Below are 144,179 nucleotides of genomic sequence, written 5' to 3' on the forward strand. Positions count from 1 at the left end.
ATCTATCTATCTATCTATCTATCTATCTATCTATCTATCTATCTATCTATCTATCTATCTATCTATCTATCTATCTATCTATCTATCTATCTATCTATCTATCTATCTATCTATCTATCTATATAGTAAAACGAACGTTCAATGTGGTGTTGATATTATGTTGCCATCCTGCCCATAACAAGCTTTATTGATCTCCCCAGATTATCTATTTTGGCACTAACCCTTTTTGTCCACAAGATGGCGCCACTTCCCCATTAAATCTCGTGCCAGAGCAGAAACGCTGTGTGTGACTGTGTCCAACCAAAACCTCCACCAGCCTCCTCAACAGGAACTGACGTGCTGCTCGGTGCAAGTGGATGGAAAGAGAAAAAAAAAATGCAGCTGCAGGAAAAATGGCTCCAAACACCGCACCGCTAAAAGGTGAGAAATGAACCAGTTTGTAATAGTTAATGACTGTCTGTTAAAGTTTTAGCCGTTACGCTGCTTTCATTTGGTGGTTGCCTCTGCGCTGTATCTGTCCGTTTCCACCCTGCGATAAAAAATAGAAGCTGTATGTCTTCCTTGTTGTGTGCAGTTGGCAGGACCTAAAGCAGTTGCCTTGGTACTTTTTCATAGCAATAAATCAGTGTCCCAAAAAGTACGGAGCTGACGTATAAGTTATTATGTTGCTACATCTACTGTTTTTACGTTCCTGGGAAGTATCTGTGTCGTTGTGTTTTGCGTACAGTTCTGTAAGTTTGTAGCGGCTAACTTAGCATCAAACAAAGTAGGAGGAAAAAGTTCCCAACGCTATCAAAAGTACCAAGAAGTGTCAGTTGACGTTAGTGGGCTTGAGTAATTTCTTATTATCTGTTGGACGCTAGTGTTATAGGACAGCTAAGTCCTGTTTTAAGATGTGTAGCCTACAACATGACAAGGCGAGAAGAAAACAAACGACTTCTTGACAATTCACGACCACAGACTGTGTTCACGACGCACTACTTGGTGTCAGGTGAGCAGACAGGTTAGATAGCTGGAGTAGTTGTTGTAAACAAATGTGTGTACATCAGCAAATTATAAAGGCTACTATGCAAACAAAATGTATAGTTAAATAATTAACAAACAATATAAGTATCTTAATAAATTAGTAACAATTTAATAAAGTAAACGCATGCATAGTATAATAAGTAATATACAATTAAAGTTAGTAGACAAATGTTAGTCGACAGCTCTGTATTTTAAAGCCTACAGTAGCAGAAGGGACTGTGCAGCATGGTAAAAGATAGGCTGTAATAGAATAAGTAAACACACATATTTAATTAAATAAAAAGCAATTAAAGTAAGCAAACAAATGTATAACCTACTTGAATAAGTATCACAAAATAAAACTCAAAAGCAATATTTTGGTGTACAAGTTACCAGTGGTTATAAGTTAGTGGTGATCATTGAACAGTGATATTTGAACATATAGCTTTACGACATGCAGGTTGTGTTACTAATATGTACATACAGTATCACATTTATCCTGAGTGAATTTTCTTGAATATCTTTCAAAACGTGATCATACTATAGGCCTACCCCAAGCGCCAACCATTAGCACTTGGGTTCAGATGAAACGTCAGTGTTTCCCCCAGCGCTTTATAGCTAAGGCGGCCGCCTTAGCAACGCCAGCCCCCCGCCTTGACTACCACCCACCCCCCCAAAAAAAAAAAAAAAAAAAAAAAAAATTATTATTATTTTTTTATTTTTTTTTGTGCTGCACAATTAATGTACTAGCAAGCGCGATGTGTACTTATACATGGTCATAACTGCGCGAAAGGTAAAAAGCATGTGTCTCCAAGCGTTTCTCTATCAGCTGCTCTGTGTCCGCGGCTTTGTGCGCGCGACCGTACTGCACCGCGCGACTACGGCATGCACGCGGAAGAGTTAAACGAGCAGAAGCAAACCGACATTTAACTGGTGGCGATAATAAACGCGGTGCAGTTCTATGGGGATATTTAGCTGAACAGAAAGAAGTGCTCTGCAAAGCTAGAACAGTTTAAGACTCCACATCACCGTGGCAACACAACCTATCTATCAGCTCAGACAGCGCAGAGAAAAGTTTGATGAATGCATGAGAGTGATGGCCCAGCCAAGTTTCAGTAAGTGTTTATAGAAGTGCCACACTGTTACTGTCTTTGACCTTTGGAGAAATGTATTTAGTCATTTTAAGGGGAAAACACATTGTATTTATTATTTCAACTATTGAGTTATTTTTCAAACAGCATGCTAGTGTAGGCCAAGAAGATTTATTTTCTGAATTTTCAATGCTGCTTTATTTTTATGTTTTAAATTTGGAAATACATGTTAGAAAACGACCAATAAACTCTGTATTTAAAAAGAAATCAAGCAAGTAGGCTAAAAACAACCATTAATGAATTATAGGCTATCGCATCACAATAGGCCTATTGTCCACAATAATCGCACAACAGCCCCTCATCCAAAAAGGAACTTTAAAGTTGAATTTTCACTTTTATGTGCATACACATGTTGAGTGTATGGTCCATTATTTGTATTTAGTGTGTCTGTATAGTATTGCACCAAAACAGTAGAAGTTTTCTTTAATTGTGCTTTGTACTGCATGTTTGCACATCATTTGTACCTGCACATAGCAAACAAAATTGCACAACTGTAAGGTCAGTGTCTGTTGTATTCAAATAAACAGTTTATTTCTTTACTGCGCATTGGCATCTTTGAGCAAAATACCCCCCAAATTTTCGACGCGGCGCTACGCGCCGCGCCTCCGATGACCCAGGGTAGTGACCACCTTGACTAAGCCATTTTCTGGGGGAAACACTGAACGTGAAAGTGTTTTCCCCCACAGAGGAAAAGTGAAGCTCATCAAAATGAAAAGAGGAACATCTTATATAAATTGAATAATTACAATTCCTCTTTTCTTGACGACTAACTGTAGAGAGTTGTGAGCAACGCAGCGATTCAGACTGGACTGCTGCTTGTGTGCAGAGATTCATTGCATGTCCTTCTGCTCATAACAATCACCAAATGTGCAATTCTGGGTTCTAATAAAGGTCTTATTGGGAGGGTGCTTACTGCATACATTTAATTTTCTATAATACAAGTATAGGATTCAAAAACCCATGGAATGAACTACAGTATCAGTACAGTAGCACTCCATTAAGCTGACGAACAATGTGCAATAGAATAATGTGCAATTAATAGGTTAGCACTTTAGCACATAGTACTTTAGCACATAGTACTTTAGAACTAAGCACTTTAGCACATAGCACTTTATCCATAAGCTCTAGGGCAATGCACACTTTATCTTTATCTCCATACTGTAGATTTTATGCTTTACATCAAAGTGCCATTTAAGTATATCAAGCTCCATGTTCTCAATGTTTACATGTTAGTTTGTCTGGTTGTGTTTGTGTCTGTGGTTGTGTTTTGTTCTGTTGTACTCTGTGTAAGAAAGCAATGATGCACTGTCTGTGCCCAAGACAAATTTCGACAATAAAGTTGAACCTAACCTTACCTAATAATGATTTGTTTTGGATTCTGGCCAAGTGGACCAAAACTAGCATCTCACTCCAAGGTGCACTATGCAGTTTCAGGGGAGGGGTATTTGTTTACATTTAGACAGCCTGTAATTTTGGCTTAAAAAACATGTTTACTACATGTAAATCTTAGTATTAGTTAAGTCTATCATCATAAATCAAAACTAAATGATTTTGAGAAACCTGGAACCAAACGTAAGACTAGAATGTGTTTGTAAACCAAACTGTAGGGCCCTGCTGCTGTTATAACAACAAAGGTAAAACAGTAACTTTTCAGGAAGCTTTCTAACTTTAAACAGTGTTCCAGGGATCATATTTTACTGTGAGGAAAGTTTGTTTATTCAGTTATGAGAATATATGTTATAGTTCACCTTTTTAAATGACCAATTTTTAGTTTCTTTGTATAAAGGTCATGTAAGCACTGAAGCCTCAGCAATAGACAAGCCATTACAGGAACAAAAGCAACATAAGTTTAACTGTATATTGTTTCCTCCCCGAGCAACCACAGAACATATCCCACACATCTATAAACTTATGCCTGGTTACTTATTTTCCTCTTTAAAGATGTTGTCCTGTACTTTGGTCAGCTGTGGAGTCAGTGTGTTGCTAACATCTGCACTTTTGATTCCTTCATAATGCGCTTTCAATGGGAAGTGGTACAAACCCACAGTCTAGTCTCTATACAGAAACTGTATTCCAATCCAGAGATGAGCTAAATCAGTCTGAAGTAGTCAAATCAAGTGAAATAGCTTCCAGTGTTCAAACTCCAAATCCTCCAAATTGTATTTCCTAAGGCATGGTAAGTTGCACAAAGATGGATTTTGAGAAAGCTCAATAAAAGGCAAATGCAAGTGAAGGAAGTTAAGTGGTAAAAAAATAAGAAAAAAAATTGGGGCTTTGCATAGACTGTATATAAAAGGGCTTTGTCAGACCGTCAAGGAAATGATCTGGGAATTCTCAAAACTCCCAGATATGTTAATGTGACCTCTGCATCCTTAAATCCTTTCACTTGAGCAAGCATTTTCACTGGAGGCTTATGGCCCCGGGTAGCTGTTGTCTTCTGACTACCTCTTCAACCATACTAATGTCATGGCTTAATGTGGAATCAAAGCTCTTATAAGTAGGACCTGGGGCTGTGCCATGCTTTGCCATGGGGCAGTGGAACACAATGTATTTATGTTGGCAGCACTTGGCTATTCGCTATACTGTAAGTGGGCTTTTCCTCTTTTGTATGTGTCCTGTCACCACTGCAGGCCAAAACAAGTGTTTCAAGCAATGGTACATTTTGGTAAAGATTTGCTTCCATAACATGTCTTCTCTCATACTAGTATAAATAAAGAGTCCAAAATGTACATAAAGTGTTTATTTTACTTAACCTTGCCTGTTTGCGTCTGTATATTTCTCCTAGACCACCATGTTTAAGCGGCCATTAGCTCAACATTAGTTTTTAGACCAAAAATCTCAACTGTTTATGCAATTACATCAACTAAACTCGTCATTAGTATTTTTAGCACTATTCTGAAGGTTAATACAGAAGACATTGTTCATATGTTGATAATTATCTTAATTATGATACATTTTGCTGTTCTTATGAACGTGCCAAATGTGCTTTTTTAAGCCCTGAAAACGACTGGCAAAGTTTTGTGATTTCAATAAGTTAATAACAATGTTACCCTATTCACCTGTCTGGCCTTTAAGCACATGGCTTGACTCAGGAGCTTTTCTGTTTGGCCATGATTTTCTGTTTCCTTAGTTTAACTTAAGTGTTGTTGAATCTCCATTGCTAAAACAGGATACAGCCCCAAACCCTTACTGCAAAATTGGAGCTTTATTACATTTATTTGGCCCCTCTGCCCAACTCTGCCCACTCTGAAACCTAGACTAATGTTTATATGAACTTAAATCACATTACATGGTCCCTCAGATCGACCCAGTCAGTATTTACATACAGAATCAGGATGTAGGTGCTGTTTCATATCTGGCTCATTGTGTTACACTCTTAGACACTTGGCAGTTTAGTGGCTAAGACCTTTTTACTTTGGAACAGTGACTTTTACTGCTATGTGTCCCAGCATGCATTCGTACTGTGTGCAAAATCAATGATATACGGATGAACTACTTTGGTCGGATCATGTGGCATTTTTTAGTCTAAAAATGAGGCATCAGAGCCAGCAGGCGCCAAAACACATTGACCTTTCTTTTTATGCACTTTTTAGAGTCCCCCACATCTGTGTTCTCCTGGCAAAGTTGGCACGCAGCTCTCCTAGTTAAATGCTTAATGAATGCAGCCAGATTGTTGCTGCTGCGCGCTGGTCTTAGCACAGCTGATAAGACAATCTTGGGCCATGGTGCTAACATAATGCTAACAGAGTGAGAGAAGGCCAGGAGAAGAAAGAGAGACAGAGAAAGACAGACCCGCCGGGCTGCTTAGCATGCCAAATTCCTCAGCTGCACAATAGTGCTAGGCTAGCCCTCTCCCCGGCACAGCCAGCCTGCTGCACCACAATGGGAGGGCAAGCTCAGGAGAGGCCGGTGACGCCTGGGGAGGGAAGGAACTCACTCAACCCCGGGCCTGTGATCGCTCCATGAATGGTTGCTTTGAGAAGGCGCTGTGTCATTTTAGGGCCACAAAAACACTGTCTTTTGCACCAATGTTTTTCTCATGGTAAATGAGACCTGGGATACCCTGGGCTCTTTCCCATGTGTGTAGGCTAACCTTAAGTAGTTGGGATTATCACAAATGGAAGTTGTCATATTTGGCATCAACTTTTGGTTTGGGAGGGTTGGTTGGAAGAAAAATAATTGGTCGATTAATAGATTGTTATTTGCTGTCCGGCACAGTAGCACACACAGGACTGTTAACTTCAAGTTAAGTGCATGCCCAGAAGTAGTGGGACTCATGTGATGTTATAAATCACTTTGGGTAATTGTTTGAGTTAGTGTGTTTTTGTTTGTGTGCGTGTGCATGCGTGTGTGTGTGTGTGCATGCGTGCGTGTGGTCAGCCAGGCTGCTTGTCTGAACAATTGCACCTTGCAATGTCAAGCTCGTGCTGGCTATTTGACCTAACTAATGATGCCCTTGAGTCCAAATAAGCACAAGTAATTATTGACTGTGCGTTTGTGACAACAAATGGCAGCCAATCAATAAGCAATCAAAGCCTAGTTACAGTGTCATGGCTAACGGAATCCTGCCATTTAAAGTGACTGTGGAACTGTAAAATGTTTATGACCAACAGTCTTATTTTCCCTCTGATCATAAATTACCAGCAAACAACACCACCAGCGAAAATAATGCGATTTTATATAGCTATCATTAATGCCTTTGTTCGGGTCCGACTCTGAAACCCCTGGCAACTCGATTTACAGCAGGCAGACCAGAATACCCTGTGTTTCCCTGAACGGTTCTAAATCAAAGTTTCCTTTGCATCGCAATATTACCGATACTAAACTTACATAAACACATATAAAGACTTACCTCATCGGAATGCATCCTGCCGTCTCTCTTTCACTTGCTTCCAAAACAAATGCTCGCTCCGCCAGCACGCACGAGCAAAGATCTTTAGGACAGCAGCCGCTGGTGTTTTACTTTACTTAACTTGACTTTGGCTTAAAAGTGCTGTATAAAGGCAGTCTATTTAACCTTATCTTGGGTACATCATGTTAACAGTTTCCTCTTTGTGACTCGTTTGCATAAATGTCCTGTTGTCCTTATATACATTTGCAATTATAATCTCAACAATTTGACCACATATTTTCCCTCTTTTTTTTTAGGTGTTTAAAGATTTCCTACACTACCTGTTTGGGCCACACTGACTTAAAAGCTGTCACACTCATGGAACCTTCCAGTTGACAGAATGGCCCAGATATCAAGTGGGAATGGGTTCAAGCTGGACGTCCCCCAGCCCAGGGGGGTTGTGGGTAAAGAGGAGGCCCTTCGCATGGAGGAAGAGGCTCTAGCAAAACTGCAAAGGGACAAGAGACCTACTTCTTCCTCTGCTTCAACATCCTTATCTTCCTCGGCAACGTCCTCTCCCTTCTCCAAACCAAAACAGGCCAAACCTACCACCACCAGCACCACTACTGCTCCACCTCAGCCTGCCCCCTCGACCAGGAGACCAGAGAAAGATCTCATCGTCTTCCCAGAGACCAAGAAGCAAGCGGAGCGGGACAAGTTCAGGGACATCGACGTGGACAAGCTGACCAATGAGGAACTTGAGAAGCTCCTTCTGGATGAGAACTTTGGGGCTAACAGCAGCAAGGTGTCCCGCCCCTCGTCACTGCTGGGGTTCAACCTCAGCGCCTCCTATCCCGGGGGCCACTCCTCTCCTTTCCAGAGCAACCAATGGACGCCTGTTATGGGCACCGCGACTAACTCCAGTGTGTCCACCCCTACTCACCAGCCCAGCCCAATGTTCCCCTCCGCCCCCTTCCCCAAACCAGGCACATTTCAAAATGGCTTCACTCCAACCATGTCCCCGTTCATGACCATGTCGGCACCGCAGACGTCTTACATGCCCTTCGCTCCCATCCAGCCGGCCGCTGCCATGGTTTTCACTCAGCAGTCCGTGGTGGTCGACCCCATAATGGCCAAACTCTTTGACAAGATCGCCAGCACCTCAGAGTACTTGAAGAACGGCAAGTCGGCGAGCACTGACGTAGATTTCTCTCAATCTATCGCAGCTTCTCTTGAGCCTAACCCTCCGCCCCAACAGCCAGACGTTATGGAACCTCCTAGCATAAGCCGCGTTGATTGGTTGGATTTGGACCCACTGACGAAGCGTAAAGCCGAGAGTGAGGAGGCATCGGGAGGAGGCACCGTAGAGAAGGTCCCAGGAGATACTTCGGGGGATCCATGGGATGCAGTGCTGGAGACTGAAGGGAAGAGTGTTAAGAGCAGCAGCCCCCCGCTGGAGGGGAAGGCCTTACAGTCAGTTCGATCACACCACAGGAAATCTTCATCAGGAACCTCCGTCACTCGGAGTCACTCACTCAACATCCCCGGGACGTCCGCCCAGCACAAACCAAACAATCAGGTAGGATCACAGTGAAATGTTTGAAAGAAATGAAAAATTTTCCCATTTTTAGATTTTAGGGAATGTCTACAGAGATTGCTATTGGCCTTTTCACGATACACACTTTTTCATAGCAGGACAGTTGTTAACACTAAAAGCCTGAACACCTATTTCCTCATTTACATTTCTTACAATGCAAACCGTTGTCCTACATTAACACACAAGTGGAAAGAGTCAATGTCATGTGACGTTCTTTTGTGCACCACTACAGGATTCATTATATAAAATGTATCATTGTGAATAAAAATCACATCCACACAGTTCAGATGATGCAGATGAGCTGAGCTGTTCAGTGTCAAACTCCTAATACTGAATTAAGAGTGTATTTCTGAACTTTAACTTGTTGCTTATTTAGTCGTGGGTATTTAATGCTGTAGAGGAAAACCCAACGTTTGATACCAAATCTTCAGAGGTTTAGATAATGTCTGCATTGCATTTAAGCTTACCATTTCCAGGGCCCTGGTGATACCAGGCTGGTGTTATAGATATGGACTGAACGGCATGGCCTATAATGGGAGAGTGCACTGTTCGGTCACAGTCTTTTTGCTGTTAGCCAATAGCCACTGAGCGCTTCAGCTGAAAAGTCTGTTTTTGCACAGTGTTGACAGCATAAGCCCAATTATGCTATTGAGTTCAAATTACTCAATAAAACCGCACCTCGTTTTACATGAGTGAGTGTGATTAAAAGTTTAGTCAGAATAGTAGATGATGTCTGGGATCTTTTTATTCAACCATCAGTCTTTGCTTAAAATGACATGTGTTCTGTCTGGTCATTTACTCACTAGCATGAGATAAAACATCCTCTTCACTTCCCACATGTATTTAGGTTTTTAACTCTGGTTAGCTACCCGCTGTTTCACCCCGCAATTTCCTCTCAACCACATTTGGTGATATGTTTTGCCAATGCAAAACACACACACACACACACACACACACACACACACACACACACACACACACACACACACACACACACACACACACACACACACACACACACACACACACACACACACACACAGTGATCTCATTTCTTGATAAATATTTAGAACATTCATTTGGGACAGTGTTTGCTGTGGGCGAGTTGAATTAGACATTGTTGCCTCTAAATAATTTTTTTTTCTCCCTAAAACTAAACAACCATCTGTCATTTGGCTGGCAGCTCTGAGTTAAGACAAGAAGAGCGTTTGAGACTACAGCAGTGCCACCAAACTAAGGGCCTACCAGCAGGACATGAACTTGTCAACTTGTGTCTTCCTCTTTATTCAGTAATTGCGAGGAAGTTGTAAATATTCTGTTGAGAAATGAGGGAGTCAAAAATGATGCATGCTTCATCAGAAGTGCTTTTCGTTGTGACATAATTCTAGAGCTCCTTCAGGATGTTTGGAGAGTACGTGTGGATGTAAATATGTATTACCGCCTGCTGTAGTTGAATACTTTTAAGTATTGAGTTACATTGTGATGTGTTCAAGTGTTGTTCAGTAAAAATTAGTATTTGATGAAGGTAACTTTATTGTGATTAATTCAATGTAACCTTGTAAAATGTAGTGTTAGGCCAGAAACCGAAACAAACAGGCTACAGTTGAAGTAGAAAGGAGAATCTTTGGAATGTTTAAAGGTACCAAAAACTGGATACCGTCCAACTCTAGCGTGCATACATCCCCCTCCCCCCCCCATCCCCATACACGGGCTGGTACAGTACAAGATGCAAACAATACTGGAACCCTCTCATTAAGTACTTTAAAGGTCTGGATATGCTATTCTGTGTCAGGACATTGTTTCAGTTTTTTTTTTTGCAGCTTCCACGACGCCCACTTCCGTTTCATTGTGTTTGTCTCTGTGTCACAACTCGCGACCAAACCATTATTCTCCTTGGTATGTTTCTCACTCCATAATAATTAACCTTACAGCGTTGTACAAGGCTCTTATTTCCAGAAGTCCCCATCGGTTGCGGGAAAACCAGGAAACTTGACACAGTGTTTGGAAAGATTATGGCACAGTAAAAAGAAGAAAAAACAGTAAAGAAACATTGTGGAGCAGGTCATAAACATGGCCCCAGCCGGGGGCCGGTTTCAATGTTCTGTTCCAGTATATGTCTTTAAAACCATGTGTGGGGCTCTATAGACATAGACTTAATACATACACTCATCAAAGGCAGTCTGTCCATTCTGTACACCCAGCTGTGTCTTGAGGGACGAGGAATGTTCCTTTAGAAAGGATGGCATGTTGTTTGTTTACAATTGCCTATATGTTATGTCTAGGCTCGAGTTAGCAGGCCTCTGTAGCTCAGTGTTCTTCGCATGCACTTGCACGCACGCACACACACACACACACACACACACACACACACCATTTTACACATTTGTTTTTCTGCTTCATGTGTGCAGTCTTTGTGGAAGTGAGTTTGAGATGGTATTATGTGTGTGCTTTCCTGGAAGTCAGCGTCCATGTTGTTATAAACAAGAATAAGCCTGTACAGCTCCCTCATGCCCCACAGTAGCATCTGAATGACATAAGAAATGGTTGCCATTTAAAAAATTGCTGTGACAACTTTCAACTCTCATTCAGACTTGGGGAAGTTTCGTGGAGGTGATTTAGATCCTATGATGAGAGCAGCAAACTAAACAATCATTCAAATATCTGCTTCGAATACAATACTCCAGTGATTTGGAGAGTGGTGTGGAAATATATAGATAACGTAGTTCCTTGAAATGTTAAATCTGCAATACCAATAGCTTAACACTCCAGCTCCAACAGCACATCAAACACAGTAAGGCTTATGTGTGTTAGAAGGGAGTAAGAGCTATCACATAGGAGTGAAACTAGACTCCCAGCCATACCATAGACTATAATACCAAGAGCTACTTAACCACATAACGAGACCGTTTTAAAAGGTGCTTTCTCCGCACGGACCCCACGTACTGAATCGAATCAGTTTACAGTGATTACACCGCTTGGTTGGTGGAGGCCCGATCGTTTGTCGAGGTTTGGCCTTGCTCTCCAAGAACGACTGAAACGTTATAATCCCCTGGAAATAGTTTTCCTCTCGCTTTCCCCTTCAAAAGAAGAAAACCAATCATTTGGCTGGTTTTTGCCGACATATGCATTTACATTGCTGCAAATTCCTTTTTTTTTTTCAAAGACCGCAGTTATGTTGTAGATTCTTGTACCATTTGAAACAGCCTCTCTGGTTTCAATTAATTTAACTTTAGAAGCTAACCCATAAACTGTAGTAGTGAACATATGGTTTTATAGCTGTTGCTGGCTGTAGATACTTTATCATTGTGTGTTACATTTCAAAAGTCCATTGGTGACTCCTGATGCATGGACATTACAGAATCTAGAAATATGAAAGCTATTACTAGAGTGAGTTTACTTAGAATTTTGCATTAATGATGAATCAAACCCAGAGGACATACATATAAAAAGCATTTTGGACAATGTGAATCTGACAGGTTGACAGTAGGTGTGCTGTTATAAGCCTAGTGTAATACTGTCATTATACTTAATTACTTTAATAGCCGATTGAAAAGCAATTACTGTATTGCACCAACAACTGCACATTGATAAGTGTCAGCATCGCCAGTAAACGTCCACCCCTGTCTTGATGGAAGTACAACAGATTAAAAATAACTCAACAAATACACTGCGTGTGTGTGTGTGTGTGTGTGTGTGTGTGTGTGTGTGTGTGTGTGTGTGTGTGTGTGTGTGTGTGTGTGTGTGTGTGTGTGTGTGTGTGTGTGTGTGTGTGTGTGTGTGTGTGTGTGTGTGTGTGTGCGTGCGTGCGTGCGTGCGTGCGTGCGTGCGTGCGTGCGTGCGTGCGTGCGTGCGTGCGTGCGTGCGTGCGTGCGTGCGTGCGTGCGTGCGTGCGTGCGTGCGTGCGTGCGTGCGTGCGTGCGTGCGTGCGTGCGTGCGTGCGTGCGTGCGTGCGTGCGTGCGTGCGCGCGCGCGCGCGCGCGCGTGCGGATCATGTGTTGAGTTGCAGACATCAGACACCTCCTAAACCTTGCTCTTAAAGCTCAATGGGTTTTCAAGGTTTTGCTGATATTCTTGCCCAAGCCACATAAATCATTTCTCTACAAAAAGACATACTATCTCCAGAAACAGAACTGTATTAAAAAGTAATCAAATCCTTTTTCATCTAGCCATGATCATGAGTTTAAATCCTTCTGCACAGAAAAGTGGGCATACCTTACCACATGTCTGAATACAGCAGCCATCGCCTAAGGCATGATCGGAATGGTTTTATCCATTGGTTTCACTTGTAAATGTGTCCTAAGAATTTTCCCTTTTTTTTAAATTATTTTCTTTCAATACCAATATTTCCAAATGAGTGTTTGGATTGCTTTAGGTCAGCCTGAAGTTGCCAAGTCTATCATGTGGTTGGCATGTGCTGCAGTTTAAGATGTGGTGGTGTGGGCAGAAGAAGTGTGTAAAATGGAACAAATGAGCTTGAACTTTAGTCGGAAGCAAATCTTCTGTGGACGACTCACACACACCTCTACTGTGTGGTGTCTCATTCTCTTTGTCTTTCTTTCTTTCTTTCTTTCTTTCTTTCTTTCTTTCTTTCTTTCTTTCTTTCTTTCTTTCTTTCTTTCTTTCTTTCTTTCTTTCTTTCTTTCTTTCGCTTTCTGTATTTGTTATCACTGACTAACTCACTCACTGCCTGGCTGGCTGGCTTCTGGTCCCTTCCTTGTGCCTTTTGGATATGACGCCTTAGGTCAGAGATAATCAGCAGTCAAACAAATATCTTAATCTAGCAGTCCGGCCGTCACGCCTCGCAGCACCCAATGCCTGCTCAGACTCGGCTCTCACTGTTTACAAAGCCAAACACTGTAAAAAGTGAATGCGTCATTTACCACACGTCGCCATGTCTGGTGTTTAAGAAAACACAGATTCTTATTACTAGAACTCACAATTGTGTATGGTTCCACTTTACTCAGCGTTACATGGTTTTCGGTCCGTGCTGTAGATCTTGGAATCCAGAGAATAAATGGTAAGAATTTGAGTGAGATGTGTGCATATATACAGTAGTCTAGATTTACAATAAGTGAATGACTATGAGATAAAATCAGATGTGCTCAGTTGACCGACTGACTTTTGATCTAGTAATGTTAACACTACCAGTTTTTCAGGAAGATAACACTGATGATGCTCAGGGTGTGGTTAATAGAGATTGTGATTACGTAATGGGCGACATAAAGTAGTCTATGAGATTACACTTCGGGAAGTTACAACAAGACACTGAAGTGTTTCCCGTGCCCTTTCATTGCGGATTGAGAGGGCATGTCTCTGCTTGTTCTGTTATTGCACTGTTCCTTCATAATGACCTGTGGGGTATTTCATTTTAATCTGAACATGTGCTGTGATTAAACCTCATAGGAGGAACTACAAAATGTTCATGAAACTCCTCTGAGGATTATAATGACCTGTAACAGCAAACGAGACCATCAGTGATAAGATAGATGCTATTTTTATACAGTGATTATCAAGGCTTTTGCTCTAGGTTGTAGCCACTTTGAAGTGTGAGTGTGTGTGTGTGTGTGTGTGTGTGTGTGTGTGTGTGTGTGTGTGTGTGTGTGTGTGTGTGTGTGTGTGTGTGTGTGTGTGTGTGTGTGTGTGTGTGTGTGTGTGTGTGTGTGTGTGTGTGTGTGTGTGTGTGTGTGATACAGACACCTACAGTATACCAGCATGCGCAGTACATTTCCAACCTAACAGTAACACGCAGTCAAATCTACTACTTCCCCCAAAGACCAGCAGCCCCCTTTCACATTGTTCACACCTCCACACCATCCCACTACACGCTCCACCACCATTTTCTTTTATTACGGTCTAATTACACCTTAAGCACAAGCACGAGATCCTAAAGCATACTGAACACTCCTTAAATGTCGATCCACTACACACATTTTAGGGGTAGAAGATGCTGTATTAGAGGGATGTTGCACAGATTCCAGTTAACCTATGTGTGTGACTCACTGGTCAAACAAACACAAAGTCTCCCAACCTCTGACCTGGTTTACTGGCAGCAAACTGGAGACGCATTGTAGAAGATAGAGCGCTGAAGGAAGCTGGAACCTTGCTTACAAGTGTTTTGGTGATTGGTTGAATTTTGCTATGATTTGGCGAAAAAACATTCCAGCGAGTGTCCAATTCCAAAACATGTATTAACGTGCTTATCTTAAAGTGCTACTTCGAACCAGATATTTTTTTTCAAGCCGGGTTATTCAGTTTATCACAGGAAGCGTGGGTAACTTGCAATCAAGTCACTTCCTGAATGAAAGAAGAAGTTGAATTGTGTTTTCTAAGCAGCTGGTTCCTCTGATGTAAACCACCACTCAGTTTTTCACAGGCGAGTTGAAGTATATTGTAGTCGAAGTATTGTTGAAAAAAATCTTCACGTTTTTTCAGCCAATAACACATTAGCTGACAGTCAGGGGTTGCTGAGAATTCACAAGCCAATAAAACCCATCTTCATTGCTGCAGTAAGTGCTGGATCAGCATGACAGTTAGCATCGCTTGTTGGCAGCATTTCCCCACACAAAGTTATGTTAAAAGGAAGCCTGGGGCAACTATGCATTTAGCTTGAATTAGCATATGACTGGCAAGTTGAGACTTGCAGGTCATATGCAAGTTGAGTGTCAAACACTCAATTAATTCAGACCAAAAAAATGTTGCCTGATAAAAGCTGCTCAAATAAGCTGCAGTTAGAATAGTAAGGTTCCTTGTGTAATTACATTTTTTGGGGAGGGGGATAAGGAAAAGTATACATTTTTGAAATAATAAATAAGAAAAGGCATGATTCCATTTTCCAATAAGCCAATGTGGTGACCATCTTGGATTTTTTTTTTTTAATGCCGACTATCAAACTCCCATTTCTCAATATCTCTCCTCCTAGATTACCTATAATCAAGACTCTGGTATGGCAGCCAACAAAATAAAAATCTTCAGATTGAAAGTTGTTTTAAAGAATTCAAACCCGTGACTGTCATTTAGCCATCTTATGGTGCTGCTCAGCTTCTTTATCTTAAAAACCTGCAGGCTTTTCAAATACTGAAAGTGGCTACTAGTAAATATTTGAGTGCAGGACAGTTTTCCAGTACAGTCTAGGGTTATGGTCATTAGGCTGGCACACAGAGGGAAGGAGGAGTCTGATTTCAAAGTGTGTGCTGTAACTCAACACGGACGTCCAGGAATCACCACGATAGTCTGTGGTTGGTTAAGCATTTCAGTTCTGCCACTGTACTCGGTCAAGCCTTCGTGTGTGTGTGTGTGTGTGTGTGTGTGTGTGTGTGTACCCAAGGGAGACAAGACAACGCTACAAAACTCTTCAAGCTGACATGTCTCACCCTGTTTATCAGCAGCAAGCACAGAAATAGTCTCTGAAAAATGTTTGGCAGAAGCTGGTAAAAACCTGATAACACAGGCTTCATGAATTGGCTTATATTTAGAGTGGGTAGTCAGTGTGAGGAATGAACAATACACCCTCCACAACAGTTGTTCGTCAATTATTTGTTGTTTGTTTGTATGTTTTGAATGAATTCTTTCCATTTTAGCATGGGACCAATAAACCGAAGCCCTGTAAATTCTCATCTCTTGCTTTCTGACACGTCAAACCTTTTCAACCCAATCTCCAACACAAGCAAAAGCTGAAGAGCATAAACATCATCCAATACCTCAAGTCAAATAGTTTTACGTCTGTGTCATTTTTGTGTTTCATAATTGATTACGTCTCACTCTGGAGCAGAACGTGGCCAAATAATTGATGTAGGACCAAGAAGAAATGCCTCTTTTTCCAGACTTGAATCTTGCCAGAAGAGTCGTTTGTCGGAAATATTTAAATTACAGCCTTGAGCAGGTGTGAAAAATGTGTGGAAAAATAACTTTAGACTATTTCCATGTGTTTGTCTACAAGGAAGGAATGAACGAAATCTATCGTATCAGAGTTGAGTTTTAGATTTGAAACGGCCTTAAATTCTTAGCAAAAGAGGGAATCATTTATCATGTGTACAACTAGAAGTCTGAAACTGTAGCTCAAGTTAGCACACAATCAAGGTAAACAAACCCTAAACAGCTGTGGAAAGACTTGTGTCACTCGATTGAAAAATCAAACTGACTTATGTAGATTACAGTCATCTCTGTTTAGACTTCTGTCATCAAGCAGCTACTACAGTATGTGACTCAAACTATTGGGTCACATACCACAGTTTCCTATTCATGACCCTGACTGATCAGGCATCATTGGGGGGGAGGAGGGGGAGGGGGTTGTAAATAGTCTTGCTTTATGTTGTACAGTGTGCTGTTTCCTGGTGTTACGGTCAGCAGCGTGACACGTTTCAGTAAACGCTGCCTAGATCAAATAATTAGTCAACATGGGAATAGAATGTAGCCGTTCCCATGACTTCAGACCCCAGGAGCTCTCCGTCCGTGTCCAACAAAAATCGATAGAGTGAAACAAAGACGGGCCTGTCCCGCTGTGTGTGTGTGTGTGTGTGTGTGTGTGTGTGTGTGTGTGTGTGTGTGCATTGTGACACTTGGCTCTAACAAGGCCTTATTGGAGTATCTGGCCGTGTTTGTTTTTGCTGAAGCAATCCTCCTCACTCCAAACATAAACCCTGCTCTTGCGCTCCGTCTCTTTCCCATTGACTCAGATTCTAATGTTTCCTCTCTGCGTCTCTATCCTCCTCACTCTCTCACAATCTTTTTGTCTCTCGGTCTGTCCCTGTCTCTCCCTCTTTGTCTGTGCAAATAGTCCTATTGAACCACATTTTTAATATGGCTTTTACTGAGAACATTTGTTATTTCAGATTTGCTCTTTTATACTATTTATTTAAAGGTGCTACAAGGAACTTTTACACATCTCTGATGATTATAAATTACATGTAACAACAGCAAACGAGACCATCAGCGCAAAGAATGGTATTTTTATATAGCTTTTCTTAATGCCTTTGTCATGGGTACGCTCACCTAGGAACTACTGCTGGGCTATAGTAAAACACTACCGCTTTTGTCCAAAGTGGGTGCTAGTATTAACACAAACTGAAAGTTCCTCGGAGCACCTTTTAACTTATTTGCTGCTACTTGTTATTTGCACTACATCCTCCTGTCACTTAACTGTATTTCTATGTTCATAGTGTTGTGTTGTGCTATGTGTATCGTAACGTGTGTACTTGTGTTCATTAAGAAAGCGCCAACTCTATCTTAATCTAATCTAGTTAAAGATTTGAGCAGATCTTGGGCAGTTTCCTCTCTCTCTCTCTCTCTCTCTCTCTGTTGCTGTGAGGAGATGCAGGCGGTTGGGTGTCTGGCTGGGCCTCCTTTCCAGACTCCATGCTGACACAGAGATTTACAGTTACATTTTCTAGTGTTAAGTCAGGTCAGTGCGTGTAGCTTTGAACAAGAAGACTCTGCGCTCTTTAGGGAAGCACTTAAAATGCTCTAAGCGATATCTCGGATTAACCTGCCGGATGTCATTTTTAGGAAATTCTTTTTGGGAGCATTTAGTCTTTTTAATGGACAGTTGACAGGAAACAGGAGGGAGAGAGAGAAAGGGGTGCAGGACGCAACAAAGATCCCCTGCTAGAAATTAAACATCACAGGGGGGCATCAGACACATTATGTATAGATGGATAGATAGATAGATAGATAGATAGATAGATAGATAGATAGATAGATAGATAGATAGATAGATAGATAGATAGATAGATAGATAGATAGATAGATAGATGGATGGATGGATGGATGGATGGATGGATGGATCCACAAATTAATTAATTGCACAAATATTATTTATGTCATATTATTATTTCATTTTCATATGATAAGGAACTAGAGAAGTTAAGTTGACCTGACACCTAAAGGTTGAGTCAAAACAACCTTGAGGAAGTTATGTTTTTGAAGTTGTTCTCTTTCATTGTCACTGCACATGAAAAGTTCTGCTCTGTGCCCTTGTGCTTGGACTCATCAAAAACACTCTGGGTTCCCATTGAAGGAATAAGTTATTATTATGGTATGACATTCCAAACATTTCCTTTGGCCTCTCTCTCTCTCTCGCTCTGTCTCTCTCTCTCGCTAAGGTCTCTCTCTGTCTCTCTCGCTCTCTCTCTCCCCCTCCCTCTCCCTTCCCTGCGGGCCTGTCTTCAAAGCACTCTCTCTCTCCCTCTCTCTCTCTCTCTCTCTCTCTCTCTCTCTCCCCCTCCCTCTCCCTTCCCTGCGGGCATGTCTTCAAACCGCTCTCTCTCTCCGTCTGTCTGTCTCTCTATCTCTCTCTCTCTCTCCCTGGCTGGCTTGTGATGTCAGACTATAGTCACTGGTTTCAGAGACATGACAGAGCTCTTTAGCAGACACAGGCCAGAGCCCGGGGCAGGAAGGGGCGGGACCTTTCACTTCTCATTTCCTGTGCCAGAGGAAATGCGCATTCCCCAACCACTGGCAGCAAGACAGCAGTAAAACGCCTGTGTGTAACTACTGCTAGTTCCCGGCAACAGGCCAGCCTCCGGGAAAAGGGAGCCGTGTGTGTGTGTGTGTGTGTGTGTGTGTGTGTGTGTGTGTGTGTGTGTGTGTGTGTGTGTGTGTGTGTGTGTGTGTGTGTGTGTGTGTGTGTGTGTGTGTGTGTGTGTGTGTGTGTGTGTGTGTGTGTGTGTGTGTGTGTGTGTGTGTGTGTGTGTGTGTGTGTGTGTGTGTGTGTGTGTGTGTGTGTGTGTGTGTGTGTGATATACAGATTTACATCTCTTTCAACTTAGTTCCTAAAATATTTATAAGTACAAAAATAGATTTCTTGAATATTCTTGCCACGTGACTCCTGAGTGTAAACATGGTATTGTGCTTGTGCCAGAAATCCACATTTACACCTAACTAAAATGTAACCTCAATTAAATGTTGAGGAAGGAATGAAATAGCTCAAGTTATTTTGTGTGTAGTTCTTTTTGTCAAGCAGCCCGTACCCTCGCCGACACTTTTATTCTCTCTGTAAGATTCATAGCTCCGAGGTGTTTTTAATAAAACTGCTACTTCAACCATCCTCAAACACACTACATAACCATAAAGATTTCAACCATTGTCCACAGTCAGCCCCGTAAAGCCTATAGAAGATTGTGCTTGAAACACTATAAACAAACTTAAGACACACACACAGTACACATAGCCACTAAAGGTCTTTGTGTCCTGCCTGTCTCCATCTGGCCTGCTACTGTTTGAAGTTTGTTATCGTGTAACTCATATATTTCTATGTGTGTGTCTGTCTGTCTGTCTGTCTGTCTGTCTGTCTGTCTGTCTGTGTGTGTGTGTGTGTGTGTCTGTTTGTGTGTCTGTCTGTCTGTCTGTCTGTCTGTCTGTCTGTCTGTCTGTCTGTCTGTCTGTGTGTGTGTGTGTGTGTGTGTGTGTGTGTGTGTGTGTGTGTGTGTGTGTGTGTGTGTGTGTGTGTGTGTGTGTGTGTGTGTGTGTGTGTGTGTGTGTGTGTGTGTGTGTGTGTCTCTTGCTGCTGTAGGACAAGGGAACAGGAAAAGGTCTGGCTCAGAATGCGGCCCTGGAGGAACCTGATGCTCAGAACCTGGAGGTTGTCGCCTTCTGTGAAGACATAGCAGCGTAAGAGCCTTCCTGTTGCCATGACAATTCATCCTTGACCTTCTGTGATAATTCCTTTGTTACATTTTGGCCTCGATAATATGGAACTAGCTTTCAACTTACAAACTCAGGCTGAGATCCAATATCTGTACTTTCTGCTATTTAGTAGATGTAGGATGTCCCAATTCTTGTGGTCAGATTTAGTATGCTTAAAAATACCCGGATGTCTACTACATCCATCAGAGATTTTTAGTTTTGAAATCAGCATGCTATTTAGGCGATTCTGACTCACAATCCGGTGTACACCGCAAGTGATGGAGCCTCTGTATGAAAACAACCGGGGTTGCGATGGATATAAAAGCAAGAGGCAAGATCAAGCGCAATGTTATGATGAAATAAATAAGTAAAAGTATGTCCCAATTGTATGCCTACTGCATGCTAACTTGATTATTTTTTATCAGATGTAGTACGTAGAATAGAAATAAGAAAGAGTATGTGATTTGGAACGCAGGGCATGTGTGTTACAGATGCAGTTTTTTCTTTATTGTCTGATGGGTAAAATAATACAAATACAAAAATATATACACATAACTGCATGCTTTGCAACTTTGTTCATTTCCAAAGCATCTATGCAATCTGTCACTCCAGTAGTGAGTTTGGGTGGAGTGATGATGAAGTTTGGCTCAGGGAAAAGGCGTCAACACTGTATGCCCAGAGGCGTTACTGTCTGCTAGTCGGTCAGCACTCACTCTAAATAGTTTGCACTTAAAAGAAAGTAATCTCTCTCATGAGTGTAAGTGTGTGTAAATGAAAAAAAGTACAAATTTCATAGCATATTCGTAATCTTTACCCTCCCAACTACCCAAGCCAACAATATCACAGAGTCCGTGTTACAGGCAGAGTGAAGACTCATTTAATTAAATCATTTAGACTGGGGATAACAAAGCAGAACCTCTAAAACATTTTAAATTTGGCATAAAAACAAGAGTGTGCATGTAAACAACATTTATATTCACATTTTACTTTGATCTTTTCTCCCCTCCATCTTGTCTTCCTGTCATACTGCCTATAATGCATCTGATCAGTCTCATCCAAGCCAATCTCATCCATATGCCAGGCTGGCTGTGATGGGTTTTCTTTTGCCAAATAAACCAAAATATGCTGGGAAAAAAAGTGTTGATTCTGCTCTGTTGTGATGATTTTTTTCCCCCCTCTTCCTCCCAGCCTGCGCTCCAGGTTTCCTCACAGTGAGATGACCAGTAACCCTGGCTACGTCCTGAGCCCTGTCATCGCCCAGAGAGACGCCGGAGGAGACAGCAGCTGCTCCGTCAAGGTTTCTATTGAAATCTCAGAATCGCAGCAGCCTGTCACCTTCACCTGTGACGGTAAGTGACAAAGAAATGTGTGTCATATGAACAGGGTAGAGCAATACGGCAGATTTAGCACTTAAAAGGTGGAGTCTGGCATGTTGCTACCTGTACGTCGGGACCCCTTTGTTTACATACCAGTTTACAGAGCCTAGGCAGATTTCTTTCAGCGCATATACAGTATGGACAGGTAGCGGACCGTGAGGCAATGTTCACTGTTTTTTTGACAAAAGTGATTTATACAACACTCGTTCTCTAGAATGGCTGACTCCCCCTTGACCACTAGATTGCATTGTGCACAAATCCTGATGTCAGTTTTTGTCATTTTTTTCTAGAAAATACAAATGATGGATTTCTCAAAGAGTTTGTTGATCTTGAAAATGATGCCATTTCTGCTAACCTTGGTCCTACTTAAGATATGTTAAAGAGTAAACACAGACACACACATCTGCAATTCAAGAATAGTGTAGTCGTAAGCAGTGCAGATCTTTTAGACAGGAAAGGAAGCTTGTGCCCACTTTGCCTTTAAGAGTAAGCAGCTCAGATTGCAGATATGAGCTCTGAAGGAGGAAACAGTGTTCACAGCTGCCAAACTCTTCACCCTCTCTCCCCCCCCCTCCTTCTCCCCCACCTCATTTTTTCTTTTTCTTTTCATTTTTTCTGTCGTGGGAAGTACACTTTGTTCCCTTTCCGCACAAATAAAGGTTTGTCCCCTGCGCTGTGAAGTGGCCATGTTGGGCAGAAGGGTCTAGGGTTCTGTTGCTTTTTTTTGGTCTTTTCTTGGACTCATTCCCTGGATAGTTGTAGAGCTGTTATTGGCTGACCCCCTCGTAACACACACACAGAACTACAACCGCTGTGATTGACATGTCTTTTTGAGATCTGCAGCCAAGCACGCTGTAGACTGTCAGCCTATCCACTGGGCCTTTTTTTGTTAAGACATATTATTCCAACTGTGTGACCAAGTTCACCACTTTCTATGTGGGTCACTGAGGAAAAGCACTTGGCCACCGTGTTTGTGTGTAAGTCTATGTTAGTGTGTCTGACGTACTGTCTGCTATATGTATGTATACACTCACCGGCCACTTTATTAGGTACAGCGGTATACTGGGATTTTCACTCTAAACCATCTCTAGGGCTTACAGAGAATGGTCCGAAAAAGAAAAAATATGCAGTGAGCGGCATTTGTGTGGACGTGAAATGCCTTGTTGAAGTCAGAGGTCAGTGGAGGATGGGCATACTGGTTTCGAGATGATAGAAAGGCAACAGTAACTCAAATAACCACTCTTTACAACCAGGGTACGCAGAATACCGTCTCTGAACGCAAAACACGACCAACCTTGAAGCAGATGGGCTACAGCAACAGAAGACCCCACCGGGTACCACTCCTGTCAGCTAAAAACAGGAAAATGAGGCTACAATTCTCACAAGATCACCAATATTGGACAATAGAAGATTGAAAAATCATGCCTGGTCTGATGAGTCTCGATTTCAGTTGTGACATTCAGACTGCAGGTTCAGAGTTTGGCGTAAACAACATGAAAGAATGGATCCATCCTGCTGTGCACCATCAACCATGCCACGTTCAAAGTCACCTAAACCCCCTTTCTTCTCCATTCTGATGCTGGGTTTGACTTCAGTACATTGTCTTGACCACATCTAAATGCCTAAATGCATTAAATTGCTGCTATGTGATTGGTTATGTGATTGGCTGATTAGCTTTTTGTTTTTATAAGCCTCAGAACAGGTGTAACTAATAAAGTGGCCTTTGAGTGTATTTTATATAAACACACACAAAAACACACACACACTAGGGATGATCCCGAATAGTCAACTTTTCATAGTGGAATAGTCGCAACGTGTGGTTATGAGACAACGATCATTCTATTCAGGCTTTATGGGGTGTTGAATGTCAGATTTTAATTGCTTGGTTTTACACAATAAATCATGATACGTTGCCTATTGTGTTATAAAAATCAGTATAAAACAATTTAAAACTTAATTAAAAACAAGACAAAACAACAAAGGATTTCATGTATTGATTTTTTTCCTCAACGTTTGTGGTTAGATAACCGTTTAACCGTGCACAACCCTTAATTCTACACAATCTATATATCTGACAACCCAACTGACAGCTGTAGGTTGCATAAACAAGTCCCCCCTCTCTGGTATGTGTGTATGATGTAACAGATTGTCTCCTACTGACCTATACACCTCTGTGTGTGTGTGTGTGTGTAGTCCAGCTCTCCATCAACAACCTATAGGAAGTGTATTTACTACTTTCCTCGTTAAACGTGGTAAATGTATTTTCCTGGTCTTCCTGCTTCTGCTGAGTTCACCTCGTTTTAATCTCACTGCCCCGCGGCGGGGTCACTTCCTAGATACGCTTCCGTCTTTCCTAGTTACGATGCCTCGGGTTGGCTGTTTCCTGGTTGACTTCCTATGTTCTCTGGTAACGGCAGCGCGTTGACCCACATTGTTGTTGTTTGGATTCCTCCGCTTAGACACTGCAGGAATCTGAACAATAGGGCCTTTAGTTCAGCTCAAAGCTCGGACAGAAGGATAGAGAGAGAGATGGAGGGATGGATGGAGAAAAAAAAGACTTGAACATTCTCCTCCTTTTTCTCATTCTTTATTCCTTTCTCTCTCTCCCTCTCGCTTGTTCTGCTCTCCCCATCCTATTTTCATTTCACTTTGGCTGCCCCAAACACCCTCAGATGAAACAAAAGTTTAAAATGTCCCTAGAGAAATCAGGCTAGACGGCTTTTAGTTTCTGCTGGAGCTTGTTCCATGGTTGAGAGGGGCCATCTCCTGTTTCTCTTTTTATTTCCTTCGTTCCTCTCTCCTCTTGCGTGACAGTGTTTACCTCCACCCTGCTTTCCGAGCGGCATCTCCTCATCCATCTTTCCATCCTCTTTCTCGTTTTAAAGAAATAGATATTTTAACCCTTTATTGGTAGTTCATTGGAGACGGCTCATAGTTGAAATGGGGAGAGAGAGGGGGGGATGACATGCAGTAAAGGTCCTCGAGTGGGATTCGAACCCGCGACCACTGTGAAAAGGACTGAACCCAATTGGTATGCGCTCTACCCGCTACGCCACGGAGCGCCCCCATCTGCTTTTTATTCATCTTGCTTACTTTTCCTACAAGTCTCTTGATCGTGTCGTCACTGCCGAGATTATTCAATTGAAATGAAATATAAGAACCTCCTCCTCCCTTTCTATTTTCCCTATTATCTTCTCTTATTCAATAAATCAACCATCTTACCATTTTCCTTTCCGACTTCTTTCTGCTATGGAGATGAATACGATCTCCAAATGCTACTTAAAAGGCACAGTGTGTAGAAGGTATTGGCTAGCTCTTTGTCCTTGAAGGCCACCGTAGCTTCTGTAAATTCTTTGAACGGAAGGGGTACAGATGCATAGCAGATTACCATGTGTAAAACAATGTTAAAAATAGCAATGAGAATGTTTTGGTTTGATGAAGGACAAGATTAGCCTGATGAATAGTTGTGATATATCGCCAAGCAGTTCAAAGTGGAGATTGGGATGTTTGGAAATGTTCCGTTTATTATTCAGTAGCTTCATTTTGCCTTTACTCATTTAGAGAGACAGACAGAACAAAAATGCAACAAATTCCTTTAGAGCATGGCTGTGAAGTGCCAGGCTTCTTGGGATTCCTGACATACTGCGGCTAAAGAGGGCAGATAGAGAGATAAAGGAAAAGCAATGCGGAGAAAGACTTTTTTGAAGAGAGAGAGAAAGCAGAAACACTGAGGAATGAGAGGGAGAGAGAGTCGGGGGAAATCATCAGTAAACTTTTCCAGTTGATTACAGGGCTTTCAAATGCTTATTCAGCACGTTTTATGAGAACAATGTATCGTCAATCAGACAATTATCAACATATGAACAAATCCTTCTGTAATCACTTTCCGAATAGTGCTAAGAATGATTATGGAACATGTAGTTGATGTAAGTGCTTTAAAAGTTGAGATTTCTGGTTCATTGTATTGAAAAAACTAATGTTGAGATAATCGCCGACTGTTAAAAATGGTTGTATTGGGAAAATATACAGGCAAAAACAGACTTAAATGTGCATTTTGGACCTTTTAATTATATTAGAATGAAAGAAGACATGTTATGGAAGCAAAATAGCCCTAAAATCTCAAAGTTTACCAGTGCTTGAACAAATGAAGGTTTTTTTTCCTGCACTGTCTCGCCTTGAAGAGATGACTCAACTTGTTGCAGCTTGTCTCAAAATGTTTCCAAGTTGTTTGTCAAGGGCAACATGCTGGTTTGTTTGTTTTCACCCTCCCTGACATGCAGGAGATACCAACTGTTGGCCAGGTTTCAGCTGTACAAGAAATGCAGACATGGATATAGTGAGAAAGATAGTTACTCACGGGGATAGGCTCTTAGCATTATTGAGTCACTGAAGTACAGCTCACATTAAAGCTATAGTGCGTAACTTTTTTACATGAATGAATGACGGTTACATTCAAGCCATCCCCTAATGAGTTGACACAAAATTGATTAAGCCTATCAGCTCGACAAAACTTTTTCTGTATTACTCAGTATGGCAGCGTTTACAAACTGCTGTCGTCCCCTGACACTGGCGCCGCGCAGGAGTTTAGAAAACTCCCAAGAAGCGCCCAAGAAATGTTTCAGTTGTTGATTCTACTGCTAAGAAAAAACCTGGACTTACAGCAGAAGGTATATAATCTATGCGCAATCACCTCAGACTTACCTCGATGCGCTGACACGTAATTACTGAGAATTACTCAAGGGGGCAACAGAAGTTACGCACTATAGCTTTAATCTTTAATTTGCATTTCTGCCTGGAACTCTTGCTTTTTCTGCTACACTGTTATAGAATGAAACTTTTATCTTTTGCTTTTGTGTCCCCTTTTGTTCCTGAATCTGGGTCTTGATACAGAAGCTGTTTGAGTCATTTTGAAATCAAAACATTCCTCTGAAATGTGTTTGTCGTGTGGATGTGAGGGGCTTGTGGTTTTACTCTGCCCTCTCGCCAACCCTCCCATTATGAATCCTACACACGAAACTGATTGGACCTGAAACCTGCATCATAAGTTACTTATTACGCTAGTTATTGAAGTGTTTTTGTGGCATTCAGCATTCCCACTTTAGTGTGTGTGTGTGTGTGTGTGTGTGTGTCAATAAAACCTCGTTATTTCTTGCATGTCGCCTAGCCAACAACCATTCCACAACCATGTGTGAAATCCTTAACGGCATGCGACGGAGGAATTTTCTCCTTTTTTCAAGTGGTGTCTTTAAAAAAAACTAAATTGGAATTCCCTTACCACCTCAGAGCGCTCACAAAATGAGGCGTGGTCTAGCTAATTGCTTTTGTTAAAAAACATTCCCAAAGCATGTACAACATTGGCGACCACCAGCATAGCCACATATAACATATAGCCTAACTACTGGCCCAAGCAGTAAAGAAAAGACACACCATTCCTCTGATGGGTGGTGGTTTGTTAAAGGGTGGTCTCCCCTGTGTGTCTAAGTAAGCGTCTATTAAATAAGCTTAGTGTGTGTGTTTAGTCCAAAGCTCAGGAGTTTGTGTGTATGAAGTATCTGTCTTTGTATCTGTCTGCCTGTGTTTGTGTGTATATGCAAGGTTAAGAGCGCACTAAGAACTCTGTAGAAGTAGCTAAACAGTGGAATAATCTGGCCTATATCAGATTACACTCTCAACCCAGTCTTCCCTACTTCTTTGCCGGACACAGAAGATATCGGTACATATGCAAACACCTAGAGCCGACCCCGAAAATCCCCCCCCCCCCCCCCCCAACCTCTTAATAGCGTTCCACAACACTGCGCTGTTTGGCCTTTGATATGAGAACAGGTTTCGGTGTGAACTGAAACGTGAGCCGTTCCAAACACGGCCCGATGGTTTGCGGTTAGAGAGGAATTCCAACGACTGTCAGGTCTAGAGTTCAGTTCCCACAGCTTTTCTAAATGTGAAAATTGCATGGTGTTGTAGCATGACAGGACAGGCACTTGACCTAGGAGTGCTTTGTTAAAGCCCCCCCCCCACACACACACACACACACACCCACGCAGGCAAAAACATAGTTTTTTTCAAGCCTTTGGTAAATTTGGAGAATTTTTTTCTATCTTGCTTTCATAACATGTATTATTTCATTCTAACAAAAGGTCCAAATGTATATTCATTCAGGTTTTTATTTGACTAAATTCTGTCAGTTTGCGTCTGCATACAGTATTTCTCCTATACAACAACCTTTAACGGCCATTATCTCAACATTTTTTCAATACTTTGAACCAAAAAAACTGAAATCTCAACTTTTAAAGCATTTGCATCAACTAAACTTTACACAGTCATTCTCAACTCTATTCTGAAGATTATTACAGAAAGATTTTGTTCATATTGTGAATTGTCAAAATGTACGATGCATTTTGTACTTAAAAACATGAGGAAAATGCATTTTTAAGACCTGTATATCTGTATTTTTTTATCTATAAAATGAAAAGGTAGTTTCCAAAATCTGTTCTGTAAAAACATTGGAAACTAATACTGTATGTTGTGAAAATGAAGTAAAACCTCCATTCTTTCCTTGTTCCTCAGTGAGTTCCCCGGTGGAGCTGTTGATCAGTCAGACTCTGTGTTGGGTTCATGACGACTTGGACCAGGTGGACTTCTCCAGCTACCTGCTCAAAGTCTGTGGCCAGGAGGAGGTGCTGCAGAAGTGAGTACACACACACACACACACACACACACACACACACACACACACACACACACACACACACACACACACACACACACACACACACACACACCCTAAGGCTTGTGTTGCTATCTAATACACACACACACACACACACACACACACACACACACAGAAATTAGCAAGTTTTACTCTAGTTTGCAGAAAATAAACATATCTCCAACAATGTTAAAATTTTAATAATTGGGACAAACATCTTATTTTTTTCCCAGGCTGACCGGGCAGTTTAGTTAATTGTGCATACAGTTTTAAATAGGTTTCATTTGTTTTCTTATGCCCTCTATCTTCCCCCTCTCTCTCTCTCTCTCTCTCTCTCTCTCTCTCTCTCTCTCTCTCTCTCTCTCTCTCTCTCTCTCTCTCTCTCTCTCTATCTTTGTCTCTATCACTCTTTTCTTGGCATTCTCTCAAAATCTTGTATAAAGAGCACTGGCTGATGTTTCTATATTTCGCTCCTTCGCCTTCCTCCACTATTTTAATTCTCCTCTCCCTCTAATCTGGGATACATGGGAATGGTTTATCCCATACCAGGACTTAAGGGCCCAGTACACCCATATGTTCAAAACTGCATAGGTTGTGATTATAACTGCCAATCAGATGCATTTTGTATTTGATTATATGATGCCCTTAAATTATTATGTTATCACCAAACTGTGGTAACCAGTAGGAGATCTTTTTCTTTTTTTCTTCTTTGCTACTTTGAGGAAATGTTCAAACCCCCCCCCCCCCACACACACACACAGAGAGCCATTGTATTACAATCTGTAAATCATGATTTATAATGTGTTGGCGTCTTCAGCGATTACATCATTGTTTCACCTGTAATCCTAGGCCTAGTTTTGTACTGTCTGCCAAATCCCAAATGAGGGTGATATTTATTTATCTGATCGTTTAGTGAGAGCCCCCAGCAACACCAGTGATAACTTGTCTAAACAGTAGCAACTTCATGCTTTGTGTTCGAGGCTTTTGGCTTTTTGTCCCTGCACACACTGGATCCTGATTTGCTGCGTTTAAAAGCCAACTTTACACAGAGTTGACTACGCAAGACATCTTAACATGAGCTATTTTGGGCATACAGTTTGTCTCCAAAGAATTACATGGGCTTACAATTTTTGTTTTGTTGTTTTTGGAGTTATTTTCACTGGAAGTTATTTGTGACATATCAGGTCTGGATGTTATCACTGCATTATACCACATATAAAACGCTTGTGATTGGTTGAATAACTACATTGCTTGAATGAGACTTTCCAGGCAATATGAGTGACATAAGTAGCAAACGAAATAATGCCAACACAATGTAAGCAGTGTTTTTTTCCCCAAATATAAACAACAAATATTTCTTAACGTTCCTTGATGTTTCCATAGTTTAAAAAGGATAATCCACCCCATCTTTAGCGATTTAAAAAAAAAAAATACACAATCCACTTTACTGAAGGAGTTATTAGACTTTGTGTCACTACTTGTTCCAGTGACTGACTGCACATTATTATCCTTTACAGAGAGTGTGATTTTCTTAACCTTGCCTCTCTGTTGCCCTGCGTTACAGTAAACACAGCCTGGGCAGCCATGAGTACGTCCAGAACTGTAGGAAGTGGGAGAACGAGATCAGATTACAGCTTCTCTCTCACTCCACCATGAGACGGGACTTGGCACGCACTGTAAGTCACCCAATCAAACTAACATATGACCTCATGTCTATTAACCCAAACTGTGACATACATATCATGCTAGAAGTCATTTATATATTTCGGTTCATTGCTTGAAACTGACAAAGACGTAAGTTAATGTTGACCGCTATTTTTTTCAGGCGGAAGACGACAACACTCGAATCAATATAGAGAAATACCTTGGCCAAGTGGAGCGGCCATTCAAGGAGAACGTCACAAGGTATGAGGGTCCCACACTGCTCACATGTGTCAGAACTAGGGCTGTCAAATGATTACAAATGTTCATCAGATTAATCACAGGGTAGCCGTGCTTCTATGTTTGGCCGCTCAGCTACTGATCCTGGGTCAGCCACAACGTTAGAGTGACTGTAGTGCAGAGCGAGTGTAATGCATGGGGCCGTTCATTTTTGACAGCCCTAGTCAGAACACATGGATATTGATCTCAAGATTTTGATTGACCTTTAGGAGAAGTGTACTGTTTCAAGTATTTCAGTGTTTGTCTAGTTGGATCTTTGGTCTGGCCTTGGAAGTGGTTACTTCCTTTGACCTAAATGTGCAGTTTGAGTTGAGTTAGCTGGATTTATGTGGAATAATCTTCTGAAGGTTGTCCTTTTTTAGTTATAGTATATCTGATTTAATGATTTCTACAATATTTCCTTATAGTCTCTTTCTGTGCTATCTCTAAATTCACAGTTTTTTTGTGATTTTCCACAACAATAAAACATTTACAGACCTAGTAGCAGTCTTTAGTTATTTTAGTAAACTAAAAGTTAACCGTCTATGTATTGTCCTGATCTGATATTAAGTGGACAACAGTTTTAAGTCATCATTGTTAATCATTCCTCACTTATCTCTCTTTGTATTGTGTGTCTTTTTGCAGACAAGGCCTTGCTGACTATTTAGAAGGCTATCACAATCAAGTCAACATCTGCCTACAGAATGAGGTACATGCTTTTATGCTTTCCCTTTGCAGGTCCGGAAAGTATTTTGATGATTTCCAGGTTTGGAAAACATAAAACAATCTATTGTTCTGCCAGTGAACTCTTTGCCTGCCCCTCAGTGAGTTTTGTATTTACTGTTATAGGCTCATGACATCATTGATTTACATGTGTAGTAGTCCAGCTATTAATGTGTCCAAAGAATCTGCACAGCACTGCATAAGTGCATAAGAAAGGATATTTTAAAGTGGAGTTTTGCATAGCCGCCCCCATATAGAGACTCATTTAGAGACTTACAATAAGTTATCTTAACAAAATATAATTATTTGGCTCCAATGTAGACAGTTTTCCTATTAAAGCTAAAGTTTGAGTCAGCCTCAAAACAAAAAAAAATCTCCTGTTTACAGTTGCCTTTAAAAAAAAAATGTCTAGCTTTTTCATTTTGACAATGATACTATAAAAGACTTAGACGAATATACATGTTACTAGACTAGGACATTCCTGGAGAGCATGCTTTCTAGAAATGGCCCATCTGGTTTCAACCAGTGTAGGTTATGGTGGAGTAATGTAATTGAAGACAGACTGCCCCGGTACGCCCTCGACTAAAGCTAAATTACAAAATGGCATCGAGATCTATTTGACCGAGCCATAACAAAGTCATAGCATGGAAAGTAATTCATGTGCTATTTGAATGCAAAAGTGTGTTTAGACACGCACTGTCGACTGGGTTGATTCTTTGATTGATTGATTTTTTAAACAGTTGTTCATTGTTTTCTGTGACATGGTAAACAACCTGACAATAGCTCTCATGGCTTGTTGTTCATATAACTTAATGTGACAAACCCTTTGTTTAAACGTAATTGACCTGAGTAATTATACAACTAGGGCCAGCAAAAACAATACTCTGGAATAACTACAACACGTACAATATGATTGATGTCTATAATAACTTCTCAGTTTGTCAAACAGACTGTTATTTGCTCAACATAGTAAAGAAGACAACAATTTAAAAATTAAAAATATTTTGCCTCTCCATAGGGGGATGCAAAATCTGCTGCAACATTTTGAAAAAGGGAGCTTTTTTATGGTTAAAGAAAATTAACTTTGAATGTCAGATATATCATGACAAGACACCCTCTCAAGTTACCACACTTCAGAGGGGGTCAGAGCGCAGGGTAAGCCATAGCACAGAGCCCCTGGAGCAGTATTGGGGTTAGGTGCCTTGCTCAAGGACACAATAGTAGAGATGGTGGGCCCCGTAGATGTAATACCTGCCACCACTAGTTTTACTACTGACACCCTCCTGTCCGGTGCTGGGGATCGAACCAGCGACCTCATGGTTACTGGTCTGCCCCTCTTACTCTTGGCCATCCTACCACCAAACTGAAATACAGTTTAGAAGGGAATCTGTTTGATGAATTGTTGATGGTAAATCCCTGTATGTGTTGCTCTCATGTTACACAAAGGTGTTTACTGTTTAAACACCAGCTGGACAGATGAGCACACATCAGAGGATATGAGTATGTGGAGATTGATGCCATTGTAACACACACATGCTGTATAAACCTACCAACCTGTATCTCTGTATTCAGAGCACCCAGTATAAGACAGTGGACCGGTTGGTGCAGACTATGAAGAACCTCTGCTGTGCTCTGGATGAGGTGGAGACACAAGCCATCGCAGAAGCCGTCAAGAGGCTGCGGCACTCCATCAACTTACCCAGGACGCGCTCGCCTAAGGTGGGTTACTGACACCTACTGTATGCACACATTCTCAGACATTCATACCATAGATCTGCTGTTTAGCTGTAAGGATGGCTTTCTGAAACCAACATCTTTTGCTTTGTAGATGGGGTCAACAGCATCATCAAATGGTAAGTTCTCTACATACACACTATCACACTCCACCTCCACTTTTGTATATACTTATAAACTCTTTTTTTCCAGAGTTGTTGTTTAAAAGTGTTCCGAGGAACTTTCAGTTTGTGTTAATTCTTGCACCCCCTTTGGACAAAAGGGGTAGTGTTTTTATTACGCCAGCTGTAGTTCCAATCCTGGGTGAGCGTACCCATGACAAAGCCCTTAACAAAAACCATATTAAAATAGCATTCTTTGCACTGATGTTCTCCTCTGCTGTTACATGTAATTTATGATCATCAGAGAAAAAAAATTAGACTTTTTCAGAAATATTTCAAAGTTCCTCTTAGCACCTTTAAAAAAAACAATGAAAACAAGCGGAGAAAAAACAATTCCTATTCCTCCCTTACCTTCCCCCATCCAGGCCACAGTAGCCCGGTGGAGGAGAGCATGGCGTCACTAACCCAGGCTGTGTACGACCTGGCCAAGCTCTACCTGCGCTCCTTCAGCTCTCCCTCCGCCCTGTTCAGCTCACCTGCGTTGCCCCCGGCAGCAGCAGCAGCAGAGGGGGAAGTTGCCTCGGCGAGCAGCAGCAAAGAAGCTTCCGGCACCACGGACCATCTTCAGTTCACTCTGTTCGCTCTGCACGGCATCCCAGCCAACTGGGTCAGCAGGTACACAGCCACTCAAGAGTTTACAAACCAAACATGGAATTGTCTTCATTTTTTCCCCAATGATTCATGATACATTGCTTGTGGTAAGAGCGCCCGCCCATAGAGGCTCAGTCCTCAGAAGCAGCAGACCACGGGTTAGAATCCGGCCCGTGGTCGTTCTCTGCATGTCATTCCCCTCTCTGTCATGCCCCATTTCCTCTCTGTCCCTCCAAACTGTCTAATAAAAAGCATAATAAAGCCCAAAAAATATCTTAAAGGAATACATATTATGAGTTTATAATCAATCTTTTGTAAGTGTGCATGAATGAATCACCATACCAGACTAAGATGCAATAATATAGCTTGTGAATATAAATGAGATTAACATAAATAAATGATCAGACTTTAAGTCGACTTGACCATTAAGATTCGACTATAAATTCTAAGTCAGGGACACCCACTCCATCATTAACGGCAGGATAATTATCGTACTCATGCATTTGTTCTTGCATAATCACCCATGTGTTCAGTATTATTAATACCTCCCACGTTTCACTTAATTATACTCCTGCATGGTGTCGAAGATGAAAGCACAAAGCACAGGAAGGCAACTCAGAATTATAATCACTCTATTTTCTGGGTGCATACAATGAGTGCGTGTGTGTGTGTGTGTGTGTGTGTGTGTGTGTGTGTGTGTGTGTGTGTGTGTGTGTTTCTTGTTTTCTCCTACTAAACAAACGACTCCTGTGTTGCTCCCTGCGTCTTATTTTTCCATGCCAGTGTCCAGTTTCACCCTTTATCTCCTGTGTGTGTCTGGAACAGAGCTGAGCCAGAGTTTCCATTTGCAGCTCTGTCTGTCACGCACCAGTGACCAGGATCAGTCTACAAATCTGTAACGAAAAAACAACCAAGAAACTCTTATAGTTGGCAAAGATGGAAAGATCAAAGACTTTCTTTTTTGAAATTCCCCAGGTTGAATATGGGAAGATAGAGAATTAACTCGGAGCCAGCATTTCATTTATTGTAATCACTGAAGTATAGTCCTCAGCTATAAGTTTATAAGGCCTTTGTTGTTGTTTTTCTGCAGTCATACAATTAGTATGTCCATCATTTGTGAATGCCCAGAAAGACCAAATCTCGTAAAGCGATCAAAATCGGATTAAAAATGTAGCATTTGCAACAAAAAATATATATATTGTATATAAAGAAACTGTCACCCTGGCTGTAAGATGGGGGACAGTTAGAAAAAGCCGCTGCCGTCTCATTTCCTTCCATGGTTATTTTCATGGTTAGTGAGGCCTTGGTAGAGACAGGGAACTGCTTAATAACAGGTCTATTTACTCCAGCGCTGCCTCCTCCTCCAGCAGCAGCAGCTATTTTAAGCCAGCAGCACCAAACATTGCTGCAGTGACAGCCATTCCAGAGACACCTCCGAAAATATTTAGCTCCTCTCGATCCCAAGGCTAGATGGATTACAGAGAGTACAGTATTTCCCAGGCCCAGACGCACATAGCTAGGTGTATATGTTGTATTGTTGTGTTACAATAAAGCACCCTTACAGTATTGAGGTCTGAGTTGTGGGCGTTGTTGTGGATACGGTGTCTCAATCCATCTGGAGCCTCGGTATATGCCACAGCATTGCGAGCATATTGAGAGACACCATGACATGACGGAGCTGCCAGCACAGATGGCACCGAGCGGGGGATCCAGCCTGTCGTATATAGTGACAATGTGTAACTGATGAGCTTGAATTCTAGCGCTACAATCACATGCATATCTCTCTCTCTCTCTTATAGACACACACAGGGGTTATTCTTTGAAGTTTTGAATTTGCAAAGCAATATAAACCCCTCCTGTCTATTCAACAAAATATTATTGTCGCTCTAATACGGATTATTGTATTATTATAATGCTGCATGTATACATGCAAACAGTTATTTTACAGTTAAGTCTTAAAGGCCCTTGGTAGCCATGGTCCACGCAAGTGTTTTCACTTGCACTGAGCAAATAATAATAATAATTGAAGGCCAATCTAAATTTTTCTTGAATAGAATAATTTTCGGTACATTTATCAATACAAATGCATTTAACCAGCAACACTATGTCCAAAAATAGCCATCCTACAGTAAGCGTTGTTGTCTTTTTTCAGTTCATATGGTTTCATCAAATCTACCTGTTGATCAGCCAGAGTGCTTACACAGACACACAGGAGCAATAATTAATGGCAATGGTGTTGTTGTTTGTTTTTGTTGCAGTTATGAGAAGTACTTCCTGATTTGCTCCCTCACCCACAACGGCAAGAACCTGTTCAAACCGATCCAGTCCAAGAGAGTGGGAACATACAAGAGCTTCTTCTACCACATCAAGTGGGACGAACTGTGAGTGGCAGCTTTCCAACTCTCCTTTACTTTTATTTAAAGCTATAGTGCGTACCTTCTGATGAGGAATTCTGAGTAATTACAACAACACTGTCGTCGGCGCATCCACTTTAGGTTAAGCCTTCAGTGATCCGGCATGGAACTAATACCTTCTGCTATACGTCCAGGTATTTTTAAAGCAGTGGAATCAACAACTGAAACATTTCTTGGGCGCTTCTTGTGATTTTTTTCTGTGCTCTGGTTTGTAAACGCTGCCATGCTGAGAAATACAGAGAGAGTTTTGTGGAGCTGGTAGGCTTAATCAACTTTTGTGTCAACTCGTTTGGCGATTGGCTTCAATGTAACCAACATTAATTTAAATGGAAAAAGTTACGCACTATAGCTTTAATTTCATTCCATTATCCATCCATCGCTGCTAACATTGTCCCATGTCCCTCTCTCCCAGGATAAACTTCCCCATAGCAGTGGCGGTTCTGCCCCTGGAGTCCATCCTCAGCCTGACTCTGTTCGGGGTTCTGAACCAGAACGCCAGCGGGTCCCCGGACTCCAACAAACAGAGGAAAGCTCCGGAGCTGCTCGGCAAAGTGTCCATGCCGCTCTTTGACTTCAGACGGTGAGGGGACAGGAAGGGGCTGCATGTGTTGTTAGCATGACATTCTAGTGGATGTCTCTTGGTTTATTACATAATTTTTTCGAATATCACTCTCGCACATTGCCACAGTTTAAGGCGAGACACTGCAGGTGAATAGGGTAAACACTTTTCCATATAGATATTATCACACAACTTTGCCATTTGATTACTTAAATTAAACTTATTGTGCAGGGTGCTGGCCAGAGGCAGCAGGTTGTTGTGTCTGTGGACGTCGCCCCAGGGAGCTGCTGTAGCCGCCGGCTCTGTAGGAAGCCGCAAGAGGGTTCCCACTGAGAGGATAATACTGCAGGTGGGTGGTGGTGCTGCTGCTAGCTGCATTAGCATATGAAGTGGTTTCACTTTTGTCCAAAGGGGGCAAAAATGAACACAAACTGAAAATTCCTCGGAGCACCTCCCCAGGTCCTAAATTGAATTTCCTGTTATCTGTGTGACTGTCAGGTGGACTTTCCCAGCCCACCGTTGGAGGTTCTGTACGTAGGACCGAATGAATCGCCCAGCCCCGAGCCCCACACTCTGGAGGAGCTGGACCCAGACCTGAGACGCAAACTGGAGAAAATCTGCAGCAGAGCTTCCAACTTTGGGTACGAGATCTCCGCGCACGCACGCACGCACACACACACACACACACACACACGCACTCTCACACACACACACACACACACACACACACACACACACACACACACACACACACACACACACACTCTCTCACTCTCACTCACACACACAGAGTTATCAGCGCATAAAAGGAGAGAGTAGAAGTGTTTCTGACCATTAATGTGTCAGACTTTTCTGTTGTTTACGTCCCTTAAGAGTTTCAAAAGGGAACTTCGGTGTGCAGGAAGGATTTCAAATCAAATGTGCTGACATCAGTTAAGGCCACTAGTAGAGGTGGTCTTAATGTTGTTCTGCTTGATGCACTAAACAGATGTGCTTTTTGAACACAAGAGGCCTAAAGCAATGGCGCTATATTGTAATAACTTCTAAAATTGTTATGCAATGGATAAGAAATGCAACTAAACTTGATATTGATTAATTTCTTTGCAGTGGACAGCTGTGTGGAAAATAAGTGTGAGCCTGTGTTTCCAAGACAACAACGATTAAGTTTATATGAGAGCGTACGTCATTACTGATATTATAACAATGCAAGATTCAGTGCAATTTAATGAAACCAGAGTATATTTTCAGATTTTTACTAAATTAAAATGTGACCCCAGGTTTATGAAAACCATACACGGTATGTGCTTCCAAATGATAATTGTAGCCCATTGAATGCTGCTTGTATTACAGTCAGTATTAGAGTTTAGGAAACACACACAGGAACAGTATTTCTCCCCTTCAGCGGACAGCTTGTTGGCAGTGCCTCAGACCACCCAAAATCCGTTGGAATTACAAGATTTAGGAAGAGATTTTAAAAGATGCCATTGACTTTGCCAGCCACAGTTTAACCCTATAAACGCCAGTATGTATTCTGCTCCAGTGCGTGTGTTCTCTCCCAGCTGCTCCGGGCTGCTGCTAAATGCTCTCTTATGCCAAATCTCCTCCACGCTGCCAACGTCCATGACACTCAGCGGGCGCTTTAGCACAGAGCGCTCTCTTCACTGGGGCTTTCACCGCCTGCTTTCTGTCCTGCCCCATTCAGGCATCCAGTCTTTGTGGGCACGAGGCTTAGGGAGCTGCAGTTTGATTTATCTGTTGTGTGTTGTTTCAGTGTGTGTGATATTTTAATAATCCTTGAAGGAGAATTTTTAGTTTTTATGACTACAGTAGAACAATAACATTGGCACATTCAGAAAGGCAAATGCTAGCTGACAGATATAATGGTGTTCTAATTATTTCATTATTTTATACAAGGAATCTTGTTTGATGACATGGTTGTATGTTTGTACCTTTATTACAGGGAGAGTTTATCTGAAAATGTCCGGGCTCTTCTATTTTCACCGGCTTTACATTTACAATTAAATTTTTCTTTCTTAAATGTGATGGGATTTCAGATCTTGAGGAACTGTAAATAATGTATTGCTCATCAGATATTCTGAGAGAACCTGCATTGCATTGCATTGGCTACATATGATGGATACATCAGATATAAAAGATGTAGAGCCAAAAGTGTGCTCTGCATTTGGCAAAATAGTTTAATCGAATTAATATTATTATTATTTTTTTTTAATCTTTTCCCCCTCTGTCTTCCCTCCGTCTCCAGTCTGAAGCGGGCCGACCACCAGCTCCTGTGGGACCACCGGCTGCAGTGTCGGGCGTCCCACCCCAGCAGCCTGCCCAAGGTGCTGGCCAGTGTGCCCAGCTGGGACTGGGCCAGCATGGCTCACATCCACAACCTGCTGCATCACTGGCCCCCGCTGCCCCCTGTCACCGCGCTGGAGATGCTCGAGTCAAAGTATGCACTGTACACACACACACACACACACACACACTCACACACACACACACCCTAAGGCTAGTGTTGCTATATCTAATACACACAAACAGAAAATAGATAGTTTTACTCTAGTTGGTAGAAACATTTTAAAATGTTAGTTATTGGGACAAACAGCTTATTTTTTTCCCAGGCTGAGCGGGCAGTTTAGTTAATTGTGCATACAGTTTTAAATAGGTTTCATTTGTTTTCTTATGCCCTCTGTCTTCCCCCTCTCTCTCTCTATCTTTGTCTCTATCACTCTTTTCTTGGCATTCTCTCAAAATCTTGTATAAAGAGCACTGGCTGATGTGTCTAGTATATTTCGCTCTTTTGCCTTCCTCCACTATTTTAATTCTCCTCTCCCTCTAATCTGGGATACATGGGAATGGTGTGGTCCGTGGTAACGAAGGTCCATAAGAAATCTGTGGTGATTGAAATAGAATGAACCTTGAAAAATATACTCAAAGTTGTGTCTGAGAATATTCAAACCTCAACTCTTTTAACTGTAAATTAATTGTGTGTGTGTGTGTGTGTGTGTGTGTGTGTGTGTGTGTGTGTGTGTGTGTGTGTGTGTGTGTGTGTGTGTGTGTGTGTGTGTGTGTGTGTGTGTGTGTGTGTGTGTGTGTGTGTGTGTGTGTGTGTGTGTGTGTGTGTGTGTGTGTGTGTGTGTGTGTGTGTGTGTGTGTGTGTGTGTGTGTGTGTGTGTGTGTAGATTTGCAGACACTGAAGTGAGAACTGTGGCTGTTAGTTGGATCGAGAAGAGCAGTGACGATGAGCTGACTGACTACCTGCCACAGCTTGTACAGGTACAAAGATGCACTTTGAAAATATTTAGTAGGGTCACTAAAACTCACTCTCACATGTTTATAAAGCCAGCCCTCATTCATTTATTCCTCAACTTTTTCTGATATTTTCACTTCACTCACAACCCCTCCATCTATCATTCTAAATCACTTGTTCTCTTGCGTCTGTTTCCAGGCGTTAAAGTTTGAGTGTCACCTGAAGAATGCTCTGGTCATGTTCCTGCTGTCCCGAGCACAAGGCAACATCAACATCGCCCACTACCTCTACTGGTGAGCTCAGGAACCAGCTGTCACTTTGCCTTGTTTGAGTGGATTGTATAAGATAAATCGTCATATAGCATATTGATAAAACAAGTATAAAATAGAGTAATTTTATTTATTATTTATTTTTTATTTCTCATGGTTTTTGCGTGTGTTGTGAGATTGTGCCACACTTTTCTTACATGTCGTGAAGCATTTATTGTGTTTATTGAGTGTGTTGTGATGTGTGTCTTCAGGCTGCTGAAGGATGCGGTGCAGGACCCTGCGTGGGGCCAGCGCTATGAGCGAGTGCTGGGAGCCCTGCTGTGTCTGTGTGGAGCCAAACTGAGGGCCGAGCTGGAGAAACAGACTCACCTCGTCACACTGCTAGGAGCCGTGGCCGAGAGGGTCAGACAGGCCAGCGGGTCTACACGACAGGTGTGTGTGTGTGTGTGTGCGGTTGACATTGGACTGTAATATTTTACAAAAAAAAATGTTTTAATACAAGATTTTTTAACTTTACATTTTGTGTTTGTGTTCTAACATCACATGAAGCTGTTATAATGTTGTTTGTGTGTGTTCAGGCGGCGCTGCAAGAAGGCCTTGAAAACATCCAGAACTTCTTCCAGAGGAACAGCTGCAGACTGCCACTCAGCCCCAGTCTGGTGGCCAAGGAGCTAAACGTCAAGGTAACACATACACAGGCACACACACTCTCTCTCTCACACACACACACACACACACACACACACACACACACACACACACACACACACACACACACACACACACACACACACACACACATACACGCACTCACACTCACAGGCCATGAATAATTAAAAATGTAGATGTACAGAAGATAAAATCATGTTTGTTTGTTTGTTTCTGTGTGCGTGTGTGTAGGCTTGCTCCTTCTTCAACTCCAACGCAGTTCCCCTCAAGCTGGCGCTGGTCAACGCAGACCCTCTGGGAGAAGAGATCAACGTTATGTTCAAGGTACAGTAGCCTATAGTGTCTGAACTGTGTGTGGCCATGGAAAACGCAATAGAATTAACCATACAAACAGCCATCAATATTCCAACAAAAATAAATCTGGTACCAACAGTATGTCAAACCCTCCATTAGTTCCAACAGTGCCATTGTCATTGGGTACATCAAAACTTGTTGTGACCACATTGTTGTTGTTTACATGCATATCATCCTTACTATGCGCCCCCTGGTGGTCGAAGTAAAATACAATAGTGCAGTGTGTTGGTGTAATACATTTTGTTTGTTTTTCTTTATTGTTAATACAGGCGAAAGATACACTTGATGACAAGACTAAAAAAAACAACATGGAAAGTAAAATAAAAATACATAAATTATAATAGAAAAAATTCAAAAGTTAACAGGATCCCTTGAGCAATAAAAAAATAAATAGTCAAGGCAAGGCAAGGCAAATGTATTTATATAGCACAATTCAGATACAAGGCCATTCAAAGTGCTTTACAGGGGCAGGATTAGAATACATAATACACATTAGAATGAATAGAAATGAAAAAATTAAAAGCTAACAAATAGAAATACAACATTTAAATACAATAAAATTGCAGGTTAAAATGGAAACAGTTAGAACATTTTAATGGACAATACCAAATCACATACATATAACAGATGTCTCCTTGTTTGTCGTGTGTGCGTGTGCGTGTGCGTGTGCGTGCGTGTGTGTGTGTGTGTGTGTGTGTGTGTGTGTGTGTGTGTGTGTGTGTGTGTGTGTCAGGTTGGAGAAGACCTGAGGCAGGACATGTTGGCTCTGCAGATGATCCGCATCATGGATCGCATCTGGCTGCAGGAGGGGCTGGACCTGCGCATCGTCAACTTCAAATGCATCTCCACCGGCAAAGACAAAGGTAACACTCAAACACATTAACAGGCTCATTTTCACTTGTCCTTTTCAATGTGAAATCAACAAATTACCCATATATGGTCCCCTGCTATATCCAGTGTGTCATATTCTGATCAGATCTAGATGAGATTCAAGACACTGCAATACACACTTAATCCACGCATTTTCATCTCTGTGGGCCAGATCACAATACAGATCATTATCGAAGTGCAACTTAAGCTATTTTTGTCTCAAGGATAGACCATGGCTATATTCAGAACATTTAGTGGCTATTTCCATTTCCAATGACTGTTTACTGACATTGTTACACCTCTGAAGGTGCTTTGACCAATTGCATTTCAGTCGGCCTTGAATGCTTTCTTGATGCAATTACACTCAGATATGTAGACTATACAAATGGAAAAAATTGGATCAGACACACTCACATTGGCAATTACCTTTATGTCTGAAATCACCTCTGTCATATAATCATAACCTTTTATCAAAACCAACTTTTTTTAAACTACATTACATCTTTACATCTATGTAGTGGCATTGTCATTCCAGACTTAGGTTATGACATATTCATTCAAAGCATTGTGTTGATTAAAGTTGTGTGGTGTGTTGCTAAGGCATGGTGGAGCTGGTGCCTTCCTCCGACACACTGAGAAAGATCCAGGTGGAGTACGGAGTCACCGGGTCCTTCAAAGACAAACCGCTGGCAGAGTGGCTCCGCAAGTACAACCCTGCAGAGGATGAGTACGAGAAGGTAAGGGTTGTGACCATAATTTTCGCTGTCAATCATTGTTGTATGTCTTAGTTGCCACATATCTTCGAATCTTTTCACTATTGAAGACGCAGTTAAGTCGGGCTCGCTTTTGCTAAAAAGAAAGTTGGAAAGGAGGTTACGCACACGATTAATGAGCTCCAGTTATCTGACATAACAGGCAAAATACGAGCCGAATTTGTCTGATTTACTTTGTGTGTGTGTGTGTGTGTGTGTGTGTGTGTGTGAACATTTAACTGCAACACTAGCACTCTTAAGCCCATACCAACTGTTTATGAACTGTGTCGCACAAAGCAAAACAACTTCCTGAGCTGCTGTAGTCTTATGATATACAAACTAGTGGGGAAAAATAGCTTGTATATTAAAACCACCATTTTCCTTTGACACAATGTGTTGTGGCTGACACAGAGATAAAAGCACACAGTCAAAGTCTTAAAGTTTACAGCAGTTGTAGAAACTTAACGGCCTTTGAAAAGCTGTGAAATGTGAAACCTTACTCCCAGTTCAGAACCTCTGACCCTAAAGACCTAATGTTCAAAGTCTGTCCCTGAACTTCAGCAGGAAGCAGGTTTATAAACGTGTCATCAGATACGTCCTTATATGGAGCTCTGCTGTGTTTGGTGCCCGTGACTTCAATCTGCTGTTATGCTAATGTAGAGAGTCTGCTAAATCACTTCTGGGTTTCTTTGAATTCTATGGGGGGAATAATTAGGGAATACCTTTATGTTTCCCTGGTTCCAAAAAGTACATGTATTTATCAGGCATTGAGGTCTTAAACCTCACTAATAACATTTAACCTCACGTATAAAATGAGTATATAACACAATATATAACACATCATGTTAGTACTGGCTATGTTATATTATAATAACCTTTATTTATAGGTCACTTTTCAAAACACAGTTACAAAGTGCTAAACACATTTAAAAGCAAAGGGCATAAAATACATGTAGGCTACATTAAACATTAAACATTAAAATAGCCTATAAAATAAAAGACAGGAATTAAAAGACTACATTACATACAAAACATTAGGACATGTACAATCAAGTCAAATCTGGAAAATCTCTCAGATGAAAGATACATATCTATATTTCTGATGTGTAGCCAGTCAAACACTCTAGAAAGCCTTTTTCTTTCCCTGTGTTTTAGGCTTCAGAGAACTTCATCTACTCGTGTGCGGGCTGCTGCGTGGCCACCTACGTCCTGGGCATCTGTGATCGCCATAACGACAACATCATGCTGCGCTCCACGGGTCACATGTTCCATATCGACTTTGGGAAGTTCCTGGGTCACGCCCAGATGTTTGGCAGCTTCAAAAGGTGAAGAATCACAAATGCTCTTTAGCGTTTTAGTGTCGCGTTGGCATTAGAACGTGCTACGGTGTGCTATCATGGGTGGAAAGGGTCATTCATAAGAGCGTATCAGAGCGTTAATTGTTGTCTTATAGATTTTATAACCATTTAGTTATCAGATAATATATGGTGTAATGGGCTTTTACCCGCTGATCTCATAGGGGAATGTATGACACAGAATCATAAAAGAATACACAAAGTTGTTAGACATTGGTCTATTGGCTACCTTATCTCTTTCTGTGATGAGGACATCGATATTTTAGCTGGTTCCCAGTTGTAGTGTATGAAAATGTGTTTCTGTAAACGTCCGGGAAATAATTCAGTTTGACACGTGTATCGTTTTGATGTCACTGTCATGTCAGCTGATCATTAGGCCACTCAAGAAGTAAACTCAGTGACCCACCATTCCTTTGTGGGTCACATAATTTCAGATGTATGAGTCGCTGTATTTTGACACAACAAGATTAATGTGTATTTTCAAGCATGGCCTGGTTCATAGTAGCTTCCTACACTGCACACTTTCCCAGCTGGGCTCCATCCAGGTGGGACGCCCCACTACTACAGACTGCTATTCCTGGCCTCTGAACATCTCAAATGAAGTATTTAGAGCATTTGTAGTGACTTTTTCAGAGTGCTCCTTTGGTAGTTTGAGTGTTGTAGAAAAGAAGCTGCCTTTTACACACACACACACACACACACACACGCACACGCACACGCACAGCACAGCACAGCACAGATACTTTGCAGTAATTTACTTCAGGGTTATCCTTTGGTAGACTTAGTTTTGTAGGGAAGGAAGTCCTTTCACTTTCATGATCCAGATTTCCCTAAGGATATAAAGCGAAGAAGGCCTTTGATTCCTCACACACACATGCACACACACACACACACACACACACACACACACACACACACACACACACACACACACACACACACAGACACACACACACACACACACACATCCACACACCCCTTGGCTAACCCTCCTCATAAGCTTAGTTTAAACTCCCCTGTCCTCCCATCAGGGACCGGGCTCCATTCGTCCTGACGTCTGACATGGCGTACGTCATCAACGGAGGCGAGCGGCCCACCAGTCGCTTCCAGCTGTTTGTAGATCTGTGCTGCCAGGCCTACAACCTCATCCGCAAGCACTCCGGCCTCTTCCTCAACCTGCTGTCACTGGTGAGACAAGAACACACACATACACACACACACATACACACACACACACACACACACACACACACACACACACACACACACACACACACACATACACATACACACACTCACTCACTCACACTCTCTTTCAGACACACACACACATACAAACACACACGCACGCCCACACTCAGTCACACGCTAACACACACACACACACACACATTAAGTTAACATTTTCCACTAAACAACTAATTGTTTGTAACTCTAGTTGCAGTGAAAGTTTTGCAGATTCTCGTGAACTGTTTTCTTTCACACCTGCATGAGCCAGAACAACAAGAACTGCAAGCAAAGCAGTTGTGCCTTTAATAATAAATCGATGCTTCGTTGTTGTCCTGGAAAAGTCTGTTTATAGAACATGCTGAGGAATATGGCCTATTTATGTTCTGAAAATAATTTCTGCTGTGTATGCCATTTCTAAAGAAGTGCGTTTGTATGACTTATCAAACACAAAGGGAATACTTGTGAATTAAAACAACATTAAGGAATACACTTAACACGGGTGAAGTTAAATTGTCATATTGACTTTCTTTATTCTGAAATGATTGACAGCCCTGAAACCAAATTTCTAGAATTTTATATGGCCTTATGCTGTTGCTGTTGCTATTAATGAACTCTATTTTGAAGGTTAAGTCTTTATTCTAGTGTTGTATTTAGTCACATAGATATAGAGATAAATGGGAACACTTTGTGAACTACTTTGGAAATGAATAACCCTAAATCATGTGGGTGACCTTGTGTTAACACCTCTCCTGTCCTTGTGTCTGTGTGGTAGATGACATCATCCGGCCTCCCAGAGCTGACCGGCTCTCAGGATCTGAAGTATGTGTTTGACGCCCTGCAGCCACACAACACAGACGCTGACGCAACCATCTTCTTCACCAGGTCAGTGCACAAACTAAAACTAATCTGTCTCAATGCCTGTTGAAGACAAAAAAAACGTTGGTTGGCAGCTCGTGTTATTAAGTGTTATTCTCCCAACTCTTACACAACTTCAGAGGAAAAGAAAGGGAGATATCACACACTGTTCTGAGTTGTTTTGTTCTCTTCTGAAGTAGTCCCATGTGCACAGCTGCTATTTTGGACAGGCCTGTTATTTTGTGTTCAAGGGAAAAAAAAATTATTGCTGCTATATTCCCAAAATCCACCAGATGGCAGCAAAGGCGTATGCAGTAAAGAAAGAGCTCCTGTCTCACGTTTCAGAAAAACAAATACAACTGAAACAATAGAAGTGGTATCAGATGGACCTTGTCTTTGTCAAACCTGTCGGGTTAGATTTGAACTGTACATTGATTGGACATCTATATTTAATACATTTTTCTAAGGTCTCTTGAGTCCATTTAACCCCTTTCCTATTGATTGCAAATATTTGTTGTACTTACATTCACTTTCCCAGACATTACTCGAATGCTATTGAATTCACCTCACTAATTTCTAGTCAACTTATAATTATGAAGTGGAAGCAGGAGGCATCTCCCCGTCATGTCCAATGAACTACAGAACATACTAGGTTTTTGCATACGGAGAAGAATAAGGTGTACGTTGGTTGGCTCCACAGGTATATTTAATAAGACAATCGCAGCCATTTATACATGAAAACACTAAAGCTGCCATAACTGATTTTGGTAGAGAAAATGCAACATGCACAATTCTGTATCTGTATTTTGAATCAGTGAATAGACTACAATGCTGGTGTTGGTGAAAAAGGGAAAATTAAAATGCTGAAAGATTTTAACTATTTGCGTGATATGTTTAACCTCTTCCTGATTCTCCCCCATATCTTTTCTTCCCCCTGCTCTCTCCTCTGCAGACTGATAGAGTCCAGTCTGGGCAGCGTGGCCACCAAGTTTAACTTCTTCATCCACAACCTGGCCCAGCTGAGGTTCTCTGGTCTCCCGGCCAACGACGAGCCCATCCTGTCCTTCTCCCCCAAGACCTACACTCTGAAACAGGAGGGCCGCATCGTGCACGCCTCCATCTTCTCCTTCCAGAAGAGATACAACCCCGACAAGCACTATGTGAGGCTCACAGTCTCATAATAATAGATTAAACTTAATAAAGTGCTTTGCAAAAACTCAAAGTCAAGTGTCAAGCTTGTCTTAAAACCCCAGCACAAATATGACACAAGTAAAAATAAAATATATTATTATATTGGATTATTGATTGGCCATTATGTTTTGTACTATTGCACTGGGATCGCCTGTATTTGTGGTATCTGCCTAAGTGTCTAATGTGAACTGTGTTTGAGTGTTTATTCTCTGTTTATATGTTTAATGTTGTTTAATGTCCCCCCCCCAAAAAAAACAAAAAGTCACCTTATTTTCCATGACACCTGATATGCTATCTCTCTCTCTCTCTCACTGTCTCCCTCCCTGTCCACAGACGTATGTGGTGAGGATCCTGAGGGAAGGGCAGAACGAGCCCCAGTTTGTCTTCCGCACGTTTGACGAGTTTCAGGAGCTCCACAACAAACTGTCCATCCTCTTCCCCCTGTGGAAGCTGCCGGGGTAAGACGTCACCTCCGTAGCACTATATCACAGTTCAATCTGCTTCACCGTGTCATATTACCACTATTGATCTTAGATAGCCACATAGAAATACATTAGATGTATCTTTAAGATCTTTAGGAGAACAGCGGGAGTGTTGAAAAAACGTTCCCACTTTTGTCCGAAAGGGACGCTAGAATCAACTAAAACTGAAAGCTCCTCATAGCTACATTAATTATTGATCTGATTTTTTAATTAGGATACAGTGATACAGTGCTTTCCTTTGTGGACCCATGGGGGAATAGCACAGTGTGATGATTAGCTAGTTAATTGTCATGTGTTTGAAAGACCTACTGGATTAATATCCCAAGGCAAGGCAGGTATATTTATAAAGCACAATTCAGGCACAAGGCAATTCAACGTGATTTTCAGGGGCATAAAATACATCAATATTAGACATTAGAAATTGCATTTAAGAGATTATAATATCCCTACACTACAAGCCCACTATTGCCCGATCTACTTTCCCTCTATCACCTTGTGAGGTTGCTATGCCAACTCACAGCCTCACAATACAGTAACACTGAGGAGAGTTGCATCAGATTCTGTGGAATAGCAAATTCATCTTTCTCTCTCCCTCTCTCTCCTTGCCTCTAGTTTCCCTAACAAAATGGTGCTCGGTCGCACCCACATCAAAGAGGTGGCGGCCAAGAGGAAGCTGGAGCTCAACAACTATGTCCACAACCTGATGAGGAGCTCCACGGAGGTCACACAGGTACGAATGTACCACAAGCATGCCCAGGAAAGAGTCATCTCAGTGGGACAATATTTGATGGATGGATGGATGGATGGATGGATAGACAGACAGACAGACAGACAGACAGACAGACAGACAGACAGACAGACAGACAGACAGACAAATACTTTTATTTACACATGATGGTATAATGTAGGAATCAGTGAAGTAATGCAATGTTCTTTGTTTTGCAGTGTGACCTGATCTACACCTTCTATCATCCAATTGCACGGGACGACAAGACAGAAGGTTTAGACGCCACGCCCAAAGCACCAGGTACATAGCAGCACTTTGTCATGCTCACTGTATGAAAAATACTGAAGCTGTTGTCATCATTTGATAATAAGTATTGGGTCAAAAACACTGTATACTCAGATTAAATGGCTATTTGGCTGTTTTTTTGTGAACTCCTATTGTATATAACATATCCGCCAGTTAAACAGAAACATGTACATTTGTACATTTCCAACAGATGCAGAGGCAAGTTAGGAATACAGAAGCACATAAACAAACCAAACAGACATTAATTGATAACATGGACAGCCAAATCACAATACTAACATTGATAAAATATAATACAGATATTTTGCATACTAAAAAATAAATAAAATAAAGGCTATGTTTTACCCTGACACAACCTTCCAATATTGTGTTTCCTTGTTGTAAAAGCTTCATGAATGTGACTTGTTTGCAGAGCCTCCAGTGAGCCCCACCTCTGGTCGGGTGGAAGGAGAAGTCAAGCTCTCCATCTCCTACAGGAACAGCACTCTCTTCATCATGGTCATGCACATCAGAGATCTGGTAAAAACACAGCCATGATTTACAACTCACTAGATGCTGCTTTGAAAGACAGTTGTTTAAGTTTTAATAATTGTATTGTGTATCCTATCTGCTGTCAAACTATTAACCCAACAACTATATTCCTATTTCAGGTTTCTGAAGATGGAACAGATCCAAACCCATACGTGAAAACCTACCTGCTTCCAGATCCACACAAGACTTCCAAACGCAAGACCAAGATCTCCAGGAAAACCAGGAACCCTACTTTCAATGAGATGGTAAGGATATACTAAACGTTGATATTATAATTATTATCATGCCGTACCATGGTTTGGGTTTTCTTATAAAGAAGTCTGATTCTGGAGAACGCTTGTTGTAGAAAAAAAGTGAATGTCTCTTCACGATCAGCTAACCTGTCCTTAACTTGAGCGGTGTATTTACACCAGATTGTCATCACACAGAGTACAGACAGGTCATACAAATCGTGAGGTGTTATTCACTGATTTTGCCTAAATGATTTTGAGAACAAGTATTCTCCAGAATCAAACTTTATTTACACATTATTCACTTTTGTCCCTCGTCTCTCTCCATAGTTGGTGTACAGTGGCTACAGCAAGGAAACCCTGGGCCTGCGGGAGCTTCAACTGAGCGTGCTCAGTGCCGAGTCGCTGCGTGAGAACTACTTCCTGGGCGGCATCACGCTCAGACTCAAAGACTTTGACCTCAGCAAAGAGACGGTCAAGTGGTACAAACTGACGGCCGTCCCCTACTTCTAACCCCCCCATCACCTGCCCTGTCCCGAAGCAAAGGGAACGACTCCGCCTCAATGACAAAAAGCTGCATTCACCTCATATGGGAAGAAAACAGCAGACGTGGCCTTACTTGAAAATACTGGTCACCTTAACATTTTTAGGATTTCTGACATAAAATTTGTAGTGTGAAGCCAATCTAACCAAAGCAATGGACCATTTCTCTCACATGAATAATGTTAAAGAAATTTATTTTTAAGAATTTATGAAAAGATACAGCTGAAAAACATGTATCAATAAGTTCAGAAATGTTAAACGACTGATCAGTAACAATATACTTTTACTCATCATGGAATCCTTACACACATCAAAGTTCTTGCTGATAATAATGATAATGTTGCTTCTTTAATATTCCCATATGACATGAATGCAGACTTAAGAACTCCTTCAGAAGCACCCTCAAAGGGCAAACCGGCCAGGCCGATTCACAGACCCTCAAAGGGGAGCCTGCTCTCCATTCTTCACTATGTGTCTCTCTCTCCCTCTTTAACTAATCAAGATCTCCACTTATTTTGTCTCTCTTTCTTTTTCCTAAACTATAACAAAGAGCTGTAATGTTTTGTACATTTTGATATTAGAGGACCAAAACGGCTTACTTTCAGAAGAGTATATATAGATTGACACATTTATTTTTTAAGGACTAGAAAGGGGGCTCATTTTTACATTTTCCTTGTTTATTTTCTATATAGACAGATAGGTTGCATCAGGGGTTTCCTGCTTAGCCGCAGACACTTCTGGGTAGAATAGTCCAAACACACCAGATTCCAGGAAATCAACAGTGACCTTAATATGATTCCCCCGAGAATGTGCCAAAAGTAATTAAGAGGGGACTGCAAATCAAACCACTCTCCCAGGTAGGGAGTCCAACAGGGTGCCTTTGTTTGCGCTCACGATCCCTTGTAATGCTCAACTTGGCCTTATTGCTATGTATATTTTATTAACAATCTGATATGTCCTTATTAAAGAAAACAATCTATATTCTGTAAACTGTAAAGCTATATCGTTAGTTCTTCCACAACAGGTTCCGGCACCATAAAAGGCTTTTTTGTAACAAGTGGACGGCCACTAAATGCACACTACCAGGTCTTTCTCTCATGGTGTTACTTGACTATTTTTCACACAGCACAACTTTAAAGGGGAATTTTGTATCATAAGCTTTTGGAAAACGCTCTTGTCTCTGGCGCTCTGGATGAAGAGAATATTGTTGCCCAATAAAAAGCTGATCACAAGTCAGTTCAGTTCTTCCTATCAGGTGGTTCAAAACCACATTTCACACTTTTCCAAAATGCAGTTCAGGGACTGAGTCAGAACTGGAGTCTGGACGTGAGGCTGTTTCACTTTAGGCAGCAATACCACACACTCACTCCCAGAGCCTAACCGTGGTGTAATGACGCCTTGATGAGTGACTATAGGTTATAATGTTAGCAATAACTTCAAACTGCCAGTGAAGTCCAGATCCAGCCAGATTTGATGATGTTAAACATTCTGAATGTTGAGGCAAACTGAACCTAGATCAGCGCAGCAAAGGCAACTACAACTTTCAACATCTTTCACAAAAAGGGAACAAGATGCTGAGCTAAGAGATTCGCTGCTTTACTCTCCACTCGCTAACTATAAATCTAAAGTTGTTTTTAATGTTTAATAAAGAAATGAAGATGAATTTATCTGAAAAGGTTGTTTGTTTTTTAAAGCGAATATTTACAAGACTTCTGTGATCTTAAGAGCAACACTCACACTATGAATCGTAGTGACTTGATCCATTCTTTTAGTGACTGTACAAAGAAAAGCAAGCAGAGTTTGTATTAACATGGCCAGTTATTTATTCTTAATTGGTGACCTGTAACCCGAATGGATCAGTGTGTACTGTAATCCCCCTTTCCTAAAGCAAATTAAATGTTTTTGGAACAAATATGATGTCACACTTTGTTTGTTTCTGTTGTATATGAAATGTATTGGGTGAATATACTGAAATACAGTACAGTGCATGAATTACAGACAAAGTTCCATCAATCCAGTTACATGGTATATTAACAGTTGGCTGATTGATACGTCCATTAAAGCAGGTGTGAGTTTGGCTAGTTCAAAGATTTTTGGTTGTATTATGGAGAATTGCCAATCTGCACTGAGCCTGCTAGTCCGATAATCAATGGCGCTGAAGTATCATTTTAATTCTGATTAATTAAATCTGATTTTAAGTCTTAGTTTCAAACATGGATCCAGGGCTACATATTTCCAGCTACTCACCTGTCACTTCCATCCATTACATTACAGTGAGTTGACACATGTCCAAAGAGACTACAATTTATAAATATTGGGAGCAGTTTAGTGTTCAATGTTGTGCCCAATGGGATCTTGACACAAGAAGAAATAAAGTGAAACTGTTATGGAAAGATATTTCTCCCTCCAATAACGGTCAAAAATAATTATAAAACCAAATTATTAAAGTGAAAAAAGAGAATCAAAGCCATAAAATGGTGCCAAAGTTAAAATAAATGCAACAATAATCCTATATATGATATAGAATGTTGTGGTAGAGAGGTGTTCAGCACTGATGAAATAAATAAAGTTAATGTAATTGTTTCTGTGTGGAACAAACTCCAACTATTTTATCTCACTTTATCCCAAACTATAACACAAAGCTGTAATTTTTTGTTCATTTTGATATTAATTGGACCAAAACGGCTTACTTTCAGAAGATTGATAATTATATTTTAAAGGTGCAGTGTGTAATATGACATCATCAAGAAAGTTCTACAAAGTTCTAGAATGCAACGACCCCTGGGTAACCCCAACCTTTTCGAATAATAACAGAAGCTACAGTGGCCTTCAAGGACAAGAACAATTCTAAATTTTAAACAATGCACCTGATGACTTTCCAACTATGACACTTTCAACCGGTGGAAGAAATCATTTATGCCTGCTGCCATCAGTCTGGTCAATGACCACATGTAAATATGTGATCTGTTTGTGTTATTTGTTGTCTTATATGTTATATGTTTGCCATCTTTCTCTACTGCTGGCTGTACAACAAATTGCCCCTCGGGGATAATAAAGATACCTTGAACCTTGAACCTTGAAGATGGCGGCACTAGGCCTTGGTCCAAAATATGCAGAAATATGGACATATATGAGACCCTTTCTAAGGGAAAAAATAATAATAATAAAAAAAAAAATCAGCTATTATGCACTATATGTACTTATGGATATTATAATTACTTTCTACAAAATCTGCTAGGAAATAAAACCCAAAATTCTACACACTGCAGGTTTAAGTTCCTACATTAAAACTTGTACAGTCAAAATTTGATCATGTATGCCTTTTTGAATGTATCCAAAACATTATTATCCAGTTAATATAAAAATAAAATGGATTTATGTCGTTTTTATTTGGGGTTTGAGGGTAAAAAAGGTGTACACAAGTCACACAAGTCTACGTCGCGTTACGTAGCGTCCTCTACGTCATTGCGTCATATGCGACGCAGGCGCAAATACCATTTTCTGACTCGTGTGCGGCCTCTCTTCCTCCACCGCCATCATGGGTCGCATGCACGCTCCCGGGTGAGCTCTCGTTTTATCGTTTAAAGTTTAATTTTCGTGTCGCTTGGTCGGTTTTTACTCCAATATATAGCGTCTAAACATGTTATGAGTGGCTGAGGATCAAATTGAGCTGGTTAATTCTACACAAAACCGAGAAATTAACTTAAAATACACGCATCCTCAAATCGACATCCATCTCCAGTTAGCTAGTTAGCATTAGCCGACAGCACTAGCGCCCCAGCACAATTCTGTTGTTTGGCTTTTGCTTCAATGTTGAACACTGATATACTAAACATTCACGTCTCAAATGCATTTTAGTAATTGCCACTGACTCTTAATGTTTTACTCATGTAACGTCAGACCTTGATAAGTTTACAACATGTAGCTCTAACACGAGTATGAAGCCAGCGCTAGCCGGCCCGACATCCTTCATGGATGATTTTCAGATGCTAAAGATTGGTGTCTTTCATTGCTATAGATTAGGACATGTTCTAATGTTTGTTTTCGCGTTATTCCCTTACTGTCAAACTAATCGCATTTATTTCTCTCCTACAGAAAGGGCTTGTCCCAGTCAGCTTTGCCTTACAGGCGCAGTGTTCCCACTGTAAGTATACAGACATGTGTTTCAGTCTCTCGGCTACAGCAGAAGAATGGTTTATGTACGAATGAATTTGTTTCGTTTTAATATATTTTAACTTTACCTGCAGTGGCTGAAGCTCACATCTGATGATGTAAAAGACCAGATCTTCAAGCTGGCGAAAAAGGGTTTGACTCCCTCTCAGATCGGTAAGTGTTTGCATGAGATCTTAGGTTTAGACATTTACTATTATATATTGTGCTTTGGCAGGACAGAAAAGGTGACCTCTGAAGTGCATTGTTAGTGTGTGTGAACATCATCTGTAACTGGCATGCATGATGCATTCGTCCTATGCAGATATGGCTTTACAAAATAAGTCACCATTTTGTTTTAACTTTGGATGAGGAAAATAAATAGCAAATGTAATGTAATTTTGCACAGTAGCTTAACTAAACTGTTGACGGTATCATTTTCTTTCAGGCAATATAATATCTAGCTTTAATGTGAGCAGTAATAGAAGGCTTTTACAAAAGTACTTGAAACAAAATAAAAAATAAATGACTTGCCTCATGGGTGTTGTAGATGTTTCCATCTTAAGTTTACCACCATAATAAATTGGATGCCTCTGTTGGATACTCGGTTTATATGCAATCGTCTAATTATTGTAGTTTACCAATTCCTTAAATTATGGCACCTACTTGCATATAGAACAGGGCACCAGGTCTTCCAAGCCTAGAAGACAGAGTAAAGTTAAGCTTTTGTTGTCATTTTGAGAAGCAACAGTTCATCTACCAATACAATCTCTTCCCAGTAATTCCATTTCTCCCAGTATTTAAACTTTTATTTGCTTACACATTTGATGGGTTGAGCTTTTTCTGGCCCAGCTTGAATCAAGTCACCACTGCAGAAACAAACCATGAGAAAGTACTCCTGACAGAGCTGTTTACATTACAGGATACAATGAATTAATCACAGGGACTAAGGCTTGAGCTTTTTGATATATATTACAATTATCAATCTTTCTATTAATTTGTCCGACTGAATTATTTTTTTGATACCTTAAGGGTTTTTGTAATTTAGTGTCAGTCTATCAATACCATTGACACAAGCTGTTATTTGCAAATATGGTTTTACAGCATTTGATACAAACCTTGGAGTTTTTAATGTAGGATTACCGGTAGATGATGCTCAAAATTAAAGACCTACTTCACCGGTGGGAATATGAAGGTGTATTGAACTCCGAGTTCCTATGTAGTTTACATGTGCAAACATTTTTGAAATAGGTTCATCCTAGCCTGAGAAAGCAGTGTTTTATGGTCACTGTCTAACCCTACATTTTACTAGTGTGACATCACACTAGTAAAATGTAGGGTTAGGATTAACTGGACAGCTGGGCCAAGGGAATACTGAGGAAGAAAAACCTCATTCATTATATTATAATAGCGATTTTATAATGATAGAACGCCGGTTCTGTATGGGTGACGTATTCCTTTAAGCTTAAGTTTCTGACATGTTGAATGGTTGACTTGAATTTTGTCATCACAATCTGACATCATGCATATTTTGTGAGCAACACACTGCCCCAGTTTTAAGGCTGTTTGTCCCCTTGTGTAGGTGTGATTCTGAGGGATTCCCATGGTGTGGCTCAGGTCCGCTTTGTCACTGGCAACAAAATCCTGAGGATCCTCAAGGGCAAGGGTCTGGCCCCTGATCTGCCCGAGGATCTGTACCATCTTATCAAGAAGGCTGTGGCCGTCAGGAAGCATCTGGAGAGAAACAGAAAGGTATAAAAGACTAGGCCCAGGACAAACATCCAATATTGAGCCCATTCAACCTGTTTTAGGGTGGCATCTGGTGTAGCTTACTGCTTCAACCAAAATGTTCGGTCAGTTTTTTTTTTATGTGTCACATTGTCTGAGTAGTTGAGTTGAAAGTCCAACCATATGGTCAGAGTCAGTAGTTTATGAAAACATTGCTGTAATTTGCAATCAAACCTAAACATTTGACAGATCGTAACCTGGATAGGCTTGCGGTTGAGGGGCAACTAAACTTTGGTTTAAGTGAAAATAAAGCATCTAATTTGGCATTCAAAACATTGTTTTAAAACCATAATGCCAAATTAATGAGATACAATGGAACCCACTGCTATTCATTGAGACTGAAGGATCATATGCTGTTAAACATTTATTTATTATTATTATTTTTTTGGTTAAAGTAATTCTGAAGTCCATTCCTTTTTTCTTTTCTTTTTTACACGCGCTTTATTCATGAAAAGATGCACAATTCATTGTCCTGCTCTTCCTCTTATTGAGAGTTGGGATATTTCTTTTGTGCTAGAAAAAATGGAGGTAAATTAGCAGAGTGGCTACTTGGTGCCAACTTTGCCAGTCCCCTTCACACATTGACATTATACATTTTGTGTTGTCTACTAATAAATCGCTTATTTAGAATTTAAAACAATGTTTTAAAACCATCATGCCCAATGAATACTAAACAAAGGAACCTGCTGTTATGGTGAATGTGCCTCTGACGTTGGCAGTTATTAGTGTTTACATGAGTGGATTCATATATTCAGTCATTTAAAATTGTTTTGACTTCATACCCTAAACCATTTTTTACTATTCTTGCAGGACAGGGATGCCAAATTCCGCCTGATTCTTGTTGAAAGCAGGATCCACAGATTGGCCCGCTACTACAAGACCAAGAGAGTACTGGCCCCCAACTGGAAGTAGTAAGTATTGCTTCTGCTTTGGGAAAACCTTCCCTAGTTTAGTTTGGAAAAAGAATATTAGTCAGCCACCAAATGCTGGGTGGTTTACCCATCTGTCTGGTTCTTTCTGGAGATGGGAAACTGCTATCTCATATGCTATCTTTCTGTTAGAAAATGTTTTATGTTGATGAAATGTAATGTTATACATGAACAGATGCACAATTCATTGTCCTGCTCTCCTCCTATTGAGAGTTGGGATATTTCTTTTGTGCTAGAGCAAATGGAGGTAAATTAGCAGAGTGGCTACTTGGTGCCAACTTTGCCAGTCCCCTTCACACATTGAGATTGCACATGTTTTATTTTCTCCTCGTATAATACCAGAAACTACAAACTGATACCAACATTGATATAGTTTTGTATTTTTCAATCAATGTAAACATTTAATTGTTCAAATCAGTAGAGCAGTTTGACACAGTGGTTGTAATTTTGAGGAATGCTCCCTCTAATGGTTTGTTTTCTTCTGTTTACAGCGAGTCCTCTACAGCTTCTGCTCTGGTGGCATAAACCCCCACACTTTTTGGATTAATAAAACAAGTGAACTTGGAAACTGTTGTTGTGTTTTTTCTATTTAGGTGTGTGTGGTTTCAAGTATTTGAATTTGTGTTTATATAAATAAGGTTGGTTTGTTTTAATCAGCAAAGACTTGATGATGTATATGGAATTTAACACTAAAAGGAAATTGTGACGGTGAAATCAAACATCGCCCTTAAAAGGGAATTTTACTTTTCATTTTCTTGGGTTTTTTGAAAACTATACCTTTTCTATTAAACTTTTTCGGTTTCAGACCTTTATTATTTAATGTCTGCAGCGGTAGGCAAAGGGTTTTCCTAGTACCTACGGGAAATTACTGGCAGTTTCCGTGCGTCAGACGTAACGTAATCCAGGGAGGGGTTTGTTACGTAGGGGGTAGTGGCGTCCCGAAAGTGACAGCTGCCGTGTCCAATCACAGCGCAGCTTGACGTCACATTATCTATTTAAAGGGGTCGTGTTGCAATATCAAGACACTCACTCCTACTACTACGACGTCAACACACAACTGAGAAAAATGGAGAAAATACAGGCACACATCTGACGAAGGAAATAAAGAAAAATGGCTCATTCTTCCCGTAAAATGAAGCGACTGGATATCGACGCACATCTGTCACCGACAAATACGCGAAGTCTGTTGGTTTTCGACGAAGAATATCAGAATACGTGAGGATATCTGTTTATTAAACAACCGTCATAATCCGGGAAGACGTTAAAAAAATGGCGACGGTTGTTGGTTCAGATAAGGGTTCTGAACGAGCTGAGATGGAGAGGTTCGGTAGCGGAGGAATGGCGCTTTTGCCTTGGACTAAACAAATGCTCACCGTGTTGTGGGAACAGCTTCGGCTGCTGGTTCAAGTCATATACTACAGCTTCATGTCAGGTAAGAACAAAGTCGAGTTAAAACATGTCACTTTGTTGGTGTTGCTTTGTTAATTTTTGCTTCTACGCTCCTCGTTACCATGGCAAAGTTGAGACTTGTTTACCTTTTTTTGTATCGTTAAAAACAAAAAGTCACTATTATACCGCATTGTAATCGGGTTTTTATAGTTTAAAAATAAAAAATATTACTTCATAGTCAAACTAGGTTTCCGTTGTTTCCAGTTACTTATTTTGTGAACGATTTATTGATTTCCTAATCCAGTTAACAGAAAGCAACTCAAAAATATATTCTATTGTTCTAGTGATTTTCCATATTGAGTTAGGCCTATGTATAGTATTTGAGGCCGCTTTGTTCCAAATAGTCAAGCATAGCTCTGCCTTTGAAATACTTCTGGTTAAAAATACATCGTTAATCAAACTAAGGGACAGTCTGTAAACACAGTAGTCAATCAAAGAAAACTTCTGATGACAGTTATATCGTTTTCCATTTTCATTAGGCCACCAACATGTTTTAGTATGGCTTTTAATCTTGATTAGCCAATTCAAATTCAGCAGTAATCAAAAAAGAAAAAGCCTTTATTTGAATTTTTAACTGCATACAATTACAGATAATGTAACTTTAAATCATTCCCCTTTTACATTTCACTTTTTAACACTTTTCTCCTTATTTCTCAGTTTTCCAGATGTTCAGGTTTGAGCTTCACGTGAGAATTACAGACGAGACGGGTCAACACATCCAGCACATGACCTCGGCCGCGAACCCCACCGAGTCCTTCCTGTTCACCTCGCTGTTTGACGGAGACAACGCAGTGATGGTCGGAGGTTCCAATCCCCTCTCTAACTTCTGCACCGAGGGCAGCGACCCCTTCACCGGCCAATCCACCGCCGAGGCCCTGCTGTCCAGTCTGCGCGCTGACGACCTCTGCTGCGGACTAGTGGACGACTTTGTGTCCAGAACGACCGGCAACGAAGACAACATCTTTCTGGGACACCAATCCGGCTGGAATATGGGTTTCCCTGGCGACTGGAACATCTTTGTATCGAGCAGCGACAGCTCCGGTTCAAACGACACCTGTCATAAAAGCACTGAGAAAGCTTTTAAGAGGGATATTAAGGAGAGAGTTTTCAAACAACAAGAAGAGGAGAGGAACTCCCACTGGAGTAGCGAAGAAGACCAGAACGTAGTGGAGTTCGACAAGGCGCTTTGGGAGTCTCTGTCACAATCTAGTGATCCTTACAACCCCTTCTTTTTCTCTGCGTGTATCTCCACCAACACAAACATGGGGAAAGGTAAAAACGAAGAGGGGAAGGGCAGTGAGGCTGACCTCATGGCAAGTCAAATGAGTAAGGACATTGAGGAGATGCTGGGGCCTCGCAGCCTCAGTATCTGGGTCAGTCGCTCCGACAGCGAGAGCAGTTGGAGCAGTTGGGCCAGTAGTTCAGACGGCTCCAGTCCCGACATCGACCGCGAGGAGAGCGAGAGGCTGCTGGAGTTCTTCAGCAATCCAGAAGACCCCTACAACCCCATGTGCTTCACCGCCTGCACAGTCAGCAGCACAACACCTCAGAATACTAATACCAACACAATGTCCAAACAACAGGCCACACTTCCCCAACTGCCATCCAAGTCAGACACAGACACGGAGGAGAAAGAGAGCAGCTTTCCTCCTTCGTCTGAGGATGACGAAGAGGAGCATTTGTGGAAGTCTCTGGGCCTAAAGGACGACCCGTACCACCCTCTCAACTTTAAGGCCTGTCTCCAGAGCTCCCCTACAACTACAACAGCCCCTACACTCCAGTCCGGAGAAGGCCCAGAAGCCCTTCAGTTCAACCACACATTAAATCCACCCACAAAGGGCAAGAAATGTAATAAACAAGCAAAAACAACCCAAAAATCACCAAAAGTCACCATGCCCGCTCTACCAGAGAGACATTTAAAGAAACACGCCCATCCAGACAAAAGCCTGGTGCCATGGAAACGACCTGGAGCAACATGTCAATCAAATCCAGTGGAGGAGAATGAGATCAAGACCAGCAGCGCCCAGAAAAAGGTCATTATCTATTAGAATGTAGATTAGATGAAGCATTTAATGAGATTCCTGTTGGGTTTGATTAAAAAAATAAGTTACTTTATTTTTTTATACAGCTTTGCCTTTAGATAAATAGCATCTTTGTTCCCTTTGGCCCAATCAGACACAGAAGAACACGTGACAGATTATTTTAAGGAAGTACATTTAAGGGCGTGCCAACTGCTGCCTTTACAGCCTCATGACACGGTATCTAAGTTAAGGGTTAATAACTCAGTCAGCCGACACTTTACTGCTCAGTGCTACGCTGAGTTGCTGTTTGTTGTCGGTTAGCAACACAGGGCTGGTCGTCATGACTAATCCTGACATGTGACTCCACCAGTCAACAGAGAGTACGACCTCCATGTTGACTAAATAAAGTTGCACCATCATTGCAAAGCCATTTAGCACAGTTCGTACAAAACATTTAGTTGTTTGTTGATTCTAGAAATGAAGCCTAGGGACAAAATCTTGTCATAGTCTAATGTGGTCACAGGCCTGACTCAGAACTGTCTGTGCTGGAAAAGTACATGGTTTTGATAGAGTAGTTTTATTTATTTTTTGGGGGTATTTTCACAAAATATAAACTTATTTGAATTAGTAGCAGTTTATCAACCTAAACAAGCATACTTTAACATCATTTTACCAACAGTATTGTTTAAAAATGTTTTTATTAATTTTTGTCATATTCTCCTCTGTATTTCAGGTGCGGTTTTCTCCTACAGTGCAGGTCCATGTGATGCGGACCTGGCCGTTTGCTCGCCAGGCGTCTCGTAAAGGCCAGTGGGAGGAACTGGCTCGAGACCGGGATCGCTTCAGGAGGCGTATCCAGGAGACGGAGCAGGCCATCGGACACTGCTTCACCCAGACACACAGAGACAGGGTCATGGACTCCAGGGCCATCTGGACCGTGCCTTCAAATAAATAAATAAAACGTCCTGAACACTGAATGTTTAATTTCCTTTTCGGATGAGAACTTTGTGATTGGTTGCAATGCAACAGTGATTTTGATTTAGGCCAATTAGGAATTTGATGTTAGGCCTTTTAACTTTAATGTTCGGTATCAAGTTGAACAACCTTGTACCTCAAAGGGATTTTATACGTCGTTGTGTTGCACTGACTGACACTTTCTCATTTTAACCTCAGCATTAACGTGTGGAATGTTGTTTTTGTATAATGCCTTATATGCTGACCTAGTAATGTAACTTATTTATGCCCTATGGAGCTTGTCATTTATTTTTTATTACTGTTTGTATCTAGAAGTGAAAAGTAGATTATGATGATATCATAGGACAGCAGAGTTTTACAGTGCAAAGTGTTTTGAAGAGTTTTGTTGAAGCATGATTGATTCATATAAAGTGCTGGTGCGATTTTCCTATTTAAATATTTTAGTTCTTGAAGTTGTCGTGTTTTTTTATTTCTTGTTTGATGGCACATAATGGCCGCCTTTTAGCAAGGTAAAGATGGATGTCTATAATGACATAATGTCTGGAAAGACTCAAACACTTTGTCCTTTGTGAATCACTCAGCTTCTCATGTTTTCACCATAAATCCCCAAAAATGTTTAAATATCGTCTGTAGCAAATTTGTCAATATGTGCTTTGTCAATTAAATACAATTTGTCACACTTTATCGTTCTCTGTTTTGCAGTCGCAAGATTCAAGTGGTTTAAGGTTTGACAGAGTGGGGACCTGCTTTTATACAGTCTATGGTGGAGACACACAAGTAACTTAGATTGATTCTACTGCCACATCGATAATTTATTCTACTGAACTGAAAGAGGAAAGCCTTCTTAATAAGTCCATGAGGAAAGCTAATAACATAAATCACTTCCTTGTTTCCAGTCTCATGTATGCTAATTTCTTGGAATTACTCTTCCGTCGTCCACCATTTCCTGCTTTGAGCTGAACAGCAAAGTCCAGACAGTGCAAAAGGTCAGAATCCTCCCACGGCTTCTTGTTTTTAAAAGTATACAATGCATGATGCAGTAGTGCACGTATCAGCCTTTTAGGATTGGTAAATCATTCTTTGGAAATGTCTTTGCAAATGGCTGAAAGGGGAGGGGGAAAATACATTTAAAAAAACCTTTAATCTGCAAATGTTGCATCAAGATTGTATGTGTGTCACTGTGTCTGATACTGAAAAACTGCACACCACAGTAACAAAAGTCTGCGGTTTGAGCTAGCAAAACATGAAGAAAAACAGGACAGTAACTAGGCTTGAAGCACATCATGTCAGTAACATAACACCAGACAACAAGTCAAGCCTCCCCATAGTCAAACAAACCAGTTTATCTCTCGCCCAGTTTGAACACTCCCAGTCTGGTTTGTGAGCTTTCCAACAGAATTGTGTTCGACCTCTAACTTTGGTGACACTTGCATGAATAAATCCATGCATCACCTGGTCATAGTTTAAAATGTCCTGTGGTTTTCATATAGCCTAAGCATTGATTTGGTAAGCAAGTTTAAGACATTAAGATGTCACATTTAAATATTGGTAATTCTCCATTTAAAAAGTGGAAGTTTTAGTTTTTTTCTCACATGAAAACGTGTCAATTTGATGGGTTCTAAAAATATATATATATATATATACAGTCCCCTCCAATAGTATTGGAACGGTGAGGCCAATTCCTTTATTTTTGCTGTAGACTGGAAACATTTGGGTTTGACACCAAAAGATGAATATGAGACAATAGCTCAACATTTCAGCTTTCATTTCCAGATATTGACATCTGGATCCGATACACAACTTACAAGATAGCATTTTTTTTAAAAGGAACGCCAAATTTTTAGGCAAGCAAAAGTATTGGAACAGATAGACTTTAAATAAATTAAAGTGAATAAACTGTAATATGTTGTTGCAAATACTTTGCTTGCAATAACCGCATAAAGCCCATTGACATCACCAAACCTTTGCATTCTTCTTTTGTGATGCTTTTCCAGGCTTTCACCGCAGCCTCATTCAGTTGCTGTTTGTTTTGAGGGGTTACTCCCTTCGGTCTCCTTTCTAGCAGGTAACATGCATGCTCTATAGGGTTTAAGTCTGGAGATTGACTTGGCCAGTCTAAAACCTTCCACTTATTGCCCCTGATGAACTCCTTTGTTGTTTTTGCAGTTTTTTTGGATCATTATCTTGCTGCATGATGAAGGATCTTCCAATCAGTTTGGTTGCATCTTTCTTAACATTGGTAGACAAAATGTTTCTGTAGACTTCTCAGTTAATTTTGCTGTTGCCATCATGTGTTACTGTGTCAAAGTCCAAAGTGATGGAAAGGCTAAAGTTTGGAGAAAGAAATAATCTGCTCATGATCCCAAACATACAAGCTCATCTGTGAAACATGGTGGAGGCAATGTCATGGCTTGGGGTTGCATGGCTTCTTCTGGGATGGGCTCATTAATCTTCATTGATGATGTAACACAAGATGGCAACAGCAAAATTAACTCTAAGTCTACAGAAACATTTTGTCTGCCAATTTAAGGAAAGATGCAACCAAACTGATTGGAAGATCCTCCATCATGCAGCAAGATAATGACCCAAAACACAACAAAGGAGTTAATCAGGGGCAAGAAGTGGAAGGTTTTAGACTGGCCAAGTCAATCTCCAGAATTAAACCCTATAGAGCTTGCATTTTACCTGCCAAAGAGGAGACTTAAGAGAGTAACCCCCTAACACAAACAGCAACTGAAAGAGGCTGCCGTGAAAGCCTGGAAAAGCATCACAAAAGAAGAATGCAAAAGTTTGGTGATGTCAATGGGTCACAGGCTTGATGCAATTATTGCAAGCAAAGGATTTGCGACAAAATATTACGTTTTATTCACTTTAATTTATTTTTTTTAGTCTATCTGTTCCAATACTTCTGCTCGCCTAAAAATGTGGTGTTCCTTTACTAAAAATGCTATCTTCTAAGTTGTGTATCGGATCCAGATGTTAATACCTGGAAATGAAAGCTGAAATGTTGAACTATTGTCTCATATTCATCTTTTGGTGTCAAACCCAAATGTTTCCAATCTAAATAAAGGAATAAACCTCACCGTTCCAATACTATTGGAGGGGACTGTATGTTTCCTAGTTTTAACTTTAATGTCTAGATGTATTTTACCTGCAAATAAAAAAAGCAGTGAGAACGGGCTCTAGTCTCTGGTAATATTAACTCCAATAACTCATATGTCTGCAGGGTGTAGAAATTGTTTAAAATGGTTTCTCATTACGTGAGTTTTTGCTTGAATCATCCATCTTAACCCATCTTATTCATTTTTAGGGCTCTTCCACCATATCCCTCTTTTTCTCTCCCCTACACACACACACACACACACACACACACACACACACACACACACACACACACACACACACACACACACACACACGCACACACACACACACACACACTGAGGAGCTTATAATTTCCCAGAGGGCCGTGCGTCTCCGTGCAGACTAACTCCTGTAAGGCTGTCGTAAGACAAGGGTTAAAAACACCAAGAATGATGAAATGACTTTCCAGGGGGTTGAAATCAATTAGCAGGTCTCCGGTGCTTTCCCCCCTCCCCCAATCCCCCATACACGCACGCACACACACACACACACACACACACACACACACACACACACACACACACACACACACACACACACACACACACACACACACACACACACACACACATACACACACACACTTTCACAGAGATGGTGTAAAGGTGAGCAATCGGTGACACTAGTTGCTGTGTCAACCCAGCGGTGGGTCTTATGCTGATTTTGTTGTTTATGTAAATTGATCTCCTGCTGGTTTTGCACACACACACAAACACACACACACACACACACACACACACACACACACACACACACACACACACACACACACACACACACACACGCACACACACACACACACAGAAACAAGCAAAACATTTACATTATTTGCTTTTGATTCGAAACTCAAACAAACTCAAAATATCCCTTTAATTTGTAAGAATAAGTGTTTGGTTATGAGTCTGGAGGCCAGTGTGGGTCTGTTGGGAACCACTGGAGCGGGTCGCTTTCTACAGACCTCTGACAGCCTTACAGCTTTTCTCAGCACGAGGAAAATCTCTGCTAATAGGATTTTTTCAAGGGAATCTTTTTGGAATAAATTTACAAGGATAAATCCTGTTCAACAACATCTTACAGGACGTTCATGCAAAACAGTCCGGCCCAGAATGTTAAAATGAAGCCTTCACGAAAAAAGAAAGGTCACGCATTTAAAAGAAAACACAATAATGTATTGTGTTTATTTTCTAAAAGATAAATGTGAGGGTTTTGGTTGGAGTTTTGCCCCTTACTGTATTTTGAGCAAGAGTTTCAGAATAGGTGGTGTTGTATGCTGTAAACCAAGGCAATGTGATTTATGATTATAGGGCTATGATACATTTGATGAATACAGTACTGTATGTGAATTTTTCCAGGGCTTCGCGTTAACAATTGGACCTTGAGTTATTTGTTTTATCAAACCCTCCGATTTGTTAAGAAGTTGTTGTATTACTGACGTTTACTCTTCTTGCATATTTAGTTATTTACAGCCAGCCCTTATGGGGTTTTCTGCGATGATTCAAAAGGAACTATTTGAGAGTGTAGCCTACATTTCCCACATGCCGTCCCTTTGTAGTTGACCTGGTGACATTAGCTGTGGGCTGAGAAGCAGGAAACAAACTCTAATATCTGGTTTTCTTTGGTGTGATGGCAAGATGATCCATGGTGGTCTGGTCTCCCGCTGCCTACCGACCCATATTTCACATTTTGATGTTACAGTGCACGCTTCACAAGGCTCTTTTATCCAGGGGGTTTTGACCAGCTAAGGGTTCAGTGTCTTGCTCAAGGGCCAAATGGCCATCAGAAACGACTGTACGTGTGGTTCCCCATTCAAAGTATTGAACATGTGACCCTGTCCCCCATTATTTCTACATTTGAAAGTGATTGTGGACTGTCAAGTCCTGAAGGTGCTGTGAGGAACTTTCAGTTTTTGCTAATTCTTGCACCCCCTTTGGACAAAGCAGTAGTGTTTTTACTATGCCAGCTGTAGTTCCTGGGTGAGCGTACCCATGACAAAGGCATTAAGAAAAACTAATAGAAATAGCATTCTTTGCACTGATGGTCTTCGTTGCTGTTACTTGTGATTTATGATCATCAGAAGAAAATTAGACTTTCAGAAATATTTAAAGTTCCTTGTATCACCTTAAAGGCCTACTTCACCGGTTGGAATATGAAGGTGTATTGAACTCGGAGATCCTATGAAGTATAAATGTGCAAAAAAAATTGAAATCGGATAATCCGAGCCTGAGAAAAGGCAGAAAGTGATGTCACAGAAAGAGAAATGTAGGGTTAGACAGTGAGACCATAAAACACTCTTTCTGCCTTTTCTCAGGATAGGATGATCCGATTTAATTTTTTTTTGCACATTTATACTTCATAGGATCTCCGAGTTCAATACACCTTCATATTCCAACCGGTGAAATAGGCCTTTAATGTTTTTTTTTGTTGTGGTCATACATTTGCAAGAAAATAAAAAAATAGTAAAAAAAAAAAGAAGCTAGATCCTACCGTTCTCCTACAGTATCTACACTCCTCTCTCATATCTTTGTCTCCATCCTTCTCCTCCTCCAGCATCCTTAGCTCCGTGGCCTAGGCGACCCCGTCTCCAGGCAACCGGAGAGGAGAGGCGAGACGGTGAAAGGATTGCAGGTGATTGCAGCAGCAAGGCAAAATCAGCAGGCAGTGGTTGGGTTTTTACAGTTACACTTACACACACACACACACACACACACACACACACACACACACACACACACACACACACACACACACACACACACACACACACACACACACACACACACACACACACACACACACACACACACACACACACACACACACACACACACACACACACACACACACACAGTGGTTGCCCCCTCTCACTCGCCTGCCAGAGAAAGGGTATATCTCCTGGGTCACAATTAGCTGATGATGCAATCTACCAGCAGCTATTGTGTCTGAACACACAGACTGACTGCATGAAATTCAAAACGCAACAAAGATAATCTTTCTTTGTAGTGTCCAGTACATTATGTACAAAATACCAGGAATAAAAAAGAAAAACATTTATATTTCTGCTAAATCAACGCCTCATCTGTCTTATAATGGTCTCTTCTGTTGATTTTTATACATTATTTTCATAAAGTGTGTATACTTTATATGTTTCTTTCTCTTCTTATATCCTAACATTGCGGACCAGTGTTACAGATGCCTTTCCTACACTCGTGGTTTGAGCCATATGATCTTTTTGTTCCAGACATTTTTATGATTTTGACAAAATGTTCGGAAATCTCATCAACACCCGTCTACAGGCCTATCTCTGTGGCTTAAAGGATGCTAAGTTCTATTCTAAATTAGAAAATATAAATTTGACAGCGAAAGGCATTTCTAATATATTTTTCTTGAAAACGTATTAACTGATCTGATTTGATTTGTATTATTCTTTTTTATTTAGTCAGTTATTTCCCTTCAACTTGGTTTATTTGGCGCAGTACACTTTAATGGTCTACTCGCAACCAGACTATGCACATAACATTTTATTGTCTTTTTTTGAAAATATATTTACCATGTTAATATCATTTACTGCTATTGTCCTTCCATGCAAATGTCCATTTTTCCTCTTTTGTTTAACACATGGGTCACACTTGTAATTCTGTACTGAGCTCATCTCTCTGTCCCTTATAAATAAATTATGACTTGGAGTCAATTATTTCCAAAGCATTTAATACCATTTAGGATCCACGGGGGTTTGATGTTTTCACTTAGATTCACCTGGTCTGGCTCAGTGATTACCAAAGTGGACTTCAAGGTCCCCGGTGTGTGGCCTTCAAGGGGCTTTAGAAGCTCTCAGCAAAATAAGGATTGATTTACTGTCACTTTAAGAGAATGAACATAAAACAACAATCTCTTTCACTATCATTATTATAACTCTGAACACTATTATTTCCCCATTTATGCAATTCATAGCACTTATTTTGAAATGGACTCTATGAATGGGACGTGACCATCTCAGATGTGGTAAACACTTATCTAGTTCTAACATATGCTCATGAGGATTAGTGTGTCTGACCAACGCCCCACGACGGCCTAAACACACAGTGCACTTACTGCTCTGTGTGTGTGTGTGTGTGTGTGTGTGTGTGTGTGTGTGTGTGTGTGTGTGTGTTTGAGCCACCGTACAACACACACAATGGTCAAAGGTGGAGTCAGTGATTCTGTAGAATGCTTGTTGTCAACATTTTTTTTTTTGGCAAAATCGGTGAATATTTCCCCACGATCCACTACCTTTCCATACTGTGTGTGCACTAAAAAAATCTGTGTTAATACATAGCATATTACTCTTTAAACGGGCATGTTGCTATACGTCGGGCCCCTTTGTTAACATACCAGTTTACAGAGCCTAAGCTGTGTAGTAGCCTATTACCAAATCCTTTTCAGGGCATTCTTTTTAAGAGCAAAAACAAGTCAACTGTTTCTATACGACATAAGGTTATTTTACTGTTGACTCCTAAAATACAGAGATACTGTGTCACTATCTATAAATAGGTTAATATGTCAAAAATAACTGCCTTACAAACTCTTCATTACAAGTTATTACTTCCGTGTTCTATTGCAGTGTTAATTTGTAACTCATAGTGATATAGAAGATGATTCAAAAAGCTATACATAGGTCTACTGCTTTTGTCGGGACTGTGTATGCTCTTTAAACATTTCTTTGGGTTGAGTGCAGCCCCTAAACTTTGGTCGCCATGGCATCTAAATACCTCTGTCCGATGTCACAGCCCACTTGACATATTTGGAGCTTCCGTTCGACATGATTACCATATTTGGATATACACGATTGTCCTTACCTCAGACAATAAGTATGTATCTCTACTGCCCTCATGTGGTCAAACTGAGAGTTTCGGTCATTCATGCTTTGTTGTACCCTAAATTCTGTCTTTAGTTTATAGTAAAAAATTAAAAATCAGCTCTAGTAAAATCTCTTTGTCTTACTTATCATTTATAAAGCTGATATGTAGTATAATATTTATAAAAAGGATAAAAAGTAATATATAGTAAGTAATATATACAATAAATACATTCTAAATAGTGCAAATGTAAGACACAAACTAAATGGTATAGAAAAGTAAAGAAATGAAAAAAAATGTTGGTCAAGTAAATTCCATATTGCTTCACAACACACTTTAAAGATCTCCTATTATACTACTTTTCTGGTCTTAATTTCTTGTTAAAAACTGCTATAGAGCAACCTGACACGAATCACATCACAAAAAACCATGTAGATTTTCGGGACACTCTTCCTCTCACCCTAGCGAGCACAGCAGTCTGCTCCACACACTGCCTTGTACATAGGTCCTCTTTAACTCTGTCAAAGCAATTGACTTCCTCTTTGTGCCTTTTATTAAAGGATTCTGTATCGAAAAAAGGAAAAAGTCCCCCAATGTCACGTAAACAAGGAAAACATCTAAAATCTAGTGGATTGAAACAGAGTAATTACTCTCTAATCCCATTGACTGTAAGATGCTTTTGGGGAATTCCCTCTGCTCTGATCTGGCTAATGGACCAGCTTCTGACTGAACTGATCTCATCATTAAAAAAATGATTAAGCAAGGAAAAGCAAGTTTATTTATATAGCACAATTCAGACACAAGGCCATTCAAAGTGCTTTACAAGGGAAATAAAATACATCAAGATTAGACATTAGAAATTACATTTAAGAGATAATAAAGACAAAAAAAAATACATTAAGATTCAAGATTAGACATTACACATTTAGACAGCGATGTAGAATGGCTCCAATGAAAATTAAGTGACTGACAATATAGTTATTTTCCATATAGCCTATTTAAATGAACTCTTTCATAGATTCAAACTAATTGATAAATAAATCGGGAATTTACCCTTTTGTTTAAAGCCATAGTGTTTAACCTTTTCATATAGCGTAATTAATGTTGGTTACATTCAAGACATCGCCAAGCGGGGTTTGACACAAGGTTGATAAAGCCTATCAGCTCCACAAAACTCTCTCTGTATTATATATATGGCAGGGTTTACAAACTGGTGTCACCCCCCCCCCCCCCCCCACACACACACACACTCGACACTCGTGCAGGAGCTCAGAAAAATCCCAAGAAGCGCCCAAGAAATGTTTCAGTTGTTGATTCTACTGCTTAGAAAAAACCTGGATGTACAGCATAACGTATAAAATCCATGTGCGATCACCCAAGGTTTACCTCCTGTAGATGTGCAGACAATGTTGTGGTAATTACTCAGAATTCCTCATGGGGGCGAGAGAAGTTGCGCACTATAGCTTTACGCTTTCTAAAGTAAACTGTGCTCATGTTATTGACTTAACAGCTACATATCCGACGTACTGAAACCGGTGGAAAGGAGGAATGCTCCCGGCTAATATAAAAGCTCAGAGTTCATCAGAGAGTCTTTACTCAGTGGACTCGTTATACGCTGCTTTCATTGAACCACCAGCTGTGTACACACGCTCACGCTCGCCATCATTAAAAACTCAGTATAGATGTGAGAAGGAAAAATTCATGACTGACCTTTACACCACGTCTTATTTTAGACGATTGAACACATAGGCTAGTCACAATTGTTTCTGCAGCGTATTAAAAGCACCCATGTTGCTCCAGAACCTATATTTGTTCCCAGGTTGCTGTTTAAGATATATATTTTTAGGTATTTTAATCTTGTTGAGAGGAGAGAGTACAGCATTGAAATGGGGAGAGAGAGGGGAAGACATGCATCCACGGGTCAGACTCAAACTCGTGACCACTGCGACAAGGACTGAGCCTATGTGGTGCGCGCTATACCCACTACGCCACCGTAAACCACACAACTTGTTTTTGTTTTTGTGCTGTCTGTTGCAGTAAATTAGGAAACATTTGGTTAGTTGATGTGTTGTTGAACAGCTGGACTGAAATATGATACACCGAAAGTGTTTGAAAGTGGTCGCGGTTCCCTCTCCATATATCGTTGGCATTTATTGGGATTTCAAAGAATGGAGCCCAGTACTCAATACTTTTGTTTTTCGACCAAATGGAAGATGACATCCGAGTCCCACCAGAGGGAGACAGAGAGAAGCAGGAAATGTCTCAGAGGGTTTGGTTGAGTGTCCTGCAGACAGAGGCACCAGTTGATCTGCCTATCATAACAGGAATGTAAATAAATCGAAATAATAACAAAAAGGGATTTGAAATGACATCATATAAGTAGTATTTTTATGTTTACTTCACTTTCTGTTGACTTTTTGAAATGTTTGGTTAAAGGTGCTCCGAGGAACTTTCAGTTTTTGTTCATTCTTGCTCCCTCTTTGGACAAAAGCGGTAGTGTTTTTAGTACGCCAACTGTAGTTCCTAGGTGAGCGTACCCATGCCAAAGGCACTAAGAAAAACTATATTTAAATAGCATTCTTTGCACTTATGTTCTCGTTTGCTGTTACATGCAATTTATGATCACATGAGAGGAACAATGAGACTGTTTCAGAAATATTTAAAAGTTCCTTGTAGCACCTTTAAATGTTCTAAGCCCCCCGCTCCCATGAGCCTTCGATGCAGATATCAAAGGCTCATTATAACGTAATAAAAGAACAAAACAACTTTAATAATTCAAGTGATTAAACACTAACTAAAACATACTTTTTAAACATATAATTTCTAACAAAACAAATACATTTCCACCTCTTTCCTGTTCTGAAGTGATTGGATATATATTGAGATTGAGCTAATTATCTCATTGTTGTTTCTCTGATTGCTGTCTGGAGTCTTACGGTTTCGGCCATGACTCCACCGGCCTCCCTCTGGTGATAAATTCAGCTTTTAAGGGCCCACAGGCTGTTACCATAGTCACATGGTCTGGTATTGGAGCCTGAGCCAATGCATTATTCACCCCCAAATTTACATGAGACCCAATGGGGAAAGCACTGTGCTAGAAGTGTGTTCGGCGTAGCTGTGTGTGTGTGTGTGTGTGTGTGTGTGTGTGTGTGTGTGTGTGTGTGTGTGTGTGTGTGTGTGCACGTCTAGTGAACAGCTTGTAAGTGTTTCTCTGAGTTACTGGGGGGCTGCTGGGGGTTTATGTTGTTCTGCCAAAAGTATGTTGACGCAATGTTGGCGAGGGCAAAGACCTCTAAGACTCTCCATTGGAACCCTGAAAGCCTCGGTTACCCATTACAACCAGACACACACACACACACACGCACGCACACACGCACGCACGCACACACACACACACACACACACACACACACACACACAGTAAGATAAAGAGCGATATTGTCTGTGTGCACATTTGTCTTTTTTAGCTCTCCCACTCTGTCTGAAGTTCTCTGTTTGCAGAGGGGCTTGAAGCCAAACCAATGCTTTGTGGGCATTGTTGAGTAAACACAGGGTTTTGGATTTGCCATAATTTACTTGAGAATTCCTTCACCGTGATGTAATAGCTCTTACGTAATGCGCTGCTCCAACAAGGAACTAGTGAGAGATTTGCATTGCAGTCATTCCTTCACGTTAACTGGTGAGCATTTGGATAGAGAGTGTTGATATTTGCTTTACTGGGTTGTGCACATGGATTCATTTTATATAGCCTACACTGTATATCGCCTGAAATGGTGAACCACATTACAGTCTGCTTTCAACAGTAACATTGTTTAGTGCAAATAAGAGCTACAATACATGACACAAGCAAGTACAAATAATTTTGATAATAATAAATACAGTATTTCCAGTTTTGCCCTGACGTCTGATAGTCTGGGTAAAAAGAGAAATAAAGCCGTGACAATAACACTCGCCCCATATATACTGATGTTAAAACTAGACTGCAATGGGCAAGATTTGTATGTAAAACACTTTCAAATTACAAAGGCAAATTATATGAAAACATCCGCATCATGTACTGTCTGACAGACACCTGTAGCAGATTGGGTTCAGAGGCTTCCCAGCCAACAGGAAGTAACTATTTCAATTCAATTCAATTCAATTCAATTCAATTCAATTCAATTCAATTCAATTCAATTCAATTCAATTCAATTCAATTCAATTCAATTCAATTCAATTCAATTCAATTCAATTCAATCTTACCCTATATGTCCAATGACTGAGGGTTCCATCCAGGGGAATTTAGATTTTTTATTTCTTTATTTTGATGGATCTTGCTTCTAATAAATTCACAAACTCACTCGTTCACTCAATCTAGACAGCACACATTCTCCACAAGGGGGAGCTGTTCAGTTCATGTCCACCTGTTGACCAGTGAGTGTAATGGCAGCTGTTGCCTCGGTCTGCTGCTAAAGTTTTAAAGGTGCACTACGCAGTTTCAGGGGAAGGGGAGGTTTGTTTACATTTGAGGAGCCTGCAGTGAGTTTGAATAATTCTATCATCATAAATCAAAACTAAAATTATTTTGAGGAACCTGGAACCAAACATAAGACTAGAATATGTCTGTAAACCAAACTGGGGGCCCTGCTGCCGTAAACAACAGTAACTTTTCAGGAAGCTTTCTAACTTCTTTCTTCTTAAGTAGTAGGCTACTTATTTTGTGAGGAAAGTTTGTTTATTCAGTTATGCGAATGTATTTTTATAAAATGTTCGCTTCTCTGGCACACGCAAAGTTACAGTACATGGTGCACCTTTAATTGTTGTGTCACCTGGAGGCAATTGCTAATAACTGTTCTACTTATTAAGGTGAATTATTAAACCCAGATGATTAAAATTCAACGATTTACAAATGAAATAATCCTCCTCCTGAATCCTCCCCTTTGGTGCGTTTGCTTTATCTAGAATCTTTTTAGTAGCTCCTCCACACACACACACACACACACACACACACACACACACACACACACACACACACACACACACACACACACACACACACACACACACACACACACACACACACAATACACTGTATCTGTGTATCCTTGCGGTTCGTTGTTAACCCTGTCTGTCTGCTGTTTACATTTTCTTCTTCTTCAATGAAATACTGTAGAATGAGAAAAGTTAATTAACGAGTGATTGTGTTCTACATTTTGTTCCCAGTGAGAGGACAATGTTTTCCTCAGCTGGAGGCAGAAGTTGACGCAGCACTGAACTGTTCCTGGCTTTAAGTAGAATAACATACACACTGATTGAGAACAAGAACTCAAGGACTAACACAGCGGATATACTTACAGGGAAATAAACATGTCAACATGGTGGGAAAACGGTACAAGAAAATGCATTGAATGACAGCGGAAATGCAGCATAATTGAGATAGCACTAATCCAGGAAATTAAGTCTTATTAGGGGAAGTGAACGTGGGAGAGGTTGTATCTTTCTTTAAGCATCTTTGTGCTTTTGATTGATTTCCCATTGATAAAATAACAGTGTTTTCATTTCATTATAGGGGAGAACGGGGTAATCTGAGCCACTTTTTACATTTGCTCCCCTCTAAGCGAGCTAAAATGATTTATCACTCAAATTTACACATTTCCCATTAATTCAGGATGTTTCCTAGAAATGGGCATTAGCAGAATTTTTTCAAGACAAAGGGCAGTGAAAATAAGATTATTTTAAAAAACGTTGTCATGTGGCTCACTTTACCCCAGCTGTGGGGTAAACTGACCCACTTGGGTTTGGTCAATTAAGCAAAGCAAATGTTCTAAACACTTGAAAGTAACTCTGAACAAAATCAAATACAACATATTATAATTCAAAAGGTTTTAATAAGATTCAAATGAAAGATAGAACCAGTTAGATTAGAACACAGTCTGGGGGTCAGAACACAGGACCCTTAGAGCCAGCTAGTGTCTGGGGGTCAAAGCTGAACCAGCGAGAACAGCCTGGTACTCAGAACACAGGAGAAGACCCAACTGGATTATAACATCAGCCTGTCATACTCTACAACTAGGCCTACTCTACATTCCAGCCCTGAAGGTTACAGGGAAAGATGAGAAGGTGCTCTTTCCGTGTGGTTGCCCCAGGTCGTCTTCCTGGTGTATTTCCTTGGCATGATGGCTTTTCTACAATGTGTATGACTGATTAAAATAAAACATATTTCATGTAATATTACATTAAAATATGTTTAAGACTAAACTTAACTTGTGCCTCATGGTGGGGGAAAGTGAGACAGTGGCTCACTTTCCCCCACAGCATTTGGCTCACTTTCCCCCACCACCACAATTTGAGAACAAACTACCTCTCTTGGCATTTCAGGCTAATCTTTTGCTAATATCATCACGTGGTTTTTATATGTTGGTAGTTCATCAACACGTATGATAGAAGTTTTTCTACGTGAATACATTTGCTTTGGCACAACAGTTGATTAAGTTGACAGCAAGAACATTTACTTTTACATGCAAAATACCTATTTTGGTGAAAAAAACATGCTTACCACAGCACCATGAGGTCCTCTCTTTCAGGGCCATGGGGAAATGAGAGGGGCTTGAAAACATATATCTCACATGACCAGAAATGTTTTCCGTTGCCTAGATACAGGGGGTGGCTCACATTACCCGATGCCTCAGATTCCCCCGTTCTCCCCTACATTGATTTACTGAATGCATAATGTCACTGCATATATATCAACATATTATTTAAAGCTGCAGTACTTAATCAAACAGGATGATAACGTTGCCGAGCATTTGCTGAATGTGTAAAAAAGGTAACTCTTCTCTAACATTTTTTCTAAAATGTAATCAACCCATAACTTTATGTGGCGATTATATATACAGAGTTATTTTCATGCTTTCAATTGGAATATTTGTGTAATATGTCATAATAAACTATTTGCAAATATGAAATAAATGGCTTCCGAGGACCATGTTTAGCTGTCTATAGTTTCATTCTTTGTTTGATGGCTCGTTTATCAATTTAGTGAGTCATTGGACATTCCAGCGCTGTGTTCAAGATGCCAGTGATGGGTGACTCCTCTGTTTAAAACTTAACTTACTGTAATATCCCCAGTGGTTTAACTGGATGTACAGGTGTTTTTACGGATCCCGTGCCATCATGTGGTTACAAGAACAACGGAGGACATTTCTGACCACACCCAACATTTTCAACTTGAGTGGACAACAAAAGACATTTTAATTCAAAGGGTGCGTCTTAACATGACAATTGTATGACAATTGTGAATGCTTTTTGTGTGTGTGCGTGCAAGGGTTTTTGTATGCAAATTTGCAGCACGTGAGTTAGTTGAGTGTTCAGTGACAGCAGGCACCTGAACACACAAACAAAAACACACAGACACAGACACACACACACACAGACACACACACACACACACACACACACACACACACACACACACACACACACACACACACACACACACACACACACACACACACACACACACACACACACATTGCACTATTTGGCAATGAGTTGGCTGTAAAAGTTTGTATTGATCCTTCTGCTGTGAGCACTTTATCTTCTCACACAAACTCAACATTGGCCTTTGGCTTTCAGTGGTGGAGTCTGTGTGTGTGTGTGTGTGTGTGTGTGTGTGTGTGTGTGTGTGTGTGTGTGTGTGTGTGCGTAACGACCTCGACCAGCCCTTCAGCTCAGGAGTTTCAGAATGCAAACAAAAAAAAAGTCCCCAGATGTGGAAAATATGCTCACTTCTTGTAAAGAGTGTTTTCAATAAATGGCCAATTTAAGTCTGGTGGCACGGTTGTCCGGAAGCCTGGCGCTCCTGCCTGCTGCAAACAGGGCTGTAGTTGAATTGGAGGAATTACAAATAATTACAGAATAAGGAAATCGCAAAAGAATCCATGGGAACATGCTTCATTGGTAGAAAGTGGGTGGCTTAAAAGGCATACTTCTGTATCTTTCTAGTCCCCTGCTCCAGGGCAGTGGTAATTGGAGAAGAGTGCAGAGTGATAAATGGCAAAACAGTATTTTCTGTTCTTCACACTGTGTTCTAGCCTTTTCGGAAATGACTGTTTTTGGTTTAGGAAAATTCCTCCTTTTAGACTGTGAACTTAACAACAACCCAGGTGAACTGTCTTTTGTTCTCCCGTGAGTGTGGATTTCTAAATAATAGGGGCCGCACGGAAAAGGTGTAAAGGAGGTTGTTGTCATAAGCACGCCACCACACGCTTTCTGGATACGGAGGCACTTTGAAAAAAAAAGAAATTCCAATGAGCTCAGAGTTCCTGATGAGTGATTCAGAACAGACCGCGTCGGACAGCTGACTGACGATCCCATTTAACCAAATGATCCACGGAGGAGAAACCGCCAATAACATGTTTGCTGCGTGTAAACATTGGTGCCTGACGGACACACCATGCAGGCAGGACTAATATTATCATTTGATATTGACTCATCATAGACATAATGATAACATAGGTGTGTAGCCTTTATATTGACAGACACTTGAATGTTTTGGTAAAGGTTCATTTCAGAAGGGCTGTCATTTCTTGTTAATTTCCAGGGAAGAACTGTGGGATTTGGGACTAAATTATATGGGAAACAGTGCTGAATTGGTGCACTTTCATTTAATTTATTCCAATTATTCCAATGAACACAACAGAACATGTAACCATATAAACAGTGTATATGCAATTAATCATATTATGTAGAACACATTTCCCAATAACAAATGAATGAAATATAAAAACGTGTTACAATTTGTAACTTTTCCACCTTAAAAAAACAGTTTTCAAAGTTGGCCTAATTGTACAATAACTTAAATCAGGGAATAATGGCATCTGGCCCATTCCCAGAAGAAGAACAAGTGCGTGATTAACAATGTGTAGGTTTCCTATGAGGGAGGTGTGTGACAGACTAGACTGTATATAGTTGAGGTAACGACCCAAGTGTTTTGCGACAATGCTGTTGCACTCTGAAACCTTTAGTTGACGCCAAAGCGCACCAAACCGAATTCTTACATATTGTTGCTTTAAATAGAGCAGTTCTGACAACTAAGTATACCTACATTTTCTCCATAATAAGTATCAGGTAACATATTCATTTCAATTAAACTACAAAGAAATGTGTCAGAAATGATGGATTTTGTTTTTTAGAAAGTGGAAAGCAGGGATGTGACTTTAAATAGGGTAGTGAGAGATGCAACAAATGCCCCTATCATTAAATGTCCCAGTACGAACACATGTAGACAATACTATCAATCACCATAATCTCCATAGTAAAGTTTAATGTTCAACTATAAAATAGCACTACACGTCTAATTCAACTCTTTATTATCCAAATGTATTGGGGTTTTTTGCCAGAAAGGGTTTATACTAAAGCCATATAACTCTCAAATACTGATATCGGTATCAACCATAAAAAAGAGTTGGGCTTCAGTAAACATGTTGCATCACCTGGCTGCTCCCAGGAATATTTCACAAGCAATGATGCACTCTGCTGCCGACAGTTTGGGTCAAACTATACCAGAGTTTAGTATTTATTCAACACTGTACAGCCTAATACAGGTTACGTTAAGTGCTGTAAATTGAAAGACTTTGTGGACATGCTGAATTAGAGGAGAATTAACGTGTGTAGAGTAATTCGTTTTTTCTTAATGAGAGTCTTTAATCTCATAATCCGCCTCTTCCAAAGTAAATCACCTAAACGCTATTGGCAAACACTTTACAGAGCCAGAAAATTAGCAAATGTTTTTGTTCCTCATTCATTGCCTTAAAGGTGAAGTAAGCGGTTTATTTATGTTAATATAAGTGTTAAATTGCTCTTTATTCATACAGTGATCACTTTCATAATGTGTGTGTTTCATAAAGCCGATCTCTCAGTCAGCTGCTTTGCATGTAATCGGCAAATAAACGTATTGTAGTATCCCGAAATTTTTATCCAATCAGAAGGGAGAACTCTGCAAACCGACACACGTCTCACTCATATATACTGTAGTATATACACTCCATGGTCTCACTGCCGGTGCACGCCAGAGCAACAGTTGGGTGAATGTGTATGCGCCTACAACGGCGGAGCAGGTAAAAATCCTTCCCAATGTCTGTTTTGATGGTTTTTATCATGTTTTATCACACTTATGGATCTGAGATGATGCTAGATAACTTGCTGCTTGAAGACCGCAGTGCATTAATGTGGTGACGTAGGGACGAGCGAGGGGACTGCTAACTGCAGTGACTGACAGGAAGTTAGCTAAAAGAACCATTCCGCTTACAGCACCTTTAAAACCAGGCCCCCAGGATGCTGCCTTCTCCGAGCAGCCAGCATGGACATGTGGCCAACCCATTGGTATTGCATGGTAAGGGGTGGAGCTTATTTTCATGCGGCCCGTAGGCAGATGTCCCTGTCCACACAGTACAAGCAGCGAACAAGATTGTGTCTCTGCACATTTTTTCTGGATATCAATCATAGGCTCATACTTATCTTTAGACCATATACTATTAAAATGTAAGTTTTCTCATTTCAAAACGCCACCTCAAGCGTTTTATTAGCCCAACGGCTTTTAACGGCTTTCAGTTTGTTTTTGCCAGGCTAGATGCTACAGAACGAGACACCCGCCTCCAGTCCGCTACGCTTGCCGCCCTCTTTCTTGATAGGTCCATAATGCCGCTACGTCCATGCTACGTAATGCTTTGGGCCGCATGGAATTTCCGGATTATACTTCCTTGTTGCTTCTCTGCGCCTATGAGCAGCTTTCATAGGAATGAATGGGCGCCATGTTTCAATACGGTGTCCATTTCTTTATATGTCCATGTTTAAAACACAGGCATAAATCAGCTCCTTTCTCACTGTGGTGGTGCCTTTAAGTTCTGACAAAAATGCAGTAACTATGAATGACTCACACATTAATAATCCCCTTTAAGATGACACATGGCAGGTGGGAGTCTGCACTGATTACCCAGGTGAACCAATGTTATAGTAAGGTTTTAATATCATGTTTTAACTGATAGACATACAACACGTCTAATTGATCAAATATACAGTAGGCCTATGTAATTACTGAAGTCATTATAATGATTCCTGGTTCTGAACTGTTTAGTCCATATCCTTGTTTGGTTTGTCTGAGAGGAGTCGTTCCCATCAGTTGTTGATGGGACACTCATTATTGCACCACAGCCAATAACAACATTTCACTACAGCCAGAATATTAGAGGTTTGAAACGGTTAAATCAAAAAGGTTAACAGCACGACTAGCAAACATTATTTTTTTAAAGAAAAAAAGGAGAAGATTCTTAATGAATTTTGAAGAAGCCTAATTTAGAATGACAGGAAATGAGTTTTCACATTTTCAATCTTTTGTAGCATAATATAGCCTACACATGTTGCATTATTAGGGAGCCGGATATGAAAGAATGTTCATTGACTGTAGGCTATTTGTTGTGCACCACTTTATTGTGAGTCTAAAATAAAGAGAGCTCGGATGTACGGGCTTCAGCTTGGTCCGTGAATGCATCGCCGGCCCTAGCGGTGATCACTGATCCTCCCGGGAGACTCCACCATGGAGAGAGAGAGAGGGAATGAGGAGATGAAATAGTGCCGTTCAGACCCGGATCATGGCGGCGCCTCTCGGGCGGGACAGCTTACCTGAGCACTGGTCCTACGGGGTCTGCGGGGACGGCAGGGTCTTCTTCATCAAGTGAGTCACACAGCGAACCAGCGCTTTAACGCACCGTCTCGCGCAGTTTACCGGGAGTCAGTTGACTGCTGCAGTGTAACAGGTGTTTTCCCTTTCCTTATTCTCCCTACGTGTGTGTGTTTGTGTGTCTCATAGCGATGAGACGCGGACCACCACCTGGCTACATCCGCGCTCCGGTGAACCTGTTAACTCCGGACATATGATACGTTCAGGTAAAGGCTACCATTGCTGCTAACCTCCATATTATTACCCTATTTTATTAAATTGTTTGCCCTTTTCCTTGACTTCTCTGTGTTTCCTCCTCGCCTGTAACTTCACTGTGCATTTTCTTGGCCCGGAAAACTTCCAGGTGTCATCAGCAAGTGTGTTTGTGTGTGTGTGTGTTTGTTTCAGACCTGCCTCGGGGATGGGAGGAAGGTTTTACGAACGAAGGGGCCAGTTTCTTCATAAAGTAAGTAAGAACCTTGTTGTGTTTGTGTACCGTTTACACCTGCGCATTGCTCTGGAGTTACCGTGCAACAGCGGCTTAATATGGCTCCCGCCTCTAATTCCTCCGCTACAAGCAGGTGTAATTAGCGAATTTGAAGTGTGTGTGTGTGTGTGTGTGTGTGTGTGTGTGTGTGTGTGTCTGACCCCCCACTGACCCCAGCACAGCTTTCATTGGCTGCCGTGTAAGTCTCTTAAGTTTTCTGCCTTTTGCAATTTCTTACTGAATTTTCTGGCATTGCTGCAGATTATTTGAGCTCACATCCAGGACTTACTTACATTGTTATAATAATGTTAAATAATAATGATGTGGTGGTATCCACTTTCTTTGCTACAACTTGCTTTTTACATTTTAATCCAATTATTTTCTCCATATCCCAAAACTACTTTGAAAATGTTTTGATTCAACTTTATAGCCCATGTTATGTAGCCTATAGTAGGCCTGTAACTGTGTAATTATGAAATGGCAGTTCAGTTCTAAATAATGTCTACAGATCCATAGCAATTCACATCCCATGTTGTGTTTGGGTTTTTGAGTTGATTTTTGAATTTTTTTCTAAAGATGTTGACTGAACTTTATTGTCACTATGGAGACTGAAGCTTGACTGAAGTTTTCCATTCCTCTCTGCGCCCTCACTGCTATCAAAGAGTTTCAATGATAACGTATGTTCACAGGATGCATTCCATTGCACGGCCGTTGTTTAGTATTGTATTAGTTATGGCCTTTCACCTAATACACAGAGTGACTAAAGATGGAGAGAAGATTGGGAATAACATCACTTTTAATCATGGAGTGTGGTTAACATGCTTCTGTTTTTTACTCTTCTGTTGAGGAATGTCGAGCAGATTTCTGAAGTCACTCGTATCGGTGGCAAAACTGCTGAGTAATTTAGTCAATTCAGGAAACAATAATCTTTTTGCTGTGTTTGAAATCAGACTTCTGAAAGGGCTGAACGTCTTGTGGCTGCAATGCATTCTGGTCTATATATTCTACACTATGACCCATCCCTCTGCCTCCTCTGTGATAAAGTTTTCATGTGTTAACACTAACACAACGCTCGGTGCACTAAAAAAAAAAAGCACCTCTTTGCTCTGGCTACACTCGGAGCACATCAATGCAGCGCTGAGGCTCCTCATGGGTTGACCTTATAACTTGAAGAACACACACAGCAAACCACCGGTAGCTGAAGTGTGCGTGCATGTGCGCGTGTGCGTGTGCGTGTGTGTGTTTGTGTGTGTGGTGTTGAGTCATGAGACTGGAGGGAAAGGTGCAGAGAGAGAGAGAGAGAGAGAGCTGCAGAAAGACAAATAAAAAAAGTTGTTTTAGCACCTGAAAAACAAAGTTTACCGACTGGAATGAACTTTGAATGTGTAGTATTTACTTTACACTCTGGAGAAACAATGACTTTGTCCCATCTCTGACAATTATTATGAACTAATATGGACTATATTAGTGTAAACATCAGATACTGTTTGATCAACATTTGGCTTATATACTGTATACTACCATACATTAATATTTGTTACTGAGGATGCATAGAGGAAACACAGGGACAGAAAATGATTGTTGAGTTGAATATTGTCAGTACTAATTGCCTTGACGTACCCAGTTGGTACTCACGTTTTCTTCAGTTGTTGAAAATTCATATTCAGAAACACTAATTCTAAAGCATCTGTAAGAGGGGAAAGATATTTCATATATACGATTGGTTGACTGAGTTGGACAGTGATCATCTGTTTCTTGTCATGTCTTTTAAAAGCAGTGTTTTATAACCTCTCTGTCAGTGCCGAGCTTTTCTGCTGACTGACGTTTAAAGTGCCACTGCAGATAACAGAGGGCAAAGGTCACGTATGTTGCTGTCGATGATTATTGCGTCTTCACAAATAGAGTTTTTCCCCGCTGCCCGTTAATAGTCAAAGCTGTTTTCGAATGGAGTTGCATTTCAGGCTCATTGGTAAAGATATGCTTGTGTTTGACGTTAATTAAAATTCATCTGAACCTATCCTGATGTGCTGTCTTGTTTCACAGTCGTGTGTGACTCAGACTCTGTGTGTGTGTGTGTGTGTGTGTGTGTGTGTGTGTGTGTGTGTGTGTGTGTGTGTGTGTGTGTGTGTCACTTTGCTGTCGCCCTCCAAAAATAATCCTCACTGGATTCTTTTTGAAAAATACATGAAACTGGCAATTACTGTGTGTGTGTTTTTTTTAAATGTGTGCCTTTTCCTTTTTACATGAAACCTTGTATCTATGCCACACTCTCTCTTGTTTAGCCTTTTAAATATGTATCTCATATTCACAACATATCCAGTAGTTTAATTGGCTGCCAAACGGTTAGCAAGGGAGCTGTTTTTGTTTTTGTTGTCATGCCGTGTGTTTGGCTGGAGATCTGTGGAGGAAAAAATGCTTTCATTGGATCAGCCTTGATACTTTTTAAGATGAAGCGGACACAGGTGTTGAGCCTGCGATACAACCTTGGTCTGTACTGTAAGGTCTTATAGAGTCCATCTTGTTAAATCTATCAGGGTTGTGTTTTTCTTCCTGACCTCAGAGTAACATTTGACAGTCTCCCCTCACCCATACCAGCTTAATGATGCTCCCACCACCGCAGATGTGGTGGATAGATGCCATACAGTTACAAACACCTGTGGCTCTTAACTGGTTGGTAGCAGCACAGGAGTGAAGTCAGTTTATATAGACAACTACTGTAGCAACCTGTAAACAGTGGCTGGTCCATTTACTGTAAAATGTTCTTTAAAGTGATAGTGCGTAAGTTTTGTAGGCCCCATGAGGAATTATGAGGAATTACAACAACACCGTCAGTGCATCTACATGACTGAAGGCTAGTACATTTTATAAATTGTTGAATTGTTTTCCTCAAAAAAATTTGAACATATTTATGAATTGCAAATATTTTGACCAGGATAATCCTATTTATCTGACTAACAGTCAAAACCCAAAATATATCTACTATCATGTATAAAAATATATGTATACAAACAGGTTAAACTGACTTTAATTGTGTTTATTCTGCTGTACAATCCGGTCAGAACCGAGAATAAAGTCATTGATTGTTAACAGCTGGACAGAGAACAACAGGTGCTTTATGACGCCTTTTTCATCCACCAACTTCAGGTGTGAACGGACAAATTTTTCTGCACTGAGAAGGAACTAAAACACTCTCTCGCTCACTTTCCCTTTGCCTGAGAGGGACATTTGTCTCCCTCTGCAAAACTTTTAATTGGCTTACGGTTGGTATTTCTGCAACAGAAATAATAAGTTGAAGTCATAATAACAACCTAAAAAAATCCAATATCCTATTCACATCAGAGGGGGACTATTTATCTATAGGCCATGTTCATATAACAGCCCCCCCAAGAGCTCACACACTGTCTGCTTTGGAGCTCCTTCTATCCCAAAAATGTTTTTCATGTTTTTATGACTCTCTTAGAGAAAACAACATGGCTTCCTCTGTTTCTCTACATGTTTTTCATTGTCTTCAGATGTTCACAGATTTATCGCTATCGACTCATTCTGCAGAAAAGAAGCCAGATTTCATCACTGTCTATTCCTACAAAGCACAATATCGCTTCACGATGTTGTAATTAAAAGTGGATTGGACACGGATTCTCAAAGGCTTTTAATGCTGTAAAGAATAGAGAGACCCTCCGTGGCTCAGTGCAAACAAAGCCAGCAGATCCAAGTCAGGGGCCCTCAGAAGAAATGATTCATCATCTTATGTAAGATTGATTATTTTTCTTGTTAAAGTGACAAACATGGAGCACATATTGGTCTTTTTTGTTTGGGCTGCGACTAATAATTGCTTTCATTATGGAATGATGTAACTACTGGGCATGACATTTCTATTTGTTTTTGATTATTTGAGGAGGAGACTTGAGGGTTCTTCAAACTAGTACACTCAAAACATTGAGAAAGTTGTTGTTCCATTACGTTTTCCGCTGTTTGCTCTTTGCATGGGGCTCTTTAAATCATGTCATCTCTTGAACTCTTCCTCTCTTTCTACAATGGGTTTTAATGGCACCAGATTGTAGAAAACAGTCCGTTTATATTGAAACCCGCTTTGAAATTAGCCATCTCTTTTTTCGAGGGATTCCTGGCATAAGACAGGTAGTAGCATAATGAAAACACAAGAGGACAAAACTACAAGAACAAAAAAAAAGCAAAATCAATCAGTAGATTGATAGATTTTATGGAAGTTTAGTTCAAATCTGTGATGAAACATTTGGATGGACACATAACAAGAGAAAACATCTGATTTGTTTAATTAATGACTTGAATTAATAATCAATGATCGATATGGTCTTTAATTCATTGTTCTACTGTTCTGAATGATTGAATGATCCATACATCCTACAGGCAGTTTAAATGATGCACGTCATATTTTCAGTTGAATGACCACAGCCCTGTATCTAATTACTGTATGTGTGAGTTTCATTTTGGAATCAGAGCATGAAGAAATCGTTGTTTAGTTTTGGCATAAAAACTCAGTCAAGGTAATGATGGTCTTCAGCCCTCCTCTGTCTCCCTCAGTGAGTCCTATACATGTGGGTGAGCACATTGCGGACGTAGCAACAGCATCAGCAACAGTGTCAGTAAACAGATTGTTTGTCTGCCTCTGGCTATTTTTCCTCACCCAGTTCCTGCCATTCCCCAACCAACATTCACACTCACTTGTTCTTTGCCTGGGCTTGCTTTAATAGCCCCCTCTACCTTATGTCCCCCTATGGACATAGTGGGACGTAGGTATGAGTTTGGGTTTGTTTGACGACTTCCATATCCACAGGCAAAATCCCCCTCTCCACATACCTCTGTTCAGAAGTATTTCACAATGTGCGTAAGACGTTTGTTTGTCTAGAGAGAGTGCTCTATCTTACTCACTGTTTGCCTGTGTCTAGTGTTTGCTCCCACTCATACTTCTGTACACACAAACAGACGTGATGTGTCATTCTCTCCGTCCTCCGAGGGGCCCTCACCATGGGTCCTCCTCCTCCTCCTCCTCCTCCTCCTCCCTATCCCAGCAGGGGGCTCATGGCACGGGGAGGAGAGCCGATCAGAGGAGGGATAAACCTTCTGCTGAAGGACCGTCTGCATGGCACGCACACACAGGCACACACAGGCACACACACACACACACACCTACACACGCACACACACACACACACACACGCAGAAACACACACACACACACGTGCGCGCACACACACACCTACACACGCACACACACAAACACACACACACACACACACACACACACACACACACGCACACGCACATGCAAAAAGTGAGAGAGCCAACCTAACAGTGAGAGATGTCAGTGATGCCTGTTGGTATAGCTGTTGCTGTTGCTCCACTAATCTAGAACGGCGTGAGAACCCCGCTCAACCAGTGACTGTTAGGAAGTACTTTGGTTTTAATGACAGTAACTAATCACCATTGTAATGACCTTAGATCAGATTTCACTCTTAGAAGTGCTTAAACGATTAGTTAGGGACTCCATTAGTAAATTGAAAATTAAGGTGACTTCGAAGAATTTTCAGATTTCGTTGATTCTAGCGCCCCCTTTGGACAAAAGTGGTGGTGTTTTTACGACACATGCACCTCTTTTTAAAGGCATTTTTCAAGCAAAAATTGAAAATACCAAACTTTATTTGGTCTCCAGCTTCTAAGATGAGAGGCCTTGGTGCATTCCTCCGTTTCATAACATTTTAAATTGAAAAATCAGTTTCGGCTGTATGCAGGACAAACAAGCATTGTGAAAAAAAGTCAACTCTCAAAAAGTCTCCCTTCATGTGCTGGTTGAACAACTGGACTGAATTACGTATACTTTTACCCTAAATCCTGTGCTATATGGCAAAAGCCGATATTTAGTTTTAGTACATGCACTTTACACACACGCACACACACACACACACACGCACACGCACACGCACACACACACACGCACACACGCACACACACGCACACGCACACACACACACATCCAATTCCAAAGGCCATCTTTGAACTCCAGTACTCTAGACTCCAATATACGACCACCTGTTAACCTATCACATGACCAAAGCTGCATACTTAGTTCATGTGACATTGTGATGTCATATTAAACACCGTAGTGAAGAAGACAGTGAGATGAGATTGAACACTAGAAACCACTCGGGAGTGGAGCATCATTCATTCATTTTCTTTGGGTTAAACTATAATATCAAAGGTCAACACATTTGATCATACAGTGATCCTGTATTGTGAAAACACCATGTACCATAGATAAGATAGCAAAATAAAACTGAATCTTTGGGACCTAAGTCTTGTAAGAGATCTTATCTTATCTCATGAAATATTTGATTGCATCCACATGAATACCTTTTATATCTAATTGGAGAGGTAATTATTATAATTTTTTTTTTAAACTGTAAATGTTATATTAGACGTTTAAATTTAGATAATCCTGGCTAAGATTTCTCTTGCGTTTATTCAGAAAGGGTCTTAAGGGAGTGCTGTAGCCAAGAATATAATAAGACTTAAAATGAATTATGTAAAACGTGAAGATACTCATCAAAGATCACAAAAGATGGACGATGTAAAAAGATGATGTAAGATAAAATCATTTCCAACCCAATAAAAAGTTAAAACCTTGGCAGCTGCTGCAGTTTGGTTTGCCTCCAAATCTTGATTCAAATTTCGATTTTCTTTTCTCCAAGAGTTCTTTTATTAATTTAAAATCCAGCCTTTAGCAATACAAATATTTGGAGTCTCAGAATCCCTCCAAGAAGAGGAAGAGAATCTCAGACATGCATAAATACAAAAATGAAAAAAATAGTGCAAAGAAATAGTTTTTTTGGGGCAATAAAGTTTATTACATATATATAAAAAAATATATATACAGTATATAAAATCCAAAGAAAAGTTAGGTAGGAGCTTGAGGCCCATCAGCCATCTTGATCAAATATAATGTGTTTGTACAACTCATATTAGCCTTTTGTGGATGACAGTGACACTTGACAATGACTATGGGCTTTGTAGTTTTGCAGAGGTGACTCTTTTTGGCAGAATCCTGACGTTGGTTGAACTTGTGCAGTGATTTGAGCAAATGCCTGAATGGCAGCGTAAGCACAATGATGGTATCACCAAGCTGTGACAAAGAGGCTTATCTCCAATCAGCTTATAATAATGTCAGGAGTATGGCCCTCTCAAGACGTAAACCCCTTTAAGGCTCTGTGCTATACCGACTGTAATGTAGTTTTTGTCCTGTAAATGTTCTTGTGAATGACTTTGTTAAAGGTGCATTATGTAACTTTTGGTGTGTCAGAGAAGCGTACATTTTCTATGGTATATTCTCATAACGGAATAAAAAAATTCAGAGGAAAATTGGATCACTGGAACACTGTTTAAAGTTAGAAAGCTACTTGAAAAGTTACTGTTTCACTGTTGTTGTTTACAGCAGCAGGGCCCACAGTTTGGTTTACAACAATATTCAAGTCTTACCAGGTGCTTCAAAAATAATTTAGTTTTGATTTATGATTACATAATTATTCAATATTAAGAATTACATGTAGTGAAAATATGTTTTGTAATCTAACTGCAGGCTCTGTGAATGTAAACAAGTCCCCCTCTTCTGAAACTGCATAGTGTGCCTTTTAAATCTTAAAAATGTTTGCTGAGCAGCTGTATTCCTTGTCAGGTTCACAGTGACACACATCAACCCTAGACCTTCCCAGCATGAAAGAAGTCTTGGATAAAAAGAACATTTCTATTGATTTTTTTTTAACCTTAAAAAAAAAGAAAAAAAAGAAAAAAAAAGTGTATTGGATAATCAATCTTCATGTGCACAGACGGATAACCTTGAATTATTATATGAAAACCATTGCAAACAACCAATAAGCAAGGATAAATATAGATATTGAAAGATGAGTCATATACAGCAGAACATATAATCCTCGTGTCCCTGGAAAGATAGTGTACGGCGGAAATGAACTGGGCGACATTGGAATGGCAATTTCTTTATTTGAAAAAAAAAAATACAATTTTAGACGAGGTGACTGTCTGCTGTGTTACTGTGAATCTACTTCAGGGTTTGTAGAGAATCTGGAAAGTTTGGAAAATGCAAAATTTAAAATCTTGTGGTATCAAGGTTTGAAATGTGCTTGAAATCTGAAATCATTACTAGAAAATATAATATAATACTGTCTAATTTAAACAGTTATTTTTTTCAATACCTTCGAGCTGACTCGGTCCTATTATGTAAAACGTTTATCAAAAATGATAAAACATTTAGCTCGTGCAGCACTTTCATTTTGTTTCATGATTTGAAATTAATTCATTTTTAACAAATATTTTGATGATAAATAATGATTTTTTTCTTCAATAGCTTCCATGTTATGTCTTGAAAAAAGTTAAACTTTTGTCTTGAAAGTGCTGGAGAAATGCTTGAAGCTAGTTGTTGTTATTTTCCATTCTGTTGCGGAAAAAATCTGTGTGAACCTGCTGATCAAACCAATGGATCATATTAAAGTTGTAGAACATAGGGTGGGATTGTGCTCTCCGTCTAAACGCTCTTTGTCCTCGAATCAGAAAGCGTCTTTGTTTCAGCGTGGAGCAAATGGCTAAACCAAAGAACCGACAGTTCTCTGGCAGACAAATAAAAGGCCGGAAGAGAGAACGTTTGGTCAACAATGGCTTTTCTTGTTGTTTTCATTGGTGGAAGGTGCCAACCAGTTTTCCTCTGTGTGTGTTGCTTTTGTGAACAGCGGGAAAGTTAAAGATTATTCTCTGGTAAATGTCAGCCCAAGGACAACAGAGTTTAAATGATAGCCAATGTTGTCTCTCTTCCCCTGGCTGTGTTCCATGTCTTGTTATTGTTCCCCTCAAGATATTTGCTTTCAACACCTGTTGTTTTCTCCACAAAATGCTCCCTTTAGCAACACAAAGCAGGTTTATATTTAGTTCTCTTAAAAAAAGGATATGTTTTTACCTTATTGGCAAACTTTCAACAGACTCTAGATTATGAGGGTAAATGAGTAACTTCCCCAAAGGTCTCAGAGGTAAATAATTCCCTCGCAGCCCCTCTGTTCTGGCCTCATCGAAAAGCTTTGTATCGAACTGAATATTTTGGAAGATTTTCAGGATTTTAAAGCTATAGTGCGTAACTTTTTCATGTAAATGAATGCCGGTTACATTCAAGCCATCGCGAAATGAGTTGACACAAAGTTGATCAAGCCTATCAGCTCCACACAACTCTGTATTTCTCAGTATGGCAGCGTTTACAAACAGAAAAAACTGCAGACGTACAGCAGAAGGTATAAAATCAATGTGTGATCACTGAAGGCTTAACCTCATGTAGATGCACATACAGTGTTGTTGTAATTACTCAGAATCCCTAATGGGGGCGACAGACGTTACGCACTTTAGCTTTAAGTGTCACCTGCTGGGCACAGCTGGAATGTCTATAGTAACACACTTCAAAGGTGTTGGCGAATCACAAAAATCACACCAGTGTATTGATGGAACTTTAACTCGACTGTGGTTTGGCCAGATATATTATATAATATTTTCACCTCACTTTGCTCTGCATGAAGCCAACAATACACACTCCCTTTGCAGGAATGTTGGCTCTTTGGAGTTCAGTGGATACTTGATGTTTGAAGGTGAGAGAAAGTAGAAGTTTTTGAAAGACATTAGGCTCTTTCTGTTGTAGTAGGGAAAGACTTTGGAGATAAGATGAGTAGATTTTCATCAGGTCCCTAGTGATAGCATCTGCTGAGGAAGCAACTCTCTCCCCTGTTCTCTTATCCACATTCCCTTTCACACTTTCTCTCTCTCTCTGTCTCACTCACTCACTCACTCACTCACTCACTCACTCACTCACTCACTCACTCACTCACTCACTCACTCACTCACTCACTCACTCACTCACTCACTCACTCACTCACTCACTCACTCACTCACTCACTCACTCACTCACTCACTCACTCACTCACTCACTCACTCACTCTTTTTCTCTCTCTCTCTCTCTCTCTCTCTCTCTCTCTCTCTCTCTTTATAGCTGAGTTTTGGTCAGTCGTGTTGCCTCTCTCTTCTTCTGTTGTTTTATGTCTCCTCCTGTGCTTTCACCTCCCAACCTCCACTCTGTTTCTCATTTATTTTTAATGTGAGACAGTTGGAGACTGCGAGTCTTCGTTTGAAAAAGCTCTGAAAGCCACGACTAAGGTTTAAAAGTACAGTATAGCTCTCTCTGCGTCATGATGATAGTTTCAAAACATTATCAAAAAGAAATTCAATAAAAGCTCCATCTGCAAGTCAAAATCAGAATTTATTATTTTTTATTTTATTTTTAAATTTTTTTACAATATTTGTTGTATATCGTGATATTAGCTCACAGTATTCGTAATCTTTATTTATTATTAAGAATTATTTATTCACTATATCTTCCTGTTTCGATCCAGCGGTAAGATACTGCATCTTCACTGTGCACAGAGTGATCTCTGACTTTAAAAATAAATAAATCAGACTTAACATATTTTTCACAGATGTCCTCTTTCTTAAACAATCTCTGACTCCTAAACATCAAAGTTTAGGCCGATGCTCATCTTCAATTCAAATCCATCAAGAACCAAAACACATCACACAAATATTTTTTTAGTACACCATACTTTATTCACCACATGTTCATGTTAACTTGCTTCCCAGATGAAGGCAAGCAAGTCGAAAACACACGCGCACCCACACGCACACACACACACGCATGCACGCACACACACACGCACACCCACTTGCACACACACACGCACACGCATGGACGCACGCACGCACGGCAATACTTTTCATTGAAAACAAGACTTCTGAAGACATCACCCCGGGCCCATGGGCACTTGATGATCTGTATTTCAAACCCTGAGTTCAGTTATTGAAAATTGGCATTTCGAAAAATAGGAACAAGTTGGAAAAAGCGAGGATCTAAAACGCACCATAAGCTTTGGTGTTTCTGTGGCTAATGGCTAATACCATGTCTCGTCTGGGGAGAAGGATCGGCTTCAGCACCATCAAGATATTGTGTTGGGTTCCAGATCACTGAGAATATTAATGTTTTTTTATATACAACTGGCGTTAATGTTTTACAAGTGTGAGTGAAGTCATGAAAAAATTTCTCACTTAAAAAGTTTAAAAAATAAACAGAAAAAGTTAATTCACAGATTTGAATTCCTAGCTGTGAGCTGTAGATGCAGGTTTGTTGAATGAAGGTGAGATGAGAGCAGTGAGTGAGTCAGTGTTTGTGTCTGACTCACTGCTTTCATACTGACACTCCACAGGGACTCGGTCAGCAGCTCCTCCTCCTAATGATTTAATATGATTTAAGATAAAAGAGAAGAGGCTCTACTTGAAAAAGGCCTTTATTTTCTTTCCATAAACTCAAGAGCTGACATCAAGAACATTAGGTATATCCATATATTTATTCCACTCTTTGTGTAACAAATACTCGGTTTTATTTTATTGATTTTACTGTTGCCGAATTGCAGATACACAGTTTCATTCAGTACTAATCGCTCCCAATACATTGATCGTGCTGAATTTTTCATTAGCAGAACACAAATCACCAATATCCTCACAAGTGACCTGAAGGAGCTTTGTAGCGCTCTAAGGCCCTATATTGATTTCCTGATTGATTTTGAATTGCCTCAAGGGGGCGCTGCATCTTTCCAGTCCATTCCTGAATCTTAAACCTGTCACCATAGCGGCTGAAGGCTTGGCTTGACCATTGTAAACCTCTGCTAAAAAAGTTAAAAGGCAAGGCAAGTTTTATTTATATAGCACAATTCAGACACAAGGCCATTTAAAGTGCTTTACAGGGGACACAAAATACATCAAGATTCAAGATTAGACATTAAACATTTAGACAGCGATGTAGAATGGCTGCAATGAAAATTCCGAAAGTTAAATTTCTCAAACTGATTTAAAAATCTGAATTCACAAAACCAATGTATTTCGAGGCAATCTTCTCCTACATTAGACATCACGTAGGCTGATCACATCCGTGTCTGTTCGGACTGAAGTCTCTTTCCCCAAATTCGATCCCATTCTTGTACACTAATGGATTGTTCAATTGTTTCTAGCTAAACAAAAGATGTGTGTCTGATCTGTGATAAAATAAAAATACTTGTGTCTTGTCATTCTAGTATTACATTTGAAAAGTATATTTATATTATTTTCGGGATAATACTATTGTAAATCGCAACTATTATAGCCTAGATAGTCGTGACATTACATCTCCATGTCTGGCAGGCACAGCTTGTACCCACTGACATTAGGCTCAGCATTGAATCCATTGGATAGATAAAATGCTGTTCACATACACACATGGATTTCCTGCACACACCCAGTCGTGCCACAGATCTAAAGAATTGATTTCTCCCCCATGCAAAGTAATCGATCACGGATAAAGTACATGATGTGATTATTTGTGATCCTTAATGAAAGAGTCCCATGGTGTCACACACACAGACACACACACACACACACACACACACACACACACACACACACACACACACACACACACACACACACACACACACACACACACACACACACACACACACACACACACACACACACACACCCTCATGTCTGGTCTCTCTATGCAGAGACAACTAAAGGCAGACACTCTCATGGCCATAATAATAGTTTAGTGATTGCTGGCTTGGAGAAAGCTTTTATCTTCAGTCTGCTGTTTTAGACGCTGCTGGTTGTTTGAATCACAAAGTTACCAGACCCTTTTCCTTTTCTAAAACCCTCCTCACACTAGACCCTTACACTTGCACCTCAGACACAGCTTTCATAAGAATCCATAGAGTTCAATTCTCTACTTCCTTGGGGTCATAAATCTCATATTTATATTCTACAGTTGTTATGAACAGTCCAATATTGTATTATACAATCTCTTTTTACTCCACTCACTGCAATGAAACGGAAATCTGTTTTGAACACATGCATTGTTCCTACTGTTGTACCTGTACTTCCCCTCGTCAATTTGAATTGAATGCCTAAAGAATAGTTTGACCCATTTGCTTTACGATTTAGATGAACTTAAGATGAACTTTTCTCACCATACTCTCAAGAGATTTAAAGCTACACTGCGTAACTTCTGTCGCCCCCATCAGGAAGAAGAGTAATTACAACAACACTGTCGGCACATCTACATGAGGTTAAGCCTTCGGTGATCGTGTATGGATTGCATTCCTTCTGCTGTACGTCCAGGTTTTTTCTCCGCAGTTGAAAAAACAACTGAAACATTTCTTGGGCGCACAGTGTCGGGGCTTGAATGTAACTTACATTTATTCATATGAAAAACTTACACACTATAGCTTTAAGCGAATTTATTTTCAAACTATTCCTAAGAGGAATACATATAGTTTGATTCGTGCTTTGTGTTATTGCCAACTAAATCTCTTCCATCCCTCTCCCCTCTTTCCAATGTTTGAAGCAGAAAAAGTCCATTTGGTCATGATTAACGTCCCCTGAATCGGTGGGGTAATCATTGAGCTGTTGGTCTGCTGGTAAATTTTTGTCTCATCGGGGATTGTGTCATTGACTTCTGTTGTTAACCGCAATGAATTTCTTCCCTGGGTAGCTGGCTGATATTTTTCCGCTCCGTGCTATTAGCAGTGTGGTATTTTAAAGTCTTCTTTGTAGTTAATCTAGATTGCACATGGTTCAATTGAATGTTTGGGAATTCATTTTGTTTTAGACAGGGTAAAAATCTGCTGATATATAGAGGCACTAGAGGAGGGTTTGACCGCTACAAAACAACTGTATTTGTTCTATATCCTCTTAAAGTGTTGCACTAAGGTGTAGAATTCAGTTTTTCTATTTGTTAGAATACTAACTTCTAACTTTTTTAATGGTTGTTTGAAATACTCAATAGTTTTATTTTCTTTACCTGACCTGCAGGTGTGGTATTTATGATTGCCGTTTCATTTGTGTTTGTGGAAGTCAAACTATGCTGATGCAAGATCATTTAAAACTTTTTTTTTTGTTGCCTATATGTCTCCTATACGAGTTCCAGACATTCCTTAGGATAAGTGACCATTCATTCTGCCTATCAGAGAAGCCTACGCACACACTGACATTATGGAATGTTTTGCCTAACCACTCACCTCTGAGTAGCTGATATTTCACCACTCCTCCTAATGCAGTGGAGCTTTTAATGGGATGTTATTTTTGGAGACATCTTTTCATTCTTGTCTTCCTCTTTCTCTTCTCATGCTGTTAAAGATACGACGATTATTCCTTTGGGTCATTTCAGTACAACGTCTGTGTGTGTGTGTGTGTGTGTGTGTGTCTGTGTGTCTGTGTGTGGGTTCAATACCATCTTTTGAAGTGAGTCTGAAAATGGATGTCTTGAATATTTAACCTTGCCCTGAGGCTGCAGTATTAATCCTCTCAGTACAACAGGGATGTGACAGGCTGATACGTGGTTTATCATGATGCTCTCTGGGAATATGGAGGAAGCTTAAGACCAAGCTGGAAGATCCACTGAATTTGAAAAGGGCTGTGCAGTTATCTGTTAGGGGAAAGGGTTTGGTAGACACACATGTAGACACACATATAGACATAAGGCTCGTTCGACCTGTCACCGTCTTGCTAAGACCTGCGCAATTATGACGCTCGTCTTGCTGAGCGCACTGCATTATGGTTAGACTTTTTGTCCCACTTGCACCCGTGGCTGGCTGCGGCTCGGCTGCTTGAGACTTTGAAGTCCCGCGGTATCAAGACGGACACAGACACTGGAGCAAGTCGCTGCAGTTGCTCCCCACGGGCTGCGGGAGCGAAATGTCTGATGGGAAACGTCTTGCTGACAGGCGGAGCTGAGCGCTAATTGGGAGTTTAAACCTCGTGCCTTTGATGCGTTTCCCCAATTGGTTAGGCAAAAGTCTGACATCACCGCTCAAAATTAAATTACGATCCATTCTTTTTGATTTTAATTTATGTTTAATCATTAGGCCGCCACAATATGCATTTAAGCAGAAATGTACTTAATCAGAGTTAAACCTCTGAACCCTTGACATAGAAATAATTTGGATGTGTAACTCTCCTGTATAGATATATTTAAAATTGAACACAAACTTGAGTCACATAAGATCTTGGTGAAGTGATTTTTATACCATTAAGATTAAATCATAGGCTTATTTCAAGTGATCTAAATGGTCTGGGGATTGTATTTTACATGTAGTGTTGCAAAGCCAGACCAAAACTACAACAAGTAGTTTGTTTGTTACACATCATAATACAGTTCATCATATCCATCTCTACAATAATAATAAGGGATCTTTTCTTAGACCTTCTTTATTTAGGCCGATCATATTCGTTATGTGAAGGGAGAAATAAACCTCCTTTATTTGGATTTGTAAATTATTCTTGTAAATTATTCTTTATCACTTAAAAGTAGGTGTTCTAGTAAAGTAACAAGAAAGATAAAGATGTGTGGGGAATGGGGATATTAGCTTATATCTCGTTTCTTGTTTTGAAAATGCCCCTCGCTTTTAAAGTGTTTACTCGTCTTTGTGTTGTGTTCTGCTTCTAATCGGTTGTAGCATGTGTGACTCTCCTGCGAATATGTTTCTAATAGGCCTTCAAAATAAAACTAGAAAACGAACTGCATCCGCAACAAGGACGCTACTTCCGACTCGGAGCTGTCCGGCTTCAGTCAGGCATTTTCGTCACTCCCCCGACTGCACTCGGCTACTCTCGTCTACTTTCCAGACGAGCTGAAAGTTAGGTCGAACGAGCCTATACATATAGACACACACACACACACACACACACACACACACACACACACACACACACACACACACACACACACACACACACACACACACACACACACACACACACACACACACACACACACACACACACACACACACACAGACACACACACATCCAAAAAGCTAATCAGAAAATAATTAAGAGCGTTCCAGTCTCATCCGAAAGCTAATGAATGGAACAGAATGATTTGTGTGCAATGTGAACAGTCTAAGAATGACATCGCCACAAATTAAACAACTCCCCTGCTTTAAAGAATAATAAAACAACATTACAACAAGTGATTCATTTTGAGCCTTTGGTTTAACAAAGCGTCAACAACTTCCAGCTTGATCACTGATATGGTATTCTCCCGATTATCATAAAGTTATAGTTTTCTTATTTACACATCTCTCATCTCTTTGTAATAATGCAGAGTTTAAACATGGTGTGGCTTCTTTCTCTAGTTTTAAAGGTGCTCCAAGGAACTTTCAGCTGGTGTTCATTCCTGCACCTCCTTTGGACAAATGCGGTATTGTTTTTACTACGCCGGCTGTTGTTCCTGGGTTAGCGTACCCATGTCAAAGGCATTAAGAAAAACGATATAGATATATTTGCAATGATGGTCTTGTTTGCTGTTACATGTAATTTAGGATCATCAGAGCAAAAATTTGACAAAATGTTTCAGAAATATTTAAAACTCGTAGCACCTTTTAAAATAAAAATACAAAAAATTTAAACCCCCTCTAAATAGGGGAAGGTGGGGTGATTTGTGCAACTTTTTACTCAAAGTGATTTTAAAGTGAGGCCTTGACAGTTATGTCTCCAACTCAAATATGTACATATATTTCAGGATGTTGTGCATCCCTGGCAATAAAAACTTTGGATCTGGAATAAACTGTTTAAGAAATATAGCTTTCGGAAAAAAAGTTGTCTTGTCGCACAAATCACCCCACGTAGTGGGGTGATTTGTGCGTCATTGTGTCACAATGACAAAGTCACCATCATCATCTTTCTGGCCATCTGAACTCTCATCAGTGGTGTCGTTAAGTGGAATTGAGATGTCACTCTCTTCTGAGCTACTGTAGACAATCACTTTCTTTTGGTGACCAGCGTATACAGCCATGCCACTGGCACAACTCTCAGAAATGTACTTTGCACTAGTTGCTCCGTGCTTGTGGAACCAACTGCCACCTGACAAATGTGATTTCCCCCTACATTTCTGCCTTTAAATCAAGGCTCAAAACCCATATGTACACCCTGGTGTTTCCTCCCCATTAACCTCTGCACTACTTACTTACCTCTGCACTACTATCTGTGTTTATGTGGATGTATGGGCTTTACGTCTTTTATTTTGGTTATTGTTATTTTACCTTCATTGTTTACCTACTGAATGCACTATGTACTGCACTTTGGACAGTGCAAACTGTCATAAATGTGCTTTTATAAATACATTTTACTTACTTACTTACTTATAACTCACCCAGGCCCTTGCGCACAAATCACCCCATCCCCAGAATTTTGGATAATAGGCATGATGCAGCAATTTAGGGTTGACATTGTGCTAACTATATAGACTCAAAGTGTAGCATACCAAAGCACTAAAACATGTGTCATATGTTTTCAAACGTGTCTATAATTGTTCAGACACAATAATCAAAAAACCTTGATCATGGAAATTTTACTTTGAAAGGCAAAACACAGTTTTTTGAGCTTAAATGTGCTTATATCTTATTCCTTGTGTCTCCCTTCTTTACAGGATGAGTCAAATGGATGGCTCTTCTTAAATATGTGGTCACATTTCCAATTTCTTCCACGGTTTTCTAGAAACAAGGGGTTTTGCAACTTCCAAAATGCACAAATCACCCCACCTTCCCCTATTTGTGACGAAAAAAAAAATATAATTTAAAAAATGCAGATTTGTTTGCACTGCAATGTTTTGTCTTGGTAGACTTGGAACAGCTGTGTTTGATTTCCTGCATGTTCAGGGGGGAGAGCAGCAGAGTTATGCATGTTATTTCCCCTCGCTGTATACTGTATCAGGAGCTATTTTACATTTCAGAGAAACATTAGCCAGTCTCTGCTCCATGGCCTGTGCTCCCTGGGTCCTTATCTTTTATTTAGAATGGGGGGGAAAATGGATTGTGACAGTGACAGAGCTCAAAAAAAACTAAAAGCAGAATTATTATTTTGTTTTATATCTGGAGGGATGAAAGGTTGGAGCCTTTTCACAGGTCTATCAACGAGCATTTATATAATATCTGCCCTATTGCCTGTTTGGTTCCTATGGTTACAAGCACACCAATGGCATACGATCAGTTTTTTTCTCTTCTCGAAAAATCATGATCCGCTTCTACATCATCTCTCCCACATTTCGTCACTTTTATAAATAGTTAATCAAGTCGTCGCCATTCTCTTAAGTTCTGATTTTTGAGATCATCTGACAGGATTTCAACTGCAGTCATGGACTCAGGCACACATCAAGGTGAAGTTGCAACACCTATTTTACTCTTGAGAAGAGGAATATGATATAAAAAGAGCTCTGTCCATTCACTGAATTAAGTTAGACCTTTTGTGTATATACATTCATCATATACAGACTAGAGTTCAGAGACCTACAGTTCCCGGGCAATGTATTGAGTTAGAGTTGGGCCATTTCATTATGTAATGCTTCAGGCTCATGGCTCAGGTTGGATAATATTGTATAACTCACTCAAGACAATTCTCCTTTTCGTTCTGTCTCTTGAACTGCCTACATCAATGGGTGTTAAATAGATATGCAATGCCCTCTGGGAAAGCGGGAAGAGAGACAGAGCTTGGCATGGGCATTGCATTAGTTTTATAGATGGAATATGGCAATAAATTGAAAAAGGAGCTTCTCTTAAAATCGCAATGATTCAGTAAAAGCTATTGCATTGTGGGACAATTGGAAAAACTACTAGTAAGAAACAGTTTTGAAATGACAAAGGAAAAATGGCGCTAGCTCGAAAACTAAAATAATCTTTGGTTTATAAGATTCACTTCCTCCACAACTCCTTATCTTATCCAGATTGTGTTTGTACAAAGTTTTACTTGTTTGGACTGTTGTTGAGTTCAGCTGGGATAGACATTTTGAATTATGCATCTACGTTCATTTGAATTTGAATATTAAGTAGAAGTCTGAGTTGATCTATTAAATTGCTTTGAAGTGATTTGTTTTGTGCTGGTAGCCCCGGTACCATATTCTTTTGCTAGTCTACTGCCGTTGTCTGCTTATTATTTTTTTATTTGTGAGAAAGGCCTTTTTCTGAAGCTGACATATAACTTGTTCTTTGAAGAGGAAATGACTCAAATACAGCCCCGGCCTCTGGGTTTGATTTGATTGCAATGCTGTTTATCTAGCCACCCTTACTTCCTGTGGCCTTGAGCAATTGTTGAATTGAATCCTCTCAATGACTGAGCAGCTCTCTGAGGGATTAACGTCACCTAACTGCAGACCATTGATGGCTTTGCTATTTTACTCCATTACTTGAATTTCCTTGGTTAACATTTTTCATGTTTTATTTTGGTTTCTCAAAATAGCAGTGAATACAAATTCCACTATGACCAATTCAGACTCGGGCTCAGCATGAAGTGGGGGGCAGGGAACAAGTGAATTTGATTTTTGCTGCCAGAGACATGGCTGAGTCAAAAGTTCACATCGCCAGACGGCATGGTGAAGTCAAGTTATTATCACCGGAGAAATGGGCAGCAAAGGGCAGTAGAACCTTAAATATAAACTGCAAACTAAATACAAAAGCTGAGTTTTCTTAAATTGAATGTACAAACTCAAGATCGAGGAAACCAGATCACACTATTCTCCTTCAAAAGTCTGGCCATAACGGCACACTTAAAAAAAATAAAATAAAAACTTCAGATATTGAAAAATGCATGAATTGTAGAGGCTATACAAACGGAAACTAAAAGCTTGCTACACTTGTTGAATTCCTCCACTTGACGAGCCCACTCATCTCACACACAAAAAAAAAAACGGAAAAAGCTTGGGATTGGAAAATGCAGGGGGGTCCAACCATCTGTGTTTGACACTGACTGTCACAAAGGACAGATTGAGAGAGACACATATGCAAAACAGCGGGCGAGAGACAAACAACAAGATGGTCGGTAGTACAATGTTGTGGCTCTTGAAGTCTTGGCCGGGTCGTGGGAGACAGTAACACTTGTGTCAGATGAATGGAGGGAGGGCGAAAGGCTGCCAGGACCAGGGCTGGGCCACCGAAACATTAGTGATGCAGAAATTCTGTTTGGAGCCGTGGGGAGAGGACAGAGGAAGACAGGGTGGCACTGGATGGGACGATTGGCAAGCAATGGACTTAATGGACGAGATGAAGAGAAAATAACTTGTTTTAAAGTGGTGAAAAAGTGACCCTGATCTTGCTTTACTTTTGCCTTTCTCTGGGACTTTTGAATGAGATTCTATAGGAGTTGAAAGGGAAGAGAAGAGACAGCCTCGGAAGATTGCAGAGGACAGGGTTAGTAGAATGATATTCCCAGGGGATGAAAATCTCAGGAAAATGGAAGCTAAATCAAGAGTACTCAGTTACGTCAAGTGAGGTTTCAGAGAGATAGAGGGTGTAATTATCCAGCAGAGAAGTGCTTTGGTAGTGAGAGGATGGGAACCTGCTGGAGCCGCGACCCCACTAGGGAGCCTGGGCACGAGCTGGTGGCCATCAAACGTCACATCACCTGGCCCGGGTCGGCCAAGGTGGTCACTCACATTCAAGATCATGAATTCTCCACATGGGATCTGACGTGTGACATGAGGTAAGACAAGTCAGGAAATACTTTTAAAGGTGCACTATGTGACTTTGGGTGTGTTTTAGTGAAGTGAACATTTTTCTAAGGTATGTTCTCATAACTGAATAAACAAACTTTCGAAAGAAGGCCACCTGAAAAGTTACAGTTTCACTGTTGTTCTTTACAGCAGCAGGGACCCACAGTTTTGTTTACGAACACATTCTAGTCTTAATTTGAGTTCCAGGGGCCTCGAAATATTTTATTAATTTGATTTATGATGATATAATTATTCAATACTGAGAATAACATGTAGAGGATATATGTTTTGTAATCTTAACTGCAGGCTCCGCAAATGTAAACAAACTACCCTTCACCTAAAAACTGCGTAGTGCACCTTTTAATCTATAGCACTCTAACACATTGACGTTTGAGGAGGCATATTGTCGGTTTGCTCCCATAGACAGACTGCTGGCGGTGGTGTGAGTTTCCAATGTTTTGCCTGAGCAACGTGAAGTGGATTACAGCTCGTTAGCTCCTTTGTTTCCGGGAGAGACACCGTTCCCTTTAGTACATCACATCGCCTTGCTGCCCGCTAGTAATAAAACAAGCTGTGTGTGGCGCAGTCTGTCAGCTTTAGTGTTTGTAATGGAACTGAAGAGACATAAAAGAAGACACACACACGGACGCATGCACACACACACACACACACACACACACACACACACACACACACACACACACACACACACACACACACACACACACACACACACTGTGTAAATTGTAGGCGTGTCTGTCAAATACACAACTGAACATACACAGACACTCTACAGTACACTCACTCACTCACTCACTCCCTCAGACAGACGGACACAATAACACACACACGCACACACAGTGAGTTGTGAGTGTCCTTGTTTGGCAGGGTGGGGTTTTACTGTAAACACACACTCACACTGATCCCCATGCTCAATGCACACATAAGATTAAGTCGGCTTGACAGTAGCCTGTATGACAGCTTTAGTGACATGCTCATCACTTTCCCCAGCCTCACTCAGCTGGTCAGACCATAAAGAAGGTGTATTGCTTCCAGTAGAGGGACTCATGCACAGAAGAGGACCATGTACTCTCATAGAAATGATTGAGTATCAACACTAAACGAATCTCCCATTGCCTTGCAGACACAGAATTCCTGAGACTTCCTAAATCCAGCTATTGCCTGTCATCAGTTTGGCATATTCTCTCTGCTTGGATGCCCAGAACAGAAGCTTTTAGCTGCTATAATTGCTTTATAACGTTTGATAAAAATGTGAGCATAAAGGAAACAAAATATCCACATTCACCCACAAGAAGAAATTTGAATATAAAAACACCTGTATGTCTGAGGACTTGCATCAATCCGAAGCAGCACTATTTTACATTTAGATAGCCGCTGAACATGGTAAATATGCAGGCAGTGCTGCTGAGAGGCTAAATATGCCAGCAGGGCTTGACGACCCATCTCTGCAAGGTTCGTTTATTCTTAATCAAACACAGCGGCTGTAAATGGAAGAGAGGTAGAGGCAGCAGGAAATGTTTTCTATTATGGGCTTTGAACGGTAGATAGATTGAGATTCTCTCAAGGATGGTTTACTGTTTGAAAGCAGGTTTCCAATGGCAAAATGCCAAATAGCCTTGCTGACATTATCACAGCTTTATACACTTTTCTTCAGACGTAGAGAGGACGTTATAAAACTGTTGACAGGATTTATAAAATTGGCAGAATTACATTTGCTTGCACCACAAACTTCTTCCTCAAACATCTCCATGGATGTACATCTTTCTTCACATCATAGACTTTATCACTTCTTATTTTTGGGTTGTGTATGAGATAAAAGCTAAACATGAATGCAGCTATCTTCCTGAAACTGATCTTAAAGATATAGTGCGTAAATTTCATATAAATGAATGTCAGTTATATTGAAGCCATCGCCAAATGAGTCGACACAAAGTTGATCAAGCCCGCCAGCTCCATAAAACTCATCACCTCACCTTATACCTCATAGATGCACCGGCAGTGTTGTTGTAATTACTCAGAATTCCTCATAGAGGGCGACAGAAGTTACAAATTCTAACTTTCAGTTCTCAGATTTCTTTGGGAAGTATGTGTGGAAGGGGGAGATGTTGAGATAAATCAGATGAGATACTGAGCGTATATCACAAGACAGCCATTGCAATGCAGACACCATGGAACAAGACGGTTTCATGTTTGACACTGTAAACACTTTGTTCTGGGTGCTCGGCTGGTGGGAGTATCTCTCTCTGTAGGCATCTAACTGTCAGTTTGAATGTCTGTCACGCGGGGTGGGGAGCTGCTATTGCCTTTGTGTCTGGAGATGTAGTCAATTATTCAAGAGGAGGATTTAGCTACTTAATGTCCTCTTCTTGATGTGACAAAGCTGTTGATTATATATTCAAACTTCCCTCTGGATTCTCCTTACAGTTCTTTACCCCTTGGTGCCATTTTGTGAAACTTTCTGACTCACTCACTGTAATAATAACATTGATTTAAAGGCCTATTTCACCGGTTGGAATATGAAGGTGTATTGAACTCGGAGATCCTATATTTAGTATAAATGTGCAAAAAAAATTGAAATCTTAGCCTGAGAAAAGGCAGAAAGAGTGTTTTATGGTCTCACTGTCTAACCCTACCTTTTCCTTACTGTGACATCACAGTAAGGGTTAGAATTAACAGGACAGCTGGGCTAAGGGAAGACTGAGGGAAGAAAAACCTCATTCATTATATTATAATAGTTATTTTATAATGATAGAACGCTGGTTATGTATGGGTGAAGTATTCCTTTAATCATGATGAGAATGGGACATGGTTCTTCACCGAGTCTCCCTGAAGAGTTTTTACCTGGTTAGATGTCAGATTTGTTTACACAGTCACTCCAGTGTCTAAACAAATTCTCTATAGTGTGTGTCTGTATGTGTGGGTGGTACATTACTTTGATAGAACAAGCCTTCACTCACTCTAATTTCCCAAATGGCAAAATCATTTATATAAAGCATAAGAAAGACCATTAAGGGATAGGCATACTGTATAGAGGAGGTATAATCATAGAAAAATATAGAATAAAACTTTTAAATGAAAATGTAAATAAATAATTTCCTCTGGGGAAATAGAAAGAGCTGTGCAGTGCATGCAGGGTAATTGTGAGTGCTTCAATGTATACTTTAAATGAAGTCCTTAATCCTTAAGATTTAAATACACAAGACAATCAGAGATACTTAAGTCTTATTTAGCCACGACTCTTCTGTTTCCTCCTTCTGTTAAAAATCCTCCGAATCGCATACTCTTTCTTTTTTCTATTCTACATACTACATCCGACGATAAAAATAATCTAGTTAGGATGCAGTAGGCATACTATTGGGACATACTTTTACTCTCTTATTTCATCATAACATTGTGCCTTCATCTTGCCTCTTGCTTTTATATCCGTCGCATCCCCGTTTGTTTTCATATGGAGGCTTCGTCGATGTGACGTCATTTCACGTGCGCATTGGATTGTGGGTCAGAATCGCCCAAATAGGATGCAGTTTGCACTACAATCTTGGCCGGATGAAGTAGAACATTCGGGTACTTCTAACCATCCTAAATCTGGCCACAAGAATCGGGACATCCTATATCTTTTTTTCTACATACTATATAGTAGAAAATATGCGATTCGGAACGCAACCTCTATTCCACTATAACAGCCTCATTTGATAATTCTCCTACAATCCCACATAAGATGACAAACTAAAGCTATAGTTTCAAGTCTTTGTATTTGCTATTATTGAATGCAGCGATCTAAAGTTTTTTTTCCCAGCATTAGTGGTAGTTTTCTTCTTTCATTTTGTATCTCATATGATAATCTCAGTCCATGCATTAGCTCAAAACTAGTCAGCCAAGCCACCGGTACACGTTGAGTCCCATGTTTCTGTCTGTGTTTTTGCCTGACAGGCTGTCTACTCATTGGCCAGCCTGTTTGGTATTCAGGTAGTGAATTGGCTGTTTGGTTTCCTCCCAGCACTCTGTGTGTGTGTGTGTGTGTGTGTGTGTGTGTATCAGGTTAGCAGTAAAAAGCAGACCATTAGTGAAAAGGACTGCTTTTTGTCCAGTCCCCTGGGGCATTGTAATCATAAACCACACACACCGTGGCAGGAGCCAGTTAAGTAGAAAAATCGCTTGTTTGAAAAATAAATCCGATTCTGATTTGTATGCACTTTTTTTCACCTGAGAATAAAACAGAAAGCATGTCTTATAGAAAGCTTTTCTTGTAGGTAGTAGTGCAGCTTATATCATTAATAAAAATATCAAAGCAGCATATTGCGAGCTATACACACATACAGTATGTATCATTTATACTGTATATAGTATGAGTGGCATGTGTTTGCTGACTGTCAACTTCAAGTATGTATTGTACAATTTAGGACTACAACTACTGATTATCCCCACAGATTATTTTATCAATCGTTCTGTCTATAAAATATGTATTTGACCGACTTGTTATTCAGAAATGGCACTGATACACGATGATAGAAATCTAGTCTCCAGTCCACCCTAAAAAATATTGACCATTTAGCTGATATACACGAACAGTATGCACACACCATAGCTGGAGATATTTCGACAGCAGGTTACTATGGACACAATGAATCCAATGGTCTGCTGTGCACATTAATAAAGCAGAGTTGGATCTGAGGTATTTGTCTCAAGATTGTCGCTTAACTTGAGTCATCATCAGTATATTTTCTCTTTACTGCAATCACTCAATCTCCACACAGCTATTCTGGGCCTTTGTCTAGACGCACCGTGTCTGCCCAACCGCTTGTTATATGTACATGCAAATCATAATTAGTAAGGAGGATAATTGTTTGTGTAGATGTTGTATTTTCTGACAATATGTTTATTAGCACTTCCTTTGGCACACAGTGGGTTTTTAACTGCTGCACCTGGAATTCATTCACTTGTCATCCTTATTATGATTTTTTTTAGGATGATTATGCAAACTCTTTCAAACATGTATTTCTCGAGGGGGTTAGTCGGTTTGTTGTGTTTTAATTTGCAGACACTACACAACAATTTGATTAAAACCTTTCGCATTTCTTTCCACACACAACAAATTAAACAAACATGGAGGCTCAGTCCTCTTCATGTCTCTTCAAAACTGTCTAATAAAGCATCAAAATGCCCAAAAATGATAAAATAAAAAAAATGGACAAACCTGATTGAGGTGCTGGAGATTTACTCAATGTGTTTTAATTAAACTCTCACACACACAGGAGGTGGCAGATTGGAAACGTAATAGAGGAATCAAATACTTCCCCAAAGCATTGAGCTAGTCATTTATGCAAAGGAACCTTGACTCTCTAGCATTAGTCTTTGATATATTTTGGTAGAAATCCTCAGACTACAATATCTCCATTTCCTTCTGTCTGCATTCTGCTTTGATAAGTAATTGTTGTATAACAAAAAAATGTAAACCTCAAAACCTGTTTTGTTGCATGCACTAAACCTAAATCAATTTGAGATCGCTGATACCTTTTGATAAATATTGTCATCACCGCAACCTTTCTTCAAAGAGCACTGTGCTTTACTGTCTCGTCCTTGACTTATCTTCAATTCCATAGTCTCTTTGTAGGAATACATTTGCTGTAGATACAAATATTAATAAAAAAAGCAAACCTTGCAATGCTTTTTTTAATTCAGCCCTGAGTAATGTCTGCAGGCATTCCTTCTGGCTAGTGCTACTGGCTTCACAAAGCCCCAACAACCTTTAGTTTTTTCAATAGGGCAGCAGCATTTCTGTGGCGACTCATGAAAGGTGAAACGTCTGCAAAGCACTCGCTGTAGCTTGTTAAGCTCATTACATTTGAGTGCATTTGAGTAATAACTGAAAACGAGGGATTTAAGAACATTACGAACATTTAAAATCAACATTCAGAGCACACACTTCACTCTATTCTGCAGTCATGCTATTTTTATTTACTTGTGATCTAAAGAAAGTCGGCCGTTGACCTTCACCGTCTGTCCATGTGACATTTCCAAACAATGGGGAGGCGACGACAGGAAGATGAGCATGTGGAGAATTTCCTCAAAGCAGAAAATGTCTTTGCTGAGTGAGCCTGAATGCTCCTAAAAAACACTCCTAACCTTTGTCCGGGCGTCTCACTCTTTCTCCCTTCCTTCTCTTACGGCAGGGCAATTTTGAAATGCCTCATTACAGCAGCCACCACCCCATAACAGGCAAATACCAGCACACACTCAATAGTGCTGAAAAAAAAAGAAAGAGTTAGACCATGTTACAGATGCTGGGTACATTTTAATCAACGGAAACAAAAGGCTAAGCAATATGTAAAGTATTTGTCCGAGATAGCTCTTGGCTAAAATGGCTGTTGCACCAATTGTCTCTGTTGTTATTTTGTGCATTTATTTCAATCGACCCACTGATGATGATGACATACATGTTCACCCTTAAGCAGATACAAAAAAGTTTAACCTTGAATTTCATTTTGTGTCACTGCCTTCAATGATGGACTGACAGCTAGCTTTAACTGTCAGGCTGTTCGCTGTCAAGGTGAACTGAAAGAGGAGGGGGTGGGGGGGGGGGGGTGTCACTTTTGGCTGGGGAGGTTAAGCTGCCTCATACCTCTTAAGGCCAGGACACACCGGCCCGATAATCGCCGTCGTAGAGTTTCGAGGGGACGGAGACACGAATCTGTTTGGTGTGTGCCGTGAAATCGGTCGTAGTTGATGTCGTCGGGCTTCTTTTGAGCCGGACGACATCTTTCAGTTTGAGCTTTCGGACAGTCTTTCAGTTTGAGCAATTTGATTTGTGGAGGGTTAGCGAATCAGTGAAGCCCGGAAGTGAGGCGGGTAGCACAAACAGCTAACAACAGTTAGCCATCGTTTTAATGTGTTTGTTTGTTTCGTTCAGCGAGTACTCACATGCATCAACCCTTGTTGACTGCTCGACACTATGCTCGACACTCTTTGCTAAAAATGGTGCTCTTTATGGTCCATAAATATAAATACGTATTTCTATCTATGTTTATGGTCTAGAGAGCCGTCCCATCATTTCCGGCTTCCGTATTTTTTCGGGCCACAATACAGATTAGCGCCGCCTGCTGTTATGGAGACATTACTTCCCACGCAAGCGCAGAGCGTACGGAAAGGCAACAGTCGGTTTGGTGTGTTCTTTGCACTTTTTCGGCCGCGACGGGAAGACTGGAGCTCCCTGAATCGGCAGTCACCATTTTCGGGTAGTCGGACTGGTGTGTCCCGGCCTTTAGTCACACAGAAGCAGCTAAGGGGGGGTCTGGCCATTAACATTTCAATCCGCATCCATGTGAATCCAGAATAAAGGAGATACAGTACTTATGGCATAATACATTTTTTTTTTGTCTAGCATTTTTATAGACAGGTTGAAGAGACAGAGGTGAAATGGGGCAGAGAGGGGATTGACATGTATGGAACAACCACGGGCCAGATTCTAACCCGTGGTCTGCTGCTTTTGAGGACTGAGCCTCTATGGAGTGGGGAGGGGCGCTCTAACCACTACACCACGAGCGCCCCCATAATAACTTTTAATAGTATTAGTTCAGATGGAAAAATTAACCAACTGCAATTAGTATCAATCTGAGATCTTATCTTCACCTGATCACGTCCATTGTATGGTTTTCAGACATCACTGCAGAATCAATAAGCTCTGACGGCTCCATTTTTACATTTCTATCACAACTACATTTTTAGTGTACATCTCTACATCCGACTACAGAGACAATATTCATTATGCAAAGATTGCTATTGAGAGAAGCGGCCGTAGACAGTGTAAATCATTTTGGATTGCCTGCCTCCTATTATGGAGAATTTTCATATACCAATCATTTGCTGACATGGGCACAAGTGAATATTGCAACTGAATTAGACTTTGGTTTAATTTTAAGTTAATATCTCTGAAATGATAGGACAGCTTGTAGCGAGTAATGGAGCTGAATTGTCCCGGAACTGGAATTATTATGCAAAGGGGAAAGTGTTGGTTAAGTCATTTTCAGAAATAGGTGTCGAGTGCTTCAAGGGATTTTTTTTTCTTCAAGATGAGAACAATTTGAAGGAAGAGTAATGGAGGAGGAAAATGAGAGGACATGATTATGTAGATTATGTGAGGGGCTTGAAGAGATGGGATTTCAAACAGCCATTGAAAATAGAAAGGGGCTCTATAGCTTTAGTAGAACTAAAAGGTTTTACATATGAAGTCCACACAAGTACTGTCTGATAGGGATGTTTAGACCCTGGTGCTAGTAGTAATCCAGGATACTCTTGGTTTTGTTCAGCCATGCGCTACTGATCATCACTCCCCTGTTCTCACACACCGCATATAAACTCTGCAAATCTCTAGTTCCATCTACTTCACTTTCATAGAGCAAGCAGCAAGGCTTTACATAAAAAAAAATACATTTGAAAAATCTATTTTGAGAAGCCAGAGATTCTACAGTTTTGAGTGGCAATTAATCAATCATTGATGTATGAAAGGTGCTCCGAGAAACTTTCAGTTTATGTTTATTCTTGCACCCCCTTTGGACAAAAGCAGTAGTGTTAGATAGTGTTTTTACTACGCCAGCTGTAGTTCCTGGGTGAGCGTAGTCAGCGTACCCATGACAAAGGCATCAAGAAAAACTTTATAAAAACTAGAATTCATTGCACTGATGGCCTTGTTTGCTGTTACATGTAATGTATGATCATCAGGAAATATTAGACTGTTTCAGAAATATTTAAAAGTTCCTTGTACCTTTTTAATACAATCCATAAGTTAGGGTTAGATGTTCAATCATATTAAAATATTGGTTTGTCCATCACCAACATGATTAGTTTGCCGTGACAACTGCTAAAAGCTAGTTTTTCATACAAGGATCAAAGTAGTGTGGGCTTCTATTTGGTCACTTTTCTCATTATATAAATATGTTTTTTGTTTTCATCTGTAATTTGACACCCACTTTTTTTTCTGAGGGCTGAATAGGATCTTGTGGTGCTCCCAGTTAGCAACCTGTCATTTCAAACCCAGACCAAATCACTCAACGCTCTGAGTGACAGCCCGTTTTGAGAGTAAAAAATAAATGAAACAGTGTCTAGACTGGGAGAGGTTTAATACCATTTCAAATACTCAATTCATATGGTTTGCTCTGTGTAATGGTAATAATGGAATGCTCTCTGTCTAATCCTCTGGTTTGTCCGTGGCTGTAAAAAGCGCTCGACTTTGAACCCGAGCCTCTCTTTGTAGAGGAGAATAGAATGAGCTCATTTGCTTTGATTTACAGAATAGGAAAGTCGTGCCACTTCTTTCCTTTGTGTTTAAGCTTTCTGCTATTTTTCCCACAGGGTAGTATTGAGTTATGTGTTGCACTAATATGATAGATATGATGCACATTAGCCTACATACCGTGCCAGCTGCTGGTCTCATTATGATTGTTGTTCACACATGCATGTACTGTATACACATTTTCTTATTTTTTTTAAATAGCGTTCCATTTAGTGATAAGAGACATAATAGTGTATAGAAGACAAGACACAAGACAGAAGGCAACAGTTTGGGTGACACGATATCACATGGCAGCAGCAGTGAGTGAAAAATCCCAACCCACAACAAATTACATATTAGGAATCTCAATGTGTGTTTGAATCCCTGTTTAACTCTAGTTGTTCAGCAGCAGAACATGGCTAATCACATACAGGGAAACCATTTAATCCAGTGTTGGTGCTTTCCACTTAACCCGGGATCTTTTCGAGCGTATAAAATATCTCTTGTAATTGTGGAGTGGTACTGAAGGTGGAGAGAGGAGAGGCCTGGAGGCGTGATGGAAGCAGAGGGTATTAATAGTGGGGACCGAGTCTTATGAGTCTGTGAGTGAAGATTGAAGAATCTGGATCAAAAGATCCCCCGGGATATTGACACACACACACTCTCACTCACTCTCTCTGTCTCAATCACACACACACACACACACACACACACACACACACACACACACACACACACACACACACACACACACACACACACACACACACACACACACACACACACACACACACACACACACACACAGGCACTTCTCTCATTGCGTCATTCAAGCTTGCACATTTTTCTCCTGAGAAAAGACGAGCACGTTGTTGAATTGTATGAGCCAGATCATAGTAAATCCAGCTCATATATAAACGCTCACACGAAGCTCCTGTTTGCACTGTCCCTCTGTGGTCTCATACAATTACTCTGTTTTGACTGATAATTCCAATCAGATCTTGCTAAGTTTTTGTACCAGTAACCTTTTTTTCACCCATTGAACCATAGCTTTATGTAGCTGTATGATTGATCAAAGTCTCCTGAAGAAAACTAATATGGAGTCCAACCAGGCAGTGACTTACTGTAACACAGGTGAGGTGGAGGCAATAAGGGAGCCGGAGATTGTAACAGTGTGTGTTCAATTTTCGAACAAGAGAGAAAGTGTGTGCGTGGGAGATGCCGTAGTTAAACTTGCACTCTGCAACTTTTTCAAAAAGCTACATTTAGCTGTAGGTGAGGAGGGCCATAGAGAGTGTACTCAGGTATATACAGGTATCTTGATCTATGTCGTGCAATCTACAGTATATAGTTGAATTTTTATTCAAATCTTGAGCTATGTTTAAATCAGTGGTATTGATTATTATCTAGCAGTATAGTGTGTGTGTGTGTGTGTGTGTGGTTTACATTCCGAGGGGGATGGAAAAGGTGTGTGTTGTTTTTAAGCTTTTTCAGAAATATGAGCTCTGATGTGACCTTGACTGCAGGCAGGGAGGGAGGCAGAGGTGTGTTAGGAGGCTGTGTGTGTGTTTACTTGTGTGTGTGTGTGTGTGTGTGTGTGTGTGTGTGTGTGTGTGTGTTAGTGTGTGAGTGTTCGGTAATGTGTGTTTATATGTGTGTGTGTGTGTGTGTGTGTGTGTGTGTGTGTGTGTGTGTGCATTTTAAAGCAAGCAGCTATGAAGGGGCCGGGCTGTAAAAGCCTGATAAGCCGAAACCCCAGGCTCAATCACACTGCTGCCATCTCACCCACTGACACAATGATTTAACACAGCTGTCCACTGTCTGCAAGACGTCAACCACTGTACGCCTGCTCCTGCTGTGTCTGGCTTTATATCCATATATGTTGGGTTGGGTACATCTTTGTTTCTCCCAGATGATTGCATGTGAGTATATGCATGAATGAATATATGCATTTACCTTCCCTATTTGTGGGTCAGTGAGGCTGTGTACAAGCTTGTCAACGTCTCATGTTTGTGTGGGGATAGGGAAATGGATAGATGGAGATATTCCACCTTTGCATTCAGACCAGGAGAGAGCATCAAAGACAGAGAGACAGGAGGAGGAGGAGGAAGCTAGCAGGGTCCCTTGTGTTTTCTTACTCCGGTTAGATTGCAGCTGAAATTAAATTCCACAAACAAAACAAACAGCGGGAGACGAGCGAGCCCACCTCCCTCCTTCCTTCCTACCTTCTCTGAGTTCCTTTCATCCTTCCTATTCTCTTCTCTGCCTCTGTTTCTACCTTATTTTATTCTACCCTTTTTTCCGTTTCTCATCACAGCAAAGAGGCCTGGTGCAATCGACCAATGAAAACCACAATGTCCCCTAGTGACGCCCCCAACACATGTCAATGAGTTGTGGACAGTTTCATTGAAGATAAAAAAAAGTAGTAAGATAAAAAAAAAAAAAAGTAGCAAAAAAGCAGCTGTCATTTTGACTATTGGGTTTGAGTCATACTGTGAAATGTCTCCAGTAAAATGAAACAGGACCTGTAGTCACTAGTCAATCTGTTTTGATGAGAATACATGAGCTGCATTCTGCCTGGGTGAGCGGATGGACACTCTTTGATGACAGTTTGTTAAGTGGGTGATGAGTGCCACGAGCAAACATTGCACCGTCTGTGGGGAAACAAATCCCTTTCCTCTCATAAGACTATAAGGGATTTCCACTTCTGACACGGGACAGTGATGCAAGACGATTGTAACAATGTCACAACACAGTGTAAGATGTTATCAATGAATGGGTGTATCCGTCTAGAAGCCCAATCAGCGAACATTCATGTATTATCTGATAAGAGTTCATGTCACCCCCTCTGCACTAATTATGACAATAATAATCTTTATTGGTAAAGCACCCTCGTACAACCACAGGGTCGGTGGTTCGATCATTTGCATGCTATCGGTGTATGTGCGTGAATGGTAACGTGGGAATGGGAACAGGTCTCCCTTGAAAAAGAGTGTCCGGTCTCAATGGGATTTACCTGGCTGTATGAATGAAGGGCACATTTTTTTTTATCTGATTCTGACAAAAAGTGATTTTGACAACAAGCAATATTTCTGAGCTTGAATTATGTGCAGCACTTTTACTGGGTTACTTTGATTACCTGTTTTGTACCTATTTTTGTGAAGCTCTTCTGTAACCTAGGTTTTTGAATAGTGCTATATAAACTACATTTTAATGTACTTTTAATCACTTCCTACATGGCATCAGCGTTTCGTAGCCACTGCCTCCCTTAGTGACGGCGAACCATCTTTTAGTATCTTATTACAGCGAGTCTGGACCCTGGAGGGAAGCTGTCATGTTGCCAGCTCGGTTGCCGTGTCACCACCAGCATTCTTTCCCCAGGTGCAGTGGTGAGTGGCCGTCCTTGCAGTGGGGTCACACGCACACGCACGCGCACACACACACACACGCACACACACAACACACAACACACACACACACACACACAGACACACACACACACACACACACACACACACACACACACACACACACACACACACACACACACACACACACACACACACACACACACACACACACACACACACATACACACACACACACACACAGCAGTGCCCTGCTTATTGGGGCACTGGAGTAGCCCACCTCTCCAGGGGCCTCATTTATAAAGCTTTGCGTGGGATTCACGTGGAAGCTGGCGTACGGAAGAAATGTAGGATGTACGTGCGAACAAAAATATTCGGATTTATAAAACAGTGCGCACTCACGTCCTACGCCTGTTTCCCTTTATAAATCACAATCCACTCTAAATGTGGCGCAGCCTTTGCGGGCTTCACGTAACGCCCATATTTACCCATACATAGTCATTGACACGCCCAAATTAATATCATTTACTGAGTGCATGAAGGCGGTAGTGGCAATCGCCGAATGAAAGGGAAATGGAAAAATAGACTCCACACGGTGTGGATCACTGCGGTCACGCCGAAGTACCCGTTGGAGAAGTGGCGACCAGGGAAAATTTAGTTTGGTGGCACAGTGTGAGGGTAAAGGCGTCAGAGTGCAGCCTGTGGCGATCTCTGTGAACGCTGTGGTCGAAATAAAAAGAAGCGATCCGACATAAAAGTGGACACAAAAAAGTGCATATCCTCACACAGCAGTGTTTGTGCCACGAGCGGGGGACACTGAGACCCCCCATGAGATACAGATTCGGAGAATTCATCTCGGTGCAGTGACGGGCGGCGGAGGGTTAATAATAAACTTCACAGTCCCTTTCAAAACACAGTTACGACGTGCTTGAACACAAAGAAAAACACATAGATAAAACGGACTAAAAGCCGCGAAAAATTAGCACAGTAGGCTATGTAATGTACAGTAGGCTTATGATTAGTGTGTGGAACTGTGTACTCCTGTCTGCCTGACTGAGGCATCGAGAACAGCGTCAGTGTAAAAGTAATAGGCTGTATTCCACCTCAATATTATCAGAATGAATCCAATAACATGCAGATAGGTTATTCTTTAATAGCCATAACTGCAGAGCTTATTCAAACGTTTTTTTTTGCACTCATACATCTCCGTTTGTAGGCTATTTAAGATCCTAATTCGTTTAGTTTTTGTTGGTATCACTCCATGGAAAAATCCGTGGAGGAATTGTTTTTATTAGTTGTAAGAATGGCTTCATCCGTTTTGCAAAGGAACTCCCTATATGATAGACCTACATGGCTTATAATAAAAGGCCTATATCTGGATTCATTTTACACAAACACATTCGTTCTCGCACTTCATACATGTGCCGACGGAGTCGCCGTTTCTCTTTTCTCCACTTTCTGTGCGTACGCATGGGTCAGAGTTTGCGTGGAGGACCGCACTCTTCCCGTCAAGTTTGTTTTTTATAAATCCCAATATTTGCTTAGAAATTGGCGTGCGCCCTCTTCTGGGCGTACGCAAGCTTTATAAATGAGGCCCCAGGGAGACAAGGCTTCTCTGTTTAGCTGCCCAGAGGTGACCCTTCACCTGCAGGGCCAAGTGTGCTGATCAGGGAGGTTCTGACTCACCTGCTGTCATCTAAAACAGACTGTGTGTGTGTGTGTGTGTGTGTGTGTGTGTGTGTGTGTGTGTGTCTGCTTTTGGCTCTCCGATCTATTTCTATATTTATCTATCTGGCTTCTCACCCCATTAGTGTAATATATTTCTTCTCCCTTGTGTTGTATTTCCTTGGTGTCTACATATCTTAGTCAGACTAGCTGTGTTGTTGACATGCACCCAATAATGTGACTCTTGCCAATATTGAAATTGACAGCACACCCGAGCCATTCGCTCTTACATAAGGAATATTTATATATCATATTTGTAGGGCTAATCTATGAAGAAAAAAAGAACACTTTAAGAATGGTGTTGTACTTTTGTTTAACACTGTTGTTAATAAAGTGGAAATTGTTTGCTTATTCATCGATTGCTTTAATGAAAGTTAGTGAATGAAATGCATGTTTTTGCATTTTGGACTGTTGTTGGTTGGACTTATCCGGCAAACAGTAGATGTCGCCTTTGGCTTTGAAAAACTGCGATTTTTCACCAATTTCTTACTTAGTAGAGAGTCTTGTAAAAGGATACACCTATGATGTAATGTTTAGATATAATTCCATTGAAGGACAGTGGACAACAAAACTGAGTTATATTCTTTTTTTTATTTGCCGATGCACAAGTCAGGTGTAAGGCTGGGTCTTTGGCGGAAACCAAAATACCATACAACATTGTTTGTGAAGAGTAAAACATACTTTAAAGTATTACAACCTGATTTTCCTTTTTTCCGACAACTTGCTCAATGGCAAATGCACCTTCACAAATCCCTCACACAGTGCTTCAAGGTGTGTGCAGCAGCATATTCTCCCTGACCTCTGTTTATAGACCTAAAGTACTTTTCATACTTTACTGTGATTACTGAACCACACTTGACTCCAATCACAAGAGCCCTGGCAGAGGTAAGGTAGAGGTGTTTACATGGCCTCCAAACAGTCTCACATTCAGCTCTTATTACACTCTAATCACGTTCCTTGTGTGCATGTAAACACTGTCACGGTCTCTCTTTCCTCGTTCCTCGTTCTTAATTTGTCTCGTGTCCTGACACACACACACACACGCACACGCACACTCACTCACTCACACACACACACACACACACACACACACACACACACACACACACAGTCGCTCTCTCAGCGGTGTGTATCCTGCAAGCTGAGCATGAGGCGGGAAAAGGAATGTCGCTTTGCTCTGTTTACCTCTTCCTCGTTTTCTCTTTCACTCTCTCTCTCTCTCTGCCACCTCCCTCCTCCATCTCTCTCTCTATCTGTGTCTCTCTCTCTGGCTCTCTCTCTTTCTCCCTCTCTCTCTCTCTCTCTCTCTCTCTCTCCCTCTCTCTCTCTCTCTCTCTCTCTCTGCGTGAGTATGCTCAGTCATTCGGCTGCGTGCCCCGCTGTTGTTGTGTGAGGCTGGAGAAGCCGGTGGGAAGAGTGGTGTGATCGGGGGGAATGAGCTCTTGTGTGTGTGTGTGTCGGAGGAACCCAGGGCTTTACCTCCGAGACAAACTACATACAGCCTGAGCAAGCAAACACTCTCTGGATTCTAACCTGCTCACGTTGGGAACGGATGGATTTTTTTTTTTGCACCCGTGAACTTTGGAGGGAACGCACCGCACGTGTGAAAGACAACACCGTCTCCTCTGTAGCATCAGGGATTGCTGGGAACTCGGACATCTCTGGAAAAAACAACCTACTGCTTATCTCTTCAGACACCATCTGATGTCGACCTGCGCCTATAGGAGGGTTGAAAAAACGTGCCAAAGCCAAATCATTGAGATGTATTTGGGTGGAAAGTGAGACGCATGATTAACCATGATTTAACAGGAGAAGATACAGCTGAAAGAGCAAGCTGATCCTGAAAAAGACATCTGTTTCCACCTGGTATTTTGAGAGAGGAGGGGGGGACAATGACCGGTTTGAGAGGCAGAAATTAAAGGAGTCGCTTGTGTGATGTCAGACTTCACCTGGGGCTGTGTGCAGTAGACTCTGCTGACTAGTCATTGAGGGGGGGGCGGCGGTGTCGGGAGCAGACTACATTTCCAGGTGTGAGAAAACCACACCAGACTTGACTCACCTGACACCATCCCTTCCCTGTGTTCTGGGATCAGCCCTAAAGTCATTTTCTCACCTCCATCCTCTCTGTATAATCCCTTGTTCTCAAACACCGCTGGGTTTTCACTCCCGATGGAGCAAGAAAACCAGAGAAGGAGAGACGCTGATTAATGTGACTCCCAGCCACAGCCTCTGTCCGATCCCACGGCTCTAGAAATAGGAAGCGGATACTTCTTGTAATTGTGAACTTGTCATCGTTTGGAACAAGAGAGAAGCACCATGTGGAATCAGTCTGGATACTGCAATCACATCCCTCAGGCCGGATATCCCTTCTACCATGCGCCCTGCAGGTACGCTATGGCACCCACACAATGGAGCCCTGAGGTCCGTCTGCCTCTGGCTCTGTAGGGCAGTTACAGTAACTTGTTAAAGTTGTTTGCTGCTTGTTTTGAGGTCTGGTGACTTGGTCTGCAGGTACGCTATCACACCCAGTATGTTCCCCCTGAGCTCTGCGTCTCTAGTCAACCCTGGAGTTGCAAGCCCCCTTGGCTTTGTGGGAAGTTCCAGTAGCGTTAGAAGTCGCTTTCTTCTTGCCTATGCTCTGTAAATGAGTAGTTTTTGCACTTGGACTAAAGGGGTAGTTCCTATATTTTTGGTGATGAAAGTGATTCTGGACACTTTAACTTATGGCGTCTCTCAGCGGTCAATGCTTGGCCCACTGTATTTTCACAGTACAGATAATGGTTTTTGCCGTTTGAAAAAGGTGTTGATCCAATGAGTCAGATTTCAATGTGTCCTGGTGCATTGTAAACTAAGCCGGAGGTATGTTAGTCTTTTCTAAAGCAGAAATTTGGGACCAAACTGGTTTGCCAGGTAGGGTTTTTTTGGGCACATGGCTTGTAACAGAACCTCAAAACTGGTTTTGCCTGTTCAGAATAATGGAGGTTAGCCAGCTATGTTGGTCATAGTGGCGGGAAGTAGTGGGTGTTTTAAAGGTGGAGTCAGTGATCCTGGAGAAAGCTTGTTTTCAAAATCAATGAATATTTCCTCATGATTCAAACATGAGCACTCACAGTACAGAGACAGACAGGTAGTGGATCGTTATATCGAAACATTGATTGATTTTGGCAAAAAGTGATTTTGACAGCAAACATTCAACTGCTGACTCCACCTTTAAAGCATTGAGCTGCTATCATGTTCGCTAACATCCTCCTACAGTAAGAATTGTTAGCTAATTGTCCACACCGTACATGGACGAATATCTGTAACCCAATTTCCCTCTCTTAAAGAATCCTGGATCAAAAGCTGATTACATAAGATTTTTTTACTAGTCCTCTTCCATTATGTCCCTAGTGCCCACCCTTTCCATTTCAGCCCTGAATGACATCATTACATTTATCACAGGGATTTCAGACGTGACCCAGTCTCAAATGAACACCATCAATCCTCATCCCCCGAGGGCACAGCGGACCCCTGCCTGCCTACGCCTCTTTCCCTGTCAGATACTGTAATAGTCTCTAACCTCTTAAGGCTGCCGGAGCCCAGCCACCAGAATACTGATTCACTATTCACTAGTTATTTATGAAATCCCTGTGTGGTGCTTGGGCATAATGGGGACATGGTTTAAAAATGAATATAGCATGATGAATGATAAACATATAAAGTGATGGCTATGTACTTCTGGTGCTACTGGGTTGGGTGGTGAGTGCACATGTCTATGTCTATCTGTCTATCTGTCTATCTGTCTATCTGTCTGTCTGTCTGTCTGTCTGTCTGTCTGTCTGTCTGTCTGTCTGTCTGTCTGTCTGTCTGTCTGTCTGTCTATCCAAATACACTCAGAGAAATATTAAAAAAATGTAAGTAAGAAAAAAAAAAGTTAATAAGAGGAACGTCACATTTTAACATACAGTATGCCTACTCTCCCACCATATTGTCCTTATCTAACCATGCTGTACTAATAGTTACATGTGGAGCAGCAGCAGCCAGCAGTAGGGGTGGTCTGCTCCGGGGGGGAAGAGGGATTCAGCTGATGAGTGAGTCATACCTCAGACCACCGGGCAGGTCACTGACCTGTAGGATCAGCCAGAGAGAGAGAGAGAGATAGAGATAGAGAGAGACAGAGAGGGAGAGGGAGAGAGAGAGTCATAGAGAGAGAAAGAAAGAGAGAGACAGACAGAGAGAGAGAGAGAGAGAGAGAGAGAGAGAGAGAGAGAGAGAAGGAGATAGAGAGAGAGTACACAGGAATCCAGAGGAAATTGCCCAGAGCTCCAAAACAAACTAACCAGCGCTATCCACTCCCACTCCTAGTCTCTTACGTTGAAGCGCTCTGACTCACTCTGTGAATGTTCCAAACGTAGCCCCATCACCTCATGGAGCCAAGCCAGAGTCAACACGGTTCTGTATGAAATGCAAAGTCTGACATGCTTAAGAATTGGATAGCTGCAGGAGATGAGCTACTTACTGTCAGTTTTAACGCTTGCCTTGTTCTGTGTTTATAAGATTCGTCAGTCGCCACGTAACTGCTCCTCACAATCCGCTATACCTGTGGCCCACCATGGCTAGCGACATGCCCGTTTACAGAGCCTACACTGTGTATTAACATTGGATTTTTTTTTCAGCACACACAAAAAAACAGTACGGACAGCTAGCGAACCATGAGGAGATATTCACTGATTTTGGTAACAAGTAATCTCCAGAATTGCTGATTTAAAAAAAAAAAGACAAAAAAAAAAGCTTCAAATAAAAACAATACATTACTTTATAGAGGTAGGGGCATTTTCTTTCTACCAAAGCTGGTTGTATGAACTCAGTAAAGGTTCACTGATACTTTGGCGAGGCCGCTCTGGTTAATGATTGGCTCACCTGCCAACAGGCCCGGCTCTGGGACAATACCAGACTCCGCCTCCATTCCGCCGCTTAATCCAATCTGTTTACATTCAAATGACGAGGTGTTCATTCGCTGTTTGAGGAAGTCCTTTAGCCCGGACCCCGTTTTGTTTGGTGGCTAATCCAGCATAAGCCAGTATCGTCAGTCAACCGTGGAGGCTTGAGGTGAGCGTGAGAGCTTAATGAGGGCCTGCGTGTGTTTGCCTCAGAGTATTGATTGTTTTGTGTGTTTGGTGTGTGTGTGTGTGTGTGTGTGTGTGTGTGTGTGTGTGTGTGTGTGTGTGTGTGTGTGTGTGCGCGTGCTGAAGCGTGTAATTGAGTGTTCATGTGTTGTGTTTTCTAACTAGACATCTTCTCTTTAGTGTTTGATGAGATACGTTGTGAAATGCTTGACAAGTGCAAGAAATTCAACCGTGGGATATTTATTTCAGATATGAATAAGTTAGACCCTGTGTATGAATGTTGCATCATATTCTGCAGTGGGTGAACAGAGAGTGTTAATTGGACAGAAGAAGTATAAAAAGAATACAATAGAGTGTCCTGGGAGTGACATGTGACATAGGTCATGACACAGATTCAAACTCACAACACGGCACATAACCCAGACACCTCAGAGGTGTGCACTTAACCTGCATGTGAGGATTCCACTTTGTGTATACTGTGTGTGTGTGTGTGTGTGTGTGTGTGTGTGTGTGTGTGTGTGTGTGTGTGTGTGTGTGTGTGTGTGTGTGTGTGTGTGTGTGTGTGTGTGTGTGTGTGTGTGTGTGTGTGTGTGTGTGTGTGTGTGTGTGTGTGTGTGTGTGTGTGTGTGTGTGTGTGTGTGTGTAGGGCTGTCGGCTTCACAACATCTCAGTGAAGTAAATGGATATAGACGGGTGGCTCAGCAGGAGGTGAATGGAGCAGATTGTCTGAAAGCCTTTGCCTCATCCACACACACACACGCACACACACGCACACGCACACACACGCACACGCACACGCACACACAGCACTCTATTTCACTTTTTCCTGCACCAATACATACAAAGGCACAATTATTACATAATGCGGACTTATAATTGACTCTGGTTGAACTTAAGAGAACCCTTGACCTCTCTTAAATGTTCTAATGGCAAAGTGTGTGTGTGTGTGTGTGTGTGTGTGTGTGTGTGTGTGTGTGTGTGTGTGTGTGTGTGTGTGTGTGTGTGTGTGTGTGTGTGTGTGTGTGTGTGTGTGTGTGTGTGTGTGTGTGTGTGTGTGTGTGTGTGTGTGTGTGTGTGTGTGTGTGTGTGTGTGTGTGTGTGTGTGAGAGATTGTCCTCTAATCTCCAGACGTGGACTGAATAATGGCAGAGACAAATTAAACTCGGCAAGAAGAAGATCTATTAAAGTGGCGCTGCCCACTGTCTCCTGTCGTTTAGGTCATTCAATGCATTTGCATAAAAGGATTCCATGCTGGTGAGGGGACCAGTGTGAGCTTTTAGTGTTAAACTGCATTTTAAGGCAGAGAATAAATAACTTTGAGGAGACTGTTAGTGGTAATAACTGTATAGCCAGGGACACGGTAGCAAGGTTGTAAGTTGCAAAGGGACTATACTGTGAATATCTAAATTGACACTTAAAAAGTTCCCCAGACATTTCATAGAATATCTTGTGGAATTAATATAGATTTTCCTAATACAGTAGTTTGGAGAACTCTTCAGTTGGCACTTCATATTTCTAACTACCAGATATTAACATATAAATGCCGCTGCTACTGTTTCTGCTACTGTTTATTACTGGCCATTGTACTGCGGGGTAGTTGTGCATTTGACGGAAATACTGCTTGCCACAAAAATGGCAAAGTATTTAATTGGAAAACAACTGAATACATAGCCTGGAGCGGTATAATTTTCTGGCACTGCAGCAGCCCAGCTTTAGGGACTGTGCCAACTTCACATTACCTACCAGCATACTCTAGAATATAACACAATTAAGAGTGTGTGCATGGACAATTTTGGGACGAATTAAAGAGGAAAAAATGGCCTTGCCTCCAGCTTTCTGTACTCTGGGAATAAATTAATACATCTTAGATGCAAAAATTAACAAAAAAAATTCACCAAAAACAAATGTATCACCCACTCACACACACACAATGCCCTTTTGTATTTTTCACAACATTGAAACTGAGACATTTCACAGGAGAAATGTGCAAACTGGCAGAAAGGCAAAAGCACAAGCATTTTGACCAGGCAGCATCATCATATCCTGGGAGTCTGTTGGAGAATGTGTCAGTCAGTGTCTGTGTCTGTCGTCTCCTTCTCCTGAGTGTTGACACACTGCTGTGGATGGATGTTTGATGAAGATGACACTTTGACAAAATGAATTCCCTACTAGTCGCTCTCAGGGAGGCTGGCCTTATGTCACAAAGTGTGGGGCTGTCACAGCAGCAGTTTGGGATGAGAGAGAGAAATAGAGAAAGAGGTAGAGAGAGGGAGAGAGGGAGAGAGAAAGAGGGAGAGATAGAGAGAGAGGGAGAGAGAGAAAGAGGGAGCGATAGATAGAGAGAGATAAAGAGAAGGAGAGAGAGAGCTGTCATGGTTGTGGCATTTGTTTCATTGTGGTTTATCTACGGCAGCGTTGATGTGGTAAAAAAGAATTGTGATTTTAAATGTTGTTGTCAGTGGGTTTTCGTTTAGAAGTCAGGAAAACACAGCAATCTTAGTTTCTTATGTTAACAGGAAATGTCAAGGGTTGTGTTTTTTATAATATCAAGTGCAGCGGCTATTGGGTTGCAACACATGCAAGTTTTAATAGGCTCATTAATGGCTTTGATGTGCATTATGATTTATCGTTGTTTTTTAATCTCAAGGCTATTAAGGCTATTAGGTTTCAGCACTGGAGCTTAATCTGTATTCAGATGCTTCATTATGAAATCACACACTAATTCTTAATATTAGGATGGTAATGTGTTGATGCACTCGGGGGAAATTAGACTAAATTGTTTTGTTATTTTCTATTGTAATGTAAATATACACAGAGATCTTGGTTTCTCATCTGAACAGGACATGTCAGTGGTCTGTTATGATCTACTGATTTTCTTTAATTGGATTGGTCACAGAAAGATATGATCATATTGTTAATTCGTGATCGAGTCAATCGAGTTATCTAGTAATCTTAGTCGCTGCTCCAATCCTGTTTTTAAAAAAAATTCATATTGTCCAAAGTAATAATTCCAAGCAAATATTAAAAAGAGTCTTTCAAAATGGGTTTTTTTGTTTTACACATTTGAAGAGTTGTATTTGATATTAGGGTGTAATCATAGAAGTGATATGTTTTATATGAATATAATGAAAAGAATCAGATCATTTTGATTAGCGCGTATATCATCATTGTGAAATTACAAAGCTTAAGATTTACATTAAATTCACAATTTTAAATTGTTTAGCTGTTTGAAGAAAAAAACTAAGGCTGTTTGGAGTTCTGGGAACGGTCTAAAAAAAATGATAATTGTATTTTCTCTTACTGAGAAAGGCGTTATGTTTTGATTGCATCACATTGTTGTCAGATGAATGGCTTGCTGCATATTCTTCTGCATATTGTCAACACATCAGTCAAAGATCCACAGACCTATCTCAGCCTCCAGGGGAACAAAGCAAACTCGGGATTCGAAATGGAAAAATAAAATACTTTTTCTCTGACATTTTTCTACTGTCAACAATGTTGAACAGTTTGTTCTATTGGAAAAGGATGGCGAATTAGTATGATATCCAAGTTCACAATCTGATTTCACATTCTTCGATGGGACTCTGTCCAAATGTCACCCTTATTGTAATTCTAGACCCTGTCCCAACCTGTTTAATTCATGAGAGTTGGGCCAGAATACAAACAGGCTGAATTGTTTTATCAGTGTAGCCGGGACATGGAGAGTTCAAAGAAGGTTTTGTGACTAAATCCGGGGCCAGAAAGCTATTGCTGTGGCGGGTTTAATCTGTGTTCTTTTTTTGACAATGTTTTCATCAGATGGTGTGTGTGTGTGTGTGTGTGTGTGTGTGTGTGTGACTGTGTGTGTGTGTGTTTGACTGTGTGTGTGTGTGTGTGTGACTGTGTGTGTGTGTGTGTTTGAGGATCAGGGCTGAGAGAGGATGGAAAACAGCTGTGAGCATATGCAGTTTGAATTAACACAAGATGACAAGACATCTCTAGTCTACTACCAACCCATAAAAATGTTCCTAAAATCTCCCTGGATATGGGTTTATTCGATGGATGGGCCGTGGCTTAGACTATCTCCTGACGGCCGCTGATTTTAAAGGCTTGAAGTCTGTGTATTTTGGCTGGATTGGAAGAGTAGCCACGATGCTGCACACTTGTTGTGGAAGTATGGCTTTCTGTTTGGGCCTCAGCCTCGGGAGGTAGGAGAGTATTGTATTGTCAAGAGCAATATCAGTACATCAGGAAAGAACCTGTGTGTGTGTGTGTGTGTGTGTGTGTGTGTGTGTGTGTGTGTGTGATTGTGTGTGTGTGTGTGTCTGTGTGTGTGTTTTCATTGTTGCAGTACTGAAGGGACATTCACAACATCCACTATCAGGAATGGGTGAACCTCGGCTGGCTTTCTGCCTCCTTCATGGCACAAAGGTTTTCTAAATGAAAAAGCCCTAAGCCTTGTATGAGGCGAAGTGGGGTCGCATATTGTGGAAAGACTTGATACATTTTCGCTTCAAAGACGGATACAGAGATAACATTTGAAATCGGTTTATCCACTCAACTATAACAGTGGATTTTTCCCTTTTCTATTTTTGTGCTTTTTTCAGTTTGATTTAATAATTGAGATATATTTCATAACAATATCCTCTTTCTCCAGCCTTAAAGGGGCAGTGTGTAACATTTTATGTAATTTATTAGCTAAAATCAATTTCCTCATTCATAAATATGTCCTCATTGGTGTAAAATCACCTCTGCCAATAATCCGAATTATCCTCCTGAGCGGAGAATTACAAATATTAATGTTACATTTTGTACATTGAGCAGGCAGGTCTTATGGAGGCATCCATGTTTTTGGAATGTCATCAGGTGCATTGTTCAGAATTTAGAATTGTTCTTGTCCTTGAAGTCCACTGTAGCTTCTGTTATTATTGAAAAGGGGTGGGGTTACCCAGGGAGGTTGCATTCTAGAACTTTCTTGATGACGTCATATTACACACTGCCCCTTTAAAGACCTACTTCACCGGTGAGAATATGAAGGTGTATTGAACTCTGAGATCCTATTTAGTATAAATGTGCAAAAAAAGCCTAGCCTGAGAAAAGGCAGAAAGAGTGTTTTATGGTCTCACTGTCTAACCCTACAATTTTCTTACTGTGACATCACAGTAAGAAAAATGTAGGGTTAGGATTAACAGGACAGCTGGGCTAAGGGAAGACTGAGGGAAGACTGAGGGAAGAAAAACCTCATTCATTATATCATAATAGTGATTTTATAATGATAGAACGCCGGTTCCGTATGGGTGAAGTATTCCTTTAAAATGACAAATGAGAGAGAAGATGTGGTGATAAGGATTTATTGCAATTTAGAATACATCTATTTTAGGAGGTCCTTTAAAGGTGGAGTCAGTGATTCTGGAGAATGCTTGTTGTCAACATCATTTTTTTTTGTCAAAATCAGTGAATATCTCCTAAATATCTGCATGAAATAAAAAACCCCAGGGATAATACACACCCGAGGCTCTGTAAACGTTTGTTTTAACACTGAATTATATTTAAGAGTTACACAGTTCGGACAGGTAGCGGCGGATCGTGAGATGAGATATTCACTGATTTTGGCAAACATAGATTTAGTCAACAAGTGTTTTTATGTCATTGTGTATGTGATGTGTTTATGTTGAAAAAGAAAAGTCAAAATATCCACAAAAAAGAACCAACGCTATCAGGATATTATCAAATCTGGTCTCAAGAAGGTTTCTGAGGGCAAAACGTTAAACTTTTAATAGGCTCATTAATGGCTTTGATGTGCATTATTTGCATATTATTATTTTTTATCTCAAGTGCAAAGGCTATTTAGGTTTCAGCACGGGAGCTTGATCTCTATTCAGATGCTTCATGATGATAATGTGTTGATGCCCTCGGGGGAAATTAGACTAAATTGTTTTGTTTTTATTCTGTAATTATCTTATTAAGGAGTTGAACCGTGATGACCGGACCGGATATATTATATATATTTTTTTTAAATATTATTTTTTAAATTTTTTTATAAGACAGATATAGAGAAACAGAGATGAAATGAGGCAGACAGGGGAATGACATGCAGAGAATGACCACCATTTGAACCTGTGGTCTGCTGCTTCTGTGGACTGAGCCTCTATGGGCGGGCGCTCTAACCACTACACCACCAGCGCCCCCGTATATGTGAATTTTGATATGTTCCTGCTCCACGTTCTCCATCTGCTAGTCACTGAAACCCTCTGATCCTGCCTCTCTCTCTCTCTCTCTCTCTCTCTCTCTCTCTCTCTCTCTCTCTCTCTCTCTCTCTCTCTCTCTCTCTCTCTCTCTTCTCTCTCTCTCTCTCTCTCTCTCTCGGGGGTCTCACATTACGCCCCAGCTGGTCCGGTCCGTGTGGGCTACAGCACGGCTCTAATCTCTGTCTAATCTGAGACAGCTTTGTGTCTGTAATCAAAGAACCCACTGTGTACTGTACTGTACAGGCAAGAAGAGGAGACTAGGCTGTGCATTGGAAGAAAAAAAATACACATAATATGATTCCAATCAAAAACCCAAGCACAGATTGTATTTTTTTATTTTTTTGCTTTGAAATATTTTAAATCTTTTTTCTGCTTTTATTAGATGTTTTAATCCTTTCAGCAGACTTGGTTATTACTTTGCAATAGCTTTAGACGAGATGGGTTGCCAGTTGCCTGACCAAATATTTTTGTCTTCTATCCAATAAGTCAACATGTAGTTAGGGATGTCAAGATACCATGAATATAATAATGGAGATACCAATACCAGTGAAATTAAAGGATTCTCCATTACCCAATTCGATACCATGGTTTCTTTAGTTTTAAAGATAGTTTGAAACTAAGTGCTTACCAAGGCTCTTCACTGCAGTTTTAACACAGCGCCATCATCACATCTGCTTTCAAGGAAATGGTGTATGTTTTTTGGAGGAATGCGCTTATTAACGCTCTTTTTTTGAGAGCGAGATGAATAGACTGACACCAATCTCATGTCTGTGTGTTAAATACAGAGCTGGAGGTAGGATGTGTTTAGCCTAGTAAGCAAAGAGAAACAGCTAGCCTGGCTTTGTTTAAAGGGAAAAATGTGCCAGTCAAAACGTAATCTTACCTCATTTAAACCCTAGATACAAGACATGTGCAAGATGGAAAACTAATACAATACCCTAGTGTGTAAAATGGTTCCATATCTGGGATTTTTGGCCCCTGGGATAAATCCTTCACATTACAGAGCTGTTTAATACAATGTTAATCAAACAGTTTGCAGGTTTAATGAATAATTGAATGCATGTTAACAATTCAGTGTATTTCGGGAGGACGTCGGAGGCATAGCACGTTTATGTCTGACTTTGTGAAACTCACTGCAGTAAGTTTCCCCACGGATTACAGTGCCCAAACTATCTTCTGCGGAGGAAGACAGTTGGGTAGAAGTAATGGGACAACCCAAACCCATTTTCAGTATACTGCATGTATCTCACTCTCCCCACGTTGGCAAACTCCAAACAAGAAGAACCCCTGTCTGGTGTCGGTCTCAGCGGACTCTGCTAGGGGACGCGTGGGCAGAGCTAGTAGAGTACAGTAATTCTCAGTGGGTAGACCGGATTCCTTTCCCCCCACCTCCTAATGAGGCATAACCATTGTATAACTGCAACATAGGGTCCACACTTTGAATATTTCAGAAGTTGCTCCCTAAAAATACATTGAGGCTATTATATCTTGGAAGTGTAATAAACGGGGCTCATATGTGCAACTAGAGATTTGGTTCATGCATTTTTTTCTCTGTGGTGTTCCGGAACTTTTAAGTTCATTGGCACATTTGATGCTTCTTCTTCTTCTTCTTCTTCTTCTTCTTCTTCTTCTTCTTCTTCCTCTTCTTCTGCTGCAGAATGTGTGTGTGTCCCTTGACGGGGAGGAAGTAGTGTTCAAGTCTTTGAAGCCAAGTTTCAGTGGAGTGATAAATGTTTTGCGGTCGTGACCAAGCCCCAGCAATGCAAATCTAACACTGATAAATGTATGAATCTCCTGAGTTATTTTTGCTATGGCAGATTTTTTGTTCTGGCCTAAATTAATTTGCAGTTTTTATACTTGAGGCCTGACTCTTCTGTGTTTTAATAGCATATTGTTTGTAGAACTGACTTCAAGCTCGAGGCTAGTTTTTACTTTTTCATTGACTGGAATACTCTAAAATGTTGCCAAAGTGACTGCAAATGTGCTGTTGATGGATGAAGCCTGTACCTCCATGAATAATACAACGTTTAAAATCAGTTGCAGAATTTTTTTGCAAGATTTCTGTTGCTTAACCCTTTTTTTTCTCTCCTCCCACTATGGTTTAAAAAGATTATTTGAAGGGTAATGTTGGCCTGACTTCTTGTCTACACACAACTCAAGTATATTAACATAATAGCACTACTGGCTGGCCTTCATTCATCAGCGTCAACATACATTAGTTTAGCCACACACAGTACTGCTCTTTCTTTTTTTTTTTTTGATAATTTTTTGGCATTTTCATGATTAGATAGTACAGAGCTGAAATGGGGAGACAGAGAGAGAGGGGGGATGACCTGCAGTAAAGGTCCACAGGTTGGATTCGAACCCGCGACCACTGAAACCAAGGCCTGAGCCAATAGGGTACGCGCTCTATCCACTACGCCACCGGAGCGCCCAAGTACTGCTCTTTATATGGAAACGTTTAAAAAATATATATACAGTATATATATTATGTCTCAGGCTCTCTTCATTAATGCAACATAAATGATGCTTTGGTTTGCAGTTGTGTTGGGCAAACAGAGTTGAAGCAATAGAAGTGACAGGTGTTAGACATGTGAGCTTGTTTACCCATCAGACAGACATCAAATGGAGCGAAACACTCTCCCTGTTTGTCACAGTACATTTGTGTTTGGTGGAGTGAAGCGTGTGAGCCAGAGCAGGCAGAGAGAGAGAGCTGGGGTTGATGCTGCTAAACTTTAAAGGTAGACAGCTTCATGTTGTGCCTGGAGCGTGCCTGGGTTCAATTAAGCAAATTTAGTCTTTTGAGATAGTCATCGTGTCAGATTGGGCCATCCTAGAGTTATGATGGAAAATCTTCTGCAGTATGACACTTTTAACATGGCTCCACCAGACAATATAATCCCGATATTACTATTATCATGGTTTATGTGAGCAAACCTGGACTTTTTTATCATCACTTTAAAAGTATGGTGGGCTCAGTCACAGTTAGTATGTCCCACTTATATTTTACACTCTCAACGCCCCGTATCGGTTGGATTTTCCTTATATTGCTGGTGTTGACTTCATGCTGATGTCAGTTACTATCTAGGCTCTGACACTATGCCAGTGTTCACCCTTTGTTTTTATCTCTTAAATGCAATTTCCATATTTTCTCATGTCTGATCTGTATGTATTTTTATGCCCCCTGTAAAGCACTTTGAACTGCCTTCTGTCTGAACTGTGCTATACACATAAATGTGCCTTGCCTAGACACCGAACATTAACTCTCGGCTCTGTGTTCACACAACGGTATAAATGTTTCCAGCTACCTGGAGCAAAAATATCTCATTATGTTGAAGGGCCGAGGGGCATATTTGATTTCTTCTTGCTCGAGGAAGTGTTGTCACCTCTTTTAATCACCTGGATTGGGTGCAGTATATGTTAACTAAATGAATCGTGGGAGCCAGTGGTATTATGCAGTCATATTAAATGTCATAGGGTCTTGCGGCGTGAGATGAGGGTGGAATTTGGTATCGCTGCCTGACAATTAGAAACATTTTTCTCAGCCGAATCGATGAGACGCTCGTCAGCTGGCCTCAAGTGGGAAACGGCTTTGTGTGTGTGTGTTTATTTGTGTGTGTGTGTGTGGGCTTTGTCTCTTTCTGTACTGTATGTGACTGCGCTGTTTTTATCACTGTCTCACTTATTGTCTGTCTGTCATTGCATCTCCTGTAGCCTATAATCCACGCATTTCTCTTTCACAGTTATTTGTGTAATGGTTTAAACAGAATCTGGTGCAACACATGAATCAAACATGGCCCCTGGAGATCTCTGAGGATAAAGGAGATCTTGGCAGAGTACCGCTGGTCTCACACACTATGGTTTATTTCTGTCATTGGGCCGAAAAATGCAACAGGCATCATTATAAACTGTGTGTTTCATATCTGTATTAACCCTTCACCCTCTACCCCTCTTACAGTATGTACAGATATGTCAAACGTTATGAGATCACATCAAGTACTCTGTTTCATCTTTTGTTTAGTTAATTATTCAAATCTATTTGCTGCTATCAGTTATTTTTCCTCTGTCTTGCCGGCTTTGATTTGACTCCCATTGATTCTTGCACACACTCATTCACATTCATACTCACACACATCCATGCAAACATCTAAGCACACACACACAGAAACACACCCACATGCACTTAAATACAAAATCCCTTCCTCTCTCTGAGACGGGGCCCGTCAGGACACATTGAAGTGTTGTGAATGTGGATGCAGTGTGTGGACTTGTCTACCATTAGCACGCCAGGCTGTCAGTCCCTCGCTGTCCACCTAAAAGCTGCTCTCCTGTCCTACACACACACACACGCACGCACGCACGCACGCACGCACGCACGCACGCACGCACGCACGCACGCACGCACGCACGCACGCACGCACACACACACACACACACACACTCACATTCGCACACTTTCAAAAGAGGTGTTGCTTGCAGTAAACAGTCTAATCTGCTTGTTTTTCAAGGCAAAAGCCTGCCATACAGTCCCACAGCTATTCAGCAATATTTATTGCAACGGACAGGAGTGCCGGAGCTTATTTAAAGCCAAAAATGGTCTCATCTCGACGCTACCATGGCAACAAAATGTCCCGTAGTGGTCTCTTGAGGTGGGGGATATCTATGCCTCAGCCTTATGGCATCGCCGCTAGCAACAGAGGTGGGACGCGCCACTCCGTCTGTCTGTCTGTCTCTGATTGGACATGTCTATTAGAGCAGCAGCCCCTCGACCGCGCAGACCCCTAAACACATAATACAGCCACAATCAAGACAGAACGGCTCATCAGGGCTGAAGAATCCCCAATCCCGCTACTTGATGGAGCCGCAATTAACTGTCAGGGCTGCTTTATACCCTGAGTGTCTGTCTGGACACAGGAGCTGAGAGCGTGCAAAGACATATAGAGTAGATGACCATTATCAAGATGTAATAAATGGCTCAAGGGAGTTTGAGATAGTTTTTTTTTTAAACAAATGTTTTTATTGTATTTTCCACTTATAACAACAACAACAACAGAAAACTAAAAACAAGTTAAGGTGCAAGCTAGTGGATTCATAGCAGAGCATCTTCCTATAAAGTTGTATGACAAGGCACTACCTTGACTTCAAAAGTATGTTTCGGAATTTTCATTTCCAAAATCAATTTGAAGAAAAATAAATGTTAAAGGTTTCTATGTCTATCCCACTCCTTCTAGCAAAGGTAGAAATATATAATGTTTGCCCTTAATCAGAAAAGTAAGGTTTTCAAGGGTAAGAGAATGTCATAGTCCGGCCACTAGCCAGACTTGTAAAATGTGTTTGGTAACATCTTTCCAGGATTTAGCTATGATGTGTGTTGCTTGTGAAGGGCAATAGAAAGGCATTCTTAATTGCAAATACATTGTAAAAGCAGGATATTGTGGGGCATATCCAGTAAAACATCAGTTAAAGTAGCACTAAAAGTATTGAGCTCAGACCAGTGCAATGAAACAGACCAAAACAGACTAAAAATAGAGATTGGGAGGACATATAGAGACACGACAAGACATAAATAGCATTGGGAGGGGGAATAAGTGTTAAAACTGTTTCATATAGAGAGGAAACAGGAGGCATGATAGAACATGAAAGGTCATGTTGTGAGGTTGTGTGTATATTTGCCTGCCAAGCAAAAAGCCGGACGGGCTATAAATAGTGCTATACATGTACTTTTGAGGGGCAGTAAGGTTGATTTTCTCTGGAATCAATTGCAATATGATCATCTCTAAGAGAAGGGCAACAGCAGCGACTCATTTAAGCACAATATATTTAATTAGTGGGTTTTTTTAGACAATACTTGGCTGTCCTGTCCTGCTCTGGGTCCAGACTGGTGGGGGTGTGGGGGGGGGGGGTTTGGGAGTGAATGCAAGTTGTTATTTATAGGACCACTTTTTCCAAAAGAAAATGTGAAGACGGCAATAGAAAGAGTCTGTGACAATTGCTGACAATAGCTTTTAATGCAGAAATGTAGAGCAGGAAAAACAATGTTCAAGGTTTTTCTACCGTCTTGACAAAAATGTATTTGTTGTTAAATCTTAGTTAGATAATGTCATGTCATGTCAGTTTTTTAGTATCTGGTCAAGTCTTTCACCACATTATGTTCCCGGCTTGTGTACTCGGGTCAAGCACAAACAAACATTTAAAATGACAAACTGAAAAATGTCTTGTCTAATAAAAAAAGCAATCTTAACCAACGTAGTCCACTCAGTTATTTGCTGTGGAGCTTCCCTCTTCACTGTAGTCATCATCAGCAGATTACTCTAAATTGGCTCAGTTGCCATGTTAACAGATTGTGAAATCTCTCCAAGATCCTTCGCCGCACTATCATCCACATTGGACTGAAACAGTGCGCTTGCTGTCGTGATTCTGATATCAAAATATACTGTCTTTGTATTCACATCATGTGGAAGTCAAAACACCACTACATTTTCCACATTACTCACAAGTAACACCCTTCACTTTGGGATGCTCTCATCTGTTTGAACTGTACTATATAAACTCACACAGTAAGACTATTTTTGGAATATTTACAACACACCGAATATGTTTTTGTTTATCCTATTTTAAATATTTTATGCTCAATATTCAATTATTCACTTGCAGTATATTTACTATTAATCGTAGCTCGTCAAAGTTGAAGGCACTGGCTCTTCTCCATGTGTCTCTATGGGAGGATCATTGGTGGGTTGTGATGCAGTTAACCACAAATAGGCCGTCATCTCTATAGCTTCGGTTATATTATCTACAGTTTAGCTTTTTTTAATTTATAATTTAAATATTTTTTGGCAGAGACAGAGAGAGAGGGGGGATGACCTGCAGTAAAGGTCCACGGGTCGGATTTGAACCTGCGACCACTGCAACGAAGGCTGGAGCCAATATAGTACACGCTCTATCCACTACGCCACCGGAGCGCCCCAACAGTTTAGCTTTCTGTTGTTATCGGCATATTTGCATTCAGCTCCAGCTGCCCTGCTCTGTCTGGTTACTCTTAGTCGAGGTGTTTGTATGGACAGGAGAGTTCTCTCATGTTGTCCACACTCTGTCAGACAGACAGGAGGAGAGATGGTGGAAGCCGATACTGACACATACACGCTACCTGTCGCTCTGCTGCCTCCTTGTCAGGGGGGATTGATGCATGTGGTCCACCCTTTAAAGGTGCTCCGAGGAACTTTCAGTTTGTGTTAGTTCTTGAACCCCCTTTAGACAAAAGTTGTAGTGTTTTTACTACGCCAGCTGTTGTTCCCGGGTGAGCGTACCCATGACAAAGGCATTAAGAAAAACTATATAAAAAATAGCATTCTTTGCACTGATGGTCTCATTTGCTGTTACATGTCATTTATGATCATCAGAGGAAAAATGAGACCGTTTCAGAAATATATAAAATGTTCCGCGTAGCACCTTTAACTTTTAATTTATAACTTTTAAAAACTTTTTTTAATGTTATTTTCTGTATTGGCGCAGTACAGTCTGATCTGAATTTCATGTTTTGTGCTACTTAGCGGATGTTCGCATGCTTAGACAATTAAAAATCATTGTACCGACTAAAGCATCAGCCTATAGCATGGTCATAGCAGCATATTAGTATTCTGCTATTAGCATCTAGCTCAAAGCACTTCTATGCAGCCTCAGAACGCTAGACTCTTCTTGTTTAATTCTTTAAGCGGGAAAAATTATTATCTTTTTATTTGTTTGAAAGAAGCATTGATTCTCTAGCTTGGGTTTAATCAAATTGAATTGCAATCAATAGCCCATTGAAGGGCCGTTTAACAAATCCCATGGTGATCATCAAGAATCAATATCGTATCACATTAGACCATTATTCAGCCTGTGCACTGTAGCCAGGCATTCTGTAGTAGCTTTGATGCTGGGAACAAGTGCTTGAGTTACACGGTACACCAGTGACACACTTCTTTCAGGCACTTTACTTCAATCTTGACCCACGCCCACACAGCTGAGCCGGTGTATGGATGCCTAGTTACTATGCTGATTACGTAAACTACACACTACATGTCCTACATTCTTCTCCTCTATTACTTCATGTCTGATTTTCCTTCAGGATCAAACTATCCATCCATCCATTCATCCATCCATCCACCATCCATCCATCCATCCATCCATCCATCCATCCATCCATCCATCCATCCATCCATCCATCCATCCATCCATCCATCCATCCATCCATCCATCCATCCATCCATCCATCCATCCATCCATCCATCCATCCATCCATCCATCCATCCACCTATCTGTATCCATCTAATTCTCGACCTGTCACCAATGTGTTTGACCAACACAGAAACTAGTTCATTTGTGTTTAAAGAAATCCATAAAAAATTGCTTCTTTTGCCACATACTCTCTGTCCCCTGAATAGCCTCCCCAAATCCTCCCCTCTCCTCTCTCTAGCCACTTCTCAGCGTGCCCCAATTTGAAATCTTATTTGCTGTGAAGGCACAAACTGCTCATTTCTTGGACAGGGCTTTTCAAATGAGCCCGGAAATTATTATTCACAATTCTACATTTTCTTCCCAATCACAGGACTCCGTTCCATTGCCATTCCTATTTATGCTAATGCAGAAAATATTTTCATTATGTCTGCAGCAGTAAGACGTTTAATAGGCACTCTGCTCCACAGCCCGATGCAGAGTGGCTATAATTAGAGTTAGTCAGGCACTGAGGCAAAACGTCACAGCTGATTTGAATGTGGACAAGTGTCGAACACGAAGCTATGAACTCATTGCCGTAGAGCGATCGGGAAATGCTCCTGCCAATGGTCTGGATAATTATAACGTAATGATAATTTGACTGTGTCACTCCACTCATTGTATCTTTAGAATTGCCGCCACATTGAACGTTAAATTGGTGTGAGACCAGCAGTCGTCTTAATCCTAGACCTGGATTCAGTAGTAGTAGTTTTTAGTCATGCTGTACAACTTCTTTAGAAAATACCAACTTAAAGCTGTAGTGTGTAACTTTTTCATATGAATGAATGTCTGTTACATTGAAGCCATTGACAAACGAGTTGACACAAAGTTGATCCCAAAAATCCCAATGCGCGATCACTTTAGGCTCATTTCATGTACATGCACCGACAGTGTTGTTGTAATTACTGAGAATTCCTCATGGGGGCTACATACTATAGCTTTAATACTGAGGAAAGGAGTGAGAACTGACCATTAAGCAAGTGTTCAGTCTCATGACCAGCCGTACAGCTCCACTGCTTTCAGCTAAATGCTAACAGTGACAATGTTAACGAGTTGATATTTAGCAGGTAAAATGTTTAACCCATTCACCAACTGTTCTTTTAACCTATTAGCACGCTGGCATTTGCAAATGAACACTCAAATCCTGCTGCAGTGGAGGCTGAGCAGAAAGGGAATGCCATTCGTTTTGCAGGTGGTCGGTTTTGACCCAATGATGGTGCCAAACGAACGTCAAGTTATCACAGTATGACTCTGAGGTTAAGATGAATTTCTGAACCAGATTATATGGCAATTTGTCCGTCGGCTGTCCGGACATTTTAATTCAAACCCACAAATGTCAAGCAGCTTGTGGTGCCAGTGGAAGGTTTAGTGAAGTCAGGGGCACCACCACGTTATTAGGATTCACAGCCCGGCGATCATCACACTCTTCTGGACTAAATGTCATGGCCATCCATGCTGCAGTTGTTGGAGATTTTTCAGTTTGAGCTAAAGTGTTGGACTTTCAGCATCTTCAAGACTATTCAAAAGTTTTGCTATTTACCACTGGCATCTTTATGTGGCCGTATATATTCCTCTCATTCAGCGCAGAGAACAGAGGAGCAGGAACCACGTCTGTTTGTGAAATGAGATTTCGGTCGGAGCAATGAATAAAAAAACAGATTCAAGCGAAACTGAATGAGATTCAGACGTAAACTGAGGACTTCTAGATGTGTGTGAACATTATTATATTCATCTTCGTGGCCGGAGCGAAACACCTGGGGAGACAGTAATGTTGTGTGGAGCTGAGAGAGAGCAGCAGTAAATATAGAAAATGAAAAAACCTGTTGCAACCCTTCCATGCGGTGACATTTTGAATTCTAGACATATTTTTCTGCCCCATTGGTCTGCTGCGGTGTGGTGGAAATTAAAATCGTCTTGTTAACATTTTCTCAGACATTTCAGAGTAATGAGCACTGCTTGCTCCGAGCTTGTTCAGGTTAAAAAGCTTTTTAATAATCACTGCTGATCATTTTACAAATTTCTTTGTTGGAGCGGAGGTCAAAAGTGTATTTCTTATATTTATCAGAACATTCACTATCAATAAGTGTTTTTTTAAAGCTCTAATAACTTTTTATTTTTAATTTTTGAACTGCTTTCTCATCAACAACAGTGTGTGATTTACCGTTTAGTGATGAGTAATTATTTCTGTAACACCTGCTAGAAAAGGCTTTAGCATAGATACACATTAGTTTTAGTGTGCACTGTGCAGTACATCACTCAAACAAATACCTGTCCTACTATTTCAGCGCCATATGATGCGTTGGAGTTGCATATTTTCTCTTGCAACAGAAGTGTGAAGTCTTTACCTCTTGTTGGCCGTCAACACTGGAAAATGATTCGTGAGTGAAATGTTTATGTTTTAAGACAAGTGCTACACATACAACACAAGGATGAGAGATGGTGAGTGGAGAATTACATGACAGTTTATCTGACATTGACTGTTTGGCTTTCTCCATCATTTTCAGTATTAACATGTATTCTACAGTTCAGGCATGCACCCGTTAACTTTATCATTGTGGAGTTCTAATAATCATTATGACTTTTTATGAAAGTTTATTAAAAGAGGACTATGTTTCCTTCTCATAAGGATGCAGTTGGATGTTGGAATAGAATTATGGCATTCGAATGAAAAATCATTTTTGTGCCTGTTTTTAATTCAAAGTCCCTCTGACTTTATTTGTATTCCACGGCTGAATATTGAATATTCTTTTTCAAATGTGTAGCAATACACTTTTGAGATAATACATGAAATGAAATTAAAACAACAATGGCCGCGTTTCCCAGAATCCCAAAGAGCCTCTTTGGGCAGAGTTCTTCTTTGGAGCGCACTTAAGAACGCTGTGAAAGAAGAATGCGTTTCCCAGATTCCTTCTTAGCGAAAGTAGTACTTTCACTAAGATGGAACTGTACGACGGAGCTGACCCACTCTTTCAACCTTCTTAGCGACCAAATCGTCAGTGATCATGCCGCGTAGGGAAATTTATTTCCTCCACTTTTCGAAATAATAAAACAATGCTCAATGCGGACCTGGCGCAATAAACATAAACTAATAGAGAATTTTTTTTTTTAATGAATTACAGGTTTACGTTTTCCACACACAAGAGTTTATAGTACTACACATAAAAAAACATCAACAACCCTGTGGCATTTCACAGATATCAAGGAAACAGATTGAATTGAATTCAGCTGAACCTCATTGAGAGCGGATCCACCTGCTACTCTATATAAAGGCGTTGCCAAAGTCCGCGCGTGTGAGAAACCATGGCTGCAATACAGCAAATTCTCGCTGCCAACCAGCCGCGTCGCCGTGCGCGAAGCCAGACGGTTTACATTAACGCCTACGTGCGTCAGAACTTCTCCCCACTGGACGTGCTGTCAGACCGGGCCGTCCAGGCAAAGTACCGGCTGCCCCGTGCGGAGATCCAACGACTAATAACTCTGGTGTCTCCACACATCCAGAGAGCAACCCGCTGCAATTTTGCCCTCAGCCCGGAGGTGCAGCTCCTGGCTGCTCTGCGTTTTTACGCAGTGGGGAGCTTCCTGGAGGTGGTGGGGGACGGCACCGGCCTCAGCAAGGCATCGGTGTCACGGAGTGTGGCAGCTGTGACACCAATTCTCCTGCGCCATGCCCGGACCCATATCAAGATGGCCACCACACGGGACGAGGTCCGCATGGTCCACCAAGGGTTCCACGCAGTGGCTGGGATCCCCCGGGTGATCGGTCTGGTAGATGGCACCCTTATTCCAATCCACAATCCCTCCCTGGTGGATCCGTGCTGGATTGGTCGCAAGCACTACGCGGCCATAAACACGCAGGTGGTGGTGGATCACAATGGCCTCATCACTGACATCGTCGCCAGGTGGCCAGGCAGCACTCACGACAGTTTCATGTGGGCCAACTCAGCTGTGGGGCAGAAGGCTGGCAGAGGAGTGTTTGGCCGGGGCATCATCCTAGGGGACAGTGGCTACCCTCTCCGGAGTTACCTCGTCACGCCGGTAACCAACCCAGCAACACCACAGGAGGAGAGATTCAATGAGGCCCACACAAGCACCAGGACGAAGATCGAACGGGTGTTTGGCATTTGGAAGTCCCGCTTCAGGTGCATTCATCGTTCGTCGGGGGGGCTGCGCTTGTCACCAATCAAGTGTTGCCAAGTGATTGTTGTCACCGCCATGCTGCACAACATTGCAGTGCGCGTTGGCGCAGATGAGCCGCCTCCTGTTGAAGAGCAACATTCAGAGGACGAAGCCCCGAACCCCGCCCCCCGCAATGTGCGAGCAGTACTGCATCAGGCCGGAGCCCAGACCAGACAGGAACTTATCCACCTCTTCTGAGGTCCAACAACCCCAGCCCCTACCCCTTCACCACAAGTCGCCAAGCACTGATCACTAATAAACCCACAACCATAAACCCACAACCATAAACCCACAACCATAAACCCACAACCACTGTCAGGCCTGAAGGCTGAAATAAATAAACAGAACCAGCAGATGTAGGCTACATGTAACGTCCTGCACACTGATTAATTGCTTCAGTGTCCGGGTGCTTTACCTGAAAGTATGGCACTGGATTGTTAAGGAAATATTGTTGCATACAGTATGTGGGAGTATAGTGCCCACATTTCTGAGGTGACCATGTAACAAGTGGGAAATTAGCGCAAAACATGCTGTGCTGAAAGGGCGCACAATACGCACATGTCATGAACCTACGCTTAGATAAATTACAAATTGCCTGGGACTTTTTGTTGCTATTTGACACCCTCATTTCAATGCAAAATGATCCACACAATACATGGTTGAAAAGGAAACCAAAGTAGTTTATTGAAACCATATGATGGGGGGGGGGGGGGGCTCCGCGCTGCATTTACTGCTGGGCCTCTGCATCACCTGCAATGAAGGGAGATTGATTAGTGAAATTGAACGGGATACATTGGGTAATGCAGATAAAACATTGAAATACCCATACCTGAATCCTGGGGAAAGATGATTGGCACCGAGATGGAGGGACGGTTGAACTGGGCCTCTGCAAGCGCCAGCTGTCTCCGGTGCAGCTCCAACCTCTCCTGCTTCATCCGGACCACCTCTTCCTGCAGGGCAGTTTGTCTTTGGAGGTGGCCCTCCATCCCCCGCAGCACCTCCAGCTTCTCCCTCTCCAGGCGCACCAGCGTCTCACTGCAGGTGCAGGTTGTTATCGCGGGCCGCCATCGTGAGCCTCCACGCATACGGACACCGGGCCCTGCTGGTTGGCGCGCAGGGACAGGCCATGGTTGTTGGGGGTCGTCCTCTCCTGGTGGCGTGCACGTCCCTGCTCTGCTCCCGGATGGCTCCTCTTCATCCTCACTTAATGAGAGCCCCTCGTCCCCCAGCACATCGATGCCCCCACTAATGCCTTCAGAGGCCGTCTTCCCGATAATTGAGAGGACTTTCTCCTCGTCGGGAGTGAGGGTCGTCCCACCCGGTGCTCCACCACCCGTGCCCATGGCTTCGCTCCTCACCTTGGCACTCTTCCTCTTAGTCTGGCTCTGGAACTCCTGCCACTTCTTTCGGATAGCGCCCCAGTCACGCAGACCACATGGGCTGGAGGGGGACATCTTTTGGGCTATGGCCTTCCAAACATGGTTCTTGACGGTGATATTTTTTTTGCCCTTTGTTCCCCCGAATAAGATATCCTGGTGCTGCCAGACCTCGTCCACCAAGACGCCCATCTCCTCTGCGGTAAACGCCGGTGCCCGCTTGCTTCTTTTGACGCCGGTTCTTTCCATTCTCACATATGTGTGCCTATATCCACGGGGGTATATATGCGCTAATGGGCCTGATTACTACTTGGATACACCTGTTGGCACACACACACACACACACACACACACTCGCACCCACACAAACGCTACATACTTAAACTAATTGAACCTGTGCGGGGGACCACGGGGCGCTGTGTGTGACTTATGCGCTGATAAAGAGGTGGGTGATCGATTTGCCTGGCATCGATTTATTCAGTTTCAGCACGACCGCGGTGGACAGCTCCCACCAAAGTACTTCTTTCGATGCTTCTTTCGCTTCATCTTACGGCTCTCCAAAGAAGGGACTTAAGAAGCCATCTGGGAAACACCCGTATCTTAACGCTCCTTCTTTGGCGAACCCTTCTTTCTTTGGCGAACCCTTCTTTCGACCCTTCTTTGGCCCCAAAGAACGATCGCATCTGGGAAACGCGGCCAATGGCTGTGCTATCGTTTATTTGCCAAATGAATGAATAATTCAAAAGCCATATCAATCGTACCAATAGTGTTTCATGATTAAACATTTTATCAGCCACGCGGTTCATATTTTCACAACACATGTGGTTAAAATTGTTGTTAGCATTTAAATACTTAGTAATTCAGCAGTATGTTGCAGACTTTTGAATGGCAGGTGGAGCGTCTGTCTGTCTGTCTGTCTGTCTGTCTGTGTCCATCTGTCTGTCTGTCTGTCTGTCTGGGCAGCAAGGAGGTCACCATGCCAGTAATATCAGTGATACCCGGGTCCTCCTCAGTCATTACTGGCGTGGTGTTGATGTGAGTGTGCCAGAGCAGTGCAGAGTGTCTGGCCCGGTCCCGCCTCATCCACTCTGTGTTTTACTGGGTCACACTGAAACCAGAGACGCTGCTGCTGCTTGGCAACATAAAAGCACTGTCATGTCATGGGCAGAATAAATGTCTGTGCATCAGCTCCTAGAGCCCTGAGGTCATACACAGGGTTGTAGTAGTGCCACTTAGCCGGTGTTTATTTATTTATTTGAATTTTCTTATTTTTTTTTAAAATTTCATTATTATTATTATTTGCTTTTTAATTGAATTTTTTTTAACTTTTTAATTTTTTTAAGTTTTAATTTTCTATCATTATTAATGGAAAGGGACATATATTTTTTTTATTTACATCAGTAGCTATCAGGAATACAAGCAACAATGCTAATTTACATCAGTTTTCCCTGGGCAGGGAACAAGAACAGAAACATTACAAGTGACAGTAAAAAGATTGTAGATTCACTTCAAGCTAGTCCTGTATGTGTTAAAATACTCAATCTCATTTATAGACAAAGACTAAACCCAGTTTGATGCACTCACTGTAGCTTTTGTCACTTACCTACGCTGGCACAGCCGTCCAGCGCCACTCTAAAAGCCTGGCACAATTTGCCATAAAGCAACCTAAAAGCTTTGCCGTCGCCCCTGAAAATGAAATGCGTCGAAAGCATTTGAGTCACGTAAGACATAATGGATATTATAATAGGGTCCTGTTTATCAGTCTGTTGGGGTGAGGTGTGTCATAGCTCTCATTACTGTTATTTTCAATGCCAGTCAGTGGGCACATTGGCAGCATTCTGTTCGCACTCTGCCACTCCGCCAAAAAGACTTTGTCTGCTTTTGCCACTTAACCTGACAAAACCTCTGTTATTTTTGATACACCTTTACTTAATCAAAGAAAAGAGCAATTCTGAATGTTTTCCAGAGCGAGTGGGAGTGAGGAATGGATGGAGGGATGGGGAGAGAGTGAGAGACAGAGTGAGAGAAAATCAAATGAAAGAGGCTTGTTTGTGTTTGCGATGATGTGTGTGTGTGTGGGTGGGTGGATAGGTGCTAGTGGATGGCTGTGAAACCTGAACAAGAAGAAATGGTGGCGGCGTGGAACTGAACCAAATGTGTCACCACCTCACGCTCACTGGTCCAAGGAAGGAATTTACTGGCAGCGATGGCCTGCTAGGAATCCAGCAGTGTGTGTGTGTGTGTGTGTGTGTGTGTGTGTGTGTGTGTGTATGACTGTGTGTGTATGACTGTGTGTGTGTGTGTGTGTTCTTGTATGTGTGTGTGTGTATTTGACTTTGTGTGTTTTGTAGCAGTCAGATTGTATTCCATCGCTATACCCCCTGGCCAGTTATAGGAATGAGCAGCTAGCATGCTGGAGCTCCCTCCTCCTTGGTACACACAGGAAGAGAGCGCACATTAGCACATGTAGCCTTCGACAACATTCACATGACTGGAGGGGGACAAATGTAATGGCCGTGTGGACACAGGTAAAAAAAGTACTGTATATATAC

General features: G+C 41.1%; 4 protein-coding genes across 10 annotated transcripts in view; all 4 read left to right on the forward strand.

The window, feature by feature from the left end:
* Positions 1 to 335: 335 nt before the first annotated feature.
* On the forward strand, positions 336 to 51,913 carry pik3c2a (phosphatidylinositol-4-phosphate 3-kinase, catalytic subunit type 2 alpha). Its single transcript, XM_080028336.1, has 33 exons — positions 336 to 420; positions 7,305 to 8,566; positions 20,091 to 20,188; positions 21,392 to 21,552; positions 28,144 to 28,264; positions 29,850 to 29,961; positions 30,111 to 30,190; positions 30,851 to 30,914; positions 32,501 to 32,647; positions 32,757 to 32,781; positions 33,189 to 33,438; positions 35,673 to 35,795; positions 36,241 to 36,408; positions 36,619 to 36,736; positions 36,886 to 37,028; positions 38,651 to 38,842; positions 39,576 to 39,669; positions 39,842 to 39,936; positions 40,164 to 40,344; positions 40,491 to 40,595; positions 40,813 to 40,905; positions 41,669 to 41,798; positions 42,406 to 42,542; positions 43,713 to 43,882; positions 44,944 to 45,100; positions 45,915 to 46,024; positions 46,950 to 47,157; positions 47,522 to 47,646; positions 48,283 to 48,400; positions 48,616 to 48,697; positions 49,116 to 49,222; positions 49,354 to 49,479; positions 49,795 to 51,913. Exons 2-33 carry the CDS (start codon positions 7,388 to 7,390, stop codon positions 49,975 to 49,977), a joined length of 5,202 nt encoding a protein of 1,733 aa, XP_079884462.1. The 5' UTR covers positions 336 to 420; positions 7,305 to 7,387; the 3' UTR covers positions 49,978 to 51,913.
* Positions 51,914 to 53,503: 1,590 nt separating this feature from the next.
* On the forward strand, positions 53,504 to 57,441 carry rps13 (ribosomal protein S13). Its single transcript, XM_080027123.1, has 6 exons — positions 53,504 to 53,568; positions 54,103 to 54,151; positions 54,255 to 54,333; positions 55,739 to 55,908; positions 56,755 to 56,855; positions 57,365 to 57,441. The coding sequence occupies exons 1-6, from the start codon at positions 53,546 to 53,548 to the stop codon at positions 57,396 to 57,398; spliced, it is 456 nt and encodes a 151-aa protein (XP_079883249.1). The 5' UTR covers positions 53,504 to 53,545; the 3' UTR covers positions 57,399 to 57,441.
* A 475-nt stretch (positions 57,442 to 57,916) lies between these two features.
* Positions 57,917 to 61,947, forward strand: LOC307250415 (uncharacterized protein). The gene is made up of 3 exons (XM_080027489.1): positions 57,917 to 58,305; positions 58,980 to 60,355; positions 61,077 to 61,947. Exons 1-3 carry the CDS (start codon positions 58,143 to 58,145, stop codon positions 61,296 to 61,298), a joined length of 1,761 nt encoding a protein of 586 aa, XP_079883615.1. The 5' UTR covers positions 57,917 to 58,142; the 3' UTR covers positions 61,299 to 61,947.
* An 18,932-nt stretch (positions 61,948 to 80,879) lies between these two features.
* Positions 80,880 to 144,179, forward strand: part of LOC307250800 (pleckstrin homology domain-containing family A member 7-like) — a 132,851-nt gene continuing 69,551 nt past the window's right edge. For 5 of the 7 annotated variants that reach the window (XM_080028002.1, XM_080028001.1, XM_080028005.1 and 2 more), the window contains exons 1-3: positions 80,880 to 81,004; positions 81,140 to 81,216; positions 81,398 to 81,455. In XM_080028002.1, coding sequence (XP_079884128.1) covers positions 80,922 to 81,004; positions 81,140 to 81,216; positions 81,398 to 81,455 — 218 coding nt within the window. In that variant the 5' untranslated portion in view covers positions 80,880 to 80,921. Of the gene's footprint in view, positions 81,005 to 81,139; positions 81,217 to 81,397; positions 81,456 to 117,904; positions 118,878 to 144,179 lie in introns of those variants that run through there. The other 2 variants (XM_080028004.1, XM_080028006.1) reach the window with 1 other exon arrangement.

The sequence above is a fragment of the Ammodytes marinus genome (genome assembly GCF_949987685.1).
Source record: "Ammodytes marinus genome assembly, chromosome: 5".
NCBI lineage: Eukaryota > Metazoa > Chordata > Actinopteri > Uranoscopiformes > Ammodytidae > Ammodytes > Ammodytes marinus.

Excerpts from the sequence above, each read along its gene's own strand:
- pik3c2a (XM_080028336.1), top strand. The coding sequence starts at position 7,388 with ATGGCCCAGATATCAAGTGGGAATGGGTTCAAGCTGGACGTCCCCCAG. Across the intron at positions 33,439-35,672 it reads CCAGCCAACTGGGTCAGCAG|TTATGAGAAGTACTTCCTGA; the intron begins GTACACAGCCAC and ends TTTTTGTTGCAG. Across the intron at positions 47,158-47,521 it reads ACAACCCCGACAAGCACTAT|ACGTATGTGGTGAGGATCCT; the intron begins GTGAGGCTCACA and ends CCCTGTCCACAG.
- LOC307250415 (XM_080027489.1), top strand. The coding sequence starts at position 58,143 with ATGGCGACGGTTGTTGGTTCAGATAAGGGTTCTGAACGAGCTGAGATG. Across the intron at positions 58,306-58,979 it reads ATACTACAGCTTCATGTCAG|TTTTCCAGATGTTCAGGTTT; the intron begins GTAAGAACAAAG and ends CTTATTTCTCAG. Across the intron at positions 60,356-61,076 it reads CCAGCAGCGCCCAGAAAAAG|GTGCGGTTTTCTCCTACAGT; the intron begins GTCATTATCTAT and ends TCTGTATTTCAG.
- rps13 (XM_080027123.1), top strand. The coding sequence starts at position 53,546 with ATGGGTCGCATGCACGCTCCCGG. Across the intron at positions 53,569-54,102 it reads GGTCGCATGCACGCTCCCGG|AAAGGGCTTGTCCCAGTCAG; the intron begins GTGAGCTCTCGT and ends TCTCTCCTACAG. Across the intron at positions 54,334-55,738 it reads TTTGACTCCCTCTCAGATCG|GTGTGATTCTGAGGGATTCC; the intron begins GTAAGTGTTTGC and ends CCCCTTGTGTAG.